Source organism: Papaver somniferum, chromosome 7 (assembly GCF_003573695.1).
Source record: "Papaver somniferum cultivar HN1 chromosome 7, ASM357369v1, whole genome shotgun sequence".
NCBI lineage: Eukaryota > Viridiplantae > Streptophyta > Magnoliopsida > Ranunculales > Papaveraceae > Papaver > Papaver somniferum.
The window spans coordinates 259,128,441-259,272,619 of record NC_039364.1 but is presented as its reverse complement, the minus strand read 5'-3'; the positions used below and the strand labels follow the sequence as shown (position 1 = coordinate 259,272,619).

The 144,179-nt window shown below is 36.9% G+C and overlaps 2 protein-coding genes, 2 long non-coding RNA genes and 1 other non-coding gene across 7 annotated transcripts; 3 read left to right on the top strand and 2 right to left on the bottom strand.

The window, feature by feature from the left end:
- Positions 1 to 76,547: 76,547 nt before the first annotated feature.
- On the bottom strand, positions 76,548 to 77,392 carry LOC113296269. The gene is made up of 3 exons (XR_003333015.1): positions 77,261 to 77,392; positions 77,021 to 77,067; positions 76,548 to 76,699 (listed from the first exon to the last, which is right to left on the bottom strand). It is a non-coding gene; the product is annotated as an uncharacterized LOC113296269 (long non-coding RNA).
- Positions 77,393 to 84,831: 7,439 nt separating this feature from the next.
- On the top strand, positions 84,832 to 89,091 carry LOC113300228 (D-aminoacyl-tRNA deacylase-like). Its single transcript, XM_026549431.1, has 9 exons — positions 84,832 to 85,060; positions 85,164 to 85,344; positions 85,433 to 85,575; positions 87,015 to 87,078; positions 87,413 to 87,465; positions 87,711 to 87,766; positions 87,945 to 88,019; positions 88,212 to 88,403; positions 88,694 to 89,091. Exons 1-9 carry the CDS (start codon positions 84,959 to 84,961, stop codon positions 88,779 to 88,781), a joined length of 954 nt encoding a protein of 317 aa, XP_026405216.1. The 5' UTR covers positions 84,832 to 84,958; the 3' UTR covers positions 88,782 to 89,091.
- An 8,284-nt stretch (positions 89,092 to 97,375) lies between these two features.
- LOC113300227 (SNF1-related protein kinase catalytic subunit alpha KIN10-like) lies at positions 97,376 to 102,414 on the top strand. 3 transcript variants are annotated; one of them, XM_026549427.1, is made up of 12 exons: positions 97,376 to 97,537; positions 97,622 to 97,690; positions 98,399 to 98,590; positions 98,855 to 99,039; positions 99,173 to 99,355; positions 99,476 to 99,607; positions 99,886 to 100,071; positions 100,491 to 100,580; positions 100,656 to 100,739; positions 101,100 to 101,204; positions 101,450 to 101,683; positions 101,948 to 102,414. In XM_026549427.1, exons 3-12 carry the CDS (start codon positions 98,404 to 98,406, stop codon positions 102,059 to 102,061), a joined length of 1,500 nt encoding a protein of 499 aa, XP_026405212.1. In that variant the 5' UTR covers positions 97,376 to 97,537; positions 97,622 to 97,690; positions 98,399 to 98,403; the 3' UTR covers positions 102,062 to 102,414. The 3 variants fall into 3 exon arrangements, with proteins under 3 accessions (XP_026405212.1, XP_026405214.1, XP_026405215.1); XM_026549429.1 differs by having other exon boundaries at positions 97,381 to 97,537; positions 97,639 to 97,690; XM_026549430.1 differs by lacking the exon at positions 97,622 to 97,690 and having other exon boundaries at positions 97,381 to 97,537.
- Positions 102,415 to 134,337: 31,923 nt separating this feature from the next.
- On the bottom strand, positions 134,338 to 134,411 carry TRNAV-CAC. The gene has a single exon. It is a non-coding gene; the product is annotated as a tRNA-Val (tRNA).
- Positions 134,412 to 134,574: 163 nt separating this feature from the next.
- LOC113300226 lies at positions 134,575 to 138,701 on the top strand. The gene is made up of 5 exons (XR_003335626.1): positions 134,575 to 134,750; positions 134,915 to 134,968; positions 135,546 to 136,898; positions 136,974 to 137,432; positions 138,357 to 138,701. It is a non-coding gene; the product is annotated as an uncharacterized LOC113300226 (long non-coding RNA).
- The last annotated feature ends 5,478 nt before the right edge of the window (positions 138,702 to 144,179 follow it).

The following is a 144,179-nucleotide window of genomic DNA, read 5'->3' as shown; positions in this document are numbered from 1 at the left end:
GTTGTTCCAAATGGTGTTAGGAAAGGACAAACCATTACTTATATTCCATTTGGCCAACCACTGTCGGATATAGGGGTATTACAATATCCCTCGAACGTAAAGGACAAACCATTACTTATACGTTTGCACTAGCACTCAAACATATAGGGTTTGCAGTTTGACGTCGTATCTAGCTCTTTTCTTTGCAGAGATGTTCTACTTATGCTTCTAGCAGTGCCCGGGAAGTGCTAGTGTCGTCCCTCTGCCTCCGACTGTTCCCCAAGTTTTTAATTTTGTAATGACCGTCCCTCCACCGATATTGTCCCTACTTAGCCAGTGCGGTCATCCGGCAGTATGGGGTTTTCAACTGGCATCGCTGCGGTCATCCAGTAACAACTTCCCAGGAGGTCACCCATCTCTGGATTACTCCCGTCCGAGCACTCTTAACTGTAGAGTTTTCTGCAAACTCTAGAGCCAATTGTGCTGAAAAGGCCTCGGTATAATGTAGACGTTCCTTGTCTCTTGTGAGACCAGTATCCGGCATAACGGCCTAGCATACTTTCCCACCCGAGCACAAGCGAATCGTCCCTAGTTGTATCCCAACTAACACCGATATTGTTCCCACTTACCCACTTACAATACCATCACCTTAAATTGGAGCCGTCATCGGCTCCGAAATGTATTTTCAAGCCCAGATCTCCGACATTCCTTGTCCCTCATGAGACAAGCATCTGGAACAACCCCGTCCAGCGTACTTTCCCACCCTCGACAGGTGACTCGTCTTCGGCTCTGATACCATTTGTAATGACCCGTCCCTCCACCGATATTGTGCCCACTTATCCATTGCGGTCATCCGGCAGTATGGGGTTTCAACGGGCATCGCTGCGGTCATCCAGCAGAAAATTCCCAGGAGATCACCCATCTCTGGATTACTCCCGCCCGAGCACGCTTAAATGTAGAATTTTCTGCCAACTCTATAGCCAATTGTGCTGAAAAGGCCTCGGTATAATGTAGACGTTCCTTGTCTCTTGTGAGACCAGTATCCGGCATAACGGCCCAGCATACTCTCTCACCCGAGCACAAGCGAATCGTCCCTAGTTGTATCGTAACTAACACCGATATTGTTCCCATTTACCCACTGCGGTTATCCAGCAGTGTAAGATTTTTAACGGCACTACTGCGGTCATCCAACAGTAGCTTCCCGAGAGGTTACCCATCCTGTGACTACTCCCGGCCGAGCACGCTTAACTGAGAAGTTTTTTTTCCCACAACTCAGTCAAGTGAACGCATCAGGCCTTGGTGTTAGGGAAGGACAAACCATTACCTATATTTCGTTCCATAGGCGAACCACAGCCGAAATTGGAGTATTACATGTATACTTCTATGAGAATATAAACAATTTAGAAACTCTAGAACTAGTTTCATTTGAGTCATTTGAACTAGTTATGGTTAATATGAAAATGTTCGTATGGCTAACTTCGGTTAAATATTGTTGATACATTAAAGGTGTACACGTTTAGGTACGGTTACTCATATCTAAATGAAGTCACTTTTCATTTGTGTGTAACTACTAAGTTCGATCTAACGGTTGAAAGATATTAACTTGAGTCTAATCAGGTTTTCATCCAACGGTGAATATTGAATGCTTTGTTACCAAGGTAACATTGATTGCAAACCCTGATTTGAAGACTATATAAAGGAGAACTCTAGCAACTGGGAAACCTAATCCTTACACTTCCTATGTGATAGTAGTTGCTACTAGAGTCGATTCTCCTTTAACTTTAGGTTTTTCCAAAACCCTGTAGGTTAATGACTTGAAGACTTCATTGGGATTGTGAAGCCAGACCCAACTATTTTCTCTGTAGTTGCGTGTTCTGATCTTGTTGTTTTCTGTCGTGATTGAGTAGTATCTTCTCTAAGATTTGGTCGAGATTTAATCTCCGATAGGCAAGATAAAAAGTAGTCACAAACATCTTCATCTCATCATTTGTGATTCCACAATATCTTGTTTCGCTACCATACGATTAAGATTAATGAGGTGATTGATATTTCTAGTCTGTTCTTCGGGAATATAAGTACGGTATATCAATTGGTTCATGTTCACCTTGATTTATCAAAAGACGGAACAAACTCATAGGTATATTTGTGGGAGACAGATTTATCTATTCAATGGACTTTTCTGTGTGAGACAGATTGGTTTATCAAGTCTTCGACTTTGGGTCGCAGCAACTCTTAGTTGTGGGTAAGATCAGCTAAGGGAATCAAGAGTGCAGAGTCTTGATGGGATTCAGAGGCGTAAGTAACGCGACTGCACCTTCATCAGTGTGAGATTGATTATGGCTCAATTACATTCCAGTTCGAAGTTAACTTGGAGTAGGCTAGTGTCTGTAGCGGCTTAATACAGTGTGGTGTTCAAATCTGGACTAGGTCCCGGGGTTTTTCTGCATTTGTAGTTTCCTCGTTAAAAAAATTTCTGGTGTCTGTGTTATTTCTTTTCCGCATTATATTTGTTTATATAATTGAAATATCACAGGTTATGTGTAAGTTCAATCAATTGGGAATCCAACCTTTGGTTTCTCATTAAATTGATGAACACTTGGATATTGGTTTTTGATACCGTCCAAGTTATTTCTTATATTCAATCGGGTTCGCAAATTCCTATTTGTTTGATTGCAGATTGAATTGAGAAATTGACATATAACTCTTAGATATATCCATTGATTGAGTATGAATGTCTAATTGATTCTCTTAAATTCTATTGGAGTTTGTCCATACAGATTGCTAAGCGAAATATTGGGTGTGGTTGTTAGACCCCCGCTTTTTCAATTGGTATCAGAGCAGGCAAACACGTTTAAGACCTTACAAGTCTGTGTTTGTAGCGATCTGACTCTATGGACAATAGTGTTATCTCGGATAAACACATCATCATAAATAAAAGTTTTATTTCCATGAAATCTATTAAAGAGAAAGATTCGTCTATCTCAAATTTAGATGAAAATTGTGTTCCAACGAAACAGGATTGCACCGATAAGTGTTACCCCGATTACCTTTTGAACGAGTCTGACTCTGTTGAAGAAAGGGAAGCAGCCAAAGAAAGTGAAATGATTCTAAATCTTGTTAGAATCCAAGATGATAGAATCAACCGGTTGAAACACAACGTCAACGCTCTTATTGGTATAGTAAAAGATCATGACTCTAAATTTAAGGCTGTTAGCGAGGAAAACGCCGAAGTCTGCTTCTCATAAACCTTACTCGAGGAGAAATTCAAAAAGGATGCCTTAGAAATTGAACATCTTTTAACTCTCTATTCGAGGATGTTCTAAAGAGTCCACTATACCAACCGCTTCTGACCCAACCGTAGATTCAGTTTCAAAAGTTAAATCGCAGTCCCTTCCAATTAGAAAAGATATGCTTGTATCTTCCTTTAATCAAGGAAACTTCACATGGCTCGGAAGGAAGAAATCTCCTAACTATGATGTTAAGTCTGTTCACTGTAATCACTCGGGTGATCAGAAAATGTGTCTCTTTTGTAATTCAAAAGGACATGTTGAACGAAAAAGCAAATCTAGGTTGAATGAAAATTTTATTGTTCGACTTAAACACACCTTAGATTTAATTCTCAAAGGTGTAACTGACATTCGGATGTCTAAACCTATTGGTTTTAGCAACTTCCCTGTGAATTCTTCCAGGAAGGTCAATTCAATTTGCTCATCGAACGTTCGGAAAAATTGTAGATTTAATACAATTCGGTCAAGGAGATTTCAGAGACATCCCTCTCAACCTAATGAGATAAATAATATTCAAGATGTGAAAAAGGTTCATGTAGACGGAAGCAACAATGGAGATATGAAGGATAACCTTAATCTGATAACTGAAGGATACAAGGATCTTATCAACAGGCTGTCAAAATTCTCCATACAAACTTCTTCTGGTAAGGACTCTAACTTTGTCTCATATTTTGATGACAACAAGTTTTACGATAATTTTTCACATCAAAAAGGATTTTCTCCTAGAATAGGAAGAAAGAAAAGACTTAATCGTGAACACCATTCATTTAATGAGCTTAGAGCTCATACTTGTGCTAATTAATCACAAGGGTTGAATGTTTACTCATAAAAATCCTGCTGAGTAAGAATTGCTAATAATCAGGTATACTTTTGGCAAAATCCTTTCTGATTAGTTGAGTTATTTTCATAGCTAAACTACTGTCCACAGGAAGTTTTGCTTAAGTATTGGTCGTGTCTCGAGAATCTCTTCGATTGTCTTCTTTTTTGTAGTTTAAAAAAAATGTGAAAGAAAAATTTTCACATTGCAAAACTATATTTTTTGTTTACCTTGTAAAAATATACATTTCGTCTTGATTTTGTTTTTCTTTTGGGTTCAGATTGTGTTCATACGGGTACCCATGACTCACTTGTCACGAACTGTCTTTAGAAACCCTATAAGTTACCGTACCTAATAAACCATTTAAATACCAAACCTAATGAATCTTGTACGCATACTCTAGGTTATTTTTTTTTGTCAAGGACGTCTTCACCTTCTCACACTTGTGGTTTTGCAAGAGGTTTTCTTGATAAAGGTATTGATTTTGAGTCCAAAGGAAGGAAGAAAATAATCCTAGTAGAAGACGATGATCAAAATCCTGATGCATCATGCTACTATGCCTATACTCATCAGGATGTTGCGAATGAGGATATGGTTTCTGCTGAAGTGGTTCATGATTTTCTTAAATACTTTGAGGAAACAAAACTGCAACTCGTTGATACTATGAAAGGTATTGATTTGTTAAGAACTGAGTTTAAAAAGGTTAATTCAAACCTTGTTCTCATGAAGACACGTGTTAAAGATATTCTCAATGAGGATATCTTCTTTGAAGAAGCAGTGGATGTTGTCAACCACAAGCTCAAAGGACTCAAAACTCATGGGGGTTCCGGAAGTGATCTTTGAATTTCGTCCATGATTATTTTTGTTGATTTAGGAGTCTTTTGATATTTTGCTTGTGGTTTTTTGTTTTGTTTAGGAAACTTCTTATGAGAATTTATTCTTGTGTTTTAAGAAGGATAACTAGGGTTCGGAATAGCAATTATTGTGAGTACACATAGCTATTGCCAACGATTTTCATCTTGCAATTTTTTTGGATTTATTTATATTCTAAAGTTTATTTGGAAGATGATTTTGCAGTATTAATCTTTATTGGTTTCATATTTTGCAAAAAATTGTTATGGGATATGTGTGTTTTCCGTGAATTATGATTGTCCCATATATGTCAAAAGTTAAGCATATTATGTCATTATGCAAATATTGATGGAAGATATGATGAACTTTTGATTGCAAATATTAAGTCTATTATATGTATTTATGCAAATATTGATGAAAAATAGATGAATCTTTGTATATTCCACAGTATTGATCTTTCTCTGATCCATTTCTTGTGAATATATTATGCGGCTCCGTAAGTTCTCTTATGTTGAGCATTTTCGATTAAATTAATCATGGGTTCTCTTGTGGTTAATTTAATTGAGATTTTTGGATACAAATTCATGTTTCATGTAATTTGTTAATGTCCAAAGAAATCCTCATTTTCTTGCAAAAGTAAGGTCGCTCTTGTTGTTCTTTCGGGAATGACATTTTATGGGGGGAGTTCTTAATTGAACTTGTGCTTAATTTTCAAATTTTTGTAGGGAGTACGACAGTGGAATACTGTAGGAGTTTTCTTGTATCTCTATTAACTCCTTGATGAATATATTTCGACTATATGTTTGCATCTAAAAAAAGTTGATATATTCTCTTTTAGTCATGAAGAATCTCTATGAAAATTTCATGAGGATCCCACTAGTTTCCGTACCTTTTCCAATTTATATTGACAAAAAAGGGGAGAATTAATGTGTAGATGATCACACTACAAATACATATGGTTTACGGATCATTATGTAGGGGGAGTGGTTTTCATGTGAGATAAAGTATTGAATAAGGGGGAGTGATACATATCACCATAGTATTATTGTCAAAGTTGGGATACAATTGGACTTTGATGTTGTGTAAGGATCTTCAACAACAATGATGGTCATTTGAACACGTTCAGAATCACCGGAGTACTTGGAAGTGACGAATATTTCGAGTAATGTTGAAGAACCAAGGAGACCAAGCATTTGGATGAGAAGCTACAAATTTATTTATTTTGTAATCCATATGTACTGATAGTTTTGTCACTAAAATTGACAAAGGGGGGATTTTTAGAGCACTGCTCGGCCGAACTCGCAAGCATTGATATCTCAAACTTGTTTGTCAACTTTAGTTGCCAAAACTATAAGTCATTATTTCTAGTCTACTTATACCTAAGTCTCGTATTAGGATAGTAAGTGTAGTTGAGCATTAGACTTCACGACGTTCATCGATTGAAGACGAAGAACTACTATGGGGAGCTTGTGGAACTTCATCAACAAAAGGTATGTTGAGACTTGAACTCACCCATCACTCAAAATTCTATCTACTCTATCTCCTATTTGAGACAAAAGTCGTATAGTTATATAGATTTCAATTATACACATTTGATATTTCGAGATGAGTTTATCTCGCTTACATATTTCTCGAAATATGTGTTGGTAAGCTTTCGCTTTAACCAAGTTCATCTTATATTCTTGACGAAAGTCAAAAGATGATCATGCAAAAATCCCCTGGTAACATCTTACATTTGTGTGAGATAGTCATTTGATGTAGACTTGGAATGTTTCGTATTGATCATTCGATAACTTGAAAATTGCTTTGAAGCTAATAGTTTGTGTGAGACATATATTGTCGTCTTCTAAGAATGTTTCAATGATTGAAATGGGAGTTTAGAACAAATAACCATGATTGGATAAAGCATAGTATATGTACTTGCATATATGTAGTCCAAGTCCGGGAACCATGGTATGCATACCTGTATGTTTACTGTTTGGTTTAGTGAAAGTCCGGGAATTTAGTATGCATACCGGTATGCGTACTGGCGTGAGGTTCAAGTCACAGAAATTCAACTGAGTTTCGAGGTATGCGTACCCGTTCGCATACTGGCGAACCCAAACTTAGTCCGTCCACTTATGTATGCATACCCGTTTGCATACTTGAGTAGGTTATGTTCTAAAATCGGTTTTCTCATGAACTAATACATTTATATAACAAGGAATGCAATCTTTTACAAACCGTACGGCTATAATGTTCATGAATTGATTCATGTGAATCAAAATCGATTTTGTTTCAATTGTGTCTTGTATACTTCTATGATATATAAACAATTGAACATCTCTAGAACTAGTTTCATTTGAGTCATTTGAACTAGTTACGATTAACTATTGTTGAGTCAACAAAGGTGCACACGTTTAGGTTCGGTTACTCATATCTAAATGAAATCACTTTTCATTTGTGTGTAACGAGCTAAGTTTGATCTAACGGTTGAAAGATATTAGCTTGAGTCTAATCTGGTTTTCATCTAACAGTGAATATTGAATGCTTTGTTACCAAGGTAACATTGATTGCAAACCCTGATTTGAAGACGATATAAAGGAGAACTCTAGAAACTGGTAAACCTAATCCCCACACCTCCTGTATGATAATAGTTGCGACTAGAGTCGATTCTCCTTTAACCTTAGGTTTTTCCAAAACCCTGTAGGTTAACGACTTGAAGACTTCATTGGGATTGTGAAGCCAGACCCAACTATTTTCTCTGTAGTTGCGTTTTCTGATCTTTCTGTTTCTATCATGATTGAGTATTATCTTCTCTAATATTTTCTCGAGATTTAATCTCTGATAGGAAAGATAAAAAGTAGTCACAAACATCTCCGTCTCATCGTTTGTGATTCCATAATATCTTGTTTCGCTATCGTACGATTAAGATTATTGTGAGGTGATTGATATTTCTAGGTTGTTCTTTGGGAATATAAGTCCGGTATATCAATTGGTTCCTGTTCATCTTGATTTATCAAAAGATGGAACAAAACTCATAGGTATATCTGTGGCAGACAAATTTAAATAGACGTTTTTGTGTGAGACAGATTAGTTTATCAAGTCTTCGACTTTGGGTCGTATCAACTCTTAGTTGTGGGTGAGATCAACTAAGGGAATCAAGTGCACAAAGGCTTGCTGGGATTCAGAGGCGTAAGGAATGTACCTTAATCAGTGTGAGATTTTTTAAGGCTCAACTATATTCTAGTCTGAAGTTAACTTGGAGTGGGTTAGTGTCTGTAGCGGCTTAATACAATGTGGTGTTCAAATCTAGACTAGATCTCGGGGTTTTTCTGCATTTGCAGTTTCCTCGTCAACAAATTTTTTGGTGTTTGCGTTATTTCTTTTCCGCATTATATTTGTTTATATAATTGAAATATCACAGGTTGTGCGTAAATTCAATCAATTGGGAATCCAACCTTTGGTTGTTGATTAAATTTATTGACACTTGGATATTGGTTTTTGATACCGTCCAAGTTATTTCTTATATTCAATCGTGCTCGCACATTTCTATTTGTTTGATTGCAAATTGAATTGAGAAATTGAGATATAACTCTTAGATATATCCATTGATTGAGTCTGACTGTCTAGTTGATTCTCTTGGAATTATATCGGAGTTTGTCCATCTAGATTGCTAAGTGAAATATTCAGTGTGGTTGTTAGACCCACGCTTTTTCAATTGGTATCAGAGCAGGAAAACACGTTTAAGATTTTACGAGTCTGTGTTTGTAGCAATCTGACTTTATGTGAATAGACGAGGGTACCCAAATATACCTCAATCTAAAACCTTTCCACCTATAAGTCCTTTCTCCGAAAGTGATTGTCTATGGACTGAGTCGAGACAATACAACAAATCGGTTCACACTTCGCGTGATCGTCTATGGATACAAGATCGAGACAATACAACAACGAAGTATGTTTACTTGATAAAAGGTTCAGACTTAACCAAACACAATATGATTACTTATCAAGTAAATAGGAATTAACGTTTGTGTAATTTACTTTAAATTATAATAACAACAATCATAATTGCGGAAAATAAAAGTAAATGACACAACAAGATTTTGTTAACGAGGAAACCGCAAATGCAGAAAAACCCCGGGACCTTGTCCAGAATTGAATACTCTCAAGATTAAGCCGCTATACAAAATCAAACCAACTTCTTATAGTTGAGACCAAGCAACTAACCTATAGTTCACCTAGTTCCGTCTGTATTCCCACGCCTCCAACTTATGAATAAGTCACGTACTTGGAACAATTACTTTGGTTTGTATTCCAAACAGTAAAGGAACAACAAATCTGTTTGGTAGCAACTCTCTTCAACCAAGTGATATGAGTTCGACAAAGGCTCTTCTGTTTATCTCAATAAACTCCTTCGTCAGAATCTTAGATCTATCTTATTCTCAACTACCGAAGTAATTGTTAAGATTTTGCAATCAATACTTTTAATCACAAAGAATTGTATTGATGCCGATCTACACAACTAATCAATCTAATCTACCACAAGGATAAACCGATTATAGTTGGATCCTCTTATACCAGAACAAGTATTGTGCACGCCAAAGATTATGAACCCCAAATCAGAAATCTTCAATATCTTGTTTGTCTTCAAATCTTCTTAGATCTTCAATAAACACATGCAGACAACAACTTGAATCTCTTGTGATCAATCACGCACGGAACGGAGTCTGTTAACAATGGATTATCACAAGATCGTCTTTATATCTACAAACAGTCTAAAGTTCTCTGTCGAAACTTCGATCCAGTTTGAGTGAATCTTATATCAGAAGAGAAGATTCTCAAGCATAAACAAACTAGGTGCAATCAAAGTTCAACCATTGTTAGATATCAAATTTAATCGAAAACAAAAGATAAACCACAATTATCTAGTTTCCCACCAATGGTACTAATAAAGCTTCTCAATTCCAAAGAAGACTTCAAACTGAGCGACTGTAAGAGATTTTTCCTAATTAGGTTACTCTCCTCTCCGAATAGGCGGCTTCACCAGTAGCAGCACAACTGAGATAGTTCTTGTTTTACGAGGATTAGTTTGCTCGAAATGCAAACTTTCATATTTATAGACCAAGGAAGTTTGGACACCAAAAAATTTCCAAAACCGAAAATATTCTCAAGATATGCAATATATTCCAGATTCGATTTCCATAATTCCTGGAAATGCTTTGTCCAAAATATTGACCGAAAATCTCTTGGAAAATCTTCAACTAGTAAATGCACATTACTAATTTTTATTTTCCTAAAATAAAATTAAAAGCCTTAAATAAAAGATTCTCAATTTATTTTATTCGATCCGAGATTTTCTTCCTTTAGCTATTAAGGAATAACTTTGAACAATTAAAGATTAGCGTTACTGCACATGTTCAAAGTATGTCGGCATCCTTACTTTGTAAGTCATCTTTCATACTTATAATCTTGAAACCGATTTTCCACACTTCCAAACAAGTTTATAATTAGTTCATCTGACTTTCAAGAACTATGTGATTGATGAAGAACACTCAATCACAAATCATGGGTTCCAGGGTTCTACCAAAACAAGTTTCGGTTCTACCTCCATATGAGTACTGTGCATAGTCACACTAGCTTTCTAAAATTCGGTTATCTAGGTACTAGGATCGGTTCCCCAGATATATATGGTATCTAACTTGTACTTGCTGCAAATGTCCATAGGATCGGTTCCCCTTTGCCTAAAAACGTGTTGTACATGTCCATAAAACCGGTTCCCCTTTCTGCTAAAAACTTGTTGCACCTCATACAAGGATCGATTCCCCTTTGTGATAGGTTTCACCTCGTACTAGGATCGGTTCCCCTTTACCCAGAGTCGTTCATACCAATAACACTAAATCGATCATACCATCTCAGGTGATTACTTAAGATCGGTTCCACTCATACCAATACAAAAGTCAGGACTTTGTGAATAGTTTTACCAAGAACATAAATAAGTCATGAGTGGTTATACTAATCACACATATTGGTAGTTCAAAAGATATGCAATGAATAACAATACCAATAATGCCTGACGATTTCTCTTTCGATTCACAAAACAAGTTCATGAATTTACTTCCTTAAAACAAATGTAAAACATTGTTTCCTAGGATGAAATCTTCACCTTATATATACCCATACATAATAACAATAGCATTCAAACGATTATGTCGATGTCTTTTCTACAAAGTATAATGGTTAAGCAATAAACCTCGTATTGTATTCCTTAACACTATGTCTAACTAGAGTATAATCATTCATGCTTCGCAGTTTTGTTTTCAATATGCACGACTTGAAAGATACGTTTAGGTAATGAAACAGTTCAAATCAAATATCACTAACCTCAAGTGGAAGGATGATGTCGTCGTTGTAGCTCCTTACTTCTTCACTTCTTCAAGTCTTCGCAATACTTGTAATGTCTCATATCCTAATACCTTCAAGCTAACCTATATGAAGTTGGCTCTAGTACATAATCAAGCGAATCTTAAATGAGTTTCGGCTCACTAAAATATGATAACCAAACTTTACATACCAACGCTTGGTAGGTTCAACCGAGTTATGCTCTAACACTATGGACAATAGTGCTATCTCAGATAAATGCATCATCAGAAATAAAAGTTTTTGAGGCAATACTAGATTATTGTAAAAACAAGCTTAGCAAAACAATTAAGGTTATTTACTGTTTAGAGAGATTGTGAGCGTAACAAATAGAGAATTATAATATTTTTCTTGTTCATAATATAAAGAAGATATATATTTCTTCGAATTACTTTCTTTTGTCTTCTGTTTTCTAGTTTTCGTCTATTATTATTCTGAATGCGGGGGTCTAACAACCACACCCAACAATTCGTTTGGAAATCTGAGAGGACTTACTCCAATACACTTTCTAGAGAATCAACTAGACAGTCAGACTCAATCTAGAATTAAAGTATATCAAAGAGTTTAATATCTCTAACTCTTAATTCAATCCGCAATCAACAAATAGAAATCTGCGAGCCCGATTGAATAAGAGGAGTAACTTGAACGGTACCAAAGACCAATTTTCAAGTGTCAATCAATGTAGATCAACAACCCAAGGTTGGATATTCTCACGCACAACCTGTGATATTTCAATTATATAACAAAATATAATGCGGAAAAGAAATAACACAGACACCAGAAATTTGTTAACGAGGAAAACGCAAATGTAGGAAAACCGTGGGACCTAGTCCAGATTGAACACCACACTGTATTAAGCCGCTACAGACACTAGCCTACTACTAGTTAACTTCGGACTTTTGGTAGTTGAACCCTAGTCAATCTCACACTGGTTCAAGGTACAATTGCGCTCCTTACGTCTCTGATCCCATCAGGACACTACGCATTTGATTCCCTTAGCTGATCTCACCCACAACTAAGAGTTGCTACGACCCAAAGTCGAAGACTTGATAGACAAATCCGTCTCACACAGAAAAGTCTATAGGATTGAATAAATCTGTCTCCCACAGAAATACCCAAGAGTTTTTGTTCCGTCTTTTGATAAATCAAGGTGAACATGAACCAATTGATAACCCAGACTTATATTCCAGAAGAACAACCTAGAATTATCAATCACCTCAAAATAAACTTAATCGACTAGCGAAACAAGTTATTGTGGAATCACAAACGATGAGACGAATTTGTGATTACTTTTCTATCTTGCCTATCGAATATATAAAATTTCGAGCCAATTATTTCAATTGCTCTCAACACGATAGAAACAACAAAATCAGATCACGCAACTACAAAGATAATAGTTGGGTATGGCTTCACAATCCCAATGAAGTCTTCAAGTCATTAACCTATAGGGTCTCGAGAAGAAACCTAAGGTTAAAGGAGAATCGACTCTAGTTATGCAACTAGTAACACACAGGAGGTGTGGGGATTAGGTTTCCCAGTTTCTATAGTTCTCCTTTATATAATTTTCAAATAAGGGGTTTGCAATCCAATATTCACCGTTAGATGAAAAACCTGATTCAACCAAGCTAATATCTTTAAACCGTTGATCGAACTTAGCTTGTTACACACAAATGAAATGTACCCTCATTTAGGTTTATGTAACCGTACCTAAACGTGTACACCAGGTTGGTTCGCAGATAGTTAACCGAGGTTAGCCATATGATTACTCTCATATCAACCTTATTCATCTTAACCATAACTAGTTCAAATGATTCAAATGAAACTAGTTAAAGAGTTGTTCAATTGTATAGAAAACACAATCGAAACCAAATCGGTTTGATTCACTTGAATCAATCATGAACATTATAGCCACGGTTTCAAAAGATTGCATTCCTTATGATTTTAATATTTAAGTTCATGAACTGACCGATTTGACAAAGTAACCAGCTTAAGTATGCGTACGGGTATGCGTACTTAAGCAACCGGATTTTGAGTTTATTAAGTTTCCAAACTCAGCAGAAATTTTCGGTTCGAAAACTTCCGCCAGTATGCGTACCAGTACCCATACTTAAGGTGACTAGTTTAGGAGTTTGTAATTCCCAAACTTAGCAGATATTTTCGGTTCGAAAACTTCCGCCAGTATGTGTACGGGTACGCATACTTATCTTGTCTCGTATACACACATATGCATACTCTTGGTTCCCGGTTTATGGATTTATACACTAACGGGCAAACACACTATATATGCTTATATCCAAAGATGGTTACATCATCAACTTTTTATTTCAATCATTGAAACATTCTTCTATAATGACAATAGCCGTTTTCACACACTATTAACATCAAAGAAATTTTCAAGATATTGAAATAATCATTATCGAAACATTCCAAGCCTACATCAAATGATTGTAACACACAAACCATGTAAGATGTTACTCGGCAATTTTCTCATGATATAAGATGAACTTGGTCGAAGCGAATGCTTACCAACACATATTTCGAGGAAATATGTAAGCGAGATAATACTCATCTCGAAATCTAAAATGTGTATAGAGAAAACTATATTGTAACACGATTTATGTCTCAATGTAGGAGATAGTAGATATTGACTTTGCAAGTGATAGATGAATTCAAGTCTCCACATACCTTTTGTCGAAGAAGTTCCACAAGCTCTCCTTAGTAGTTCTTCGTCTTCAAGAGATGAAATCCGGGAGATCTAAGCTCAACTACACTATCTATATCCTAGTCCGAGATATCTATAAATAGGCTAGAAATCAATACTTATAATTTTGATCACTAACATTGACAAACATGCTTGAGATAGCAATGCATGCGAATTCGACCAAGAAATGCTCTAACAGCCTCTATAATAATAGTCACCAAGGTACAAAGATCATATGTATCAACTTTAATCTTTACGTGCTTACATGGATATGGAAGACATAATTCTTGTTTGAGTCATATCAATCAAATTATGCTCTTTGTTTGTAACTGGCCTAGAGAATAATTTTTTTCGATGTTATTTTTTCCAAGAAAATGATGTTTCTTGATGCCTCTAACATTAAGACCATTATTTTTAAATTCTTTGTTCATAATTAACGAAGAAGAGAGACGTTGGAATGTAAATTTGTCAATGTCCAAGAAATCCTTCTCTCTTTTTTTAGAAAAAGGTTTCTCATGTTGTTCACTCGAGAATGACATCAAATAGGGGAGAGTTCAATTTGAATTTGTGCTTAATTAGTATACCTTTTGGGGGAGTTCTATTGCGGAATCGTATGATATAATTGTACATTTGTCTCTCCTAAATGTAGATACTAAGTTGTGAAACTTAGTGGAATCGTCTTAAAAGATTGGTGTGTTATATATCTTTAGTCATGATAACTCTTTTTGTAGTTTATTAAGATAAATTTTCTTTCACCTTTGCCAATTATTTAACAAAAGGGGGAGAATTGTTTAGAAGTATTCTACTATAACATAGGCTTCTCGTAGAAATGTGTAAGGGGGAGTGAGTCGCCGGTGTATATGTTACCATCTATCAAGCAAAATGGACAAGTAAATAATGTTAGGGCATTGCTAAATTGAACCCACAAGTGTTTCTATCTCAAGCTTGTTTTCAATGTTAGATGATCAAAACTATATCTCGATTTCTAGTCTACTAAGTCAAGTCTCGGACTAGGTTAGAATTATAGTTAAGTATCAGAGATCACCCTTGAAGACTAAAGATCGACGAAGACATTTGGAGAATTTCTGTATCAGGTATGTGAAAACTTAATTGTTATATTTTACTCATCATGCCATCATTCTATCTATTGAGACTATGTCGTATGACTTATATTATAATTACAAAGAAGAAGTTTGGAGTCAAGCTTGTCTTGTGAAAAATCTCGAAATATGATTTAGCAATTAGATGTTCAAAGGTCCTAACAATATTAGTTATATGAATTAATTTGTGGTAAATTGAAAATTTCCCATGAAAATGATCATATCACTTGGGAATGTTTCAAACATCATAAGAGGGAAATATGAACCTACTGATATTTCTACCCAGGATAGGTTGGCGAACCATTTTTCAAACTATAAATATCCGAGATACAGAAATACATGAAGGTTGACGAACCAGTTCGCAAACCGCAAGTTCGGGAACAGTTCACGAACCCGGTTGACGAGCCGTGGTGAACTGAATTTTATAAGTTGGATAAATAGGATAGCAGTTTGCGAACCCGGTTCACGAACTGTTGTCAACTGAGTTAGGTAGTCTAAAAGGGTTGGCGAACCTGGTTCACCAATACTAGCATCCTGACTCGTGAACAAGCCCTACGATTAGCGAATCGTTGTAACAACTGTCCCGATAATATTTAGCAGATACCAAGGTAGTCAATATCGATTGTACAGGCCGATATTACAGGTTTTTATTGGATATTGGAAAATACCTATATGATATGGAAAATATCGGCGATAGAAAGATGGAACGATATTATCGGTTGTACAGGCCGGTACAGACCGATATATCGGTTTTACTTGTACACTGATAATATCAGTTTCGTGAATAAATTTTCATCAACATGCGTCTAGTCTTTACAGACAAGTACAATGTCAATTGGAGAAGGTGAAAATCCCTAATACATTTATAATATAAAATTAATGACTATATGGTAGGATATAAAAAGGAAAATATATTTCGATTGCAAGACAGGGAAATATAAAAGATAAATATGAAGGATAATAAAAAAGATTTACCGGCATAATGGGACAACAATCACAACGCTGGCTAATAAACCATCTTGTATGTTGGAAATTTGAGATATGTGTATGATTCTTATTATTTTTTATTATGGTTTTATAATTATTTGAAATTTTATAATAAATGATGTATCACCGATAAAAACCGATATTATCTTTTGTATAGGTGTATGGGACCCGGCCGATACAATACCGATACGCGATATTAACTACCTTGGAAGATACTTAAAGACTTATTATTTTAATATATGTTTAGCATTTCTAGAACTATCTTAAACAATTTTAAGACTTCATTGATCATTTAAGCACTTATGTGTGTAAAATCATGATTAATTTCTTAGGTGTTTAAATTAACATCAAATAGCATTCAGTTTTTTGGCTAACTTGCCAAACGGAACAGTCGTTATACACGGTCCCGTAACCAAACTTGTATATACTCTTCTGTTGTATTTTGAAGACCTAAAGTGTTTGCTTGATTATAAAGTTATCTTATCTTGAATTCTAAGCTAACCCTGGTCTTTGAAGACCACAAATAGAGCATCTATGATTCTATGTCAACTGGAAATTCAATTCCCGACACTTAGTCTCCTAATTGATTCTAGAGTCGTCCTCTATTGACCTAGGTCTCCTCTAAGAAACATAATTAGGTATATAACTAAAAAAAATTCTCTTTGGGGATTCGTGAATCCAGGTCCGACTATCTTTACCTTGATAATTCGTGAATCCTGATATTGCTTTTCTGCTATCGAGGTTCTAGTAATCTATTTCACACAAGATAGATAGTAATCGCAAAGTTCTCTTCATCTAAGAATTTGTGATTCCTCAAGATAGATATCTAAAGACTGATCTTATTTGATCTTTTGAAGGTTGTTCTTGAGAGGTGGTTAATAATCTTGGTTGCTCTTCCAGAGTTGTAAGTTCTGAAATTGTGAGGTTTGCTAGATTTTTCTATTGCAAACAGATTTTCACACACTAATCTATGATCTAAACGAAAATAAAATCAGCTTATCTATTAAAGGCAGATTGGTATCAAAAGTGTTTACTTCGGCTGAAGCAACTCTTAGGTTGTAAAAGATATCATCTAAGGGAATCAAGTGCGTAGAACCTTGCAAGATTCAAGAGACACGATGAGCGCGACTGTAACTGAATCGATTGAAGGGTGTATCAGGTCTCAACTACATTCCATTTCGAAGTCTGATAGTAGTCTAGTGTCTGTAGCGGCTTAATACAGTATGGTCTTCAATCTGGACAAGGTCCTAGGGTTTTTCTGCTATTGCGGTTTCCTCGTTAACAAAATTTATGGTGTCTTGCGTTTTTGCTTTTTCGTATTATATTGTTTATCTTTATAATTACATTTACACAAGTTTGAAAGTATTCAATCTAAGTAGATACGCCTGCTTAGTTGTAATCGACTACGAGACTAGTTTCTTATAGAATTCGTATCTTGAAATCTATACAACAAGTTTAATCACTTTGTCCAATTGAATTATTTGGATACGATTATATTTATCTTGGATATTGATTTTTGAGACCGTCCAAGTATTCTGCTTAACAATCAGGTTTGCAGATCTTGTGTCTATATACATAGTAATTCAGTATAGGTTGAGATATAAACTTTATATACATATTGTCAAGGATCATTTAATTGGTCAACTTGCTAGTGTATTGAGTTTTATCTATACAAGTTCTCGAAAAAAGTTGGGTGTATTTGGTATCCCCTGCGTTTTCAATTGGTATCACAGAAGGCAAACATTGTTGACTAATAAATCTTTGTTTGAAGAGATCTTTATTATGGACAAGAGTGAAATCTATATTAATGTAAATTACTTGTCGTGGAAAAATACTATGCATTTCTTCTTACAAGCTCGTGACTTTCAGGCATGTGTTCTTGTTATAAGAGGATAAAATGCTCTATTAGTTGGAGAAGGAACTGTTGTTGTTCCTAAAGGCATGGAAACATATGACGATGAAGAAATCAAAGATATTAAACGCAACTCTGATGGATTGAACTCCATTGTGCATACTATAAGTCAAGATCTTCAACGTCATGTGTCTACGTGCACTATGCTTGGGATATCTTAGAAACAATATTTGAAGGGATTCGCACAGAAGAAAGCCAGGCCTCAAAACCTAACTTATGTCTGGGAAAACCTTCGTATGCCTGATGAAGATTAGTTTCAGGTTTAAACACAATTTATCATAACTAGTGAATGCTTGTTATTCATTAGGAAAAACCATTATTGAACGGGATATTGAGATGTAAATTCTAGGATATTTGCCAGCTCGATACGAGTCTAAGAAACATGTTATCATGGAAGGAAATGATCTTGCAACATTTTCCAGAAGCACACTTATTGGAAAGTTAAAGATCTTTGATTAGTGAACTAAAGCTGATAAAGCTATTGCGTTCAAAGAACTTAAAAACAAGTGAAAGTGTTGGTATATCTGAGTAAGAGCTTGTTAGCGAACTTTCAGATGGAGATCTTGAAAATTTGGTTTCTCTTATTACAAGACAGTTTGGAGATCTTATCAAAAATAAGAATAAACGGTTCTCAAGAGAACGTACACCATTATCAGCCAAATCTCATGATCGTATTGCCCCTAAAAAGGATGATGATGAGAGTGATGATGAAGTTATGCCACAGTGCTTCAAGTGTAGAGGTTTTGGTCATTTTTCTAATGAGTGTCCAAACCGACGAAAGTACACTGGCAACAAGGGTCTTGCTGCAACTCTTGATAAAACTTCTGATCTTTATGATTTAGAAGAAGAAGAAAGTTCAAGCTTAGCACTTCTGGTTGAAACAACTAATCTTGATGGGAGTAATGATACTTACATCAATCTTGATAAGCTGTTTGAAGATCCATAATCCATAACTTTTGAGGACTTCATGAAATTTTCTTCTTCGGATAAACTCATCACTGATCTTCCAGAAACATCTCTGATGTGTTTATCAGCTGAAACTGGGAGTCTTCCTGATTCTCTTCCCAATCGTTCATATCCTTACGGTACTATTGAGGGTCATGAACTTCAACAATGCTTCAAGTACAAGCATAAAGTGAGGTATGTCAGTAAACTACAACGACGTCGTTTGAAAAATGTGCTTAAACTCTTCAAAAAGCCGAACCCTGCTAAGGTATGTAAATTTGTTTCTCCTTCTTCTTCCAATAGTAATACTGTTTCTAAGGAAAAGGTAAAGCCAAAAGGTGATAAGATATCATGATCTAAACGATCGAAAAAATGGAAATTCACAAACCAGTGCAGGAACCAAGTGTTGAGCTTATTGATACTCACCTTAACACAACCTAATTGTGTTGAACAATATGTCGTCTTGTCTCATGTGCCCTGAAAAGAGACAAGAAATATGCACGTCCAAATGGCTTTGGGACAAACTCTCTTGTTTGTGTCTTGAATCTTATTACTTGAATTTCCATCTATTTTCTTTGATATTTCATGTTGTTTGTGGGTAAAAACCGTTTCTGCTGATTTTGGTAATTTCAGGTGTGTGGATGAGAAACGAATCTAAACCCTAAACAATGCACTGCACGGGAGTACTTTTGATTCGAGAGATCAATCTGTACAATCCTGGCCTAAACCAAGAAATGGCCGTTCCAGGCTTGCTTCGGCCACAAAGTGAAGGAGAAGGTTTGGTCTTAGGGAGGGAAGTGAATAGAGTGTTGAGACCAGAATCGTTGATCCTGAAGGTGTGGTTGTTTATGACTTGTATTTGAAATTAGAACTGGCTAGCAGAATGGAAAGCTACCAGGTGATTTCTAGATACCGTATTGTTGCCGACCAAAACCTGTTCTTTGGTGAAAATAGGTGAAGCCTATTTATACAAGTCATATTAAAACTTACCCTGGTCTCGTAGGAAGTGGAAACGATTGAGTGGTGGAAGAATAGAGTAACGTGTAACCGTCAGTCATTATGCTTCCATGATGAAAGAAGTGAATTCGTTTACACCGTTACTTTTTACCACCACTAATTGTCCTGCTTCATGACACTTTCTTGAAACTGGCGCATTGTACGCCGCACGTTGTACACCTCCAGACCAATACCCTGATGAACATCCCCCAGTTTGTGACATGTTTGATGTCTCGAGTGTTTTCGTGGAAAACATGTAGCACTTTGCTACGTGTGGCAAGTCAAAGTCAATGGACTTACCGCAGGAAAATATCATGTAATAGTATTAGGCTCGTTTTGGCTAGTCGCCTAAAACTTTCCACAGGTTTTTCAGTTCGGTGGCCAACTTCGATGGCTGAGATCGCATCTCATGAAGGAGGGTAGCCGTTGATTATGGCTACCTTGTGTTGGCGCCTGATAATGGCGCGGTGGCGTTTTGGTGTACGCCAGTGGCAATGTGGCATGGCTGGCATGACTCGTGCATGCCAGTGGAACGGTGGTGCAAGTGGCGCCTGGCGTAGTCATGGCAACTAGATTTAGGCAGTTGGCTGCCTAAAACTTGCCACAAGTCTGTCAGTTCGGTGGGGAACTTGGATGGCTGAGATTGTAATTTAGGAGAGAGGGTGGCCGTTGATTATGGCCACATTCTGTTGGCACATGTTAATGGAATAATGCATAGCCGTGCCTGTGACGTTGTGGCATGGCCATGCCATGGCCAAAGCTAGGATTTTTCTCCGTGGTCAAAATTAGGCTTGGCGGCGTGGTCAATGCTAGGATTTTGAGTCGTGTCCAAAGTTAGGGATTGGCGTCGTGGCCAAGGCTAGGATTTTGCGTCGTGGCCAAAATTAGGGCATGACGGCGTGGCCAAGGCTAGGATTTGGCGTCGTGGTCGAAATTAGGGCTTGGCGGCGTGTCCAAGGCTAGGATTTGGTCCCGTGGCCAAAGTTAGGGCTTGGCAGCGTGGCCAAAGCTAGGATTTGGCGTCTTGGACAAAATTAGGGCTTGGGGCGTGGCCAAGGCTAGGATTTGGCGTCGTGGCCAAAGTTAGGGCTTGGCGGCGTGGCAAAGGCTAGGATTTGGATCCGTGGCCAAAGTTAGGGCTTGGCGGCGCGGCCGTGTCCATGGCTAGGATTTGGCGGCGTGGCCAAAATTAGCGCTTGACGGCGTGGCCAAGGCTAGGATTTGGCGTCGTGGTCAAAATTAGGGCTTGGCGGCATGTCCAAGGCTAGGATTTGGCGTCGTGGCCAAAATTGGGGCTTGGCGGCGTGGCCAAGGCTAAAGTGGCTCGTGGCATGTTACTGCGGCAGATTGGCATATTGGCATGCTGATTAATATGTTGTTGTGGCAGGGCGCGTTTGGCTTGCCAGTTAGTATGGTGGCGTGAAAGGGAGCGTTTGGCCTTTAATGTATGGTGGCGAGTTTAGAACGACTTGATTGGTCAAGAAAAGGGGCCGGACAAACATAAGGCGCGACCACATCTCTAGTTCGTGTGGCGCATTTTAAAGTGACCTGATTGGTTGGTAGGAAGGAGAGGGGACGACCTAGCATGGGCGTGGATACACTTCTGGTGTGAGTGTGGCGGCTTTACATCGACCTGATTGGTCGATGGGAAATGCGGCCGGAAAGTATGGGCCCAGCCACAACTTATGTGTGTGTGGCGAGTTTAAAGCGACCTGATTGGTTGAGGGAAATAGGGCCGGTTTAGGATGGGGCGTGGCCAATGGCAAGTGGCGCCAGATGGCCTAAGGCATGGCCACGCCTCCCTTTGCTGATGGGGCTCCCTGTTTTCTGATTCTGGGCAAGGTTTTGCACCTACTAATCCATGGAGGATTAATTTCCTAATTTTCCTAGGCTTACTTTCGAAAAGCAAGGTCTGATATACTGCGCAAGGCGCAAAAGTAATTGATTGAATTCTATATGTTGACACATAGTTCTTTAAGTTCATTTCCAGAGAGCAGCATGCTTTCTGATTGAATACCTTATGCAAAGACATTATCCTTGATATTTGGAAATTCGTGCTACTCTACTGCGAGTAAACAAAAATTGTCATGCCATATCAACATTAAGGGTTCAGCCGGGGAACATAGCATAGAAAGCATTCGAAGAAACTTACATTAAGCGAGTATAGGCAAGGCGCCGAAATTTACAGAACATCTGGGATGGTTGCTATATGCGCCAGTCTGGATAAATTTCATGTAAATATATTGAATGGCTCAATAAATATTCCAGTGGAGAGGTTAACACTCATGGCTCTGTTTGCTTACAAAGTGACGTCACATCAGATGCAAGGTTTTACAATTTTAATCCTAAGCTAAAAACCACCATCAACATTAAGTCCCCTGCTTAGCACATAAAAGTGATGTTGTTGCGTGGTAAGCATGAGATGGTGACAGATAAGAGTAAAATCGAAAGGGCAAGATGTGAAGAGATCACCAGGGAAATTCGACTAACCTTTGGCGGAAGGCATGAGGAATCCGTGATCCTTGTATTGGCGGTTTTGCATAAATTCGGCTTGGCCACGGGGTATTGGCATCAGTGCTGCAGCTTTGGCTATTGATCGGCAGAGGTGATATTGCAACTTGGTCCTCGGAACGGGCGCTGGTTTGCTAGGAAAGGTAGATGGCGTTGTTGGCTTTGAATGATGGATGAATGATGGACAGTGCTGCTTTCTTGGATACATCCATGGAGTGGTGCTACTGGCTAGATCCGCAGAGCAGCACTATTGGCTAGGTCCGCGGAGTGGTGTTGTTGGCTAGGTCACAGAGAAGTAGGGATGGCACGGATGGCTCCTGATTCGTGGAACGGTGGATGAGCGCTGCTTTGAACGGCCAAGATGGCGCTTCCTTGGATGGTGGAGGTGGCGCTCCCTTGAAAGGTTAAGATGGCGCTAGATAGGTCATGGAATGGTGGAAACTGGCTTCAGTCCATAGAATGGTCGAAACTGGCTTCAGTCCGTGGAATGGTGAAACTGGCTTCAGTCCGTGGAATGGTGGAAACTGGCTTCAGTCCGTGGAATGGTGAAACTATGGCGCTGGAACTTTGGCTACCAAATGGTGATGATAGGCTGGAACTTTGGCTACCAAGCGGTGATGATAGCACTGGAACTTTGGATTCAAATGGTAATGGTGGCGCTGATGGCTTCATTCCGTGGAACGGTGGAAATGGCACTTGGAAGGCTTGCTGGATGGATCACGGAATGCTGTAGCGCTGGCGCTAACTTAACCATATAGTGCTGGAGTCATGGAGAGTTGGCTTGACCACGGAGTGCTGGAGCCATGGAGAGTTGGATTGACCACGAAATGCTGGAGACATGGAGAGTTGGCTTGACCACGGAGTGCTGGAGCCATGGAGTTAGGTTGAGCGACTGGTGTTCCTCGTGCTGGCGCGCTGCTGGTTCGGTCATGGAGCAGAGATATTGGCACACTACTTGTTCGGCTATGAAGCATGAGTGTGGTGCGCCTAGTAATCTATTCCCGTTCATGGAGCAATAAGGAATCCTATTCTGTTCAAACTCTATAAATTGCGTTCGTATGAAAAGGAGTATCAATCCTCTTCTGTTTTTGTTGTTTGTCCGGCTCCGTGCTTTCATCTGCAACATCTGGCTCCTCTTCGTCATTTGTCAGTGGTGGTTTGAGCGAGCATTAATGGCAACAAAGCAATCTCCAATATTTATAATCAACGGCATGGCAATCCAGGAGAACTCAAAAGTAGGTTCTCTCGCATGTATCCACCCAACAATACCATCGATCTTCTCCAGAATGTGTAATCTTGGAGAAGAATGAGTATCTTACCTCTCCGGTGGATTTCAAAATTTACCAAACTCTATTGCGATCTTGGGATAGATGGATGAAATATATGATCGACAATGATAATGTCAGGGCTAATCTTGGAGATTGTGGTTGCGTTGTTGGTCCATCCTTGATTTTAGGTTATTTGGTGCCTGGATTTTCTGATTGCGATGATGATATGCTATGGATGCTTGCATGGTCGAAATATTCTAGAGTCATTGGGTGAAGTAGACGAGCTGAGAGCGTTCCATTGCCGATGTGTGGTAGCTCTCTAAAAGAGTCACAGAAATTATAACCGCAAGTGCACGGCGTCGAAAGTGGCAAATGTGCAAGTACGGGTCGATACACAAAGACTTGGGGATGTGTTGAGATTCTCCTAAGCTAATTCTATATGCAAGGCAGTGACAAAAGATAACTGTGAGATGTTGGCAGGAAGCAAAGCAAGTGACAAAGAATGACAGTGGAAAAAGTAGTGAAGAAACTGAAAACAGTGGGAATGGAAGTGTATGAAGATGGATGAGAATTCTCTTTCACCTAGCTAGTTCACCTAGGTTAACCTTGTCATGTGTCTAGTTAACTACCTAAAGTCCTTGGATTAACCCCTAGCATTGCCTATCTGATTAAAGCATAGGCAATCACAGGTCACTTAGGGTCTAGGTCTCTAACTAATATGGATTTGTTAATCCCTCAGACTATCACTGACTCCTAGCATTAATGGTCTGTTTAAAGCACCACTAATCACAAGCCAATGAACCCTTGGAAAGTCACTAACCTAACTGTTTTTAGCTCAACAGGGACTAACTCAAATGGCTAACCATTTGGCTCAAGGGTCTTCTCACCCTAGTGATGGATTAGAACATGCTGGAGTTAGGAGCTTTCATGTTGTCAAGCATTAAGACTCAAAACAAGAACATATAAGTAAACAGGGGAATTACAGGACTAACAGTAGAAGATTCACAAGACAACAAACAATTGAACATTCACACAACACACATTAACAGTGGATAAGAAGAAGATATGCAATTAAATTAACCCAATTAGGGGGTATCTTGGATGACCCAAGAACCCTTTAAACATTCTACATCAGTTTCTATTTATAGCTTACATCAAATCTCTAATTTCACAAAACCCTAATTTTGAAAACCCTAAATTGATTTGGGGAAAATCAAATTCTCTCACCCATGTGTGAATTCTGCTCGACCCATGCCCTGTTGCTGTTCCCTCTGCTCCTCCTCAGCTTGAACTGCTCCCAATTGCGTCTACTGATGCCCTAGCTTTTCTCTTTCTTATTTGTAGCACTTAGGGTTGATGCTAAGAACAAGAGAGGGAAATACTAGGGAGCTGGATGATGGTGATGGCTCTGATTTGGTCGGGAGAATGGAGATGGTGAAGCTCGAGGTGGTGATGGAAGAGATGGTGGTGACAGTGGAGTTGCAGGCGGTATGGTGGTAGGACTGTGGAGTTTTTGGGGAAGTTGAGAAGAAGAACCCGATGGAGAAGAAGGGTCTGTTTGGTTGGGTAATAGGGTTCGGTGACTAGGGTGTTAGACGGACGTATCAAAGGTTGATGCTCAGCGAAGAGAAAGCGTAGGATGAAAAGATGATGGAATGATCCAACGGCGCGATAGGAACGACCGTTGGATGATGAGATACAACAAAACTGACGGCTTCAGATGGAGTTAGGTACTATAGTGTTTGACAGGAGCTTCGGATTTTGATGCACAATGATGAGGCGACCGTTGGATGACAAGATGGATCCAATCTGACGGCTCTCATGGAAATGGGTATGGATAATGGAAATGGATTTGGGTAAGGGTTTTGGGTCTTGGGTATGCCAAGCCCATATCTTCTTTAAGAACAATTCTTCCTCTTCAAGCCCACTTCTTATTGATCCGGCTCTTGCAAACATCATTCTTCGCTTCCTCCTAGCGGGAGTCTTTGCCGTTCATTTGCTCTTTTCGTTCCGTGAGATAATCAGGCTTTATTTAGTACCTAAAAATGCAAAATTAATTAAGAAAAGTATTTATTCTTGAAAACAATGAAAATACAGAATATGGGATAAAATGTAGAATTAATGCACAAAAGATGAGTTAAATGCCAAGAAAAATATATAGAAATATGCACTTTTTAGCACTCATCAAATACCCCCAAAACTGAATTTTACTTGTCCTCAAGTAAAACAAAACTAAGGAAATCCTACCTATACCACTGTCGCTGGTCTCTCGAATGCATTTAGCGTATGCACTAAGCCTTTTAAACCACTAAGTGTCCCTAGTGGACGAGTTGAAGTCTCGTGAAGGTTTGCTTAGAACGTACCTACAAAGTTCTAGGACAAAATATAAGCTTAGATTCCATCAAATGTGACATGCGCAAGTCAGTAGAAGCTCACAGCAAAATGGAGATGTCAATCTAGCTATCGAAGGCACAATCCTAGCACTGATAACAAATAAAGACATGTGATAAGAGTGTAAAGTGTATCTACACATGTGTAAAGAAAGATCGGATGTTATGACTACTAATCACCAAGAGATAGTTTCTCAGGCTAAGAACCAAGGTCGAAATCTAGCTAGCTGTCCGGACTTTACGAGAATTGTGAATGAGTTGGAGGTATTTCACAATTACTCGCGTTGTACATCAATGGCATACACCCTTCCTTGCTTATTACAATAAAACACAAAAGATGACTCTTTACATGACTCTTATTTACATTGACTACTCTCTTTTATTTTTGGAACAAGAGAGAATGAAATTGAAAATACTTGATTTTTTTTTTTTTTTCTGATTTTTTTCTGAATATTACATCTTTTTTTTTTTTTTTTTTTTTTTTTTTTTTTTTTTGATAAGGAAACACTTTTGATACATATACAAAAGGAACAAAAGATTACATGACACTTTGCAAGAGGTAGCCCTTTTTGATGCACCCAGTTAAATTCGATGGTTGTCTTTCTTAATGTAGCCTCCACCTTCTATCCCAACCAACCAAAGAACAAGCTAGTCAAGTTTCGTTCAGTATTCTAAAGTGATTGGCAACTAAAACTTCCGATAGAACACCTCAAGGATGAGGCTATACATGTATTGGTAGATCGTGCGCGTGCAAATTTCTTATCACTATGTGAATTGTGCTAGAATCAGGGTGCCTAAATATCTAGACTAAGACTCCTAAAAATTACATATTTGCACAAGAGTCAACATTTCAAGGTAAATGAGCTCCATTTTTATGTTTTTTTCAATTTTTATTTTTTTATTTTTTTCAAAAAGAAGGAGTTCTTGTTTTCAATTATGGCATATTATCAAAGTATCTACTTTTCACCCCCAAACCTAAACTAAACATTGTCCTCAATGTTTCAAAATATGAACAAAATTATAATACAACATATGAAGAGGATCATGTTGAGTAGAGAAAAAGGAAAGAGAATACCCGATTTCGGCGAAAGCAATATTAGAACTCCGTTATTCAAGGCAAGAATCCACATATGTCAGCCGAGATCATATTGGATTAGCAAAATATATACAAAAGGAACAAAAAGGTTTTTAAGAAATTTTATCTACTGGATTATATACAAAAATTCACCATATACTAACAATCTAAAGAGTTGAGGATCAACCCAAAAGACAAAGTGTAGAGGTTTCAACAGCTTCACACAAATATAACAGGAAAGAAACGCAAGTGAAACTGTGAAACAAAATGAGCTACCCCCAAACCTGGATTTTTCAACGGATAAAATTTTGGAAACAAAATCTCGCAGTTTTGGGGGTTCATCATGTACAAGGTCTAACTCAAAGTGAACTGTGCTAGGGACGGGCAAACATGCTAATTCCAACTGTGGTTCCTCAAATGTATTATACTTAGAAGCAAAATAGTCCAAGAGGACTTGGGAAGCACACAGTTCCAAACCTAGATTAGGGACTCTCAGAAAAGTCGGTTTGACAATATGGGTACAAACCAAATCTAGGTTGGGTGGAAGGCCATCAGATTGTAACTTATGTAGGACGATAGGCACATCATTACTAATCACATCAACATCTCCTAAGTCTTCTACACGTGTCACAACATGCTCACAATCATCAGACAAATTGGCAAGATCACAATCAGAGTCATCAACATCATCAACAAATTTATTCTCATGCATCGGCAAATCAGGAGAAATATCACAATGTGACCTAGGTAGAGAATCATACACATCAATTATATTTTCATGCATAATAACATTAGTGTCTACAGAAGATTCAACCATTCCTATGTCATGCTCATCTTCACATAATAATTGTACAAATCCCATGTCAATATCAAAATCATATGAATTACAATGAGTATTAGAAAAAACAACATTCATGAAGGTCGAGGGCGAGAAGCCATATGTTATTGAACCAACAGGTTCCACAATATTTTCATGTTCTTCTAACATATCATCATAATCATCATCATGGTAGCATGCATATTGGTCCTCATTAACAGTGGTGGTGTCATTAGTCGATTCATGTTCCTCTAAATTAGGTTCATATTCAACATCATTTACATGAATGGGACTAGACACTTCATTAGGGACAACATACATTTCCTCATGAATTTCCTCCTTTTGTAGGTGAAGCAAAATCTGATCTAAATATGCATGAATTCGTGATGTAGATCTATCAAAGTTTTGCTTACTGAGTCTTAAAGCTTCTGTTGTGGAGTCTAAATTCATGAGAGTACAAAATTCTTCATGTTCAAATTGTGGTGAATGGTACATGTGTGCATGGTCATTAGGATTTACAAAATATTGATCGCAACCCTCAAAGGATTGATTATGGTCCCAATGACTACCATTCTCACAATTTATGGGCATTTCATACCTTGGATTTTCTCTAGATTGCCTAAAATTATGCAAAATATGACAATTCTCAACAAGATGGTCTGAACTACCACATGCGGGACATGCATAGATTTCAGGTTGCCTAAGAAAATTAGATGTGACAGATTCCTCATGTGATTGCATTTCTAAAGATGCGATTCGAGCTTCTAATTGATCGATCAGTGATGATTGTGTGAGTGAGGCACTAGCAAAATGTTCATTTTCACGTTGTGGTGAATGATGCATGTGTGAATAGTTATTAGGGTTCATGTATTGAGGCTCGGGACTTTGAAAATGTCCATAATAATTCCTATAACTATTGACATCATGGTCTATGGGAGGTTCATAACGTGGAGTATGTCCATACGCAAGTTCTCTAAGGGATTTGTTGTATTCCCCAACTGTAGACCAAGATCTAGACATGATTTGGCTCAAAAGCTAAGTAACTATGTTACAAAGCCCAAAATTTGGTTTTTAATGGGTTTGGATTTTTGGGAAAAATTTGGTTTTTATGGGTAACATTTGGTTTTGTCGGGTTTTGGAAAAAATTTGGACTATAATGGGTTCGAAGAACTTTGGTTTATTGGGTTTTGAAAACTTTGGTTTTAGACTTTGAAGACAAAGCCCATTTGGGAGCTTTTGGTTTTGATGGGAGCAAATTTGGTTTTAAAGAGGTAGAAAAATTTGGTTTTTAATTGGGAGCAAAAATTTTGGTTTTAGTATTGGGAGCAAGAATTTTGGTTTTAGTGTTGGGAGCAAGCCCACATTGGTGAGAGAAATTGCTTTGCCAAGGGAAGGTGAACTAAGCCCACAATGTGTATGCAAACTGAAGCCCAATGTAGCTTTTGAAATAGCCCAACTGTTGCTTGTTTGGTCTGAGGCCCAGTTGGGCTTTCAAAAGTTCAGTTTTTCTAATTTAAAACTACAGGCCCAAATCAATCTAACACCACAAGCCCACAAGCAATTCAACAAACAAGCCCACAAGAAATTAATTACAAACCCAACAGAAAAATGGAAAAAATTATTACAAGCCCACAAATTAAAAATGGAAGCCCACAGGTTGGGTTCTCTTAATGGGTTTAGGCTTACTTGCTTAAGCACAGCCCAGCTGCTCTGTTTTTAGTTGCACAACCCAGTTGGGCTTTGGTTCCCTTCTGCAGCTTACAGCCAAGTTGGGCTTTAATGGCTCAGTTTAGCACCAGGCAGCAGGGGTTGCAGCAAACTTGGCCTGGCACCAGCAGGAGCACTACAGCAGCACAAGTTCTAGCAACAATAGTGCAGCACCAGCTCCACAGCAGCAGCACCACAGGTTCAGCAGCACCACAAGCAGTAGCTGAACAGGGGCAATGTTGCAGGCTTGGCAGCAGCAGCTCTACAGGTTCAGCACAGAAGCAAGCTGCACAGGCCAGCAGCACAGGGAAGAGGAAGAAAGTAGCAGCAAGTGGCAGGCCCAGCTGCAACTCAATCAGCAGCAACAACAAGGGCTCAGCCAAGCAAAACAGAGTCACAACAGCACAACAACAGGAGCACCTGGAAAGCTCAACAGAAGCTGTCAAGAACAGCAAGGGAAAATGATGCAAAGATGAAAAATTATGCAAAGATGAAAATGCAAGTTATGATGCACTAAATGCTTACACTAAATGATTATACTAAATGCAAGATATGCAAGTGAATAGAAGCAAAAGAAAGCAAGGAAAAACAGCAACCACACAATGCCAAGTCCCCGGCAACGGCGCCAAAAACTTGGTCGCTCTCTAAAAGAGTCACAGAAATTATAACCGCAAGTGCACGGCGTCGAAAGTGGCAAATGTGCAAGTACGGGTCGATCCACAGAGACTTGGGGATGTGTTGAGATTCTCCTAAGCTAATTCTATATGCAAGGCAGTGACAAAAGATAACTGTGAGATGTTGGCAGGATGCAAAGCAAGTGACTAAGAATGACAGTGGAAAAAGTAGTAAAGAAACTGAAAACAGTGGGAATGGAAGTGTATGAAGATGGATGAGAATTCTCTTTCACCTAGCTAGTTCACCTAGGTTAACCTTGTCATGTGTCTAGTTAACTACCTAAAGTCCTTGGATTAACCCCTAGCATTGCCTATCTGATTAAAGCATAGGCAATCACAGGTCACTTAGGGTCTAGGTCTCTAACTAATATGGCTTTGTTAATCCCTCAGACTATCACTGACTCCTAGCATTAATGGTCTGTTTAAAGCACCACTAATCACAAGCCAATGAACCCTTGGAAAGTCACTAACCTAACTGTTTTTAGCTCAACATGGACTAACTCAAATGGCTAACCATTTGGCTCAAGGGTCTTCTCACCCTAGTGATGGATTAGAACATGCTGGAGTTAGGAGCTTTCATGTTGTCAAGCATTAAGACTCAAAACAAGAACATATAAGTAAACAGGGGAATTACAGGACTAACAGTAGAAGATTCACAAGACAACAAACAATTGAACATTCACACAACACACATTAACAGTGGATAAGAAGAAGATATGCAATTAAATTAACCCAATTAGGGGGTATCTCGGATGACCCAAGAACCCTTTAAACATTCTACATCAGTTTCTATTTATAGCTTACATCAAATCCCTAATTTCACAAAACCCTAATTTTGAAAACCTTAAATTGATTTGGGGAAAATCAAATTCTCTCACCCATGTGTGAATTCTGCTCGACCCATGCCCTGTTGCTGTTCCCTCTGCTCCTCCTCAGCTTGAACTGCTCCCAATTGCGTCTACTGATGCCCTAGCTTTTCTCTTTCTTATTTGTAGCACTTAGGGTTGATGCTAAGAACAAGAGAGGGAAATACTAGGGAGCTGGATGATGGTGATGGCTCTGATTTGGTCGGGAGAATGGAGATGGTGAAGCTCGAGGTGGTGATGGAAGAGATGGTGGTGGCAGTGGAGTTGCAGGCGGTATGGTGGTAGGACTGTGGAGTTTTTGGGGAAGATGAGAAGAAGAACCCGATGGAGAAGAAGGGTCTGTTTGGTTGGGTAATAGGGTTCGGTGACTAGGGTGTTAGACGGACGTATCAAAGGTTGATGCTCAGCGAAGCGAAAGCGTAGGATGAAAAGATGATGGAATGATCCAACGGCGCGATAGGAACGACCGTTGGATGATGAGATACAACAAAACTGACGGCTTCAGATGGAGTTAGGTACTATAGTGTTTGACAAGAGCTTCGGATTTTGATGCACAATGATGAGGCGACCGTTGGATGACAAGATGGATCCAATCTGACGGCTCTCATGGAAATGGGTATGGATAATGGAAATGGATTTGGGTAAGGGTTTTGGGTCTTGGGTATGCCAAGCCCATATCTTCTTTAAGAACAATTCTTCCTCTTCAAGCCCACTTCTAATTGATCCGGCTCTTGCAAACATCATTCTTCGCTTCCTCCTAGCGGGAGTCTTTGCCGTTCATTTGCTCTTTTCGCTCCGTGAGATAACCAGGCTTTATTTAGTACCTAAAAATGCAAAATTAATTAAGAAAAGTATTTATTCTTGAAAACAATGAAAATACAGAATATGGGATAAAATGTATAATTAATGCACAAAAGATGAGTTAAATGCCAAGAAAAATATATAGAAATATGCACTTTTTAGCACTCATCAATGTGCTGCTATCAAGTCTTTAAGGATTTCGTTCCAAACGACATCCTTTGAACCATCTTCTGAATCTTGGACTATTGCATGGAACGGGATGCGGTGAGCAGTCCCCATTTATATTTCTGTTATATCCGATGGCGTGTCCGGATATGTGAATGTATTTTTGTGGCATACTTTTGGGGTCATTGATGCGCGTGTACGGCTTCATGTTGAGAAATTCTTGCGGCTCGTAAAACTTCGACAATGATGATGTTGAAATCGGAAATAACCTAGTTGAGGGCAGTGAAGGCATCCCATTCTGGAAGTCCCCATGTGTAATTATACTGAACCTATTTTCTCGTGGAAGATGTGCTTCTGCTGCATTCACTGGTAAGGTGGTGACAGCGTTTAAGCTTCTAAACCTGAAGGAGGCTTCCGTCCCCAAATGTAGCCTACTTTAATTGCATCGCCTTGAATCCACGCCTATGGGATTTGATACAATATTATCATACTCTCCTAGATGTGATGTTGGGATGCTTGGAATATTACATGGACAAAACATTATGGATAACGAAGAGGTAAAAGTGAGGGAGTTATGTCGTTAATCGTGGCTCCCTCTGTCTCTTCAAGAAAAATGTTTCAGCCGCGTCTCTGGAGTTATCTCATGAATGCTTGATTGTTGTCGGGGATGAACCGTGATGAGCAGTCCCCAGTCGCACTTCTCTTTGGTTACTGAAGTTGTTTTCTTTGAGTAGGATTGGGATCCGCCGCGGCCTCGTAAAGGGTTGCAGGCGCCTTCTAGATAGAGAGGTGATGATATTCTTACGCTACACCTTTGAAGGGTGGATGACCTTGTCGTGGCTATGATTTTTGGTTGGTCGTGTCTTCTGAGCTTTGACAGTAAAGGGATCCCGTGTAGAGCCTCAGTCCCCAAGTGTGGTTTACATGTTTATATCTTGTATGGTCGGTGAATTGACCATGATAAAGGCATCATCTTGCATCCGTACTGGTGACTCTATTACTTCTTCCACGTGAAACTAAAACATGGATATGGATTACCTTTGTAGTGGTTGTTTCTATGGTAAAGCTCTGACAAACGAGCAGCAACAGTTCTTGGCAGCAGATGTGATCGGAAGAGACTACATCGTCGTGGGAACCAAAATAGGTTGGCTGAAATTGCATGGGCGTCCATGAAAGCAAAGGGATTGGATGGATGCTTAAGCGAGTAAACTGCCCACGACCACGAGGTTTGGCTGTATGGATCAAAAAGTGGCCACAACTACGAACCTTGGATGGTTGTGATCACGATCCTTGACATGGAGGAGTGTCGACTTCTGGAGAAAACATTGAAGACGAGCGGCTTCTGGAGATGAGACGTTGAAGAGGAGGTGTGATGTTAAAGCGGATCCTAGAGAGAAACGTTGAAGCGGAGCGGCTTCTGGAAAGAACGTTGAAGCGGAGAGGCTTCTGGAGCGAAAAGTAGAAGCGGCTCCTGGAGCAAAGTTCGAAGTGCCAACGCAACACGGATGAGAGCTTGAAAATATATCTCGGCGCTGCACCTTGGAGAAATAAAATTCTCACACACATGCTCGGTTATAGATTACATGATTTTGTGAACAGATTCCCCAGAAAGCATTAATGCATAACTCTACCAATTGATGCTCGGTCACATTTGGTTTATGATAATCTAACGCCCGAATCCTGAATCCGTTGACTAATCGTTCGGATGTTCATTGTTTCGCTCCTTTTGAGTTGTGTCCATGTCTGTATGCACCTTAGCAAAACTTCTTGTATTTCCATCAAATCAGCAATGGTAATAAGGGATCGGCTCCCCTAGTCTCTCGTCCTGATGGTGGAGTAGCAGCGGCTTTGGTGACTGTTGGAGGTGTCACACTTGAAGAAACGTTGGGGGTGGCGGCAGCGGCTCTGGATCTGGTGACTGGAGGTGTAACGCCTGAAGGAACATTTTCCGCGCCGCTGGTGTTGGCAGGTGGCATATTAATGCCACTGGAAGAAAGGTTAATACCAAGAGTAATCTCAACGCTAGTGTTTTCAGGGTTTGTCGCTGATCCGGACCTGAGTTCTACCATTTTATGATCAGGATTGAAAAAATGAAATTGGAAATTGGTATTGCAACTGAGAGATTAATCTCCCACTGTGGTCGCCAATTGTTTGTGGGTTAAAACTGTTTCTGCTGATTTTGGTAATTTCTGGTGTGTGGATGAGAAACGAATCTAAACCCTAAACAATGCACTGCACGGGTGTACTTTTGATTCGAGAGATCAATCTGTACAATCCTGGACTAAACCAAGAAATGGTCGTTCCAGGCTTGTTTCGGTCACAAAGTGAAGGAGAAGGGTTGGTCTGAGGGAGGGAAGCGAAGAGAGGTGTTGAGACCAGAATCGTTGATTCTAAAGGTGTGGTTGTTTATAACTTGTATCTGAAAGTAGAACTGGCCAGCAGAATGGAAGGTTACCAGGTGATTTCTAGATACCGTATTGTTGCCGACCAAAACCTGTTCTTTGGTGAAAATAGGTGAAGCCTATTTATACAAGTCATATTGAAACGTACCCTGGTCTCGTAGGAAGTGGAAACGATTGAGTGGTGGAAGAATATAGTAACGTGTAACCGTCAGTCATTATGCTTCCATGATGAAGGAAGTGAATTGGTTTACACCGTTACTTTTTACCACCACTAATTGTCCTGCTTCATGAAACTTTCTTGTAACGGGCGCGTTGCACGTCGCACGCTGTAAACCTCCAGACCAATACCCTGATGGGCATCCCCCAGTTTGTGACATGTTTGATGTCTCGAGTGTTTTCGTGGAAAACATGTAGCACTTTGCTACGTGTGGAAAGTCAAAGTCAAGGGACTTACCGCAGGAAAATAGTATGTAATACTATTAGGCTCGTTTTGGCTAGTCTCCTAAAACTTGTCACAGGTTTGCCAGTTCGGTGGCGAACTTCAATGGCTGAGATCGCATCTCCTGAAGGAGGGTAGCCGTTGATTATGACTACCTTGTTTTGGCGCCTGATAATGGCGCGGTGGCGTTTTGGTGTACGCCAGTGGCAATGTGGCATGGCTGGCATGGATCGTGCATGCCAGTGGAACGGTGGTGCAAGTGGCGCCTGGCATAGCCATGGCCACTAGATTTAGGCAGCTGGTCGCCTGAAACTTTCCACAAGTCTGTCAGTTCGGTGGCGAACTTGGATGGCTGAGATTGTAATTCAGGAGAGAGGGTGGCTGCTGATTATGGACACATTCTGTTGACACCTGTTAATGGCATAATGGCACAGCCGCGCCTGTGACGTTGTGGCATGGCCACGCCTGTGACGTCGTGGCATGGCCAAAGCTAGGGTTTGGCTCCGTGGTCAAATTAGGGCTTGGCGGCGTGGCCAAGGCTAGGATTTAGCGTCGTGGCCAAAGTTAGGGCTTGGCGGTGTGGCCAAGGCTAGGATTTGGCGTCGTGGCCAAAATTAGTGCTTGGCGGCGTGGCCAAGGCTAGGATTTGGCACCGTGGACAAAATTAGTGCTTGGCGGCGTGGCCAAGGCTAGGATTTGGCGTCGTGGCCAAAATTAGTGCTTGGCGGCGTGGCCAAGGCTAGGATTTGGCGTCGTGGCCAATATTAGGGCTTGGCGGCGTGGCCAAGGCTAGGATTTGGCGTCGTGGCCAAAGTTAGGGCTTGGCGGCGTGGCCAAGGCTAGGATTTGGCGTCGTGGCCAAGGCTAGGATTTGGCGCCGTGGCCAAAGTTAGGGCTTGGCGTCGTGGCCAAGGCTAGGATTTGGCGCCGTGGCCAAAGTTAGGGCTTGGCGTCGTGGCCAAGGCTAGGATTTGGCGCCGTGGCCAAAGTTAGGGCTTGGCGGCGTGGCCAAGGCTACGATTTGGCGTCGTGGCCAAAGTTAGGGCTTGGCGGCGTGGCCAAGGCTAGGATTTGGCGTCGTGGCCAAAGTTAGGGCTTTGCGGCATGGCCAAGGCTAGGATTTGGCGTCGTGGCCAAAATTAGTGCTTGGCGGCGTGACCAAGGCTAGGATTTGGCGGCATGGCCAAAATTAGGGCTTGGCGGCGTGGCCAAGCATAAAGTGGATCGTGCCATGTTACTGCGGCTCGTGGCATGTTGGCATGCTGATTATTATGTTATTTTGGCAGGGCGTGTTTGGCTTGCCAGTTAGTATGGTGGTACGGCAGGGCGCGTTTGGCCTTTAAAGTATGGTGGCGAGTTTAGAGCGACTTGATTGGTCTAGAAAAGGGGTCGGCCAAACATAAGGCGCGACCACATCTCTAGTACTTGTGGTGCATTTTAAAGTGACCTGATTGGTCGGCAAAGCATGGGTGTGGCTACATTTCTGGTGTGAGTGTGCGGGATTTAGAGCGACCTGATTGGTCGATGAGAAATGGAGCCGACAAGTATGGGCCCATCCACAACTTATGTGCGTGTGGCAAGTTTAAAGCAACCTGATTGGTCGAGGGAAATATGGCAGGTTTAGGATGGGGCGTGGCCAATGGAAAGTGGCGCCAGCTGGCCTAAGGCATGGCCACTCCTCCCTTTGGTGCTACGGCTCCCTGTTTTCTGATTCTAGGCAAGATTTTGCACCTACTAATCCATGAAGGATTAATTTCCTAGTTTGCCTGGGCTTAGTTTCGACAAGGAAGGTCTGGTATACTGCGCAAGGCGCAAAGTAATTGATTGAATTCTATGTGTTGACACAGAGTTCTTTAAGTTCATTGTCAGAGAGCAGCATGCTGTTGGTAGGCTTTTAAGAGTGTAAAATAAGAGCAAGAAAGAAGCCTACTTGTTATAGCTGCAAGTGCACAGGGTCTGTTGTATTAGATGTGTGCAAGTCAGGGTCGAACCACAGAGACTAGGTGTGTGTGATTGAAGGTTTCCTAGCTAAGCTAGATCTCTAAGTGTAGCAGTGGCAGTGAGCTAATGAAACAAAGGCAATGAGCCTAAGGCAGTGAAATGACAGCAAAGAAGTAAAGGGAATCAAATAAAAACAAGAAACAGTAAAGGAAAGAGGGATTTTGGGTGAAGACTAGGGATTAGATTCCACCATTTCACCTAGACTAAGTTAATCTCAGTTCAATACTGCTCTTGTCCCTTTTATAGTTATCAGTGAGCTTTTTGGCTCAACTGACTAACTAGATGGCAGTGGAGGCTCTATGCCTGCTGCTCATCAAAGGGTTGGGTTAGAAAGGAAGCTAAAGGCACTAAGATAATTCTAATCCTAGTAGTAGTTGGGACTCTCACACTGCAACTACCCACAGAGAAGCCACTTAGGTGTTTTAACAACCTAAAGGATGTTCTAATCACAACTAAAGTGCTTTGATTAAGACTATCCTAAACATTTCAGCACAACAAGCACAACATCTAGCTTGGATTAAATTAGCAGAAGCATCATGATTTCATCTCCCCCTTAGCAAATAAACTAGAACATGATGAATTTGATGAAACAACTGAAGATTAAAATGAACTGATATTGAAAACAAAATTAACATTTGAGGTCCTGGCTATTCCAGGCCTCTTGGTGGTGCTCTGGCTAATCCAGGCATAAGTTTTACATACACCCAATGTTCTCAATTTATAGTACAATGTTTCCCCCAAAATTTAGAAACCCTAGATTTTGAAACCCTAATTTTGATTTTGGGAATTTTCAATTCAACTCACCCACTGTGATTTCTGCTTCGACCCATGCTCGTACTTCTCCTCCTCTGCTAATGATGTTGCTCTTGTCGTCTCTGAAATACTAGCTCGAGATGTTTTACAAATCCCACACCCTAGGGTTCAGAGAAAGAGGTGCGAGTTTTGTAAAATGTCTAGGCTAGTAGAGGGATGGGTTTTGGGGGAAGGACTGAGCTGATGGAGGTGGTGGCATTGATAGAAATGGTTGCGGCAGAGGAGACAGTGGAGGAGGTGGTGTTGCAGACGAGAAGAGAGTTTTGCAGAGGTGAGGGAGGAGAGAAGAGAGGGGAAGAGATCGATGGAAATGGGATTAGGGTTCGTTTGGTTGAGGGTGTAGGTTTCTGATGCTAGGGTGTGAGGCGGGTGTATCAAAGGTTGATGCTCAGCGAAGCGAAAGCGTAGGATGAAAAGGTGATGGAATGATCCAACGGCGCGATAAGAGCGACCGTTGGATGATGAGATACAACAAAACTGACGGCTTCAGATGGAGTTAGGTACTATAGTGTTTGACAGGAGCTTCGGAGTTTGATGCACAATGATGAGGCGACCGTTGGATGATGAGATGGATCCAATCTGACGGCTCTCATGGAAATGGGTATGGATAATGGAAATGGATTTGGGTAAGGGTTTTGGGTCTTGGGTATGCCAAGCCCATATCTTCTTTAAGAACAATTCTTCCTCTTCAAGCCCACTTCTAGTTGATCCGGCTCTTGCAAACATCATTCTTCGCTTCCTCCTAGCGGGAGTCTTTGCCGTTCCTTTGCTCTTTTCGCTCCGTGAGATAACCAGGCTTTATTTAGTACCTAAAAATGCAAAATTAATTAAGAAAAGTATTTATTCTTGAAAACAACGAAAACACAGAATATGGGATAAAATGTAGAATTAATGCACAAAAGATGAGTTAAATGCCAAGAAAAATATATAGAAATATGCACTTTTTAGAACTCATCAGCTGTATGATTGAATACCTTATGGAAAGACCTTATCCTTGATATTTGGAAATTCGTGCTACTCTGCTGCGAGTGAACATAAATTGTCATGTCATATCAACATTAAGGGTTCAGCCGGGGAACATAGCATAGAAAGCATTCGAAAAAACTTATATTAAGCGAATATAGGCAAGGCGCCGAAATTTACAGAACATCTGGGATGGTTGCTACATGCGCCAGTCTGGATAAATTTCATGTAAATATATTGAATGGCTCAATAAATATGCCAGTGGAGAGGATAACAATCATGGCTCCGTTTCCTTACAGAGTGACGTCACATTAGATGCAAGGTTTTACAATTTTAAACCTAAGCTAAAAACCACCATCAACACATGCTTAAAAAAATAACATTAATTCATGTTGAGCTTTGCTCCAAGGAAATTAATTCTGTCTAGTTTTCTGGTTTTTGACTTGGTTATAATACTAAATGGTCGAACTTATTCTCACTTCCGCAAGGAAATTGTCTTGAATATTCAAAGTGTCTTATATATTTTGAAACTATTAGTTACGCTCCATTCACACTATTTTTCAAGTAAATAAGTATAAAGCCTTAACCTTGTACAAACTTTAAGAAAGGTGAAAAAACGAGGGTCTAACAACACCACCCAATATTTCGCTTAGCAATCTGTATGGACTAACTCTGAAATACTTTGCTAGAGAATCAACTAGACAGTCAGACTCAATCTAGAAGTATCTCAAGGAGTTAATATCTCTCTCTTGTTTTTGATATTACTCAAGCTAATAGAAATCAGCGAGTCCTAATCAAACACAAGGAATACTTGGACGGTACCAAAGACCACTGTCCAAGGATCAATCAAAAACCAAAGGTTTGATTTCCAATTGATGTTCACGAATGCACAACCTGTATTATTTAAATTATATAAAATATAATGCAGAAAAGAAATAACACAGACTCCAGAAATTTTGTTAACGAGGAAACCGCAAATGCAGAAAAACCCCGGGACCTAGTCCAGATTGAATACACACTGTATTAAGCCGCTACATACACTAGCCTACTCCAAGCTAACTTCGGACTGGACTATAGTTGAACCCCAATCAGTCCCCCACCGATCCAAGGTACAGTTGTACTCCTACGCCTATGATCCCAGCAGGATACTGCGCACTTGATTCCCTTAGCTGATCTCACCCACAACTAAGAGTTGCTGCAACCCAAAATCGCAGACTTGATAATAAACAAATCTGTCTCACACAGAAAAGTATATCAAAGGATAAATCTGTCTCCCACAGATAAACCCTAGGTTTTGTTCCGTCTTAAGATATGAAATCAAGGTGAACAGGAACCAATTGATAATCCGGTCTTATATTCCCTAAGAACAGTCTAGATTAATCAATCACCTCTCTACAATCCTTCCTGACTACACAGGCGGTTTTTCGAGGAATCACAAACAGTGAGACGAAGATGTTTGTGACTTCTTTATCTTGCCTATCGGAGAACTCTCACGATCTCAAGACAATCAATCGATTGTACTCGTACGATAGAAGATGCAAGATCAGATCACACAACTACGATAAAAGTAGTATCGGTCTGGCTTCACAATCCCAATGAAGTTTTTAAGTCGTTAACCTGGTTTTAGAGAAGAAAACCAAAGGTTAAAGGAGAATCGACTCTAGCGAGCGCACTAGTATCACACAGACGTGTGGGGATTAGTTTTTCCCAATGCTAGATGTCTCCTTTATATAGCCTTCAAATCAGGGTTTTTCCTTAGTTACAAAGCAATCCATATTCACCGTTAGATGAAAACATGATTTAGATTCAAGCTAATATTTCTCAACTGTTAGATCGAAAACTTATCTTGTCACACACACTTGGGTATACGTTTACTGGGTTTGCAAAAACCATGCCCAAACGTGTACTTGTATGTTGGTTCAACATAGTAACCCAAAAGGTTAACCATATGAGCATTTCATATTAACCTTGTTCTTCTTCACCATAACTAGTTCAAGTGACTCAAATGAACTAGTTAAAGAGTTGTTCAATTGCTATGAGATCTTATGTAACTACACAAGACACAATTGAAACAAAGATGATTCGATTTGAATCGGCTCATGAACATTATAGCCACGGTTTGCATAAAGCATTCCTTAGTAATTTAATGTTTCATGTTCAGAGCACATCTTTAGATCATAACCTGTTAAGTTCACAAACAAGTTCGCGGACTTAAGTAAACCGGTTGAGTTTTCCAAACTCACAGAAATTCTCTGAAAGAGAACTTCCACCAGTTTGCGGACTGAGTTTGCGGACTGGGTTCGCGGACTTGGCAAGCCAATTCCACAATCCTTCTGATTTCTCTTGATCAACAAAGTTCGAAAACTTCGATTCAAGGAATACATGGTTATATAATCTAAACTCTCATTCAATCATTGAGACATTCTCAGAGGATGCTATATAGCCGTTATTCACATACCGATTCACGTCAGAGCAGTTCTCAAAGTGATTGAAACTTTTCATGACTTTCGTCACTAGGTGAAGATAAACTTGATCAAAGCGAATCGCTTTACCAATACACGATTTCGAGAAATAGATAAGCAATGAATGCTCAGCTCGAAATGTAAAATGTGTATGATCTAGTCTATATAGCATACGACTTTTTGTCTCACAAGAAGTAGGAGATAAAATAGGTAGACTTTTGAGTGATAGATAAGTTCAAGTCTCCACATACCTTTTTGTTGATGAAGTTCCACGGTTCCTTGTATAGATCTTCGTCGTTGTATGATGAATCGCCATGAAGTCCTTGAGCTCAACTACACTTTTCTATCCTAGTCCGAGACTTAGCTGTGTAGGCTAGAAATCAAGACTCATATTTTGATCGTTAACATTGACAAACATGCTTGAGATAACAACGCATGAGAGGTCGACCGAGCTATGCTCTAACAATCTCCCCCTTTGTCAATTTTAGTGACAAAACTATTAATACATATGGGATACAAAAAGATAAACTTTAGTGGCTCCTATTCCATATTCTAATCTTCAACGTTCCCTGAAATCTTCGTCCTTCCAAGTACTCTAATGATCCCAAAGGTTGTAAGTTTAGCATCACCGTTGTTGAAGATCCGTATCTATAACAATGAGAGAAATCGAGATTCTCGATCATCATTATACAGTGACATAGTATTATTATGTAACATCAAAGTCCAATTGTATCACGACTTTAACAATAATACTACGGTGATATGTATCACTCCCCCTTAGTCAATACTCCATCTCGATTATTGAAACCACTCCCCCTTACACAATGATCCGAAAACCATATGTATTTGTAGTGTGAACTACATTATCTCTCCCCCTTTTTGTCAATAAAATTGGCAAAGGTACAAGAACGGGATCATAATGAAATTTTCACAAGAGATATTTCATAGACTAAAATAAAATACATACCAACGTAATTTAGATGCAATCATAAAGACGAAGCTAAATGCATTCATCAAGGAGTTTTAAGATACAAGATAACCCCTATAAAATTCCATAGCCGCATACCCAGCAAGATATTACCATTAAGCACAAGTTCAAAAGAACTCTCCCCTATTAGATGTCATTCCCGAAAGAACAACAAGAGCGACCTTAATTTCGAAAAAAAAGAAGGATTTTTAAATTGGACACCAAAAACCATAGAAATGATTTTTTATATCCAAAACTCAACCAAATTAATCACAAGTAAACCCCTGATTAATTCAATTGGAATACGCAACTAAATCAAACCACAAAAGTGATCAATTTAATTGAGAGTGCTCAACATAAGTAAACTTACGGAATATACGACTATGTTAACCAATAGAACATGATTAGTATAGCCGTTCATATACTCAACACAAGGATTTTTGGAATATATGAAAACTCAACTAGACTAATTACAAGAGAACTTATAATTAATCTAATTGGAATACAAACAACCAAAATAATCACAAAAGTAATCAATTTAATTGTCAAAAGATTTTGCTCGACAAAAGAAGACGTTCGGAGCAAATAACTAAATAACCAACCAAGATGATTAATTTAGTTCATAAAGCTCGAAATATAGCATCTTATGGAACAACCAACAAGCCAATAAGAATAATCGACATAGTTGTATCGTGCTCAACATAAGACACACAATGGAGCCTTCACAGTAATACATAACAAAATGGATCAATGAAGATCAATACCGTGGATAACATACAAGGATATATTCTATTTTCCATCATAGCGATATAATAGACTTTATCCTTGTCAAACAAAAGATTTTTATCCTATTTTCCGTCAAATAAATGACTGCATAGGCATAACTTTTGTAATTGTCAAAAGTCCATTCGTCCTTTCATCAATACGAATATCAATTTATGAACGACTTTACTTTTGACAGCATATGGGACCTTCAAGTTCATGGACGCAAACAATACATATCCCATAAACAAATTGCAATATCACAAAATCATAAAGATCAATACTGCAATAACATAATCCTCCAATGTTTTTCAGAATTTAATACTAATAAACAAAAAAATAACATAAGAAGATGAAAACAAAAATAGCTATGTGTAGTCACAATCATCGCGATTCAAAGCACTAGTTATTCTTCCAACTAATCCAAAAAGAAGACATACTAGGAAAACAACTAGAACCAAGATCAGACGAAAAACTAAATCATGTTTGCAACCAGGGATTGAACAAGAACGAGTTCCTCAGTTTCCTTCCTTAGTTCGTCTTTTAGGTAGTCTAGATTTCGTGTTGCGATACCAAGTTGTTCGCGAACGATCTTAAAGTCTTCAAGAAGATTTCCTACCAGTTGTGAAGAAATCTGAACTGGCAGTTTGTCTTCGTTTTCATGATCAAGAGCATGAAAGCATGAGATATCAATAGGACATGGCTCAACATCATCAACCTTGTTGCTTTCCTCCATTGTGCATTAAAAAGACTTTCAGAAAATCTTTTTGCACCTCTGGAACACATTATAAATATAAGAGATTCCATCAAACCCTAGGAAACAAGACATTCGTGAGGGTTGGTGCGTGTATTAGAGAATCGGGCCTATGATAGACCAAAGAATCCCAAAGAGAAAGAGAAATAGATGTTAAGGAGCAAACAGAATAAAGTAACATCGAATGCAGTACAGTCCTGACAGCTTTCTCAAGATGAAAATCCTGAGAACCATGAGCATCCCTTTTTAACAAGACAAAAAATTAAAAAGAGATGCAACATAAACATGTCAGGTTGTAATAAGATGAGCATCTTGCTCATTATTCACTTCTTTTTCTCTTTCATCGGTATTTAACAAACTACCTGGTTTAGTTGAAGAAGCATTATCAAGAGAAGATTTAGAAGTACCTGGGTTAACAACATTCCATGTTTTCCTGATATTCCGTCTCAGTCTGTTTATGTGAATCTTCAGATCATAGACTCGATTGTTGACATGTAACAAGTCTGAATTTGAAGTCTTGGATTCACAGTCCATTTTGAGAACATTAGGGGAACTTGACTCGTTTTTCTTTCTCCTGTTCCCTTTTCTCCTTCCAGACTGATTTACAACATCTTCCACACTTTTGTTGTTTTTCCTTCCACCATTGTAGGCATCCTTCGGTTTCAATACATAATTAGGAAAAGCCCTATCACAGTATGTCCCTTGAGGCCGGACATGAATGATTCCAATCTGTGATATAGGTTTAACAACTTCTGTAGACATCCATGTAAGAATGTTGTGAAGTTTTTCATTCCTTATCCGAAGGCGACACCTTCGCTCAGAGTGTCCTTTGTGTCTGCAGTAATATCAGTTGAAGGACCCACGTTCAGTAGTTCTCTTTTGAGCAGATTTAGAAGAAGTGGAATCCTTGTTTTTGCAAGATGACACAGGTTCTTCACATGGAGAAATATTAACAGCTTTAACAAACTTAGTCTTACCACTGTTAGGAGCGTCTATTTCTTTATATCCCAGACCACATTTATCATGATGTTCTTTACAGGCTCCCAGCATAGAAGACAGTTTTGTAGAGCTAGAAACGAACCTATTTAGATTCTCTTCCAGTGATTTTACCTTATTAAGAGCAGAAGTGATTTTGGTTTCCAAGGATTTCTCTCTGATAAGAAGACTGCGTTCTTTTTAATTGAGATACTTCTGTTGAGATTCACATCTTGCTTCACTTTCGGCAAGCCTATCTTTTAATATACAGAGGTTACGAAGAAGATCATCACATTCAGATTTTTTTGAGCGAACCTCTTCTTCATGATCTTTAACGGTAGATTGTAACAGTTTGTATCCACCATCATAACCTTGGAAGAGTTTTCTCAACTTTCTGTTTTCTTGACAGAGAGGACTCATATGCTTTCTCAAGAAAGAAGTTGTCTTTGTTTCCTTCAATTCACGATTAAACAACTTGATGTATTGAGAAACTTCATCATCAAGACTCTGTCCTTCTTCAGAATCACTATCATCCGAGAGATCATCCAACTGTTCATCAAGAGATTTCCTCCAGTTGGATTTGGATTCGGTTGAAGGAGACGAGATGGAGTTTTCCTCAGTGGTTTAAGATTTTTGAAACGTATCTGAGTATTCATGTACTGATGTTGCGTTGTCAGAGATAGTACTCTTGTCCATAGAGTCAGATCGCTACAAACACGGACTTGTTAGTTCTTAAACGTGTTTGCCTGCTCTCATACCAATTGAAAAAACGGGGGTCTAACAACACCACCCAATATTTCGCTTAGCAATCTGTATGGACTAACTCCGAAATACTTTGCTAGAGAATCAACTAGACAGTCAGACTCAATCTAGATAAAAGTATCACAAGGAGTTAATATCTATCTCTTGTTTTTGATATTACTCAAGCTAATAGAAATGAGCGAGTCCTAATCAAACACAAGGAATACTTGGATGGTACCAAAGACCAATGTCCAAGGATCAATCAATATCAATCAACAACCAAAGGTTGGATTTCCAATTGATGATCACGAACGCACAACCTGTATTATTTCAATTATATAAAATATAATGCAGAAAAAATAACACAGACACCAAAAATTTTGTTAACGAGGAAACTGCAAATTCTGAAAAACCCCGGGACCTAGTCCAGATTGAATACACACTGTATTAAGACGCTACATACACTAGCTTACTCCAAGCTAACTTCGGACTGGACTATAGTTGAACCCCAATCAGTCTCCCACTGATCCAAGGTACAGTTGTACTCCTACGCCTCTGATCCCAGCAGGATACTGCGCACTTGATTCCCTCAGCTGATCTCACCCACAACCAAGAGTTGTTGCAACCCAAAGTCGCAGACTTGATAATAAACAAATCTGTCTCACACAGAAAAGTCTATCAAAGGATAAATCTGTCTCCCATAGATAAACCCTAGGTTTTGTTCCATCTTAAGATATGAAATCAAGGTGAACAGGAACCAATTGATAATCCGGTCTTATATTCCCGAAGAACAACCTAGATTAATCAATCACCTCTCTACAATCCTTCCTGACTACACATGCGGTTTGTCGAGGAATCACAAACAGTGAGACAAAGATGTTTATGAATTCTTTATCTTGCCTATCGGAGAACTCTCACGATCTCAAGCCAATCAATCGATTGTACTCGTACTATAGAAGATGCAAGATCAGATCACATAACTACGATAAAAGTAGTATCGGTCTGGCTTCATAATCCCAATGAAGTCTTTAAGTCGTTAACCGGTTTTAGAGAGGAAAACCAAAGGTTAAAGGAGAATCGACTCTAGAGAGCGCACTAGTATCACACATACGTGTGGGGATTAGTTTTGCCCAATGCTAGATGTCTCCTTTATATAGCCTTCAAATCAGGGGTTTGCCTTAGTTACAAAGCAATCCATATTCACCGTTAGATGAAAACCTGATTTAGAGTCAAGCTAATATTTCTCAACCGTTAGATCGAAAACTTAACTTGTCACACACACTTGGGTATACGTTTACTGGGTTTGCGAAAACCATTCCCAAGCGTGTACGTGTATGTTGGTTCAACATAGTAACCCAAAAGGTTAACCATATGAGCATTTCATATTAACCTTGTTCTTCTTCACCATAACTAGTTCAAGTGACACAAATGAACTAGTTAAAGAGTTGTTCAATTGCTATGAGATCTTATGTAACTACACAATTAAAACAAAGATGATTCGATTCGATTTGAATCGGCTCATGAACATTATATCCACGGTTTTCATAAAGCATTCCTTAGTAATTTAATGTTTCATGTTCAGAGTACATCTTTAGATCATAACCTCTTAAGTTCACAAACAAGTTCGCGGACTTAAGTAAACTGGTTGAGTTCTCCAAACTCAGCAGAAATTCTCGGAAAGAGAATTTCCGCCAGTTCGCGGACTGGGTTCGCGGACTGAGTTCGCGTACTTAGCACTCAAACGAGTTTTGAAAAATCCAGCAGAAATTCTCGGTCGAGAACTTCCGACAGTTCGCGGTCTGAGTTCGCGGACTTGGAAAGCCAATTCCACAATCCTTCCAATTTCTCTTGATCAATAAACTTCGAAAACTTCGGTTCAAGGAATACATGGTTATGTAAGCTAAACTCTCATTTTAATCATTGAGACATTCTCAGAGGACGCTATGTAGCCGTTATTCACAGACCGATTCACGTCAGAGAAATTCTCAAAGTGATTGAAACTTTTCATGACTTTCGTCACTAGGTGAAGATAAACTTGATCAAAGCGAAGCGCTTTACCAACACACGATTTTGAGAAATAGATAAGCAATGAATGCTCAGCTCGAAATTTTAAATGTGTATGATCTAGTCTATATAGTATACGACTTTTTGTCTCATAAGAAGTAGGAGATAAAATAGATAGACTTTTGAGTGATAGATAAGTTCAAGTCTCCACATACCTTTTTGTTGATGAAGTTCCACGGTTCCTTGTATAGATCTTCGTCGTTGTATGATAAATCGCCATGAAGTCCTTGATCTCAACTACACTTTTTTATCCTAGTCCGAGACTTATCTATGTAGGCTAGAAATCAAGACTCATAGTTTTGATCACTAACATTGACAAACATGCTTGAGATATCAACGCATGCGAGGTCGACCGAGCTATGCTCTAACAAAAGGGTAAAATTGTATTTCACCTCTTTGCTTTGGTTTTTTGGTTCGTGAATGGATTTCTTTTTAAGTCGGTCGCTTCCTGAATTGATGGTTGTTCTTCCTTTTTATAAATCATTCACTAGTTTTTGGAATTCTTTTAAAAACTTAAAGTGACTTGAAGATCTATTTTTGTTTTACAAGAATTTTCGCAAACTCAAGTTTTTGAGTTATGGTGTCCTCAAGTATGATCTCTTCTGGTATACCTTTTACACCGATGGTTCCACAAAAAAAAGTGTTGAGAATTCTTTTCATAAGGAGAAAGATTACTTTTTAAAAGAAAAAGGAAAAACATGAAGAAACATATGGCAATCTGATCAAATTAGCAAAGGTTTGCAAATATTCTTGAAGAGCTTAAGAAGACCAACATGGAAGTGCAATGTCTTAAAAACATCCTGCAGAAATCTCTCGAGATTCAAGAAGCACTTTTCAAACAACAACGGAACAAGTTTGAAGGATCTAATGCTCTTCTTCATAAACCTTATGTTCCGATTTCAGTTGATTATGAAGAGTTCGAGAATGATCAAGCTTTCTTTAAAGATCTTTTCATTAGTTAACTCCTTGTAGGAATTTTGTTCTTATTGTTTAAGGAGGAATATTAGTTTTTGGAGTAGTTTTTATGTGTTACATTAGCTATTCCAAATATTATCATCTTGCATGTTTAAATTTATTAATTAATTAAATTTTATTTTGGAAGATGACTTGCAATACCTAATTCTTCACGGATTATATATCTGTATTGCTTATTTGTGACATTTGTTCTTTGCTATCATTTTTTGGTGATTAGGACATATATCTCATATTTTCTTATAGGTTAAGCTCTTTCACTCTTACGAAAGATGACTAAACTATTTTGAGAATTACAGTTTTTAATCTCTCCACGATTACACTTTTTGTGAATAAACTGTTACAGGATTCCGTAAGATGTTCTTTAGGGATTGATTTACTTCCTTGATTGTGTCACCTCCAGGGAATAAGTGGTGAACTTTAATCTCTATGTTCGTACATGGCTAGAGAAATTATAATTCTTATGTTGAGTCATATCAGACTAATTATTCTCTTGTTCGTAACTAGCGTAGAGAATAGTTTGTGTTGATGATTTTTCTCACAAATATATTGTATCTTAGTGCCTCTAACATCAAGATCGCTATTTTTAACTTCTTTATTCGTAACTGGCGATAAGAGAGAAGAATATTGGATACAAATTTATTTTGTTCGTAACTGGCGAATAAATATAAAGTCCAAGAAAATCCTTCTCTTGTGATTAGAGTAAAGGTCGTATTGTCGTTCTTTCGGGAATAACATAAATGGGGGAGAGTTCTTTTGAACTTGTGCTTAATGGTAATAACTTAATGGGGAGTGCAGATGTGCAAATATGCTTGTGCCTTATGTCTCCTAAACGCAAACCGAGATTTCTTGGTTGAAATCGTCTAAACTAAAGGTTGGTATGTGTTCTCTAGTCTTGAAACTATTTTGATTAATTCATGATTATCCCGATTTTTCACCTTTTACAATTTTGTTGACAAAAAGGGGGAGAAGTATTAAGTATTAACTTACTACGTTACATATGACATCATGTAAGGGGGGGAGTGAATTATTAACTATAGGTTTTACCTATTTTGCAAAAGTAGTATGTATTGACTAATGGGGAGAACATATCACCGTATTATTGCTTCGTGCGGTGTAATTAAACTTTGAGGAACATAACAATATTGTGTTTCTGTATAACGACTAATGAATATAGTGTGTTTACCTGATTCTATAACAGCTCTAGACGAGTATTCTCATAAGTTGTTATTGCTAGGGACCTTCAACAACAAAGTGCTGAACGAACACATGCAGAACATTAGAAGAACTTGAAGTACGAAAAATTCAAGACGCGTGTTGAGGAACCAAGGAAATCAAGCATAGTGGACTGAGATGAAAAGTTTATTTATTTTATTCGTATGTATTGAATAGTTTTGTCATTAAAATTGACAAAGGGGGAGATTGTAGAGCATTCCTCGATTGAACCCACAAGTATTGCTATCTCAAGCTTGTTGTAAATGGTAGAAATTAAAGACTGCCGGCATCCAAATCAAAACCAATTGGAAATGAGTGGAGTGGCCCTTCTATGTTATATTTTAAGTTATTAAGGGGACATTAACAGTGTGGGACTATTATCCTCAACACGCCCCCTCACGTGTAGCCTCGTCGGGTCTAACACGTGGACCTGCATTGTGTGGTGACCGTTGGGCCTACTCACACACGGGCCTAGCTCTGATACCAAATTAAAGACCGCGGGCATCCAACTCAAAACCAATTGGCAATGAGTGGAGTGGCACTTCCATATTATATTTTAAGTTATTAAGGGGACATTAACAGTGTGGGACTATGATCCTCAACAGTAAATGATCAAAACTATATCTAGATTTCTAGTCTACTAAATCAAGTCTGGGACTAGGTTAGAATTGTAGTTGAGTATCAGAGATCACCCTCGAAAACTGAATATCGACGAAGACATTTGGAGAACCTATATATTAGGTATGTGAAGACTGAATGATTCTATTTTACTCAATTACCATCATTCTATCTATTTGAAAAATTAAGGATGATAGATAAAGGAGTAACCTAATTACTATTGTCAATTGTTGGTGATACAAACAACGTCAAACTATTAACTAATATAAAAAGGATGATGCCAAAAAGAGCATACAACTCCAATTAGATCTTCCAAAATCACGAATATAACTATAATACAACAAGATAGGGCGATGACGATTTCTTTCTCATTTCCCTTCAGAAAAAAAAATGATGCGGAATTAATCCCAAAATTGATACTAACGTGGAATAATAAAAGACTCTGGTTCTTTGTTTCTGGTAAATAACAGAAAATGATCGTCACTGTAGAAAGTTGGTGTTTAATAGCGTGTTTGGATACACATCCAGAAATAGCTTATTGACTTAAAAGCAAGAAGTCAGTTTGCGCGTGGAATTTCAGAACGACTTATAAAAGTCGGAAGTCGAAAGCAGAATTGTATCCAAACATGTTATAAGCAAATATATTATAGTCCAACTCACTCAAATAGAGTTGAGCACCACTTTTACTCTCCTCTCTCATCATATTTTGTTCTCCCTCTACCAAAAATCTAAAAATTAGGCCGGTATAGGTTTAGGGCGTGAATATCAAATAATAACAACCTTGGTATAGGGCGGAATGATTTAGTAGAGGGGCGGCACTGTGATAGTAATGTCCCTTTAGTTGGTTAGGGGATGTCCTAAAGGGGATGTAAATTGACTAGATTACCCTTTTCACCTTAAATCAACCAAAATCAAATCAATTTTTTTTAAACCTAATGAATCAGAAAAAATCAAATCAGATTTTTTTCATCTTCTTCTTCATCTTCTCTTCTCCTCCATCAACCGTAACCTCCATTAAAACTGAAAATTTCACCGTCTTCGATTAATCGGAGATTTGAAAAATGTTTGGAAAAACCCAGTTAGGGTTTAGTTTATTTTGTTCGATTTAAGTTTAATTTCTATCAAAAATTAGGGTTTTAGGTGAAAATTGAAATTCAAATTTCTGGGTTTATGTGAGCGAAATGCCAACCGTAATTAGCTCTGAAAATGTAAGAAATTGAACTTTTTTACGTATTTGAGCAAAAAGAATCTAGTTGGGACTAATTTAGAAGTATACATGGTCATTTTCAGGCATTGAGTTTTCACTTTGTTGGTTAATTTCTTCAATTGATTGAGATTGACCTTCACTTTGGGTTAAAACTTCTCTACCATCTCCAAACTTTTTTTTAAACTCTAAAATCTGATTTTGTTTTGATTTTGAGTTAATATAAGTGAATTTAATCATTAACATTAAACTTGATTATCATCACTAAACTAGGTTATCAATTATGAGGGTTAATTTGTCATTTCCAAATTTTTTTGATAAGGGACACCTTGAATGATCATGTAATGACACTTTTTGTCTTATTAGAATGCCGCCCCTCTACTAAACTATGCCGCCCCTATACCAAGGTTGAATAATAAATGGCAACTTGTCAAGCCCTAACCCCCAGTGGGCCACCTCATATCCCATGACCATAAATGTGGTCAACTCCCCGAGAAGTCCCCAAATGTGCGTTCATAAAATCGAAGATGCTTATTCTGTCACCTAGTTATCCTCCAATAAAACATAAATCTCTGTATAATCTACCCAATTTCACATCTACTATGATCAAAAATCTCCATTATTCTTCTACTAGAAAACATCATCCAGAACGCTTACTTTCAGATAAACTTGTTTCTTACATCTTGTTTGTTTGCAGCTGACTCGGCGTCTGGATCTGAGTCAACCTCTGACTCGGGACGAGTCAGCAGTCAGACCGTTTGTTTTGCATTTTGAGTAAGATCTGACTCGACCTATGACTCAGACATAACCCCTGACTTGGACCCATTTGAGTTAGGTAACAAAATACCCCTGACTCACGGGACCAAACCACTGACTCACGTTTTTTGAGTCAGATGAGTCAGATCTGACTCAAAACAAACATATTGAGTTAGATCCAGATGAGTCAGGTGATTTCACTCAGATCCAGATGACTCAGATCCAGACAACTCAGATGAGTCAAGAATAAACAAACATAGTCTTACTTAGAAGGAGAATCCTGTAAAGATATCAATTCTCTGAAAAAAGTTCATGCTTACATAACCAGGTAGTTATTCCTTGGAGTTGATATGTCAGTTATTCCTTCTAATTGATATCGAATTATAGTTATTATTATGCTTGTCAAATGACATTTTCTTGGATATTTTTGTCAGTGATTCAGGTAGCAACAGATTTATTCTGAAAGATTCATACTGATTCTCCTGAACTAATGATTGTTCTTTGTTTACTTTGTTGTAGTGCTGAACAACTCAAAGTCTACAGATCCCAATGAGTTGAGTAACGAGTAAAACGGACGAGAAGCATGTCACGTCCTTTGCAAAGTTGAGACTCTTAAGACATCAGCAACTCTGTTGCAGGTTACTTGCAGAGGACTTGAAATTCTAGGAAGTAATTTCAAGTCTCTAACTTCCTCGAGGAGGAACATGCCACCAGCAGGGCCGTCTTACAGTTTTTGGGTGCCATAGGCGAGTGCGATATATGGGGCTTTTTTATTGTTACTAGATCAAAAGTGAAGTTAAAAAAATTCAGTTTATGGGGGGAGAAATTATGTATTTAAAGTGATAATTTGATATATGGGGCTTTTTTATTGTTACTAGATCAAAGTAAAGTTAAAAAATTTCAGTTTATGGGGGGAGAAATTATGTATTTAAAGTGATAATTTGATCCAATTATGCGGCCGAAGGTCGCGAAAATATTTTTACGCTAGATTTTAGTTTGTAAACTTGTTATTTGGTATAAAATAGGCCCCAAAAATTGGTTGTTAGTGACATTTATAGTTGATATAGACAATTTAGTAACAATTATAACTGTTACATTTATATTGTTGTTATAAAATAATTTCGTAACACTTATAACTGTTACAATATTTCAGTTAGCTTTTAAAAAATATTTTTTGGGCCCCAACAATTTGGGGCCCTAGGCATCCGCCTAGGTCGCCTTGCCCCTAAGACGGCCCTGGCCACCAGTAGAGTGGGAAGAGGCTGGAAAACTACTTGTTGCATAGATTAATCATGGAGAAGCGATGGTTGTAACTGATATAATGGCAAGTCTTTGCTATCTCGAGCTTCCTTATGGTTGATTTAGCGGTTGATGCATTGGTTGGGAAGTGCAAAATCTTACCCATCTTGGAATATTTGGGTTTGTTTGTGTGTTGGTTGATGGTGATCTTCTAGAAAAGTATGAATGTGTTGCACATGTCACGGGTCCTTGGGATGATTACGATGCCTTTTCAGACAATGATGGCGATGATAATGAAGCTGCAGCCTAGTCATCAGACTCGGATTCGGAGAAGTAAGGTACTCTAGCTTCTTACTCCTAAAGTTAAAGTGGTGTGTTATGGGGAGAAGCTAAAGTGGTGCTCCTACCTAGATCAGTGGCAGGAATTGCCAACATGAGCAAACTTTTTATGTAGCATGCATCAAGAAAAAAATAATTATGGAGACAGAGAAGAGGGAAGGTCCGCACCAAATGGGAAGGTCTTAATAGCCTTTTTTTTTTACATAGTAGAATTGTTTTTGTTAGCCTAAAGAGCAAGCTCATGAGCCACAGAGTTACAAGTACGAGGTTGAAAACTAAAAATACAGGCGACTAACTTAGAAGAGAAGAACCGAATATCCTTAAACACAACATCCGTACGCGAATCTCCATCGAACTTGTCAGCTGAAAATTGGTCGATGAGGGATTTCGCATCACTTTCAACAATGATATGTGTTAACTGTTGCTCCAAAGCTTCTTCAAGACTGCCTAGATGGCTTTGGCTTCAGCTTCTTCAGCAGAATGAACTTCAAAGACTATGGAGGCACAAAAAGAAGCTTTTCTTGAAAAGTCACGCATCACATACCCTGCACCATTTGCTCCAGAAATGTCACCAAAAGCACCATCAGTATTGCATTTAATCCATCCAAAGGAGGGGGGTATCCATGTATCATAAACACTGTCAGAAGTAGTAGGGGAAACAGTAATGCTAGAATTCCTAGCGAGGAACATATCTCTGGCTCTAGCTAGTAGTATGGTTATCATTCAGATTTTGGAATATGAAATTGTTTCTACTAGTCCAAATAAACCATAAGATAGCAACAAACAAGTTTGAGCTTCATCAGAAAATTTAGATATGGGATCAGTTAACCAAAAAAGAAGCCAATCAATGAAGGACTTTTTTTGAAAAAACTGGGTGTTTATGTTGAAATCAGAAATAAACCAAACTCTGCTAGCAAAGGGACAAAGGACCAAAGCATGCATAATGGATTCATGAGGATCAGTGCACCTAGGACAATCCACGCTATGCATAGGCATTCTAGTGTGAAGAGTAGTTCTAGATGGCAGAGCATTTTTAGCAGCTCTCCCGACAAACATTTGAATTCTGTAAGGAACTCTGATTTTCCAAATACGCTTCCAAAGATTTAGAAGAAAACTTTTCATTCTTTTAAAGATCCCAAGCCCTCCTATCAGGAGTGCAAAGCTGGCTTAAGGGAATGGTGACAATCTTCTGAACAGAAGCATTATCAAAGTGAGTGTCAAGTCTAGACACATCCCAACTTCTGGTATGTGAATCGATAAAATAAGAAACTTTTATACTAGTATCAGGGGAACAAGAGGGTTGGGTGTGGCAGAACCTGGATTAGGAATCCATTTGTCACACCATGGGTCAATAACTTGACCATCCCCTACTATCCAAGAAATGAAAGGCTTAATTAATAAGTTCTTTTATAGAATGCAAACACTTCCAGGTCCAAGGGAACTTACTAGTGTACTTGGCAATCAAGAAATCAATTATAGGAAAGTAAATGGCCTTATGAACAGTAGCTAACATGCAGTTAGGATTTTCCAGAATTTTCCAGGCATTCCTGGCCAGCATAGCCAGATTATTTAATTTAGCCTTTCTAAAGCCCAAACCACCTTCAGCCTTTGGGGAACATAAAATGTCCCAACCAAGTAGATGTAATTTCCTATCTTTTGGGTCCAAAGTTTCAGCCCACCAAAATTTACAGAGATGAGAATCCATTTGCTTACATAGGTGCTTAGGAATAAGAAAATCTCCCATTTAGAAAAGGGGGATAGCCTGGCCAATATGTTTAATCAGAGTACTTCTAGCTGCTTGGGACATGAGCTTATGAAGCCAGATGGAAATTCTGGCATCAACAGCTTGGAGAACCATGTGTGTCTGGATTTTAGAAGCTTGGAATACAATTGGAGTGCCAAGATATTTTTCTCCTAAGTCCCTGCTTTGGATCTCCAGAATATTAGACAAGAGGGCTTTCCTATGTTCAGGAATCCTCCTCCTAAATAGGATAACATACTTTTCAAAATTTATTTCTTGCACAGAAGTCAGACAATACTTTTCAAGGTAGTCTTTAATAACTTGAAAGTTTTGAGCATTAGCTTTAGAAAATAGGAGAGAATCATCAACAAACAACAGATGTATCATTTCTGGAGCATCCTTACAAACTTTAATACCTTCTAAAATACCCTTTTTTTAAGACTATCAATATAAGAAGATAAAGCTTCATAGCATATGATGTAAAGATAAGGAGAAAGAGGGTCCCCATGTCTCAATCCTCATTCAGGTTGGAAAAACCCAGTTGGGCTACCATTTAGAAGAACAGAGTAGAAAAAGTAGATTATAAGTTTAACCCAGTGGTTTGAGAGACCCATTTTAGCTAAAACTTTTTCTAAAAAATCCCACTCAAGCTTATCATAAGCCTTGGACATATCAAGTTTGATAGCAGCTATGCGTTCAACTTTGTAATTGTGGTTGACAGCATATATGACATCATTTGCTAGCAGAATATTATTAGGAATACTCCTTTTTGGAATAAAGGAACTTTGATTTTGGGGTATTATGTTATTCATAAAAGGTTTGAGCCTATTAGCAAGAGTTTTTGAAAGAATTTTTTAAATGAAATTAGAGATCCCTATTGGTCTGTATTGAGACAAGTTCAGCAAGATGAACTTTGGGAATAAGAGCAATATTGGTATGGTTAAAAACCTTAGCAATATGCCCAGTTCTGAAGCAAGTTTGAGTCATATAAATGACAGCATCTCCCACAATGTCCCAGTTCTTTTAATAAGAATTTCATCCTGGAATTTTTGAGGATGGGAAGAGTATAAGTTTTTAAAATACTATATGAAAGAAGTTCAAATACTATCTCTATCAGTTAGAATAGTATTTAAGGAATTCTTAATCCAGATAATAGTATTTCTTTTCCTCCTAAAGAGGGCAACTCTATGGAAATATGGTGAATTTCTGTCACTTTCTATAAGCCAAACCTCCCTAGATTTATCCTTCCAATATAACTCTTCTACATTATAGAGGTACTCAAGCCTAGCTTTGAGTCTAGAAGTGGTGCTGGCATCAGTAGGATTACAGACTTGAATCTCAGCTAAATCTTTTGTAATGGTAGATATATTAGTCAGTATATTACCAAAAGAAGACTTATTCCAATCCCTTAGACCTTTCTTAGTACTTAGAAATTTAGCTTTAAGCTTGTAAGCAGGGGATCCAACCACATTGACAGACCAGGAATTAACAATGATGTCTCTACAAGTGGGATCCTAAATCCACATAGCCATGAAATGAAAAGGTCTAGGAATACAAATATCCTCATAATTAAAACCTATATGCATGGGACAATGATAAGAAGAATCCCAGGGTAGATTGTTAACATAAAGTTTAGGAAAAAGGTCTTCAACAGTTTGGTTTATAAGACATCTATCTAACCTTTCAAGAATTAGATCAGGACCTTGTTGCATATTGGACCAAGTGAATCTAGGTCCAGAAAAACCAGGATCATGCAAATTAAACATAGAACAGAAATTTCTAAGGTTTTCAAAATCAGGATCATCAACTTCCAAACCACCATTTTTGTCCTCAGTTCCTAAAAGAGCATTAAAATCTCCTATGAGAAACACTGGTTCATCTAAAGGGGCATTAGCTTGTTGGCATTGTTGTTCCCAAAAAACTTGTCTCAAACTACTATTAATTAGGTTCACCATGCACAAAATGAATATGACAAGTTTTAGAATGAATGATATCAGTTAGATGTGACATAGATACCCCTCGAACTGGATGAAACAATGTTGAGATAAATCTCCTTTTTCCAAGCAAGAACAAGACAACCACTTCTACCAACACTAGGAACATTAATGGTGCAAGGGAATCCCATGTTTCTTAACTTTCTGGCCGCCGAATCTTTATTCATTTTTGTCTCAGATGGAAAGATGATATCAGGGTTAACATTCATAGTAAACTAAGTTCCTTATTAGCAGATTTTTTCCAAATCCTCTAATGTTCCAGGCAATCAGATTGATGTTATTGACAGGGAATTGATTTATAGAATTATTGGCACTATCAATAAAAGGAGTTGAAGGTGTTAGGTTTATCTGAGTGGTAGAGTCAGACCCACCACCAAGAGAAGTAGTGGTACCATCACCACTTTGAGAAGTATTTTGGGAGGAACCGAAATTAGAAGTAGCAGCATTGAGATGAGAATTATTACGGGCACCATTGTTGTTTGAGGAACCATCAACAGGTACATTGTAACTCCCATAAGAATCAATTAAAGGTTGGGTATTGAGAGAACAACTAGACAAATTGATAGCAGGTAATTCCCCCAATTTGGTAATTGGAGGACACATGAGCATAATCAGGTTCAGTAGTATCATGCTCTTCTGAGATGACTATAATACTTGCCATACTAGAATTGGATCTTGTACGTTTCCTCAAGTCAGACCTGGGATTAATTTTCCTTTTGAGGTTCGCTAAGGCATCATTCTCAGCAGACTTAAGTGCTCCTCTAGTGATAAAAGGAGTGGTATTTGGAATAATATCAGTCTTGAATCTTCTTGACGAGTTAGAAGTACGAATCGGACCACTAAGAGTTGTCTCGGAGCCCGAGATAATATCTTCAACAGTTACATTCTGAGTAATTACCTGTTTAAAGATGATTGGTAAACCATTATCCAGCTGAGTCGATTGTTGTTGAACCGGTCCAACATCAAAAATCTTTAGCGCAGTAGATCGGTTGACAAAAGGACCCGTTTGGAAGGTTTTTGATAAACCTTTTTTAGTAGTATTTTCCATCCCTTGATCAATATCTTTTGCTTTTCCTTTGTTGCTCATTATACCAGCAGGTGATTCAATTTGAGCTTCTGGCACAATCTCAGTTTGTTGCATGATAGTATCTGTTACAGCACTGGAACGAGGTAGAACTTGCTTGTTTACTGGTGGAGTTGGCATCATTAACCTTATATAACAGGGAGAACATACTTGCTGCTAGAAGACGTTGCTTCCTTAATTGCTTTATGTTTTAATTTCCATGCTGGACAATTTTGATCTTTATGATCAAGCACACGAAAGGAAGTGCAGAATTACCTTGGAACTTTGATATATCTACATTCAATCAGGAATGGTTGAGTTCTACCACTGGTGAAAAGGGGGATGCTTGCTGGTAAATCTTTTTGCACTGGAATTTTGACACACACCTTGACATTCTTCTTTAGTGGGTGATTACCATAAGGGTCTAGAGCTTCAAAATCGCCCGCCATAGTACTATCCCTTCGGTGGTTTATTGGAATCATGACATGTTGCATACATATTAAACTAGTGTTCATCATTTATAGCTCGGGCGAACAATTCAACTTCAATCATACACCCTCCCTACGTATATTATAAGGTGGAATGTTGAATTTTGCTTGTCCCATTAGATAGGTGGATTATTATTCTCAAGATGAATATTTACATGCATAATCTTATAAATGTTACATAAATTGCGTTTTTAATAGGCTCAGAGGTAAACCATGAAAAAACGTAAAAAAAAAAAAATTCACAATCCAATGCATTTTTCTTAACTAAGGAAATTTTCTCTCTTCACCTCTATATGTGGTACGTTTGGAGTACATGTCTAAACGATGCAGTTAAATGGATAAACTATAAAGAGTAGTCCATAAATGAGTGGGAGTATATGCCCATACCTATACAGTTAAATGAATACACCATAAAGAGTGGTCCATAAATGAGTTGTTTTGTTGCATACTCCATTGGTATGTTTTATTAGTTTATGCCAACTATTTTGAGACGGAGGTAGTATAACAATTTCCTTTGTATATTTCATTTTCTCTCTCCTTAATTTCCTTATCACCATGCGTCTTGTGCCTACTGTCGCGATGATTCCAGCATCAAATAAATTAATTTACAATTACCCATCCAGATGCAGGAATATCAATAAGTTTAAAAATAAATATAGTGCAAACCGGATGGGACGGAGGTAGTATAACATTAACTTATACATTAGTTTATAGTGATTTTTGTGGGAATTTTCCACCATGCATGGCACAGAGAGAAAGAAATATTAGAACTACATTGATAAAGTCTCATAAAAAATGATCTTAAATAGAGTTTACATCAGACTAAACTACTAACCCACTAATTAACCAACTAACATTTAATTCCTAATTTATTGGAATTATCCTCCAAATAAAACAGTGTCCAACTTCGTGCATCCCTCTAAAACCGGGGTGCACATTCTGGCTTTCGATATTGGACAATTTTTTCTTCACAAAACCGGTGTTGTTTTTTATTACTTCTTTTAAAACAAAAGAGATATATTTTATTCTAATTAAAATACAAGTTTTCATGTAAACGAAAAACATCTTTTCTCTTTTGTTTTTCAATCTTTGTTTCGTATTTCATACATCTAATATTCATACCTTCAAAAGCTACTATAACAAATGGTTTTTCAATTCACACTTGATATCTTCGTCAAAATCTACTTTTTGAAAGTGGTTGTCCTCAAGTTCAAGATCCAAACTGTTCAGAGTTTGATTCAACCCTCAAATTCACCTCGTATTGTTTATTCTTAACATCATTTTCAATCGCTCCTAAACTTTGTCCTAATTACAGATGTAGTCTTTATTGCAACAGACATGGTGAACACAAGTATATATTGATTGATGCAGGTACTTCAATGGTTAACTCACCATAAGATTCCTCATGTTGATTCTATCATTTGGACCCATGAACGTGATGATGCAGTATTTGAGTGAATCTCAAATCTTGATTCTTTCAAATCTTAGTATTTCAGATTTAAACTATTTTAAATCAAAAGGTTTTGGATTTCAATTGAATCTTTTGGATTTCAATTGAATCTTTTGGATTGAATATGTTTTCTATCATTCAAGGATTGTTAACTCTTCACCTTCAATAATAATGGTGGCTCAAGGTATAAAGTAATAATATTACGTCAATAAACGAAATCTAAGAAATTGATTGCAATTTGCAAATCTCTTTCTCGCTTTTGATGGTGCAAAACTTTTATGATGATGATCAAGCTACTGATGATCAACTGGTTACTAGTTGAAATATTCTGGTGCACCCTATCGAGTCTTCGAGATATTGTTTAAAAGAAGGAATAAAAAAAAAGTAATTGTAACCAAAAGGAGAAGGTGGTTTCGAAGGCGGTTTCAGAAGTTATCTAAACCAATTATGAGAGCCGGAATGTGCACCCCGGTTTTAGAGGGGTGCACAAAGTTGGACTCAATAAAACACGTCTAATTATTCCCAAATAATAAATAATAGGATCAGATCCTTATACCACTAGTTTCACTTTTTCGTACGTCCATAATATAGCACTCCAACATTACCTAAAACTAAGATTAGTTCCAACATTTTTTAAAGACTAAAGATACACTCATCTAGGTATTCCTGTCTTTATTGACGGATCAATACTCCAAATTTTTGATGGTATCATAGAAAACATGGAACAACGAGTTAAAAAATGGCTAGGAACTAATTTGTCTCAACCAAGTAGAACGGTTCTTAATGAATCTGTTTTATCTGGTATGCCCATGGGCTACTTTGTGCTACCTAAGAAAATTAGGCTAGGATTAATGCTATTCAACGAGAATTTTGGTGGGGGGAAAACAAAAATAAATAAAATCTAAAGGTGTATATATATCAAATCTTTTGAGTTTTTATGTTAACCAGTTCATCAGGGGGGTTTGGGGTTCAAAGATGCTAATAAGATTAATCAAGCAATGATTAGTAGAATTGCTTGGAGTATGGTTAGCCGTCCAGATGATTTTTGGGCTAAAATCTTAAAAGGGTAAATATTTTAAAAAAACGGGCGCTCTTCACTCTAAGAAGATGAACAGTTCTTCTTGGTTATGGAAGTGTATTCTTCGGGGCATAGAGCATATAAAGAAATTCAGTATATGGGAAGTAGGTGATGGAAAGTCCATCAGTCCATGGGAAGATAAGCGTATACCAGGAAAGGATATCACCTTATCTGAAATCTACCCTCAAAATTCTGGAAATCTAACACTTGTGTCAGAATTAATCAATCATGACACTCAGAAGTGGAACCTTGTTACTCTAAATGCTATCTTTAATAAACCTGTAGTCACCGACATTCTTAACATCATACTTTACACTGATGCTAATGGCTTACTGAAACCGGACAGGTTAAGATGGAGTCTTACAAAAGATGGAAATTTCTATGTGAAATCTTTATATGCTAAACTTCAAGATCCAACTAATTTTGTATCTACAGACTCAAAGTGATTCTGGAACTCTTTATGGAACATGGATACATCACAAAGTTTGAAACTGTTCATTTGGAATTGTATCAATATGCACTCCCAACAAGACACAAACTAGGGAACGTAGAAACTGAGTGTGTTTTTTGTAAGAGTACAGTAGAAACTTCTGAACACATGTTTTTCGATTGTGCTTATGCAAAAGAAGTTTGGAATCTGGCACCTTGTGCTTCTCAGGGAATAATTTCTAATAGTATCAATGCTTCTTCTTTCTTAGATGTTTATAATAGACGGAGATCGGGAAATTGAGACTTAATCTCTATGGCCCTAGCCTCTACGAAGTGATGGTTTATCTGGAAGGTAAGATGCTCCAGAATCTTTGAAAAAAAACTGCTCTCCATCTCAATTGGTTATGTCAATCACAAGAAATTATGATTACCGCCATCCACATCATCTTATCTTAAATAAGCTTCAAAAAATAGATAAATCTCCAACTGATTTCTTATGTAAATTTTCAGCTAAGGACGCTTTTAAAATTAACTGTGATGCTTCTTGGATATCAGCAACTTCTAATGCAGGTTTTGGTTTTATTTTGAGAATCTACATAGGAAACTTCGGAGCAACGGCTATGGGATATTTCAAAGCTTCATCAGCGGAAGAAGCAGAATATGGCGACTTCAATGGCCACTGCTAAGAAGATCAGACATTTGCTCATTGAAGGGGACAATATGGGGACAATTATGTATTTACAAGGGAAAGACAATTCAGTTCAACGGAAACGTATAAAAATCTACGAAGAAGTAAAGAAGTTGGCAACACCAACTGGAATTTTTTTTGGGTTTTCAATTTGCAGATAGGAAAGAAAATGGAGCTGCTGATATTTTGGCTAAAAAAAGGAAGAAAATCTAACTCAATTGCACTTTGGAAGAATCTGCACCTCTTTCTTAGTTTCTAGAATTACTTTTGATTATGTAAAAGCTCATAAAGAAAACCCTCTAATTTTTGTTGATCGTGTAATCTCTGAAACTCATAATCCATCTAATTCAGCCATCGCTGGGCAATCTCATTCTGAGATTCTTAGAGCACTGCTTGGTTGAACCCACTGGCATTGGTATGTCAAGTTAGTTGTCAATTTTAGTTGCCAAAATGCGTTCTTGATTTAGCATACTAAAGATAGTTTCAGACTAGTTTAGGTCTAAGAAGTTGAATCGAAGCTATCCTTAAAGGATGAAGATTGAAGATTGAAGACTACAAAAAGACATCAACAAGTACTTCATCAACAAAGGTATGTGATTGATTTCAATTGGATTCTTTTTCAATTCTACATTTCTAATCTATCGAGATAAATGCTCACTCTATGGAACAATTCCTATGACGGTAAATGTACATTTATGTATATATACTTGAGGTTATTTGATTTATGACCTTGGTGATAATAACCTTTATCCCTATAAAGGATCTCATGTTATAGTGAATGATCTTGAGAATCCAATGAGCCAAGAATCACTCAATTCCGAGTTATAACGACAAAGTTATGAGTGATTTAAGTTCATTAGTAGGAAACATTCCATGGGCTTTGGAGTGGTCCGCGAACTTGGGACCAATACGTGACTAAAAGGGATTTTTGGTCAAGTTGGTGATGTTTCCTTATCTAGGCAAGTTAGTTATTGGTCCAAACACTTTTGATTACCATATTAAAGTGTTTGTGATTCCTGCCTAAGTTAAAATTTGATTTATTCACATAAATATAATTTTTGCTAAATAAGTTATTTATTTAATTATTTTGGCAAGAGTTTTAACTTAGGAAAGACTCCTTTTTTTAGGAGAGTCTTGAAAAAGGAAAATAGCTTTGCTTAGCTTCCAATCTATTGTTCATTATAAATAAGGAGTTCGTGAGTTTACACGTTTTTCATCCCTTTGGAAAATTGGCGTAAGCTCTGCAGGTTGTTTTCCACGTCTTTCGTTCTTCGTGAACGAGAGTGAGATAAAAGTTTTTGTATTGGGGATCACAAATCCAAGTTGGATCTAATCTTCGTGGTTGATGATACAACTTGTAATCTTGGTTTTTCACTTCTTGTCTATTCTAAGGTTTTCTCTTCTGATATAAAACCATTCAAGAGTTGTTGATCATAAACCCTAGGTTTTGATAGATTTCAGTTTCCGATCGTATACCAACACTTGTTAGTCAAAATCGGAGACTAGAAAGAAAAACTTCTTTTGAGGCATCTCGTAAAAATCCTTGAGAAGTTTTAAACAAGATATCTCTAGATTTATTCTAGTTGTTCTTGGTGGTAGATTTATTAGGGTTTTCTTAACTTGGAAATTGATCTTTGGAATCACCCAAGTTTACTTACGAAAATCAGGTTCACGGACTCCTTGTGTGTACGCATACTGATTGTAAGTTAAAACCCTAATCTACAAGTTTGTTTTGATATTACTTTTACCTAGTAATTGTTTTTATCAAAATAAACACAAGATTTCCAAAACCTTGATTCACATCTAAAGGGAAATCAAACTGGTGTTTTGTGCAAGCAAAATATCAAATCGTATCGATCGTTGTGGTGTATCTTCTAAAGAGAACTTTGGGTTCTGCTAGAAGATTTGTGTGAAGAGTTCCTAAAGAGAATCGGTATTCTGCTAGGAGTTTTACAAGTGCTGAAGAAGGTATTACATCTAGTCCGAATAGGTTGTAGGAATTTGGTGTAACAACTTATTATCAGCTTGTGTTTATTCTGGACTAGGTCCCAGGGTTTTTCTGCATTTGTGGTTTCCTCGTAACAAAATTCAGGTGTATGTGTTATTTCTTTTCCGCATTATATTTTATTTGTATAATAGAAATATCACAGGTTGTAAGTTAAGATCAATCAGTTCTTGTATCCGGCCTTATGGTTGTTGAGTGAATTGATTGACACTTGAACATTGGTCTTTGGTACCATTCAAGTTAAACCTCTTATATTCAATCGGGATCGCAAATCCCTAGTTGGTGATTGCAGATTGAATCAAGAGATAGAGATGTAATACTCTTTGATATACTTTTGATAGATTGAGTCTAACTGTCTAGTTGATTCTCTTGAAAGTATATTGGAGTTTGTTTATTCAGATTCCGAAACGAAATATTGGGTGGTGTTGTTAGACCCCCGCTTTTTCAATTGGTATTAGAACAGGCAAACACGCTAAGACCTCATAAGTCTGTGTTTGTAGCAATCTGATTCTATGGAGATAGGTGTTATCTCTATAAACGTACCACCAACCTTCGATGACACTAATTACTTACGGTGGAAAATTGTTATGCGAGCTTTTCTTCAAGCACGTGATTTTTAATCATGGGTATATATAGTTAATGGCTATGATACAGTCCTGCCGAGATACTTGCTGCAAAGCAACACTCCGACGGTTTGAATGCTATCCTCCATGCCATTACCCCAGATCTTCAGCACCACGTGACTACGTGCAATAAGTCTAAAGATGCTTGGGATATCTTAGAAACCGTATTCGAAGGGAATGTCGCAGAGAAAGAAGCAAGGCTTCAAAATCTAGCTTCTGATTGGGAAAACCTTTGCATGTCTGATGATGAAACCTTTGATGAGTTTAACCAAAGACTTTCTCAAATAGTTAACTCCGTTTTTTCATTAGGAAAAACTATTCCGGAGAAAGATACTGTGTGCAAAATTCTCAGGTCTCTACCATCAAGATACGAGTCTAAGAAACATGCCATTGAAGAAGGAAACGATCTTTCTACACTCTCCAGAAGTACTCTTGATGCAAAGTTAAAGATCTTTGATAATGAACACGTAAGAAAAGAGGTGATTTCTCTCAAATCTGCAAACAATTTTGAATCCTCTAAGGATAAATCTGGTTCGCCAGATACTAAGGATGTTACTCCACGAAAATTTAGAAAATTCTTGAGAGACAGGAAAAAGAGTTTTTCTAAAAGTGTAACATCTCCTAAGGATGATGCACAATGCTATAACTGTCGTGGTTTCGGCAACTTGTCTGCAATATGTCCTAGCTGTAGTCGTAGACAATCGGCATATGCAGCAGACTTGCCTACTCTTGATGATGGACCTGAATATTATAATCCTCAAGATCTCATAGGCGAGGTTGCATTAGCTTCTGGAAAAATTCGCTCTGATACTAATTCTGATTTTGACGAAGAAGTGTTCCATGATGATCCAGAAGCTAATAATCTTCTTAAAGAAAGTCATCGGAAACTCTCGGAGGCTGAAAGCACCATTTTCAGTGAGAAAGTTAAATATGACAGACTTCGTAGTCGGATTAAATACTTGCAAGACCAACTTGATTCTATTGGTGCAAGAGATTATTTCAACGAAATACGAAAGCTTAAAGAAGAAATTACCGAAGGTCGAGATCGGGAAGTTACTCTTCAAGCAAAGCTAGATAACTTGGAGAATATTTAGATGAACTTGTTATTTGATTCGGAACGAGAAGATCTCAAAGTTCAATGTGAATCATCCAAGAATGATCTAGTTATTTCACTTGAGAAGGTAAAAAGTTTGGAAAAAGAAAACTTGAGCTTAAAAGAGAGTTTGTCTAGAAATAGCAGCTCAGATAAATTAACCTCGATATTGGAATCATGTAGAATTCATCGTGATACACGAGGATTGGGCTATGAAGGAATAGACACTCCTAGTATTTGCAAAGAGGTAAAATTTATCAAAGCTAAATATTCTTCTCAACCAAAACCTTCCACGGTTGACAAAAGTAAAGTATCTCTACCAATTACGGATGGCGAAAAGAATAAATCCTTCCAAGCTCCAAAGCAAGCACATACACATTCAGGTAATACTAAACATAACTTTTTCCATTATACTAAACATTGTTTTTATTGTGGAAAACCAGGTCACTTGCAAAGCAATTGCAGATTTCTTAAACGAGATAAAACCAGATATGATTCTGTTAGGATGACAAGATCTGATGTTCCAAACTGGAGAAAAACTGAGTCTCATAATATCAGTTCTTTCAGTATTCCCCCAAAGAAGTTTCACAATTATATTGGGGAGAAAAAGAAATACGTTGCTCCAAAAGCTACTCAGAAATGGGTACCAAAGAAGACCAATAAAGCAACGAGTTCTATTAAGAAGGATCTCCCAGACAAGAGTTTGACAAGGGATAATATCTTAAAAAGGTATGGAACATTTATTGAAAGTTTCAAGGAAGTTTTTAAATTCCTAGAGTGCATGCATGATTTTGTTTCGAATACCTGTAGTGAGCAAGATTTTGCTCACCTCAGCACAACTTGATTGTGTTGAAAGTGCATCCTCGCCAAGAAGCCCTAATAAATGCGGTGAGGATTGCAAAATAATTGGGGCGCACATATTAAGTTGGGAAATTTCAGAATATGTGGAAAAATTTATTGTTTCGAGCTGAGTTTAACTCGCTTATATATTCCTCGAAACATGTGTTGGTAAGCTTTCGCTTCAATCAAGTTTATATTCACCTAGTGACGAAAGTCATGAAAAGTTTCAATTACTTTGAGAATTGCTCTGACGTGAAACGGTCTGTGAATAACGGCTATATAACGTCCTCTGAGAATGTCTCAACGATTGGAATGAGGGTTTAGATTACATAACCATGTATTCCTTGAACCGAATTTTTTGAACTTTGTTGATCAAGAGAAACCGGAGGAAATGGCTTTTCCAAGTCCGCGAACCCAGTCCGCGAACTGTCGGAAGTTCTCTTACCGAGAATTTCTGTTGGGTCTTCGAAAAACTCGTTTGCGCATTTAGTCCGCGAACTGGCGGAAGTCTCCTTGCCGAGATTTTCTGCTGAGTTTGAAAAACTCTGTCGGTTATCTTAAGTCTGCAAACTTGTTTGTGAGCTTAAGTGGTTGTGATCTAAAGATGTGCTCTGAATGAAACTTAAATTACTAAGTGCTTTATGCAAACCGTGGCTATAAAGTTCATGAGCCGATTCATCGAATCGAATCATCTTTGTTTCAATTGTGTCTTGTGTAGTTACATAAGATCTCATAGCAATTGAACAACTCTCTAACTAGTTCATTTGAGTCAATCGAACTAGTTATGGTGAACAAGAATATGGTTTATATGAAAGTGATCATATGGCTAGATACCACATGTATGAGTCTTAATTACCTAACTTGATTTGTGATTTAAATTCCTAAATTTAACAGGTTAGAAGCAATTATCAAATCCATGGATGTTGGTTTTTATTGTCAAAGAAATTTTTTCATACTCTTATGGTAAACATTCTTGGTGTAAATCCTTGTGGAAAAGTTTATTCTTCCTTCTAAGCATATTAAGTCTTGTTTATACAAGTTTGTATCTTAGAAAAGATGATCATAATACTTGATCTTCATGATCACATATTGTGTATTGTTACCATGAGATAGTTCTAAACTTTTTTAGTAACATGATCTCATGAGAGACTTTCAATGATTGGTTCTTAAATCATATCTCCTTGTGGGTTTTCTAAAATCCAATTTATAAACCCTTATCTTTGGATTAAGGACGCTCTTATTGTTCTTTCGGGAATGACATCAAATGGGGGAGAGTTCTTTTGAACTTGTGCTTAATGGTAATATCTTGCGGGGTGTGCGGCTGTGGAATTTTATAGGGGTTATCTTGTATCTTAAAACTCCTAGATGAATGCATTTAGCTTCGGGTTTATGATTGCATCTAAATTAAGTTGGTATGTATTTTTCTTTTAGTCTATGAAATGTCTCTTGTGGAAATTTTATTATGATCCCGTTCTTTTACCTTTGCCAATTTTATTGACAAAAAGGGGGAGAAATAATGTAGTTCACACTACAAATACATATGGTTTTCGGATCATTATGTAAGGGGGAGTGGTTTCCATGATCGAGATGGAGTATTGACTAAGGGGGAGTGATACATATCACCGTAGTATTATTGTCAAAGTTGTGATGCAATGAAACTTTGATGTTGTGTAATAATACTATGATGGATCTTCAACAAGTACAGGATGAACACATGAAGAGTTGAAGAACCAAGGAAATCAAGATTCTCGTTTTTACTTTTAACAAGTACAAGCCATCTGTAAAATGGTTTTGTCACTAAAATTGACAAATGGGGAGATTGTTAGAGTACTGCTCGGTTGAACCCACTAGCGTTGGTAGTTGTCAATTTTAGTTGCCAAAATGCATTCTTGATTTAGCATACTAAAGATAGTTTCGGACTAGTTTAGGTCTAAGAAGTTGAATCGAAGCTATCCTTAAAGGATGAAGATTGAGGATACAAGAAGACATCAACAATTACTTCATCAACGAAGGTATGTGATTGATTTCAATTGGATTCTTGTTCAATTCTACCTTTCCAATCTATCGAGATAAATGCTCACTCTATGGAACAATTCCTATGACGGTAAATGTACATTTATGTATATATACTTGACGTTATTTGATTCATGACCTTGGTGATAATGACCTTTATCCCTATAAAGGATCTCATGTTATAGTGAATGAGATTGCGAATCCAATGAGCCAAGAATCACTCAATTCCGAGTTATAATGACAAAGTTATGAGTGATTTAAGTTCATTAGTAGGAAACATTCCACGTGCTTTGGAGTGGTCCGCAAACTTGGGCCCAATACGTGACTAAAAAGGATTTTTGGTCAAGTTGGTGATGTTTCCTTATCTAGGAAAGTTAGCTATTGATCCAAACACTTTTGATTACCATATTAAAGTGTTTGTGATTCCTGCCTAAGTTAAAATGTGATTTATTCACATAAATATAATTTTTGCTAAATAAGTTATTTATTTAATTATTTTGGCAAGAGTTTTAACTTAGGAAAGACTCCCTTTTTTAGGAGAGTCTTGAAAAAGGAAAATAACTTTGCTTAGCTTCCAAGCTATTGTTCATTATAAATAAGGAGTTTGCGAGTTTACACGTTTTTCATTCCTTTGGAAAATTGGCGTAAGCTCTGCAGGTTGTTTTCCACGTCTTCCGTTCTTCGTGAACGAGAGTGAGATAACAGTCTTTGTATTGGGGATCACAAATCCAAGTTGGATCTAATCTTCGTGGTTGATCATACAACTTGTAATTTAGGTTTTTCATCTCTTGACTATTCTAAGGTTTTCTCTTCTGATATAAAATCATTCAAAAGTTGTTGATCATAAACCCTAGGTTTTGATAGATTTCAGTTTCCGATCGTATACCGACACTTGTTAATCGAAATCGGAGACTAGAAAGAAAAACTTCTTTTGAGGCATATCGTAAAAATCCTTGAGAAGTTTTAAACAAGATATCTCTAGATTTATTCTAGTTGTTCTTGTGGTAGATTTATTAGGGTTTTCTTAACTTGGAAATTGATCTTTGGAATCACCCAAGTTTACTTACGGAAATCAGGTTCACGGACTCCTTGTGTTTACGCATACTGATTGTAAGTTAAAACCCTAATCTACAAGTTTATTTTGATATTACTTTTACCTAGTAATTGTTTTTATCAAAATAAACACAAGATTTCCAAAACCTTGATTCACATCTAAAGGGAAATCAAACTGGTGTTTTGTGCAAACAAAATATCAAATCGTATCGATCGTTGTGGTGTATCTTCTAAAGAGAACTTTGGGTTCTGCTAGAAGATTTGTGTGAAGAGTTCCTAAAGAGAATCAGTATTCTGCTAGGAGTTCTACAAGTGCTGAAGAAGGTATTACATCTAGTCCGAATAGGTAGTAGGAGTTTGGTGTAACAACTTATTATCAGTGTGTGTTTATTCTGGACTAGGTCCTGGGTTTTTCTGTATTTGTGGTTTCCTCGTTAACAAAATTCTGGTGTCTGTGTTATTTCTTTTCCGCATTATATTTTATTTGTATAATAGAAATATCACAGGTTGTACGTTAAGGTAAATCAGTTCTTGTATCCGGCCTTAGGATTGTTGAGTGAATTGATTGACACTTGAACATTGGTCTTTGGTACTATTCAAGTTAAACCTCTTATATTCAATCGGGCTCGCAAATCCCTATTTGATGATTGCGGATTGAATCAAGAAATAGAGATATAAAACTCTTTGATATACTTTTGATAGATTGAGTCTAACTGTCTAGTTTATTCTCTTGAAAGTATATTGGAGTTTGTCTATTCAGAGTCCCAAACGAAATATTGGGTGGTGTTGTTAAACCCCCGCTTTTTCAGAGATAACCTCAGACGAAACTGAATCACATGATTAGGAGTTTCCTTTTGGTATAATTACCTTAAAAAAAAGAAATACAAAATATTTTGAATTAATATTTCCAACAATTTTTATAATGGCGTTCTGTTATCACTACTTGTCATCATAATTTATGCCATCCTTCGGTGAACCCCATTGGCTGAGGCGTTCCGAGATGAGTCTATTGAACGAGATGTTGATCCCCTAACCGAACGCTACAATTATGGTATTTAGCACCAGATGATAAGTTAATTTCATCTAACCACGTTCAAGTGGATTTTTGTTCCCTGTTCACAAGTTGCAGAAGTAGGAATAATGGTATTAGAGATGACATCAAACATACACCAAAGGCGAACATGGATTGTATGTTTCTGAATATTTTATCACTTGAGGAACGCCGTTATAAAAATGTGATTTTACAAAAGAGCATGTGTTGTGAGTCCAACAAGTCGTGGTTCTTGTCAATTAATATGGGAAGAGTTCTCTTCCTAATTCAATTTTGACAATCTTCGTCCATCTTTTAAATAACCACCTGTATCAAATTGATTGTGAGATATTGACATTTTATGTGAACAAGAGTGTTTGGATATCATATATATTCAATAGTTTTCGGATTTAAATAAGTTGGAAAGTTAATAGTTAGTTTGGAAATTAAACCATAAAACAATTTTTAGGAGCAAAAAAGATTCCAAAACTAGTTTACAAGTAATTTTTGTTTGTTAAGCCAAACATGTTTGCTTTTGACTTCCGAGAAATAGTTAAAATGGTGTTTGGATTTCGGAAAGAAGCAAAGAAAAGAAAAATAAAAAAAAAAGCAATCCAAAAGTGAAGTTCTGGGAACTTACTTGAAGAAAAATCAAAAATAACTTTTGGCCCAACAGTGAAGAAGGTCTCTGTTAATTCTCAGGTGAACAAATATTGAGTAAATTAAGCTTCACTTTAGAGTAAATTAATCTTTAGTTCTTCAGACATCAGTTTGAGTTACAAAATTTATTGGAAGAAAAAAAGATGTCCCATTAAAATTTTAAGCGCCATCAAAATTGACACCCTTATTTCAAAGTATACGGTGAGATAAACAAACTAAAACATCGTTATAAACTAAAACATGTTATTGATTCATCTAGCTACAATTAGAAAACAACATCAATTAAATTAAGCCAATAGCTTAACTGAGTTTGTTGTGGAGTTCATCACTAAAGAGAGTCATATGAAGCCGACATCTTAGCAACTTAAACTTAAGTCATTTTAGTTACGCAAAATGTGGCTTGGTGATCGCAAAGTTTACTTATTTTTTGCTCTCTAATTTTACGTAGTCTCAAAAGTTATTCCATAACCAGGGATTTTGTCGAGTTCAAAGAGCTAATAAGCATCTAATCTGTAAAAATAAAATCTTTGGCTTTAATCAAATGTTTTTACTTTCTTTTACAATGAAATTTCAAACTTACAAATCAACATAAATCATAAATTTATGAATTATAATGAAATTTCAAACTTAAAAATCGACATGAGTTATAAATTTATGAATTACAGAGAAAAGAAAAAAAAAATACCACATTTGTTTTACATTCTTTAAGGAAGACTTTAGAACAGTGATTCTTTCAATCAACAAACTTCTCCATTTCAATCAACAAAACCTTGTACTCTCATGTGTCTCTTTTTTATTCAGAAGTAGATAAAACCTTACGATTTTTAATTCTCATTTCGTATCTTCCATTAAACTTGATTGTTGTAAAGTTGACATTACATCAATCAACAACCTTTATAATCCTTTCTTTACAAATATGAAAGATACTTGTTGATTCTTTATATTTTCTTTCATATTCATATCATCCCGATGCTTCAAATATAATCTGTATATTTTTTCAGTAATTGATTCTCTATGAGGGAATGCGCTAGATAGTGGGTGGATTCTTTTTTTTTTGGATAGTTCACGTTCTTGCATTTTTATTAAAGGTTCTAAAAATTAAATGTCTACATATATATAACTAATTTTCAGTGTTTGTACACAAAACTTTTCAAAATACGTGTTTACCACATTCTTAAATATTATTGTAACAACCACCAAAATGTAAACATATATGGATTTTTGCAACTTAATAATATTATTTTTATCCCTTATTAATATTATTATCGATATCTAATTTTTGGTTCCACGACTTTTCTTTTCTTTTCGAAATTTTTAGAGAAAGTAATTAGAATTTCAAACTGGTAGCACATTTTTACGCATTGTGCAAAATTAAAATAATATTTTAGTAAAATGCATCCAAAGTTTTCCAAACCCTTAAAAAGGACAAATTAATATGCATCATATGCATAAAAATATACTTATATAAAAAAATATATCGATTTTTCATTTTGGAAATATTCATATATGATTAATTGTTAATAAAAATTTGGGATTAATATTCATATATATGATTAACTGTTGATATATTATTAACCCTCTGATAATTGTGTTAACTGTTATTGATCTTAATTATTAATAAAAATAAGATTTGTTCATTTATTTAGAATTGACTGAATAATTTATTTCAGATTCACCGATCATTACAATTCAATTTCAATCATACATGTCTAGACCTATATATTTATAAAGAGTAGTCAATAACTGAGCCTGATGCATATTTCATTGATTTGTTTCTGGTTAGCTTAGATATGAAATCATTCAATAATCATCTTCATTTCTTGTTCTTATTACTGATTAATGTCACTCAGTTCTCACTTTCCTCTCAAGGCGCGGTGTCACGAAGAGGAAAGAAGGTCTCTATTGAACTTCAAGTTGTCTTTATAAGACCCTGCAGTGAGGCTTGAGGCTTCTCCGTTTACTTTCCCATTACCAGTTCATGTATTTCTGTCAAGACTTCGACAACTATCTTTTGCTCACCACTTTATATAGATATTATTAGTTTGGAACTAATAACACAAAAGATAATGCAGTGAATTGGAAGAAACCTAGGAACTTTAGGTTTTGCTTGAGAAAGACATTTTTGTGACTCACAGGAATCACTCTTATACCCAGGGTAGATAACCTAACAGAGAATTTTAGGGAATTGAAGTGAAATTGTGGTTGCTTATGGGGAACATTTTTGTGACTGGTAGGAAATGGAACCTGAGTTGGTCATTGAGGTTAGTACTTGTGTTTGTACGAAACTCTTCAATCAGTTGACAACTGTTTTAAAAAAATCTTTTGATTCACTTCGTGATTCGAGTAAATATTGAAAGGTTACGATATTGTGTATTGGAAAAGAGTTGATATGAACTGCATGGAATTTACTTTATGCTATTGTTAGTTCACTACTCGTCATAGAAAACTACTTGTTGCGAAGTCTCTAACTTCCTTGAGGAGGAACATGCCACCACTAGAGTGGGAAGAGGCTAGAAAACTACTTGCTGCGAAGATTAATCATGGAGAAGCGATGGTTATAGCTAATATAATGACAAGTCTTTGCTATCTCGAGCTTGCTTATGGTTGATTTAGCGGTTGATGCATTGGTTGGGAAGTGCAAAAATCTTACCCATCTTGGCATATTTGGCTCTGTTTGTGTGTGGATTGATGGTGATCTTATAGACAAGTGTGAATGTGTTGCACATGTTACGTGTCCTTGGAATGATTGTGATGCATTCTCAGACAGTGATGGCAATGATAATGAAGCTGCAGCCTAGTCATCAGACTCGGATTCAGAGCAGTAAGGTATTGTAGCTTCTTGGTGTGTTTTGGGGTGAGTCTTGATCTTTGTACCCATGCATTGGTGCTTCCGATGGTTAAGAAGGGCAAGGATGAGTAGGATAATCCCTTTGGGGTAAAATCGAAGGATTGGGGAAGAAGCTAAAGTGGTGCTCCGACCCAGATCAGTGGAAGGAATTTCCAACACAAGAATTTTTTTTATGTGCATCGAGAAATAAATAATTATGGAGACAGAGAAGAGGACATCCGCTGGTTCTTATATTGTTAAGAGTTTGGCATAAAGTTCGCACCAAATACGCAGGTCTTAATAGCTCTTTAAGAAGTAGCTCCAACTCTTTTATCAATTGGTCAACATCAAGCAATAAAATAGGCTAGGATCATCAGAATAAGAAACTCAAAAAGTAAGACCGCCAAAGCGGAAAGTCAAACCATCAAAATCAGCGGTCGTAGTACTATGGCTACTTATTTTCCCATAATATACGTAATGTATACAGCTCTGAGGATCGGATACTATGTAGTGTTGATACCTATGTTGAACTGATAATTCTAAGTTATAAAAGATACCCAAGATCACAATAAATAACGAAGAACACAAACATAATATAAATGGTACTAAGTTATCATGAGACACAAGAGATTAAGTGGTTCGACTTTTTTCTACGTCCACGGGATAATGAGTGATTGTTTGTATTAAGTTGTGGTGGTCACAAAGATCTTAAATGATTCCAAAAGTAATAGAGAGAACTCAAGTTGAAGTAAATACTTAAGTTCTAAACATTAAAGAGGTATAAGATTAAGACTAGATCTTCTTCTCCTAGATATTGAATGCCCTTGGTTTGTCAGTGAAGCTTGGTATTTATAGCCCCTTCTGCTCCAGATATATCTTTGCTGTCTTTGGGTCCATCGTTCCCTGATAATACATTCCGTACAAATGGTACCTTCGTTCACCGCATGCTTTCTCCAGTCGGATTCTGCCATCTCAGCTGACCCACGTTCCTTCGGGAATTTCCCAGCCTCAGTACAGATTGTACCTTCGCTCACTGCTAGCTTTTTCCAGTCAAACTCTGCCACCTCATCTCTCTCCACGTGCTCTGATTAAGCGTGTAAATAAGAGATTTGGGCATTAAATGATGATTAGATGCGTCATCTACCTTTGTCCCTTCGCCAACTGTCTCTCTCTAGATTAGGTTCTACTTTTCCATCTTGGCCTTTGAGGTGTCCCTCCTTGGGATGGGATAAAGTAGATCTGCGAAGGTGTCTTATGCAATGAAATAAAAAAAAAAATCAACTGAATCTATAGCTGAAATAAAATATTATTATTGTAACAAATCAAGAAACTGAAATTGAATTAAACTTATATTCACTAAATTCATTGTACAACCCTGACAAACTACGATTAATCAAGTTTTAAATCCCACGTGGATTTCATTTTGCAATGACAAACTACAATCAGTTCCAAATCTAAAATAATTTATGAAACATCCATAAATCTAAAAAGCAAATCATTGTACAAAAATTACAAAGGAAACATGAGTGAAGTTTTGAATAACCAGAATGCTTCTCCATAGTCCCGGTCCTTGTCAGGTGGTGTCTTTGAAGAAGAGGAATTTGCAACACTTGAAATAGGAAGTAGCTGCACTTGGTTTTAAGTCAAAAACTGATACGTCAAAGAGCTTGCTATTGCATTTTAAGATCCCTGAAAGCACAAAGAAAGAATCATAAATCCAGTGAAGATTAACAAAGAGACCGCTATATGCAAATAGACAACTAGATTTGAACTAATACGTAACCAGGATTTGGAGAGACTATTGTAATGACTGCAAAATAGTGGTCATCTCATCGGCTACAACCATTGTAGCGACTCCAAATAGTTTATTATCTCAGCAAGCATTAATCTTTTCCAGATAAAAATAACCAATCCTTTATTCCCAAACAATTTGGGGTAGGTGCCACATATCACAACAACAAACAAAATGAAAAATTGAAATTCGAAATGATGATTGACAAGAGCCATTACATTTCAGAAATCTGTGGTGATTGAGGGCAACGAGCAAGAGAGACATCCTGCAAAGAAAAGAAGACAATCTATGAGAGTCAAATACCAGGAGAAAAAGGTGTAAAATAACTATGGCAGACAAGCAGGAGCACAAGCTGAGAAAAAATTACAGACGCACATACAAGACATTAGTTAAGGTACAAAATCAGAGTTACCACTGCAATAGTAAGACCATGACACTAGGGAAGCGTATAGTTGTACCTCGGATGGATGTATACCAACGAACAAAATGCCAGGTTTCAAACTGTTAAGCCAAGAATAAAACAAATACCCAAGCGCATCTCGTTATTGCATCTCATTTCATAGTCAGATTCACATCCAAACTGTATGATTCCGCTAGAACCTACAGTGTATCAAATGGAGCAAACATAGTAAATGCAACTGGTAATACTTAAGAGACACACTGAATCATGACAATCATGAGTTTCAGAAAGCTACTCAACTAAAAACAAAACCGTGGGCTCATGTATTATGCAAGCCATACTACGAGTACACAAGTATGACTAATGTTTTAACTGGTAACTTGAGAAACTCTGCTAAACCTCTTATCATTTGAACAACTGAAATATCTAAATATCTCAATGACAGTTACAACTTGAAGGAAATATCACCAAAAGATTATTGAGAAGAAAAGAATTAGTGAGGTTGAAGTTGTGCATTTTCCGTGTATTAATCAAGAGAACAGTCAAAACAAATCACACGATGAAAACTGGGAAATGAGTGGAATTTGTGGCCACTTATAGGATATCAAAGAATATGATCTACCATAAGTTGAATGCCTGCATAGTACATAACTGCAAGTAATCATTCAGCATTGGACAACGCAACAGGTTCATCATTTCCAAGCACCACTTTCGGAAGTTTTTCAACCATCCTGTCACAAACTATTATTTAGATCTGAGACAACCAGTAAAATAAATGACCAAACTAATCAAAGCATACCAACCATTTAATGATCTCAACAATTTTTACTTCTATAAGTTCTTTCTCACCCAGCATAAGGGAACATTCAATAGAATCATGTGCTGCTACAACAGACACTTCATTCCTGCAATAAATTTAACATGAGAAACATTAGTCTCAACAATTTGACAGTTAAAATGAGTTTTTCTCTTAAGAGACATATCCCATGACTTGACAATTACTGCATGTTTCAAAGTCCTTCAAATAAAAGGATAGTTCTAGAGTCGAAAACCTTTTCAATTTGGGACCGGATAGTGAGATTGAGTATGTAAAACCATTCATGTCCTAAATATTTTATCCCAAAAGTTCATATACATTTCGTAGACAATTTTAGCTCACCAAAAGCATGAACTAGCTCGTCTTCGGAGTGAAATTACACTTTAACTATAGTCCACCAATAGCAGATACAAGTCCTTGTCTAACTTTTCCTGGAGGATGCTCACAAAGCAGCAAAAATACAAGGACATGTTTGTGTATCCCAAATTATGACATTACATATGTAAGCTTGAACAGAACATGAAATCTTTAATTAACATGGGCATAATGAGTTACCAATGAAGAGCCTTACATGAAGAAAAGTTGCCACTTGCCAGTGCCACTAGTGAAAAATGTATCCCAATACGAACTCTGAATACATAACAAAATAAAATTCTTCATCAAACACATTTGACAAAACAAATTAAGCTTCAGCAATGACAGAAGCAATTCAATCAACATTTGAACCCCAAAGCAGCAATACACACTAGCCAAAATCTAAAAGTTTCAATTTTCTGTATTCCAATCAAACAAAAACATAAAAACTAGATTCTAAAAACTTCAAAACCACAATAAATATTTAATAAATAGTCTGTATAAACCCTTGTGAACTTCTGACTATCAAACTAAAACCAAAAACAAAACCAAATTAGACCAATGCAGACAAATCAACCGAGAAAAACACAAGAAATTCTAAGAAAACACTGTTAACTTGAACAATATCATGAGAATCATAATATTGATACCAATCTATGATTGGGTTAAATCCTTCTTTGCGAATTTACAGAAGATTTCTTCAACCTAATAGACTCAAAAAAAAAAAAAAAAACCATCAGTTAGGGTTAAAAATAGAATTTTGGAGTAGTTATGTTCGGAATCAGATTTAGGGGTTTTTTTTCTTACCCTAGGAGAAGAGATCTTCAACCTACTAGAGGAGTTATCTTGTAGGGAAAAGTAGAAAAGTTAATACCTTACTGCAAAAACGAGAGAAGATTAGAGAAATTAAAATCGTTAATAATAAAGTCTATCAAATTTATGAAACAACAAGATTGATATTACCTTACGATTTCGGGAGCAAATCAAGTAGATCTCGGGTTCATGATTTCATAGCATGAATCTAATGAAAGAAAAGAACTAGAAGAGACTGAGTTAGAGAGAGACATGAGACTGTTTGGGTGAAGAGGCGAAGATAGAAAATGAACAAAGAGAGATACCTGGGACCATGTAAAGGCAGATATTTTTTTATTAATAAAATACCCTTCATTATTACGACTTCCAGGAGTGCTCGAGTTAGTTTTACGTGTGAAACGTCTTCCACCGGAAGCCAAGTCCATTAAGAAAACCTTTGGAAGTCGTTTTTATAAAACCTAAGCAGACTTAAAAAACCCATTTTCCACTAGTGAATGGTACATTTATAGCGCGGGAAAACAATTCAATTTCAATCATACTCCCTCCTTACCTATGTTGTATAATAGGTAGAATGTTGAATTTTATTTGTCCCATTAGATAGGCGGATTATTATTTTTAAGATGAATATTTGCATGCACGACTATATAAATAGTACATATAGATAATTGCGTTTTTAATAGGATAAGGGGTAAAACATGAAAAAACGTAAAAGAAATTATGAATCCAATGTAATTTTCTTAATCTAAGGGAATTTTATCTCTCGTCTCTATATGTGGTGTATAGACCTATACAATTAAATGTTTACATTTATAAAGAGTAGACCATAAATGAGTCGGTCTGTTGCATATTCTTTTGATTTGTTTCATTAGTTTATGCCAACTAATTTGGGACAAATCTAGTATAACATTAGCCTCTATATATTTCATTTTCTCCTTCCTAAATTTCCTTGTCACCATGTATCTAGTGTCTTCTATTGCGACGATTCCAGCATCAAATAAATTGATTTACAACTATCCATCCTGTGGCAGGAAACAATATACCAATAAGTCCAAAAAAGAATATAATGCAAACTGGATGGGACGGAGGTAGTATTACATTAGCCCACAAAAAAGAAATTCAAAAGTGAAGTTTTGGGAACTTACTTGAAGAATAATCAAAAATGATTTTTGTCCCAATAGTGAAGAAGGTCTTTGTGAATTCTCAGGTAAACAAATATTGAGTCAAATATGACTCGTACTAATTTCACTTTAGAGCAAATTAAGCTTCAGTTCTTCGGACATTAATTTTAGTTACAAAATTTATTGGAAGAAAAAAAAAGTTCCATTAGAATCTTAAGTGCCGTCAAATTGACGCCCTTATTTCAAAGTATAGGGTGAAATAAACAAACTAAAACATCGTCATACACTAGAACATGTTATTGATTCATCCGTCTAGAATTAGAAAACAACATCAATTAGATTAAGCCAATTGCTTAAACTGAGTTGGTTCTGGAGTTGATCACTAAAGAGAGTCATACGAAGCCGAGTTGATCACGAACTTTACTTATCTTTTGTTTCAAGTAGTTATTTTTTCCTCTTTACTTTCATGTGGTCTGAAAAGTTATTCCATATCCAGGGCTTTTGTCGAGTTCAAAGAGCTAATAAGCATCGAGTATGTTAAATAAAATCTTTGGTTTTGATCAAATGTTTTTGCTTTCTTATATAATGAAATTTCAAACTTAGAAATCAACAGAAATCATAAATTTATGATTACAGCGAAAAGAAAAAGATAGTACCATATTTGTTTCATATTCTTTAAAGAAGACATTAGAACAGTGGTTCTTTAAATCAACAAACTTCTCCATTTCAATCAACAAAATTTTCTACTCTCATGTGTTTTTTTATTTATTCAGAAGTAGATAAAACCCTAAGATTTTTAATTCTCATTTTGTATCTTCAATTAAAGTTGACATTATAGCAACCAATAGCCTCTATAATCCTTTATTTTAATAAAAAAAATTCTTGTTGGTTCTTTATTTCTCTTTCATATTCATATCATCCCGATGCTTCAAATATAATATGTATATTATTTCAATAACTGATTCTCTATGGGGAAATGCGCTCGATGGTAGGTGGATCTTTTCTTTTTAGGATAGTCTATGTTCTTACATTTTTATTAAAAGTTCCAAAAAATAAATGTCTACATATATATATAACTAGTTTTCAGTGTTTGTACACAAAAAGTTTCAAAATATGTGTTTACCATATTCTTAAATATTATTGTAACAACCACCAAATGTGAACGTATATGGATTTTTCCAACTTAACAATATTACTTTTTGTCCCCTATAAATATTATTATTGATATCTAATTTTTTTCGTTCCAAGACTTTTCTTTTCTTTTTAAATTTTTTAAATAAAGTAATTAGAACTCCAAATTGGTAGCATATTTATACGCATTGTCCAAAATTAAAAAAAAATGTTTTAATAAAATGCATCCAAAGTTTTTCCAAACCCTTAAAAAAGACAAATGAATATGCATCATATGCATAAAAATATAGATATATAAACAAATTATATCAGTTTTTCATTTTGGAAATATTCATATAAGACTAATTGTTAATAAAAATTTGGGATTAATATTCATATATGATTAAGCCTCTGGTAATTGTGTTAATTGTTGTTAATCTTAATTATTAATAAAAATAAGATTTGTTCATTTATTTAGAATTGACTGAATAATTTATTTCAGATTTCTATTAGGTATGTGATAGTTGCTTCTGGGTTATCTAACCTATCCAGAGGGTCGTGATTTTATTCAAAGATTCACCGGTCATTAACAATTCAACTTCAATCATATATGTCTAGACCTATACATCTATAAAGAGTAGTCAATAATTGATCTGTTTCTAGTAAGCTTAGACATGAAATCATTCAATAATCATATTCATTTTTTTTTATTACTGATCAACGTCACTCAGTTCTCACTTGCCTCTCAAGGCGCGCTGTCACGAAGAGGAAAGAAGGTCTCTATTGAACTTCAAGTCGTCTTTATAAGACGGATCGTTTTTTTTCTTGGAAAGAAGGCAGAAAAAACTACCGTGTATGGCATCGAAAAGTCCTTTTTGTAATCAATGTATATTTAGTGGTAAATGTCTTCTTCCTCTATGATTTTCAGCTTAATTTGAGTTAGGAATTTCTCGATACAATTGAATTTATGTTTGAAAGAATTAGGTAGGGTTTTAGATTTTAGGTTTCTTTTTCTTCTCTTGTTATGGAGGATGTTGAATGTATGTTTGATTGAACTGAGTTGACAATTAGGTTATTGATTTGTTTATCTTTTATAAATTTCTTATAACAGGGTGGAGTCATCACTTCGTATCAAAGAGAAGGTATCATCTGATAATTCAGTTGTAGATGAATTTCCGGGTTAGGTATTAACTAACTAAATTAATTAATCTAAATACATTATTAGTGTTAATTAAGTAAGGATAGATTAGGCATTTTGAAAATAAGTGGTTAAGGGGTGTTGTGTTTTACTTCAATGACCCGAATTTTGTCTTATTGGGTATACCCTAATTAATCTGGGTAGAACCCCATTTGGCCAGGAATTTTATCTTGGGAAAAATAAGCTTTTTGGTTCTTTAGAGCGTTCATAATCATGAGAGCAACCTAAAGACTAAAATCAAACTATAAACTAAAAAAAATTGGGGGAAAGGATCAAAATTTGGTCACACGTAGATTATATGTCCTCCCAAGTGAGGCGGACTTTATATGTTCGTCTGGTGATGATTCACCACACGTACCACAAATGTATGTAACTTAATATATATGTTTATATTAAATCGGCGGACTTTATATGTTCGCTCCACCATCGTGCGCACACTTAATCTCCATCCCACTCCAGGCGATTATTATACCAGCGTCCCGTTCCAGACGAACTTTTAGTCTCCGCTACCCTAGAAAACTCGACCATATATTGTTTTGTTCCGCTCCATTGCGATTGACTTTCTGACCAGTTTTGCTCCATCTTTTCCTTGTCCACTGTGGGACGCTCTGACATACAGGTTTAAATCCCTAAAATTATTGATGTCGCTCTAGTACGGTAATAATGTCACTTGGAGTAGCCTAAGTTCGAAACTCCCAAGTGCACATTCTTTATCGATAAAAACAATCTCAAGAATTTTATAGCGTGTTTGGATATCACACAAAAAAAAATAGTTTTCTCGACTTTATTAAATTGAAAAGTCAAAAATTAGTTAGGGAATCAAATTTCGGAATGACTCCTAAACAAAAACCTGAAAATAAATCAAAAGTCGGAGAGTGTTTCGATACCAAAAACAAAAGCCTATTCCAGAATTAAAAAAAAAAAAAACTTTTGTTGACTTGTAGAAGTCATTCTCAAATTTTGTTCTATATAGCTTACGAATTTTCTGCTTCTAGAAGCTAAAAAGCTACTTCATACAATTCTGTTTTTATATAAAGACGTTAGCCTATTTGGATACCACTTCCGAAGTTTTTTTTTGATTTCTGGAAGCAAAAAGTCAGAAGAGCGCGTTTGAGTGCCAGAAGCAGAAGTTAGAAGCAAAATTATTTTGCTTCACAAAAAATTAATGTTTTTTGCTCATAGAAGTCGTTTTAAAATTCTATACCCAAACTCACTTATTGTTTTTTGACTTCTAAAAGTCAAGTAACTTCTGATTGTTCATCCAAACCGACTTCTTGTATTTTGTCTCCTATCTTTGTTAGTGCCGTCTATAATGATTGATGAATCAAAAACTTTTAATTGGAGCAGATTTTGTCAGTTCTTTTTTTTATGTAATGTATACTTAGGTAAATGTTTTATCACCATATGTATAAAAAGAATGTATCTTATTTAGCTCCTTTATGCCTACTATAACTAGTTATTTCGGTTTTCTACTGGCGGCTTCAACTATAACTCCCGCTCTTTTTATTGGTCTGAGCAAGATACGACTTATTTGAAATGAATTGAATGAACAATTCAGAAGAAAAAAAAATTCTGTGATATTCTAGTTCTAGGTATTCTATAGTGATTTCCCGCGTCAATTGTCAATTCTTGATCATTCAGATTCATTTCTCGATTCAGATTTATATTTAAGAAAACAAGTAACTTCTAACTGTTTGTTCAAACGCGCAATTTGGGATACAAGATTACGGAATGATTTTTAAAAACCAAAAAGTTAACTTTTTACGAAACAAAATTGTTTGTGATTTCTGATTCTTTATCCAAACATGCAGGAGGCTTTTCTCTCCCTCTCCAACCTCTTTCTAAGCCCAACTCCACCCACAGACTATTTTTTTTGTTAAACCCAGATCTCCCATCCACAGATTAGATTATTTTATTTACGGTCCGCGAGTTATAACCCCAAAGGTGTCACTATCCATCCATAAAAAATCCATCAAAACAAAAATAACACAAAAACCCCATCAAAACAAAAGTAACACAAAAACCCCAAAATTTTTTGATGAAACCAATTTTGAAATTTGGAGTTTTTGTATCACTTTTTAAAAATTTGGGGGTTCTTATATCAATTTTGTTTAAGATGGAGTTTTAATTGATCCCAACATTTGAATGGGGTTTTTGTACCATAAGTTTGGTCACCTTGGATTTTTATGACTAGTTGTGTTTTATTTATTAGTTGTCTTTTAGACCTTAATGGTATCCTCAGATTCTTTCAAAAGTTTTTAGTTCTCGATTTCTAAACTAAATTAGCAAATCATCCTGGCGTTTGTCGGTTTATTTTGCCAGTTATCGTCAAGTAGAAGAAGGAACATGGTGACACTGGTAGTAGCGACAACGATTGATCCAGCCTCCATTGGTCCTGCTTCTGCTTTGTTATCCATGCCCGGTTGGCATCCTGGTCCTCCCTTAAAGGCAGGTTTTGTAATCCCAATCTTTGATTTTGTATTTCGTATAATTTCAGTTTATAAACCCTGATGATGCAATAATAATCAATTGTGTAGAAAATTTTGTGTAGGATATTCCGAGTTATGTAAATGGGCAAGTGAGATTATTAAAACATGATAATAGCATTGTATCCGAGGATCATCTAGATAAGCGTTGGGAAGAATCAACTGGGGAAGTTGTCGACGACGTTATATTTCTCAGTAAACATACCGCTGTTTCCAATCGTCCTGCCCTAACTGTTCATCCTATTGGTAATTTATATATGTTTTTGTATTTCGTTTTCAATTTGTGGATTCTCTTGTTATGTAGATTCTGAGTGTGTATGATACGGAAATGTAGGCATACCACATTTACGCGAAGGTGAAGTGTCGAATTCTGGAGGTAAACCAGGATGGGCGGCACCTCCGAATCCACGGATTGCTTCGTGGTTGAGGCTCTTGAAGAAAATTGCTCAGGAGCATAATCTAATTCCTGAATTTGAGGTATCTCACTGCTTACAGACATATATGTCTTAAGCAAAATCTTTAATACCTTACAAATTTAATCAATTGCCTGGAACATAACCCAGAACTCGGTTATATGCTAGTAAACATGATTAAGTAATTAAGCCGAACATCACTGGATCTTGTCATTAGAAACATCACATCAGGTAAGTAGTTGAGAATTTGTGTGCGGGATAATCTGCAGAGCATGGTTAAAAGTTTGTGACCCAGTTATTGTTGGATCATGGGTTGTTGGTTTTTCGTGAGAGATGCATGATCTATCCTGTCATGAGTTCAAGTTTTTATAAACTGTCTTCAAACGATTCCAAACTATTTACTATTCTTCTTGAGGGGTCTTTTCCTTGAAAAGGAACAGTTAAGATTGTAAAACACAAAGAGTTGTGAAGCTAGAATCTGAACATGGGATAGAAAGATTGCGATGTTGGAGAAAGCTAAATTCAAATAGTAATGAACAAGATGTTTATATGACAGCTTGGCTCAGGTGCATATCATATAACAAGAATATGCCGCACACAAATTCTCGTCAATGTTTGGGGACTTGGAAGATATTCGAGTAGTTCCAACCCGAGGTTTTCATTATGGTGCAACCTGCAGAGGCTCCTCCTGTTTTTGTCGTCTGCTTTAAATATGAGAAAGGTTATTTGGAGTTGACCCAGACTGATTCCGTGGATGTGGAGGGGGAGACTTTCATGCTACTTACTCCTCAGACCAAATGTCAGCACATCAAATCCTGGGGGTGCTAGAGCTGTAGGATTATTTTAATTGTCCTAGCCTTTATGATTTTATCAAATTTAAATGTCAAACATTTCTGTTTTTATATTTTTACTACGGCTTAACCCAATGCACGGGCATGAAGTAACCCTATATTAGTAGCATACATCGACTGGTGTATGACTGATCATTTCTATATTGTCCTCTAACAGTATAACTCGTAATTCGATCGTTATATTAGTATTAATGCTGTTGGATACTCTCTTCTGTGTTTCCTTTTGTAGTTCAGTGACATAGGAATCCAAACAACTTACTTTTGGCACTTGTAGTAAAAAATTTAATTGGTTAGCTCTTTCTGAGAACTAAATGGATTACAGCTCTATATTAACTTGATTCAACCGGGATGTGAACAGATTACAAGGATACTTCACCATTGTGTGCAGAAAATAGCTGTAGCCTTTAAGTAAAACTAATTTGAATCTCAATTTTAGTTGCAAGCTAAATGATGGGGATCTCTTTAAAATGGAACCCTTCTTGTTATATTGCCTATAACCAATCTACAGAAGGTGCTTAATTTTCTCATCTGTAGATAATGTGACAGGGAACACGCTTTCTGCTTAAATCTATTTCAAACTTCATTGTAATGTACTGAAATTTGTTTGCAGCATTATGTATCATTCTTCTTATTGTGGTTTCCTTGGTTGTAGATCACTATGGAGGCTACTCATCATGGACCTGAGATCAATTCGCCAACCATGTTCGTGGAGATTGGTAACCTCTCCTCGTCATCAACATATTCATTTCGTTATTTTCTGCAAATTCTTGCTGATCCATTTTTCTGTTTTGTTATAGTTTATCTATCATATTGGGTTCTAGGTTGGTCACTTTCTTTTCTGCACTAGTGTGTAGTTGTGTTTGCGTAATCTTCTTTGAATTTCCCAACCTTTACTATCTATATGATGGTAATTGACAACTCTTATTGTATGTCTATACAGTAAAACACTAGTAACTTGTTGGAAATGTGAACAAATGGCTTACAAATGAACTGATTTAGAGCTCTACCAGTTTAGCTGATTGCCTGATTCCTGATTCATTTGATTGAAAGGTAGTACGGAGGAGTACTGGAAGAGGCAAGATGCTGCTCAGGCCATTGCTCAAGTTGAGTATCTATTTTTTAGTTTATGTAGTGTCTACACTATGAGCAGGTTCAGTGGCCTATTTTTCCATCAGTGCTCTTTTTGGACTCCAATAGTTTCCTTTTTATAAGCACTGATCTAGACGGTTTTTGAACATTATCATTTGTCACATCTTCAGTCAAGCCTTTATGTTTCCCACAGCTCTCCTACTAGCTATTGAAGTCTTTGACCATTTCTGAAACTAACAAATTTCTTTGGTGCTTTTAGTTAGTGTGGGAAGGACTAGGCCTTGGTGGAGCTGGTGATATTGGAAATTGGAACAAGTATGGGAAAACTCGTACTTTCGTGCTTTTGTTGAGTCCTTGTTTACTATGAGACTGAACTTTGCATTTTCCGGAATTGGGTTACAGCTCAGTTTCTTTACTCTTTCTAGGATTCCTTCTTGTTTTAAAGTTGCAACAATTGTAGAGGTTAAATCTTTATTCTTGGTAATTGATGCAGAAATAACGATAAAAAGAAGGTGCTTCTTGGGCTAGGAGGTGGACATTATGTACCCAGACATATGGACATTGTTCTGTAAGTTATATGAACAAGCTGCTGTACTTTTAAAACCAGTGTTGTTGCTCAATAAACTCTTTTGATTGAAAAAAAATAGTACTAACTATCGAGCTATTTGCTTTCTCTTCGCATTTAGGTACTTATTTTTAGTTAACTAGGGTAAGGATAATATTATACTGCTGAAATGCTTGTGCCATTGAAAATGTTCAGGAAAGAGGACAGTGTTTGGGTAGGACACCTGCTATCTGGATATTCTTTGCCAATGGAAGATCCAAAACAAACGAATGACGGAAAAGAGGTAAATGGTATTGGCGGAACTTGGAAACAAGCCATTAAAGTCTCATATGATGCTACTTGTTCAGCTTTCCCTGGCGGAGAAATTATGGCTCATCTAGATCAAAAGTAAGTATCTGTCTGTTCTATTGCAGTTATTATAGAATAGATTGTTATGTGAATTTTGGGAGAACTGACCCAACGAATCTTTTCATGTGAGCTGTACAGTATTTAGTTGTAATAATCAAAGGGAATTACCATACCTTGTGTCCGAACTGAGGAACTCTATATGCGTCAGTCTCAGTCTTATTTGAGTGACAAGATAGAAATGCACATAATATGGCTAGCTGGGTGACATGTTATTTCCTTTCGATCATAAGCGTGCATTGACCGTTTCTTATTCTGAATGTTGGGTGCAGGAGTTTCAAGAGCTGGCAAAAAAATGCCATTACAAGTTTCTTGAATGAACAGAATATAAAGATTGGCAAACCAAGTGACTTCAGTTAATATTCCTGGACCTGCATTACAGGAGATAGTTGCATTTTTAGTTGCTCTTTATGATTTTCCTATAGCAATATATTCATTGGATTATCACAATCTCATTTGTAACCGCACCAAGGGTTTATTTATAAGGCCTGATATCAGCTTTCAGGAAAGACGGGTCCATGGCAGATTGCAGTGCTTTAACTGTTCTAAATTGATTCTTACAATTTTTTTAGTAAGGTATTAGACTGTAAGGGTGTTTATCTACTGCGAATTTTTTTTGAAATAGTTTTGCAGATCGTTTTATAATTATTTTGTCTTCTCTTTCGCTGAACCTTGGTTCTAATGCTAGCCTGATGCAGCTCCCCAATCCCCACAGCTTCTAGGAAACTGGAAAGCTCAATTTTAAGCCACCACTCAATTTTAAGCCACCATTTTATGTTGTTACAGTATTGTATTTCCATTTTATGTTGTTACTGTATTGTATTATTTGGCCAATTCATTTTTCGAAAATTGTGAGTTATTAGTGTTGGAATTTGAGCTTCATAATCATCGTTCTTTATGCTTAAATAAGATTATAAGAACCCTTATGCTGAAAACAAACCATAACCTAGTCTTATCATGCTCAACAACATCTTTAAGGCTACACAGAACAGTCAAGTAATAACTTTTAGCTGAACATAGTCACCATACGAGCACAACAACATGAAACATAACAATACAAGTTGAGAAGATAGAAATAAAAGCATATCAAACAGAAACATGACTTAGCTTCTACTTCTATTTCCTCTCATTCCATATAATGGATTATTTGCTGAAAACATATATTTATAAGAGGCTAGAAGAGAGCTTAGTCATAGCCTATGCGTTAACCAACCTGTCCATCATTAGTTGGTTGACACCTCACTAGGTGAGTCATAGGACAGCTAAGCAGCTGACTTAAATCCAGCTTAGCACTAATCCGAATTAACCAAACATGATTACCTTAAGCTAAGCAGGATTACCTTAAGCCAAGCAAGATTTGTTGCTAAACCAACATTAAGTCTAACATTCTCCCACTTTGGTTAGCAACAAAACTCTTTTCTAAAAGTGTATGTTTGTATCTGAAAAGTACGCTAGGATTCGACCATGGAGACCTGTACACCATTTAAGAGATGCATGCGCCATTTCTATAATCAGAAAACTAGACGGACCATATAATCTCAAGTAAACTGCACTTTAAACTTTATGCATACACTTTAAATGGCTTGACCTTATGCCCAAACAAACTGCACTTTAAACTTTATTTTTTCAAAACAAAAAACTTAAACCTGAATCAATCTTTATATGCTCTCACCGCAACTTTATTTGCTCTCACCGCAACTTTATATGCTTTTACCGCAATCATATCTGATTTCTAGATGCTTCCCATCGAGACAAATATACATCTGGCTCAATCAAGAGGCATGTTTCCGTCGAAACATATAACAAGTATACATCTGACTCAGTTGAGATATGTCGTACAAGACATTTAACATCTCCGAAGAGATTCTACTAGCTCAATTGAGTATGTCTGTCAAGACATTTAACATCTCCGAAGAGACATCTCCGAAGAGACATCTCCAAAGAGATTCTACTGGCTCATTTGAGGTATGTCTGTCGAGACATTTAACATCTCCTAAGAGATACATCTTCGAAGAGAATAACTGACTCAACTGAGGTATGTCTGACAAGACATATAAATGGCTCAATAATGAGTAACATCTTCGTCGAGATAAGTAAACATACCTGCCCAATAAGAGATATATCTCCGAAGAGAAAACTTTTGTCTTAAAATGAAACATGTCTCCGTCGAGACCCTTAATTCATCTCTTTATTGGATTAATCTCTGAGAGGTTTATTCTGTGTCTCAAAATAGACCTTGATTTTTAAAGAGAACTTTATCTATGCCCAAAGAGCTATGTCTCCAAAGAGACTTATTCTGTGCTCATTACAAGCTGTCTCGAAAGGGACTTTCTGCATTGATCTCCCACTGATCTTTTGTTCCTTGAACAACATAAACAGCAACCCAAGTTAAACAGTTAAGATGATAATCAAAATAAATGTTATAATGCTCCCACTGTTTTCCAGGACTCTACCTCCTTATAGTGCTGTTTGTACTTTAATCTAAACACCAATGAAACACTAGAACAGATTCAATACCATCACTGGTTCACCTTTGGGTAAACCATGATGCCAGAATCTCAAACACTTCCAAGTAATAATCTCAAACTCCAAAACCAAGACTCGGTATCATTGCAAAACACCTTTGGGCAGAATTGCAACATACATGAGTCTAACCTAACGAGTTTAAGATCAACATTTCATGCATAGAAATAACAACTCCATTAAACCTTTGAGTTCAATAGAGCACAAGATTCAATAAATAGGAAACATGATTCATTCCAAAATATCACAAATATGAATTGCCTTTAGGCAAAACTCATACTTATAACATCTGGAAAAAACATAAACAAACCTTTCTTTTACCGAAAACTGATGAAGAGCTTCTTTGCTACTTTCTGGTTTACATGGTTTGTACCACCATCAACTTCATCTCTTTCTTAACCTTGAACTTGACTGATTTTATCATGCAACCATTAGAGCCAACACCCTTTTCTTCATGACAGATAGTTCTGCGGGACTGTAAAAACCATCTTTGACTTTTACCAGACATTCTGCCATTCTGCCACTACTTGACTCAACATCTGGTGCATAACCACCAAAACCCTTCATCATTTTATCTACATCTTGGTCCTTGCCACATGCAACCAAAACTTTGTTTCGCAACACTTCTGGCATTGAGTTTCTGTAGTCACTTCCCAACTAACTAAACTACAGAAAAAAACTTCAATCTAATTAAAACACTCTCATTACTTTCAAAGCATCACTCTGCTTGTCGAGTAATAAAAGTACAGATTATCTTCGTTGTGACTGCCGAAGTCCAAATTTGCTTTGTAAAGTAAAAGCATACCTGACTGCTTCCGAAAAGAATAACTTAGAAGTTGAGAAATTACTTGGAGAAAAATCTTCAATGGTTGGTCAGCTCAACCCCACAGAGCTAAAGAATGCCACCAGAACTTGCATCTCCAGTTAGATACATGGATACAAGCTGACCTCCCTCAAACTCCAACTTCTGTCATTCATAAGGCTTTGCAGCTATGTTTCTTTCCTTAACACATGCAACTGTGACTTGTAGTGCAACATATCCGGAATTGCTTTTCTGCAATAACCCTTGCAAAACAACTAGACTACAAAAAACCTAATTGTCATTAGAAAACCCTTTCGTACTCTCAAAGTATCACTTTGGCGACACTTAGTTGAGTAATGGAAGGTACAAAATATCTTTAATAACAACTTTGAGACAATCGAAATCAAAATATCATGTCTTAAGTCAAATCGGCACCTTAAGAGAATAACATACCTTAAACTTGACTATCAAACCTTTGGGTTTAATAGACAAGTTAGATAACAAGATAACTCAATGACCTGCTAACTTGTCCTCAAGAATGAGTAGCCTTCAACAATTTTGAAATGCATTCATTTCAAAAGCACAGTGAATGACTTTGATGTGCAATCATACTCCTTACAACAACTAGGACAACACTTACACTATCTGTTACCGATAACTTCCACAGCTTCCCTGACATATGTACCTGCTGAGCAGGTCATAACCGATAATACTGAAGCCGAGAACATAAAAGACTGCCATGTGTGGAACCTACAGACGGGTTTGAAGTTGAGACTCTGACCTGATCCTCATCATCACTCCTTAACTTAGTAAACTGTATATATTCTATCCCAAGCATACAAACTCCATAACCAGCAACTTTCTTTTCATGGGACTTCTGAAATCACCACTTAGCAGCAATTACCATAGCTTCAAGTTTGTTGCTTTGTCATCTTACTCTTGCTGCAGTGTGTTGGAAGAGGCACAAAATATTCACCCACCAATAGTTTCTACACACCGCAAGCCTCATGCATACAATGAAACTTTCCAACAACACCTTTCAGAATTACAACCTTATGATCCAGGTACCTGAGAACAATCAGTCTATCTTGTGTAGCTTCGAAATGCAGGAATACCATTACAAAGCCAACATGTCTCCCACTGCTCAATAACACCCAAGCAAGCACCCACGACAACTTTATTTGGTTTGAAAAACAATCATGTTTTTCCCCTGTTGCTTGATTAGCTCTGTGTATAACCATTCTCAAGAGAACCACAAGTCCGCAGCAGTGGAAACCTTCATGGAAGTGCCAGAATTAAGAGATTCAACACTAACTCAAGTGGTGGTACAGTCTGACAAGTTTCTCCTTTTGATATTCCACGTCATCACCACAGGAAAACGCTGGCTATCTAATACTTGTACCGTCATCACTACCCAAAGCAGCTATATAGTGCCTTGTAAAAACAACAACAGCTGATCCTACTGATGCACGTCCAGGTACTCCACTTACATCCCATGATTGCTGTCACCTCAAAACAGAAACTTCAGCACATGATGGCATAAGAAATCATGTTAAGAGATTAACCAATAGCTTTCTAACAGAACTTTTGAGCTTCAATAACCTTGAACTCAGGAAACCGGTTCAAAACCCATTATATAGATTTGTTGTCTGAGAAACAATAGGTAATGATGGTAAACATAATTTCTTGTATAAATATTAAGCCCATAGTTTAAGATTTTCCACCATCAATCAATTCATGTTGCCCAAGTTCAGTGCAACTATTACCACTAGAACTCATCGTCTTCAACTGTACTTTTGTCCATAAATATCCAGATTTGTCGACCCGATAAAACTTAAGCTTAACAAGCAAGACCATGATGAGCAGATAAACAATCAAACACAAGTAAAATTCCATGTATAACTAACTAAAAAAAATCTTTATATGATGTAGTTGAAGAACATGAAGTTACTAGGGGAAATAGAATAGAATGTTGGGATTTCAGCTTCATAATCATCGTTATTTATGCTTAAACAAGATTATAAGAACGAACAGTCAAGTAATAAATTTTAGCTGAACATAGTCACCATATGAGCACAACAACATCAAACATAACAATACAAGTTGAGAAGATAGAAATAAAAGCATATCAAACAGAAACATGAACATGACTTAACTTCTACTTCTATTTCCTCTCATTCCATAATGGATTATTTGCTGAAAACATATATTTATAAGAGGCTAGAAGAGAGATTAGTCATAGTCTATGAGTCAACCAACTTGTCCATCATTAGTTGGTTGACACCTCACTAGGTGAGTCATATGACAACTAAGCACCTGACTTAAATCCAGCTTAGCACTAATCCGAATTAACCAAAACATGATTACCTTAAGCCAAGCAAGATTTGTTGCTAAACCAACATTAAGTTTAACAATTAGAACTTAGGAACCCCATAATTCTTTTTTTTCCCCTATTAATGTTGCCTTGTTTTAGCTAGGGATTTTTGTTTTTGTTCCTCACAAAAAAGAAGAAAATTAATAAACAATGTATATAGAAAAGCCAACATTAAGTAATTTTATTTTCTGTAAAATTCAAAAGATAAGCCTACTACGTAGTAAGGCTCGTTTTACAAGGCTCTACATTAAGGAATATGCTCGTTTTACAAGGCTCCATATACCTCCAAAAAAAATGAGGGCATTCTGAAATACTAAACTTCACCATCTACCAATCTTAATTTTAACGATTGAGAATTAGTTAATTTTCTACGGTTGATTTTCAAAGTAGTAGATGACAGAGTTATACATTTTGGAATGTGGTGATTTTTTATGGGCATGTATATCTTATTAAGGCAAACATATCCCCAAAATGTTAACTTCAAAATATGCTACCATTTAGATTTTGTAAAAAAATTAACGTTAAACGTGTGAGATAGTGTAAAAATAAGAGTGTGAAGAGATCCTCAACATGACCTAAAGCATTAAGTAGATGCATGCCCTCCAACATAACAATCGTATAGTAGAACTTGAAAAATCATAATCAAAGGTTGGGCATGGGCCTGAGTCCTAGACTTAGTGATCACAGTACCCGTTGCAAAACACCATAATCGAAGGTAGTTTCCAGAAGTAGAAGAGCTTCTGGAGTTTCCCATTGCAAAACACCATAATCAAATGTAGTTTGACAGCGAAGTAGAAGAGTATTCGAATTTTCAGAAGTCGAAAGCAAAAAATAATTGTTTTTGCTTCTAGAAATTGTTCTGAAGTTCTATTTTTAATTTATTTTTTAATTTAACTTTTCGACTTAAAAAGGAAAAAGTTACTTCTTAAAATCCATCCAAACACGACTTTTTTGGCACCAGAAATAAAAGTGTTTCAGCTCCCACATAAGTAGAAATACTTTAAGAAGCAAGAAGTTTGCGGATACCAGAAGCAGAAGTAAAAAGCAAGAAGTTTGTGGATATCAGAAACATAAGTAAAAAGCAAAACTATTTTGTTTCACAAAAAACTAATTTTTGTGTCTCTAGAAATCGTTCTTAAAAATTATTGCAAAACCGATTTTTGACTTTTAGTAAAGTTATAAACAACTTGTAAAAGTTGTTTTATTTCACGCAATTCTTTGACGTATCAAAACTAACTTCTAGCTTTTTGCTTCCAACCAAAAAAAAAGGGTTATTTTGTTTTTGGTACTCAAGTTTTGTCCAATTTTTGAGTTTGGTGTAACATTTGTCCAGATTTGGTACTTGGAAAAAACGTTGACCGTAGTTGACTGTTTCAAATCAGACTTTTATTAATTTTATAAGATACACATATTATAAATTACTAAATTTACAAGTGTATCCCTGAAGTTGGTCTCAGATCCAACGGCTGAAAAGAAAAAACTTAGTATACGGCTCAGATAAAAGAGACCTACTTACCTAATACCTAATTCTTCTTCCTCCGCCTCCATAGACAACTCGACCTTCGGCTTCTGCAACAGCTGCAAAGCCTAATTCTCTTCCAGGAGGTTAGTCCACGAGTGAGTTGGAGGGAGTTTAATGTATTTTGAATCTTGGGGATTTTGAGGGAGTGTAATAGAGTATAGGGAGTTTGAGAGAGTTTGGTGTGTTGAGTGTAGGGAGTTTGAGAGACTCTCCAAAATCTCTACTTTTTTGAGAGATTTGGAGTGAGGAAAAAATACACTATAAACTCCCTAGAACTCCCCAGAACTCTCAAAAAACAAAAAAACTCCCTATCATTCTAATTTTTACCACTAACAGGGAGTTTAAGAGTTTCTTTCAAACTCCCCCACGACTAACGGGGTTTTTTAGGGAGTTTGGGAGACTCTTCTAAACTCTCCCACGACTAACGGGGATTTTGAGAGACTCCCTCGAACTCCCTCACGACTAACGGGAAAGAACACAACTACACCCAACTCCCCCAACTCCCTTGAGGACTAACACCCTGTTCGATTCAATTGCACCTCATCCATCATTCTCGGAAAACTATTAATTCGCTGATCGATTCCAGTAACATTATGCCACCAATAAACCCCAACGACAGTAACCAAAAATCTTGATGGTTTTTATCTTCTGCAGCAACCATCACCACATACAACAACAGCATTCAACCGCTCTCTTCTCTTACCCATCGATATCTTCTCATCCTTATTCCAATGACAACTCACTTCTAAAAACCCTCGACAAACACCTACACATAAACAATCACTTTTTCGATTACTTCCTCGTAATTTCTCAGCTAACAACAAAACCCTAGCAGTGACTCCATCTTCCAAATCCCATCTACCTACTTCAACATCGACCACCATATTGTGCTTTTCTCCCCTTGATTTCAATATCGTTAACATCACCCTAAAGCTCATCGAATCCAGCCACTTCCGATCATTGACTGCTGATTTCAAATTCAAGTCAAACCCACTGTTAAAAATCATTCAATTTGGGTATTACCAATTGTAACAGAGAAGTCTTCAAATCTATCTAATTCTTCAACAACATCTATGTCCCTGCAACAATATTTTTGATTTCTTACTATTTTATAAAACCGCTCATTGAAACCCTTACTGAAACCCCTATTGGGTTGATTCGGCCATCAACCAAAAATTAAAACCCAAAGATAAATCGAAACCCTAATGTATCTTTTTATTTGAAAACTCAATTTTTCATACATCAAAACCCTAACTAATTAGATACAAATTGTACCAAAACTAAATCCAATTCATCTGTGAAAAAAATAAAGTAAACTCTAAAGAATCGAGATGACAGTAGAAGAGAGCTAGATTAGAGAGAGGGGGAGAATTTTTAATTGTGTTGTGAATCGAGATTGCAGTAGCAGAATGCCTTATCAGGTTATGCAGAATTGTGTCGAGGCGGAAGAAGTGATGTAGAAAATGAATGTGTGAGTTGGAAAGACTTTTTTGGTAAAGTAAAGGGGTAAAACAGTAAACTAGAGTATTAATTAGATTTTATCTGATTTTTATAATAATTATCAAACGGACGTCAAACTCTAACGAAGTCAACTACGGTCAACGTTTTTTCCAGGGACCAAACACCAAGCTGGACAAATATTAGACCAAACTAAAAAATTGGACAAAACCTGAGTACCAAAATCAAAATAACCCAAAAAAATTAAAAAGTTGAAAATTTAACTACTTGCAAGTCCTTGTCAAACTCGAACTCGTATCATAAGCGCCTTGGTTTCCGCTAGAACTTCTTTCCTCCAGAATTTCTCGATCTGGTCATTGGTGATTGGTCTCTCTCTTTCTTCGAATCCTTAACCATGACGACGATAACTACCAAATCACTCTGATTCCCGCCACTAGGTACATACTCAAATCTCTCAATTTAGGGTTTCAAATTCAATATTTACATTTGAAATTGACTTCAATTTATCTTACTAATTTTAGGTTTATCATCTTTTAAGCCAACTCAGTTGAAGATCCAATCTGAATTTGAAACATCTTGACAATAACCAGGTTAGAATCCTCAGCCCGATGTTCTGATTTTGACTACGGTTAAGATATTAAAGTTGTTGTATCCATTTAAATGTAACTGTAGCTAATTGTTCATTTAGAGCTGAAGTAAGTAAGATCGTAATCGACTAAATTTGTATGTTTTTGTGATAAATTTGATTTCATCAGTAGGAATTTAACTCTGCTGATGGTTTTTGGTTCCGATAAGGAGTTTCTTGAGTCTATCTAAGTGCGTGTAGAACGCTTTTTTTCCACATGAATTTATAATATCTAGAGAAGTTATCCTCAATTGTTTTTTACCCTAAGATCCTTTTATCAGATGAGTAACATAACCATGTTTGCATGTATGATTAGCTTACAAGATTAATGCATGTATAATTAGTTACCGAAGAACTATTCATATCAAATAAGAGCTAATGATAACTAGTAAGCTATACAGTCCACCACTGATTTCTAGGTCTTAGAAGAAATGGAATTTTCGGTGTTTTGGATAAGAAGTCAGCTTGTTGTGATTGCCTCTATGTGATTTCAGATGAGCGTACTTCAGAAAAGTTAGTCCTCTTCATTTGTTCGAGTAGTGCTGGGCATTTCTGATTCACATCGAAACTTAGACACTGCAACCTTTTGCTGTGTAGTTGATACAGATTTTTCTTTATTATGTTTCTATGATGCATGTCCTAAATTGTTTTACTTGTCTTGTTTCTACTGCAGGCAAAATGGATGGTTCTAATAGAGGGAACGCTGGTGCTGATGTGTTTTTACCCAATTATAAACTTGGGAAAACTTTAGGAATTGGTTCGTTTGGCAAAGTGAAAATTGCAGAGCATGCACTGACTGGACACAAAGTTGCTATTAAAATTCTTAATCGCCGTAAAATAAGGAGCTTGGAAATGGAGGAAAAAGGTGAGATGTAGAAACCTGCGCTGATGTCTTGTTTGTCCTGCACACTGCTATTAAAATTCTTGCACTCTGCCAAGTTGGTAGTTATTCATTTTTTTTCCTTATATCTTGAGTTATAGCTCATTACTTTTCTAGTGTCACATTCCACTCTAAATTCTTCTGTAAGCAACAGAAACAAGGGGTATGTTACATGAAATTCGATTAATTGGAGATATATTCTTTGTTAGAGGCTACTGAAACATTTCTATTGTGCTTGTTACCTTGCAGTTAGACGAGAAATCAAGATACTGAGGTTGTTCATGCACCCTCACATTATAAGGCTTTATGAGGTCATAGAGACCCCCAGTGACATATATGTTGTAATGGAGTATGTGAAGTCTGGAGAGCTGTTTGATTACATCGTAGAGAAGGGTAGGTTGCAGGAGGATGAAGCTCGAAACTTTTTTCAGCAGGTAGTGTTACTGGTTCTCTTGGTTCAGATTTGTTTTAAACTTCTAATGATGATTATGTTGTTTCACTACTGGGTTAAGGAATTGGTTGTTCCTTCTGAAATTTATGTTTGATACGGCTTTCATCGGATATCAGATTATTTCTGGCGTGGAGTACTGCCACCGGAATATGGTAGTTCACCGAGATCTTAAACCCGAGAACTTGCTGTTGGATTCAAAATACAATGTGAAAATTGCTGATTTTGGCTTGAGCAATATCATGCGTGATGGTCATTTCTTAAAAACAAGCTGTGGAAGCCCGAACTATGCTGCTCCCGAGGTATTCACTGAACAATCAAAATCTTGGTATTATTCATAGTTTAATGGGACTGTAACATGAGTTAAGATGCAATTTGATCTGAATACCAAAAGGCTCATGTTTCATGTATCTGCTTGTTAGGTGATATCTGGAAAACTATATGCTGGGCCTGAGGTAGATGTCTGGAGCTGCGGTGTTATCTTGTATGCCCTTCTATGTGGTACTTTGCCCTTTGATGATGAAAACATTCCTAACCTGTTCAAGAAAATAAAGGTAAAATCCTACTTAACTAATTTGTATTTGTGAACCAAGATGTATTGTGGGGTCAACCTGATTCTGTAGAATTCAAACTACCATTTTTAATTTTGCAACTGTGTCAGTTGTTGAAGTTGAATAGTGTGTCCTATCCGGGGCATGCAAATAGTTAGATGGATGCAGGGGATATATACTTACGCTTTATAAGTTTGTTACTCTCATGCTATCTTATAGTAATCTATTTAGTCAATATTATAGTCTTCCTGCCTTTTGTTTCGCTTGGTCCTGTACCTCAGGGTGGAATTTATACACTACCAAGTCATCTATCAGCTGGAGCAAGGGAATTGATCCCGAGGATGCTTGTGGTTGATCCCATGAAGCGAATGACCATTCCTGAGATCCGTCAGCATCCATGGTTCCAAGCTCATCTTCCGCGCTATTTAGCTGTTCCTCCACCAGACACAATGCAACAGGCAAAGAAGGTATTTGTGTATGATAAATTGGTATTTTATGTTCCTCCACCAAACATAATGATACATGAGTAGTGAGTCTGGTTGGCATTGTGTTATTTTTTGTTTGTTATTTAAAAGTAATATGCATCATATATGTTGAGCACATTTTGAGATGTCTTAATACTTTTTTACTCTATCATTCAAAAAAATTAAAAGAAATAATGAATACTAGTTTATCTGGCCAATTTTATTTATTTTTTTTGTCTTGAGATTAATTTTTTGAAGCTTTTCTGTGGTTAACAAATTTTCTGTTGAGCTCTTCTCCTAAGTTTTGCAAATGTGCTTTTTCACAAACTTTCTGTAGTTTTATCTCGCTGCAGTATGATTATGTTTTGGTCCTCTAGATCTCGCATTATGTAAACAGCGTTTATTCTATTCGAATTTGGCAGATGGATGAAGACATTCTTACAGAAGTAATTCAGATGGGATTTGACAGGAACCAATTGATTGAATCTCTTAGCAACAGAGTTCAAAATGAGGTATCTTCGTGCAGATAATTATAAACTACTCCATTTCTTAACTTTCTTGTGTGGTAATCGATAACAAATTTTCAGGCAACTGTTGCATATTATCTGTTGCTGGACAATCGGTTTCGACCTACCAGCGGCTATCTAGGAGCTGAGTTTCAGGAATCTGTGGTGCGTCTGTTTCCTTTTGCTCTACAATAATATTGGATGTCATACTGGGAAGTCTTTTATCCTTACTGGCAGAATTGATGACTTTCTTACTGTGTATCTAACTGGTGGAGAAAACACACTTCTTTTTGTTATACAATGATATTGTATGTCGTATTAGGAAGTTTCTTATCCATTACGGCGGAATGAGTAACTTACCACTGTCTGTTAAACTGGTGAAGAAAACGAAAACGCCCTTCCTTCTGAACAGTGTATTCTTTGTAGTGTTTTCTACTAAGATTGCTAGAAGGGCTGTATCATATTTTTCATATGGGATAATGATGTCTATATTTTCATATGGGATAATGATGTCTATTTTTTCAGGAAAAAAATGTCACTCCTGTGGAACAAATCCCAGTATATATGGATCACCAGGGTCTTGGTTTAAAACAACTCCCTGTAGAGAGAAAATGGACTCTTGGACTTCAGGTACAGGATATTGTTCATTGCATCTTTAGTCAATGGTTAAAGTAAACAAGTTATCTTCCACCTTTTCCATGCATGTGATAAAGATGCAGTCTTGCCCAATGGGTGTTATGCTATTATGGTGTAACACATCTCAGTACTCACTTTTGTGCAATAATACTCATTCGCTATTATTACTGAATTTTGTAGATAACATCTTCAAATGTTCAATATATATCTTATCAGATCTATCTTTTGTTGGTCTGCAGTCAGGAGCTCATCCTCGCCAGATAATGACTGCAGTTCTCAACGCTTTGCAAGAATTGCAGGTGGGATGGAAAAAGGTTGGACACTACAACATGAAGTGCAGGTGGCTTCCTCGCTCTGATGGCATGGTTAACAATTCCGCACATGGTAACAACTTCTTTGAAGATTATTCAGCTACAGTCAATAAAGATAGCGCTTCCAGTGGATCATCTAACGCTGTCAAATTTGAAGTTCAGGTATTTTGATTATCCATTAAGACTGTTCTTCAATTCCTTTGATGACTTCGTACTGATGATAAATTAGCCAGCCCATGAAATACGTCATGGCTTCTCAATGAACATTATTAGTTGTGATCTAGAATTCTTTTTTTACTTAAACAATGGCATTTGTGATGGACAACCTAGTATCAGCAAAACATCTGCTTCTTCTTTTTTTTAACAGAGCTGAGAGTTTTAAGTTGTTTTGCTTCCAACTTATATCTTGCATCTTCTTCTTGGCAGCTATACAAGACTCGCGAGGAGAAGTATCTGCTTGATCTACAAAGAGTAACCGGACCACAATTTCTATATCTGGATCTTTGTGCGGCTTTTCTTGCTCAGCTCGGGGTCCTCTAAAAGATTAGATGACTCTTGGGTTGGAGAGTAGAACTTGTATATAAGAGTAGTAATAGTCCTCATCCCATGTACTTATTATGATTGAAGGGCTAAAATTTTCGGTAAGATGATTCCTTTACTTAGTGAATCAAAGTTGTCAGTGTTAAGGTTGGCGTAAACTAGTAAAATTATCTTTTAGTGTTATAATGCTTGGGTAAATGTTAGAATTTTCCCAATGGTGATGCCAAAGTATTTGAACCATTATATAATTATTTGTACTATTTGATACGTGGCACAGTTTCTGAGTTCCTTGTCAAGGGATCACGGCTCCCTCATACACTGCTGATTTGTGTAGATACCTTTTAAGATGTTAACACATTTTCTTTTCTTGGAAGCTTGAGAGGGGTTTCAAGTGATCCCCAAACCCTGGAGTGGAGACTTGATCGGCTGACCTCAAGTATAAGAGTCAGGATTCTATTTTTGCCCCAGTTGGTTAGTTGGTAACATATATTGATCACAATTATTGTTGACGTGTGCACTCGCACATACGTTCTTCTGACTCGTGTTTGCTTTGATTTTTTCTTTTATAAATAGTAAGGGAGAAATTTTATTTTGTTTGATCATTTCAATTATGTAGAAAGAATGTCATATGATATAATTAAGCTTTCTGAAACGGCAAACTAGAAATGGGATAATTGGGATTATACCAATTCAAAGTATGCTCTTCCAATATCTCTTGTGTCTTCTCAACAATCTCTCCCTCACAGTAAAAAACTCGAGGCATGGCTACTTGATTCTTCTGATTGAAACTAAGTTTACTCGCTGGTTTTTTTTCTTCTCCTCTTCTGAGAAAGATGATAAGAAAATGAAGAGTTGGCTCTACAAAATGAATTTTATATTCAGAGGTAGAACAACACTCCTATTTTCTACCGTCAAAAGTAACTGCACCTATTTACTCTTGTACCTTCCCCAACTTTTGGTACATTCAACAACACGCCTATAAACCAAGACTAAAGACCTACAACAAGCAGTTGGCTCCATCTGGAAATTGCAAGACGTGCAACTGTTTTCTACTCCACTATAATCATTTCTCTAGCGTAAGCCCATTGAGGATGTTCCCTTTGGACATCCACTTCCATGGGCTTTCTAAAACGGATCACCCGTTGGGTTTTTTTCACAAGATTATGAAAGAACGATTTTTTTGGGATCATGGTTTTTTTGGGGACCATGATTTTATTTTGGGTAAAGACATTAGAAGTAAATCTAGGTCACCTCTTATCTAGATATTTATATTAATACCTAAATTACCCTCCTGATTAATTTTGGGTGATGATTAGTGAATGATTTAGTTAAAAACAAATAGTGAGATTAAATTAAAAGATGGGTTTATTATTAGTTGAGTAGAATTATTGAGAGAGTAGAGTTAGAGAAGATGAAGGAGAAAAACATGGAAAATAGATTTTTTTTCCAATTCACTAAGTTTGAGTATTCAAATGATGAAAACTCATCTGATTCTTCATCTCCATCCTCTCCTAGAATATTTGTTAATCTTCAAAATGATCCGGATTTGAACTGGATTTTGAACAGTTCGGTTACTTTATATGAAGAACAAGTAACCGAACTCATCTGAAGCTGTAGTTCGGTTACTTTATATGAAGAACAAGTAACCGAACTCATCTGAAGCTGTAGTTCGGTTGCCTCGCGAGATAAACAAGTAACCGAACTCATCTGAAAGTGTAGTTCGGTTACTTGTTCCAAACACGCAGTTTACCGAACTCTCTAATAATAGAATTTCTAGGAGTTACAGCATTATGTTCGGTTGGTTCGCAAACTGCATGCACTTTTTATCTAACCGAACTTTACGTAATATAAGAGTATATAAGTTTACAAAGTTCGGTTCTTTCGCAAACTTGAACCTAACAGCTAACCAACCGAACTTTGAGTTCGGTTTCTGCGATAAAATTGTGAAGTTACCGAACTTAACAAACAAACAAAAATATGAAGTTCCAACGTCTATTGACTAAGTTCGGTTACTTTGTAGTTTTAAAATTTTTGCGAAAAACCGAACTCTATTGGCTAAGTTCGGTTATTTTGGAACTCAACATAGTGGCCACAACAACACAGTTCGGTTACAATGGATTTGTTTTTCTTTTCGGTTCTAAGGGTGGAGTTCGGTTACTTTGTAGTTTTAATTTTTTTTGCGAAACAACCGAATAGAGAGTTCGGTGACTTAGTGTTAAATCCAATAGAACCGAACTGTTCTTCGTGTTCTTCATTTTCAAGAAGTTCGGTTAGTAATCTAGGATTTTTTGGAAAATCGGCCTAACCGAACATGGCTCTGTAACTCCTACTAAAACCCTATTTTGATGATTTATATTCGATTGAAGCAATCAAAATCAAATTAAAGTGAAGGGTTTGTTGGAAAATACCTCTGGAGTGGTCTCATGGCAGAATCAGGTTGCGGCTGGCGTCTTTTATACTCGATAAAATTATCATGTAACAAAACTTAATTGTGATTGCATTGATGTTGTTACATTTCTTAAATAGGCGGTGGTGGTGGTGGTGGTGGAGGGAGGTGGTGGTGGTAATCGGTGGTTGGTGGTGGTGATAATCGGAGGTGGTGGTGGTGGTAATCGGTGGTGGTGGTGGTGATAATCGGAGGTGGTGGTGGTGGTAATCGGCGGTGGTGGGCGGTGGTGGCGGGAGGAGGTGGTGGTTATATATATATATATATATATATATATATATGGTTATTAGGTTGGTTTTAAATTAAATTAGGTTAAGGGTAGGTTAGTCATTTCAACGTTTTAGGATACCCCTTATCACTATAGAGAATGTGGCCTAATAAAACCATGGTCCCCTCAAAAAAATCATGGTCCCTAAAAAATCGTTCTTATGAAAACGGATTGCCCCTTTACCAACCCATATGGGTCTTCAAAAATGGGTTACTCGTTAAATCAATTTCATGAGATCCAGATAACGGGTTACCTGATAAACTGGGATGCTGGCTTTGGTCAACAAAAAAAAAAAAAGTCCGGCATAGGCTCGGGGCTCCACTCCTATCATAGCACGTAACAAGGTACATTTCTTGATAACTACCTTACATTGTAAAATGTATAACAACATAGTACGTAACTTGTATTTTCCTTTCAGGTATCTATCCAAGGTACCGTTAGCCACCAAAAGACAAGACCTCTGTACCAAAGCCTTTTTCCTGAAGTACTTACCGCTATATACTACATTTCATGCATCACTTGTCTTGGTATAACATAAGCATAAGATCCAAATTCTATGATAGCAACTCTAATTACAACAAACATAAGCATACACGCGTGATCCTATTTCAAATTAAAGCCTACAATATTTCCCTCTCTCTGGAAAATAACTTAATTACCTATTGTTATTTCAGTGACTATCACCCCCCTTTAACTTTTCTTTCTTGTTTACCTCTACTATTTTCTCATGGCTCCCTCCTCTACGAACAACGAAACAAATATCGATAATTTGGTATCCCAAATGAATTCAGCTCTTAATCACCCAGAAGACTTGTTTTCAAAAGTCTTTCTTAACCCTGAAAATGTAAAATCTAAGCAACCTCTAGACTGGAAATGATGTTTTATTAGAAAATTATGCAGCAATATTTGCTTCCAAACCACTAGAGTGAGTAATTTTATCAATGCTAACTTGGAACTTCAAAGTAGAGTTGAAGTTGATGTTTGGAACAGAAGAAGAAATTACTATACTCTCCGACTTACTCATGAACAAGACTATTCCACTCTTAGAAAAGGAGGCACTAGAGGAGTTTTTGATAAGCTTATGGTCTTGGTGGGTGTTCATGTTGGTGGTCCGGAGCTGATTGATGAAGAACTCTTCTAAAAGGTCATGATCTGGTTACTCATTAAAAGAATTCCAACACACATTATTCCTGACATCAGAGACATAGTCAAACTAATTGCAGTTTACCAGAATGCTAAGAAGGCTTATGGAAGAGATAGATTTGAAAAAAAAAAATTGGAAGTTAAGCTCACCATAGATGTCACCAGACCTCTCAAATTTGGTATTGAGGCTTTTGAAACACCATCCATCTCCCACTGGCTGGAATTTGCTTATGCTCTTAATGGTATTAAATTATGCAAAGTATGTGGAATTCTTGATCACCCAAACCCATTATGTACTATTCCTCCAAACCACAATCAACCGCATCACCCTCATCTCCCAACTCCCCAACCCCCCCCCCCCCCCCCCCCCCCCCCCCCCCCCCCCCCCCCTAGAACTCAACAACAAAAAATAGTCCAAGATGGAAAAGATGTTATTTACAGACCTTACTCTGATGCAGATGCTGCAGCTGAGTTTGAAATTAGAATGAAGAATGCTAAGAGGTTGGAGGTAGAAAAAGCAATATCAAATATTGCATCCTCTTCTAATAGTCCTGTCACCTTTGGAGCCCAATCAATACCTATTTGAAGAATCAAATTCTCCCCACCCTGATGTTATAGCTTGCCAGATTAGAAACAAGTGGTTAGAAATGACCAAGAAAATTATGGGCACCTACAAGAAAAAACTTCCAAGGATAAAGACTGCTGCAAGAGCTCAAAATACAAACACTTCAGATAACAACCACTCCCCAACTGTTGATGTTGATAATATCTTTCCTCCATCTCCTCCACCAAAAACTTCCGTTACCCTCTCCACTCTGGCCAAAATTAAAACTAAAATGGACGCTGAAGTAGCCCTGAAGAAGATGGAAGCCTGGAAGAAAAAGCACACAGTTTTGAAGATCTTAGTGCTAACTCCTTAGCACCACCATTTCTAGACACTTATTGGAAGAAACCAAATCAAAATGATGATGATATGGCAATTGTTGTGACATTGAAAAATTAAAAAGACTCAAGGACTTGGATGAACTTAATGAGCAGAATGACACTATCCCTTTTATTTTGGCTAATGGTACCTGGGGCAGCTCCAATTATGAAAGCATGGTACACTCCTTTACTTATATATCAATCTAAATTATGTAGTTTATGATTTCATATGTCTAATAATTCAGGTATATATAACCAAAAGCTATGATAGAATCACTAGGAGATTGATTTCCAAGTATCCTAATGTGTCATATTTTTTGCAATTCTTTACTACCTTAGCTTGGAATTGTCAAGAATTGGGCACTAGAGATGCTAAATATTACCTCAATGACATGATCAAAAAACTAAATCCTGATATTATTTCCCTCTCTGAAACAAATCAAAAACAGGAAAATCTTAAGAAAATCATGCATTAAATTAGTGTCACCAAGTACTGGTGTGTCAACCCAAGAGGGCAAGTGGCACAACTGGAGGCTTGGCTTTGATATGAAAAAGTAATTTATCTATTGACATCATTGATTTCTCTTTAAACCATGTCGATAGGGGCTACTATGGTATCCCTAATGATATTTGTAGTAAAGTTGATTCTTGGAAAATGTTGGATAAAACTGCAGCCACCAACCAGCTTCCTTGGATGATTATTGGTGACTTCAATTTTATCCTGCATGACACTGAAAAATTCAGTACGAATCCCAATGATACTTCTGAAGCTACTTTACTCAAAAAAAAATTATGGATCTTGATTAGTGGATCTTGGTTTCACTGGATGCCCCTTTACTTGGTCAAACAAGAGAAGAGGCCATGATCTTACCGAGCAAAGATTAGATAGAGGCTTCGCAACTGAAGGTTGGCTCCTCCTCTATCCTAACACCACCACCTCTAACAGGCTGGCCATTGGTCAGATCATCAACCAATTATGCTTAATTCCAAACCCAATTGGAAGAATGACAAAATTCCTTCCAAATTTTTTGGTCCTTGGTTGGATCATGAGGATTGTAGGAAAATAATAGTTGAATGTTTGAGCAAAACCTTCTCTGGATCCAGTTCCTTCACCATTAATGACAAAAAATTGAAAGATATAAAACTCCAAAAAAGGGTCTGGAACAAGGAAGTCTATGATAACATCAAAACTAACATAGAATAATGCAAGCAACATGTAAACTGGCTACACAACAATTACTTCAGAATGGATAGAGGGCAAGCTTTAGCTAATGCAAGACAACAACTCAAGGACTGACATGACATTGAAGAGAAATTTTGGAAGACAAAGAGTAGGGATCAGTTAATCAAACTGGGAGATCAAAATACCAGTTACTTCCATATAGCCAAAATGCATAACAAGGAGAAACAAGATTGACACTATCCAAGATGACAAAGGGGATTGGATAACATACTATAAAGAAGTGAAAAACTTCTTCACTAATTAATCACTTCTCAAAAATGGCCACGGCTGAAATCACCAACATTAAACCAGAAATCATCAATCTCATACCCACTACTATAACCACAACTGATAACATTATGCTAAATAGGATCCCTGATTACAATGAAGTGAAATCCATTTTATTCAGCATGGCTAGAGATAAAGCTCCAGGACCTGATGCCTTTCTACCTAACTGTTTCCAAGCTAACTGGAAGGTGTTGGCGGATGACATTGTCAAAATGGTTAAACACTTCTTCACCTCTGGACACATGCTCAAAGAAATGAACTTCACCTTCATCTCCCTCATTCCTAAAATTGACAATCCTACTTTTCCATGTCATTTTAGACTTATCAGCCTCTGCAATACAACCTACAAAATTATTTCAAAGCTCATAGCCCAGAGAATAAAAGCATACCTCAACAAAATCATATTCCCATACCAATCTGCTTTCATTTTCGGTAGACAAATATCTAACAATATAACTATTGCACATGAAATCATTTACTATATGAGGTCCAAGAGGGGAAAACAAAGGTGAAAATGGATTTATAGGTATCAAAATTGACATGGAAAAAGCCTTTGACAGGGTAGACTGGGCACTTCTAATAACTATCATGTAGAAGATTGGTTTCAATGATTAGTGGTGCCAAAAAATTCTACAGTGCATTTCCACCTCCATCTCTGCTGTCCTTATTAATAGCTCTCTAGACATATTTTTCAAACCCTCCAGGGGACAAGGTGATCCTTTATCTCCCTATCTTTTCCTTTTCTACATGGAAACCCTCTCTAAAACCCTCATTCATGCTGAAGAATTGGGTCTCATAACTGGAATCAAGATCTGCAAGACTGCACCATCTATCAACCACTTTGTATTTTTTGATGACTGTATGGGATTTCTTTAAAGCTAACTAGATAGAAGCTCAGAACATTATGGATATCCTAAACATTTTTGGACAAACCTCTGGTCATCTTTGAAAAAGTGGGGGTACAACAACCACACCCAATATTTCGCTTAGAAAACCGTATGGACAAACTCCAATATACTTGAAAAAGCGTGGGTCTAGCAACACCACCCAATATTTCACTTAGTAATCTATATGGACTAACTCCGAAATACTTTTCTAGAGAATCAACTAGACAGTCAGACTCAATCTAGATAAAAAGCATCTCAAGGAGTTATTATCTCAATCCCTCAATTTGATCTTTACTCAAGCAAATAGAAATCTGCGAGTCTTTATCAAAGAGAGATAACTTGGACGATACCAAAGACCAATCTCCAAAGATCAATCAATATCAATCAACAACCAAAGGTTGGATTTCCAATTGATGATCACGAACGCACAACCTGTATTATTTCTATTATATAAAATATAATGCGGAAAATAAATAACACAGACACCAGAAGTTTTGTTAACGAGGAAACAACAAATGCAGAAAAACCCAGGTAAATAGTCCAGATTGAATACACACTGTATTAAGCCGCTACAGACACTAGCCTACTGCAAACTAATTTCGGACTGATCTATAGTTGAACCCCTACCAATCTCCCACTCATACAAGGTACAATTGTACTCCTACGCCTATGATCCCAGCAGGACACTGCGTACTTGATTCCCTTAGCTGATCTCACCTACAACTAAGAGTTGCTGCAACCCAAAATCACAGACTTGATAATAAACGAATCTGTCTCACACAGAAAAGTCTATCGAAAAGATAAATCTGTCTCCCACAGATAAACCCTAGGTTTTGTTCCGTCTTTAGATATAAAATCAAGGTAACATGAACTAATTGATAATCCGGACTTATATTCCCGAAGAACAGCCTAGATTAATCAATCACCTCTCTACAATCCTTCCTGACTACACAAACGGATTTTCGAGGAATAACAAACAGTGAGACGAATATGTTTGTGACTTCTTTATCTTGCCTATCGTAGAACTCTCACGATCTCAATCCAATCAATCGATTGTACTCGTACGATAGAAGATGCAAGATCAGATCACACAACTACGATAAAAGTAGTATCGGTCTGGCTTCACAATCCCAATGAAGTCTTTAAGTCGTTAACTCGAGTTTAGAGAAGAAACTTAAGAGTTAATGGAGATCGACTCTAGTGAGCGCATTAGTAGCACACAGACTTGTGGGGATTAATTTTTGCTCTAGCTAAATGTATCCTATATATAGCCTTTCAAATCAGAATTTTGCCTTAGGTACAAAGAAAACTCTATCCACCGTTAGATGAAAACCTGATTTAGGTTTAAGCCAATATCTCTCAACCGTTAGATCGAAAGACATAGCTTGTCACACACATTTGGGTACACGTTTACTGGGTTTGAGAAAACCATGCCCAAACGAGTACACGTATGTTGGTTCAATATGATAACCCAAAAGGTCAACCATATGAACATCTCATATTAATCATGTTCTTCTTCACCATAACTAGTTCAATTGACTCAAATGAACTAGTTAAGAGTTGTTCAATTGTTATGAGATCTTATATAACTACACAAGACACAATTGAAACAAAGACTATTCAATTCGATTAGAATCGGCTCATGAAAATTATAGCCACGGTTTGCATAAAGCATTCCTTAATAATTAATGTTTCATGTTCAGAGCACATCCTTAGATCATAACCTCTTAAGTTCACAAACAAGTTCGCGGACTTAAGTTGATCGGTTGAGTTTTCCAAACTCAGCAGAAATTCTCGGGTCGAGAACTTCCGCCAGTTCGCGGTCTGTGTTCCCGGACTGAGTTTGCGGACTTAGCACACAAACGAGTTTTGGAAATCCCAGCTGAAATTCTCGGTCGAGCACTTCCGTCAGTTCGCGGTCTGAGTTCGCGGACTTGGCAAGCCAATTCCCCAATCCTACCGATTTCTCTTGATCAACAAAGTTCGAAAACTTCGGTTCAAGGAATACATGGTTATATAATCTAAACTCTCAGTTCAATCATTGAAACATTCTCAGAGGGCGATATTCAGTCGTGAAGAACAACAGACCTTTCTCGTCAGAGCAATTTCCAAAGTGATTGAAACTTTCATGACTTTCGTCACTAGGTGAAGATAAACCTGATCAAATCCAAATGCTTTACCAACACATGATTTCGAGTAAAAGATAAGCAATGAATACTCAGCTCGAAATCTCAAGTGTATATGATCTAGTCTATATAGCATACGACTTTTTTCTCATAAGAAGTAGGAGAAGAATAGATAGACTTTCGAGTGATAGATAAGTTCAAGTCTTCACATACCTTTTTGTTGATGAAGTTCCACGGTTCCTTGGTGTAGATCTTCGTCGTTGTCGTTGAATCAGCATGAAGTCCTTGAGCTCAATTACACTTTTCCTATCCTAGTCCGAGACTTAGCTAATAAGCTAGAAATCAAGACTTTATAGTTTTGATCACTAACATTGACAAACATGCTTGATATAGAAATGCATGCGAGGTTGACCGAGCTATGCTCTAACAATCTCCCCCTTTGTCAATTTTAGTGACAAAACTATTAATACATATGGAATACAAAAAAGATAAACTTTAGTGGATCTTATTCCATAGTCCAATCTTCAACGTTCCTTGAAATCTTCGTCCTTCCAAGTACTCAAATGATCCCAAAGGTTGTAAGTTTATTATCGCCGTTGTTGAAGATCTGTAGCTATAACAATGAGAGAAATCGAGATTCTCGATCATTATTACAGTGTCATAGTATTATTATGAACATCAAAGTCTGATTGCATCACGACTTTAACAATAATACTATGGTGATATGTATCACTCCCCCTTAGTCAACACTCCATCTCGATCATGGAAACCACTCCCCCTTACACAATAATCCGAAAACCATATGTATTTGTAGTGTGACCTACAATATTTATCCCCATTTTTGTCAATAAAATTGGTAAAGGTACAAGAACGGGTTCATAATGAAATTTCCACAAGAGACATTTCATGACCAAAAGAAAGACAACATATCATCTTAATTTAGATGCAATCTTATAGCCGAAGCCAACAACATTCATCAAGTAGTTTTAAGACGCAAGATAACCCCTATAAAATTCCACAGCCGCACTCCCTGCAAGATATTACCATTAAGCACAAGTTCAAAAGAACTCTCCCCCATTTGATGTCATTCCCAAAAGAACAACAAGAGCGACCTTAATTTCGAAAGAAAAGAAGGATTTTTATTTGGACACCAAAAACCATGAGACTGATTTTTTATATCCAAAACTCAACCAAAATACTCACAAGAAAACCTATGAATATTCTAATTGGAATACGCAATTAAATCAAAACCACAAAGGTGATCAATTTAATTGAAAGTGCTCAACATAAATAAACTCACGGAGCAACAGCCTACGACTAAGTTAATCATATGGAGGTGACTAACTTAACCGTTCAAGTACTCAACATAAGGAAAACCTTACGGAATACATGACTACATTAACCAATAGAACATGATAGTGTAGCCTTTCATTTACTCAACACAAGATCTTGTGGAATATATGAAAACTCAACTAGATTAATTATAAGAGAGCCTATAATTAATCTAATCGAAAAGCAAACAACCAAACTAATTACCGAAGTAATCAATTTAATTATTTTGGGCTCAACATAAGAGATTATGGAACCCCGACTAAGATTATCATGGAACATGACCATCTTAACCGCACATGTACTCAACATAAGAAAGAAAACTTATGGAGTACAAAACTAAATAACCAAGATTGATTAATTTAGTTCATAATGCTCAATATATAGCATCTTATGGAACAACCAACAAAGCCAAGTTTAATCGTCTTAGTTGTAAGGTGCTCAACGTAAGACACACAATGGATCCTTCACGGTAAAACATAGCAAGATGGATCAATGAAGATCAATACCGTGGTTAACATACAAGGATCTATTCTATTTTTGTATCATTATATGCATAACAACATAATAGACTTTATCCTTGTCAGACAAAAGATTTAGTCATATTTTCCATCAATTACATGATTGCATAGGCATAACTTTTGTATATGTCAAAAGTACATTCGTCCTTTCATCAATATGAATACCAATTCATGGACGATTTTACTTTTGACCGCAATATGGGACCTTCAAGTTCACGGACGCAAACAATACATATCCCATAAAAATATTGCAATATAACAAACCAAGAAAATACTGCAATAATCATTATCCTCCAAATATTTTTAGAATTTAAAACAAATAAACCTAAAAAAAATAAACATAAGAAGATGAATCAAAAATAGTTATGTGTAGTCACAATCATTGCTATTCAAAGCACTAGTTATTCTTCCAACTAATCCAAAAAGAAGACATACTAGGCGACTAGAACCACGAGCATACGAAAAACTAAAACTTTTCTGCAACCAGGGTTTGAACAAGAACGAATTCCTCAGATGCCTTTCTTAGTTCGTCTTTTAGGTAGTCTAGATTCCATGTTGCGATACCAAGTTGTTCGCGTACGACCTTAAAGTCTTCAAGAAGATTTCGTACCAGTTATGAAGAAATATGAACTGGCAGTTTGTCTTCGTTTTCATGGCCAAGAGCACGAAAGCATGAGATATCAATAGGACACAGCTCAACATCATCAAACTTGTTGCTTCCCTTCATTGTGCACTAAAAAGGGCTATAGAAAAGCTTTTTGCACTACTCTAATATATTATAAACAAATATAAGGTATTCCATCAAACCCTAGAGAACATGACGTTTGTGTGGGTTGGTGCACGAGCAAGATAGTCGGGCCTATGATAGACTAAGGAAGTCCAAGGAGAATAAAGAAAAGATGTTGAGAAGCAAACGGAAATAACATCGAATGCAGTACAATCCTGACATCTTTCTCAAGATGAAAATCCTGAGAACAATGAGCATCCCTTTTTAACAAGACACAAATTAAAAAGAGATGCAACATGAGAACACTACACCATTTTTTCCGATTAGCAACTAAATTTTGCAACAACTCTTACGCAGTTGCGAATTCGCAACTAAATTCGCAACTGCTCAAATATTAGCAACTGCTTGCTGCAGTTGCGAAATTTGTAACTGCATCAAGCAGTTGCGAATTTTTGAGCCGTGTTGCAATCCGCAACGGATGACCGTATCACTTGTGCTGCCTGCTTGTGTGAAAAGTAACACCAGTATTGCACGTGTATGGCGAGTTTGAGTGGATGGAAACACTATTTTTGATGGTTTGGATTTTCTCTGAAAAAATTGGATGGTTAGATATATAATGTCTCCCCCAAACCTATCATTTATCCCAACCGAGAGAGAGCATATCATTCTCTCCGTTGCTATTACTTTTCTATCTTTCTGCTTCTCCCTCACCATTTTACTCTCTGCTTCACAAAAAAATTCCGCCTCACTTCTTCTATAACCAAAATACCACCACCATGAGCTAAGATTGAGAGAACAATATTAACACATACCATTTTCTCTTCCATCATTCGCTGAAAACCAGCTGCAATTTCAAAGTTAGGGTTTGCAAAAAGCTTGCGTTTTGACCTAATTCGAGATTTGGGTTCTTAGATCGATGCAGTATGACACCACTGACATCAATATCTTCTTCCTTCTCTTATTCTTATGGTAGTTTTATTGGTGGATTGGCGTTGGTTGGTTGTAGGAGAGAAGGAAGAGGTGGTGCTGGAGGAGGTGGATGTGGGAATTCAAGATTCGAGGTTAGTAATATTCTTGATTGATATGTTTATTGATTCCTCTGATGAAATCTTCCTTTGATTTATCAATTATTTTGAATTTTAGGATTTTATTGCTCTTGGACTGTCTGACAGGTGGTGGTGGAGGAGATCGGGGATGGGGTCTTGGTGGAGAAGGTCATGGAGGTGTTGTTAGCAGAAGGGATGGTGATTTTCTGCAGGATACTACGCTCGGCTGCTCTCAGGAACATATGGTGCTGTTTCATCTTCAGCCTTTGCGGAGATTGGTTTACTGTATGGATAGCTAACTCCCTCTCTCTGTTTTTGTAATCAACATATGTTGTTTGATGAAATGACTTGTACTATATGTAGAACAGTAGAAGTATGCTGGACGGTATCAAATGGAAGTTATGACGCCATCATCAGCTTCACTTGATGAGGGTGCTTAGCTATTGAGTTTCATATGCCTCCATTTTTTTCGCCAACCTAGTCTGCTTGCTAAGGAAGCACATCTCTTTGATAAAAAATAATTGTCCGATGATATTTTAAGATACATTGAATGACTCTGTTACTGTTAAGTTACATATTTCATACCTTAGAATCTGTAATCAACAAATCCAGTGTTTGTTTATCAACTTCTTAATTCCTCTCTCAAGTAAATTTGTTTTATCTCTTTCTTGGAAACCCCAATTTTGAATTTTTAGACTAATTTGAATGGGTTCTGTTATAGTGAAGATTTTTGGAGAAAGGGAGAAAGGGTCAGTCACTTAGAACAAACGCTCTTGAAGTAAGAGCGGAAAGCAGGTTGATATCTCACTTAGCCCGAGAGTCAGTTCTGTGATGCCTTTAAAAACTGTGACTATAACTGATCAAGCTGGTGTTCCTGATATAAAATCAGCTGCTGGTGAATCTTATTTTGATACCCTAGCTGTTATTACCAATGTTGTTTATTCATTTCTTGTGCAATTTTAGTATGAATTATTTTCTTGGCATTTTTTAGTGCAATCTTTAGACAGATATACAATTTGACCTGGCTTTGAATATTTAGGCTGGGATAAAAGCTATTAGCGGAGAATGGCCTCACATACACTCCTGATCAGGTTGTTGTTAGTAATGGTGCCAAGTAGTGTATTTTGCAAGCTTTGGTTTTAGTTTGTTCGCTAGGAGATGAGGTGCTCCTTATAGACTGTTTTGTAGTCCTTCATTTAGTCTTAGATATATTTTTTAAAATTTGTAGTATGCTTTTTTACTCATTTCTTCTTAGCTTTGCAGCCTTCACTTGTTAGAGCATTAGAGACCGTACTATTAGAATTGTGACTTTCCACTTGTTTAATTCTGCAGCTTATGTTTTTATTGACTTACTGTAATTACGTTTGTAGGTACATACTTTTCTTTATGCTTATGCTTTCATGTTTACATGGTTGAATACTAACCTCAATATACTTTTTTGCGAGGTAGTGATCACTATTGCTAAGTGACAGTAAAGTCGATAGACATACTTAAACTAATATGTTCTAATCAAGTTGTCATATGTTTACAAAGATCTTAAATTTTCTCTATTGTTTACATGCTTACGAGTTAAAAAGACTAATTATGTTTGTCAACTTACTCATGACACAAGTCATTAATCTGAGAATTCTGAGATTACAATGTACGAAACTTGTTTAAATAAAATTTGGTAGCCATACTTGGTTGGTATTCTTATAAATGATTTTGGATTGTTTTTGTGTAGTCTAGGTTGGGAATTAAGAACTTAAATCCATGGATTATGGAGAACAAGATGAAGAATGTTGCAAGGATAGCTTAGGAGATGATTTGTGCTTGGTGACTAGTGTTTGGGGATGGTACACTCAATCGAAATTCATCCTTCGCGAAAGCATTCCTGTGCGGTAAGATCCCTTATACAATTATCGTACTTCCTTGCAGTAACTTCATGTCTTTTCCCCTCTTGTCTTGCAAGATTAAATGGTATGCTTAATGCTGTCTAATTTAGTTTTTCAGGCAATGCATCAGGTTTATTATGTTGTCGTGCAGAAGAAGCGCATTGGGGTAAGTATTTATTTAATGATCCTTAGTCGATCAGAATTGGACTAATGACACATATTATCTCTACTATGACCCCTACATAGCAATTCAACGAAGTTTACATAACTCAAGTTCATTATTGTTTAGGTAGAGATAAGCTCCAATGCTGCTGCTCTAGGTACTTGGAGAGCTTAAACCTCTGTCAAGACTTTATGAAATCTTTGATGGTAAGTTGGAAATATTGCGAAAAAAATTGAGCTTTTCTCCATGACTTACAATTACTTTCAATGAGAGTCTGTTCTTGCCATTGTTGATGTAGGCCTTTTTTTAGATCTGTATCTCTTAAGAAAACTTTACACGTGGATGTATATTGGTTTTCCTGTGGTCTTGTGAAAGAATGCAAGGAGTTTGTGGAGTTATATACAAGAAGTTTGTATTCCTTGTTTTCTCTCGCTGCTAATAAATTAATTCTGACTAATTTTGTTATCAGGCAGTACACTAGGCTTATGATGTGGTCGTGCAGAAAAAGGAAAAAAAACATATTGAGGTAAGTTTTGCTTAGTATATGGGAAGTTTTCTCAGACTATGGCCTTAGCTTTGCTTAGGGTATATCCTATGATGACTTGTCCCGTTTTCCAGCGTAGTTGATATACCAAACAAACTGTTTGTTAAATTATTTAACAGTTCTTTCTTTACGCGTTTTAACAGAAAACTCTTCTGGATGATAACATTATTGTAATGGATCGATTGGTGATGAAGCATAATCTTCTGAGTGAAAGAAAGCTTTATACAAACATAAGGTTAGACTTTTAGTCTTAGCAATTATTTTGGTGTTTTTTCTTCCTCCACACTAACTCTGAGAAGTGAATAGATTGTTGTTTATTGATCTATTGCGATTTTTCAATCTTTTCTGATGTAGCTTTGAGGAATTAGGAATTGGAGGTGTAAATTGAGAGTTTTCAGTGTTTGCAAGTATTTGTTTAGTTTTGCTTCATGTATTTCTATGTCTGTTCGTTCTTTATCGAAAGCTTATGAGTCTTACTTGATTTCATTCGTCAGCAGCATCGTTCGAGAAACAATAGGTGCTTCGTATGCAACACTCCAACTCTTGGCATGTTCAAGGCTGCAAGCGATAGATCGTTCTCCTCATCCTTCTCATCGAAGTAAGTAATCCAATCTTGACTAATGCACAAATACATAAAATGAACTATTTTAAGTCGCAATTGTAGTGGTGCGTAACATCTTATGGTTATTAACTTTGTTCACCGCGTGGGATTAGTATATCAGATTTGATTTATATTGTTATACGATGGTGCTTAAAATTGATTTACTGGTTTAAAAATTTGAATCTCATATATAGAAATAGATCTGTGAGGTTTAGCCATTCATTGAAAACCCATGAATATTACTCAATTTGATCGTTTCTTGATTTGTTAATTGATCCGTGTTTATTTGAATCTCATATATGTTCTGAAATATTAGTCAATTTAATTTTGTGTGTTTTTTTCTGTCCAGGCCCTCTCCTCGGGCTTCTTCAAGATGATGTTGATCCCATGGTGTCTGTTAGGAAGGTGCATAAGGCACCGCTGGAATCATATGCGGACATTGGTGGACTAGATGGTTAAATTCAAGAAATTAAAGAGGAAGTTGAACGTCCACTAACTCATCCTTGTGTTGGTAACCGGTGAGGCAATTAGAGCTTGCTTTAGTAAGTGATATCCTTTCACATATATTTCCTAGGTCTACCAGGTAGAAGTTGATAATTTAGTACAACTACTCGGGGAAGAATGTTCAAATACCTGCGATGTGTTGCTGAGTCATAATTTTGGTGATTTTTCGGACTAACTTCCACTGAACTTATTCCAAAGCAGTGTGATTTGGATTTCGGACATTTAGGTTGTTTTATTTCAATGAACGACTCTCTTAGCTACTTATGTTTATATGTTTTGGCCTGAAAATGTTATATGGAACTCTTGACTAGGTCAACGACAAGTTGACTTGACTTTTTTTTTCATGTTGCAAAAATTTAGCAACGGCCAGAAACTGTTGCTAAATTTAGAACAAGAATAATAAATCCCGGTCCGGCTAAGTTTAGATGTTCTAAGTTTTTTTGGTTCTAAATTTCGCAACTGCTTCAAGCTATTGCGACAATAATGTAGCAACAGCAGCCAGCAGTTGCTAAAAATTTTCGCAACAGCCAAAATCGTTGCAAATCAGGGAAAAAAACACTTGGGTGAACCGAAAACCGTTGCGAAAAATTTTCGCAACGGCTTAGGATCTGTTGCAAAAAATATGCAACGCCACGTTTCACAACGGCTTGCTGCTGTTGCAAGTCCCTTTTGCAACTGCATGCAGCTGTTGCTATTCCGGAAAAATGTTGTAGTGGCATTTCAGGGTGTAATAAGATGAGCATCTTGCTCATCATTATTCACTTCTTCCTTTTTCTTTTCATCGATAATTAAAAAACTACCAGATTTAGTTGAAGAAGCATTATCAAGAGAAGATTTAGAAGTACCTGGGTTAACAACATTCCATGTTTTCTTGATATTCTGTCTTAGTCTGTTTATGTGAATCTTCAGATCAAAGACTCAGTTGTTGACATGTAAGAAGTCTGAATTGGAAGTCTTGGATTCACAGTCCTTTTTGAGAACATTAGGGGAACTTGACACGTTTCTCTTTCTCCTGTTCCTTTTCCTTCCAGAATGATTTACATCATCTATCACACTTTTGTTGTTTTTCTTTCCACCATTGTGGGTATCCTTCGGTTTGAATACAAGATTAGGAAAAACCCTATCACAGTATGCCCCTTGAGGTCGAACAGGGTTGATTCTAATCTGTGATATAGGTTTAACAACTTCTTTAAACATCCAATTAAGAATGTTGTGAATTTTTTCATTCATTATCTGAAGCCGACACCTTCGCTTAGAGTGTCCTTTGTTTCCGTAGTAATAGCAGTTAAAGGACCTACATTCAGTAGTTCTCTTTTGAGCAGATTTGGAAGAAGTAAAATCCTTGTTTTTGCAAGCTGACACAGGTTCTTCACATGGAGAAATATTAACAGCTGTAACAAACTTATTCTTATCATAGTTAGGAGCGTCTATTCCTTTATATCCCAAACCACGTTTATCATGAGGTTCTTTACAAGCTCCCAGCATAGAACACAGTTTTGTAGAGCTAGAACTGAACCTATTTAAATTCTCTTCCAGTGATTTTACCTTATTAAGAGAGCAACAGTGAGTTTGGTTTCCAAGGATTTTTCTTTGGTAAGAAGACTGTGTTCTTTATCATTGAAACACTTCTGTTGAGATTCACATTTTGCTTCACTTTCAGCAAGCCTCTCTTTTAATATACAGAGGTTCTGCAGAAGATTATCACATACAGATTTTTTTAAGCGAACCTCTTCTTCATGGTCTTTGACGATAGATTGTAATAGTTTGTATCCACCATCATAACCTTTGAAGAGTTTTCTCAACTTTTTGTTTTCTTGACAGAGAGGACTCATATACTTTCTCAAGCAAAAAGTTGTCCTTGTTTCCTTCAATTCACGATTAAACAACTTGATGTATTGAGAAACTTCTTCATCAAGACTCTGTCCTTCTTCAGAATCACTATCATCCGAGAGATCATCCAACTGTTCATCAAGAGATTTCCTCTAGTTGGATTTAGATTCGGTTGAAGGAGACGAGAAGGAATTTTCCTCAGTGGTTTCAGATTTTTGAAACTTATCTGAGTGGTCCTGTATTGATGTTGCGTTGTCAGAGATAGTACTCTTGTCCATAGAGTCAGATCGCTACAAACACAGACTGATGAGGTCTTTAACGTGTTTGCCTGCTCTAATACCAATTGAAAAAGCGGGGGTCTAACAACACCACCCAATATTTCGCTTAGCAATATGTATGGACTAACTCCAAAATACTTTGCTAGAGAATCAACTAGACAGTCAGACTCAATCTAGATAAAAAGCATCTCAAGGAGTTATTATCTCAATCTCTCGATTTGATCTTTACTCAAGCAAATAGAAATCTGCGAGTCTTCATCAAAGAGAGATAACTTGGACGATACCAAAGACCAATGTCCAAGGATCAATCAATATCAATCAACAACCAAAGGTTGGATTTCCAATTGATGATCACGAAGGCACAACCTGTATTATTTATATTATATAAAATATAATGCGGAAAAGAAATAACACAGACACCAGAAGTTTTGTTAAGGAGGAAACCGCAAATGCAGAAAACCCCCGGGACCTAGTACAGATTGAATACACACTGTATATTAAGTCGCTACAGACACTAGCCTACTGCAAACTAACTTCGGACTGATCTATAGTTGAACCCCTACCAATCTCCCACTGATACAAGGTACAGTTGTACTCCTATGCCGCTGATCCCAGCAGGACACTGCGTACTTGATTCACTTAGTTGATCTCACCCAAAATCATAGACTTGATAATAAACGAATCTGCCTCACACAGAAAATTCTATCGAAAAGATAAATCTGTCTCCACAAATAAACCCTAGGTTTTGTTCCGTCTTTAGATATAAAATCAAGGTAACATGAACCAATTGATAATCCGGACTTATATTCCCGAAGAACAGCCTAGATTAATCAATCACCTCTCTACAATCCTTCCTGACTACACAAGCGGATTGTCGAGGAATCACAAACAGTGAAACGAAGATGTTTGTGGCTTCTTTATCTTACCTATCGGAGAACTCTCACGATCTCAAGAAAATCAATCGATTGTACTCGTACGATAGAAGATGCAAGATCAGATCACACAACTACGATAAAAGTAGTATCGGTCTGGCTTCACAGTCCCAATGAAGTCTTTAAGTCGTTAACTCGAGTTTAGAGAAGAAAATCAAGAGTTAATGGAGATCGACTCTAGCGAGCGCACTAGTAGCACACAGACGTGTGGGGATTAGGTTTTTCTCTAACTAGATGTCTCATATATATATAGCCTTTCAAATCAGGGTTTTGCCTTAGGTACAAAGCAAACTCTATCCACCGTTAGATGAAAACCTGATTTAGGTTCAAGCCGATATCTCTCAACCGTTAGATAGAAAGACATAGCTTGTCACACACACTTGGGTACACGTTTACTGGGTTTGAGAAAACCATGCCCAAACGAGTACACATATGTTGGTTCAACATGATAACCCAAAAGGTAAACCATATGAGCATCTCATATTAATCATGTTCTTCTTCATCATAAGTAGTTCAATTGACTCAAATGAACTAGTTAAGAGTTGTTCAATTTCTATGAGATCTTATGTAACTACACAAGACACAATTGAAACAAAGATGATTCGATTCGATTAGAATCGGCTCATGAACATTATAGCCACAGTTTGCATAAAGCATTCCTTAATAATTAATGTTTCATGTTCAGAGCACATCTTTATATCATAACCTCTTAAGTTCACAAACAAGTTCGCGGACTTAAGTTAATCGGTTGAGTTTTCCAAACTCAGCAGAAATTCTCGGGTCGAGAACTTCCGCCAGTTCGCGGACTTAGCACACAAATGAGTTTTGGAAATCCCAACAGAAATTCTCGATCGAGAACTTCCGTCAGTTCGCGGACTGAGCAAGTCAATTCCACAATCCTACCGATTTCTATTGATCAACAAAGTTCGAAAACTTCGGTTCAAGGAATACATGGTTATATAATCTAAACTCTCATTTCAATCATTGAAATATTCTCAGAGGGCGATATTCAGTCGTGAAGAACAACAGACCTTTCTCGTCAGAGCAATTTCCAAAGTGATTGAAACTTTCATGACTTTCTTCACTAGGTGAAGATAAACCTGATCAAAGCCAAACGCTTTACCAACACATGATTTCGAGTAAAAGATAAGCAATGAATACTCAGCTCGAAATATCAAGTGTATATGATCTAGTCTATATAGCATACGACTTTTGTCTCATAAGAAGTAGGAGAAGAATAGATAGACTTTCGAGTGATAGATAAGTTCAAGTCTTCACATACCTTTTTGTTGATGAAGTTCCACGGTTCCTTGGTGTAGATCTTCGTCGTTGTCGTTGAATCACCATGAAGTCCTTGATCTCAACTACACTTTTCCTATCCTAGTCCGAGACTTAGCTAATAGGCTAGAAATCAAGACTTTATAGTTTTGATCACTAACATTGACAAACATGCTTGATATAACAACGCATGCGAGGTTGACCGAGCTATGCTCTAATAATACTTTCTAGAGAATCAACTAGACAGTCAGACTCAATCTAGATAAAAAGTATATCAAAGAGTTTATATCTCAATCTCTCGATTTGATATATACTCAAGAAAATAGAAATCTGCGAGTCTTTATCAAATACTAGAGAGATAACTTGGATGGTACCAAAGACCAATATCCAAGTGACAATCAATTTAAATCAACAACCAAAAGGTCGAATATTTTAATTGATTGAACAACCCACAACCTGTGATATTTCAATTATATAACAAAATATAATGCGGAAAGTAAATAACACACACACCAGAATTTTGTTAACGAGGAAACCGCAAATGCAGAAAAACCACGGGACCTAGTCCAGACTGAACACACACTGTATTAAGCCGCTACAGACACTAGCCTACTCCAAGCTAACTTCGGACTGGACTGTAATTGAACCCCAATCAGTCTCCCACTGATCCAAGGTATAGTTGTACTCCCTACGCCTCTGATCCCAGCAGGATACTGCGCACTTGATTCCCTTAGCTGATCTAACCCACAACTAAGAGTTGCTACGACCCAAAATCGCAGGCTTTGACGATAAATAAATCTGTCTCACACAAACAAGTCTATCAAAGGATCAATCTGTCTCCCACAGAAAAACCTTAAAGTTTTTTGTTCCGTCTTTTGATAATAATCATGGCGAACAGAAACCAATTGATTATCCAGTCTTATATTCCCGAAGAACATCCTAGATTAATCAATCACCTCACAATAATCTTAATCGTATGGTAGCGAAACAAGATGTTGCGGAATCACAAACAATGAGACAAAGATGTTTGTGATTACTTTTTATATCTTGCCTATCGGAGAAATCAAACAATCTCAAGCCAATCAATATGATTGTACTGTTACGATAGAAGATGCAAGATCAGATCACACAACTACGATAAAAGTAGTACCGGTATGGCTTCACAATCCCAATGAAGTCTTTAAGCCGTTAACCTGGTTTTAGAAGAAGAAAACTAAAGGTTAAAGGAGAATCGACTCTAGCACGCAAACTAGTATCACACGTAAGGTGTGCGGATTAGTTTTGCAGAGTTGCTAGATGTCCCCTTTTATAGGCTTTCAAATTAGGGTTTTGCCTTGGTAACAAAGAAATCAATATTCACCGTTAGACGAAAACCTGATTTAGATTCAAGCTAATATTTCTCAACCGTTAGATCAAAAACTTAGCTTGTTATACACAAATGAACTGCACGCTTCTAGGTTTGTTAACCGTACCCAAACGTGTGCTTTGTTGGTTCAACAATAGTTCAACCGAAAGGTTAACCATATGAGAATTTCATACCAACCATGTTCTTCTTCACCATAACTAGTTCAAATGACTCAAATGAACTAGTTAGAGAGTTGTTCAATTGCAAGGAAATCTTATGTAACTACACAAGACACAATTGAAGCAAAGATGATTTGATTCACTCGAATCGTTTCATGAACTTCAATAGCCACTGTTTGCAAATGAATTCCTTATTTTTTAAGATTAAGTTCAGAAATCATCTTTAGATATATAACCTTCTCAAGTTCGCAGACTAGGTTCGCGGACTTAAGACACCGGATAGAGTTTACAAACTCCAGTAGAAATTCTCGGGATGAGAACTTCGCCGGTTCGCGGACTGGGTTTTTCGGAATTAGCTCACGCAAGTAGTTTTTCAAATCCAGCAGAAATTCTCGGGTTTGAGAACTTCGGCAGTTCACGGACTGAGTTCGCGGACTTGGCACTTGCCATCCTTCTGGTTCTCTTGATCAACAAAGTTCAAAAACTTCGGTTCAAGGAATCCATTGGTCATGTAATCTAAACTCTCATTCCAATCATTGAAACATTCTTAGAGGACGTTATATAGTTGTTACACCATATCTCGTCAAAGCAATTTTCAAAGTGATTGAAACATATCATGAGTTTCGTTACTAGGTAAAGATAAACTTGATCGAAGCGAAAAGCTTACCAACATATATTTCGAGATATAGATAGGCGAGGTATACTCGGCTCGAAATACCAAATGTGTGTAATCATAGTCTATATATATAGCATACGACTTTTGTCTCAAAAAGTAGGAGATAGAAAATATAGATTTTTGAGTGATAGATAAGTTCAAGTCTCCACATACCTTTTTGTCGAGAAGTTCCACCGGTTCCTTGAGTAGATCTTCGTCTTGTATGATGAATCACCATGGAGTCCCTGAGCTCAACTATACTTACTATCCTAGTCCGAGACTTAGCTATAGTAGACTAGAAATCAAGACTTATAGTTTTGATCACTAACATTGACAAACATGCTTGAGATAGCAACGCAAGCGAGTTTGACTGAGCAGTGCTCTAACAATCTTCCCTTTGCCAATTTTAGTGACAAAACTATAAATACATATGGAATACAAAAAGATAATGAAACTTTAGTAGATCATATCCCACATGTATAATCTTCAACATTCCTAGAAATCTTCGTCACTTCCAAGTACTCCAATGATCCCAAAGGTTGTAAGTTTAGCATCACCGTTGTTGAAGATCCGTAGCTATAACAATGAGAAAGCATCGGTCTCGATCATTGTTATAAAGTGTCATAGTATTGTTACACAGTGTCAAAGTTCAATTGTATCACAACTTCAACAATAATACTATGGTGATATGTATCACTCCCCCTTAGTCAATACTCCATCTCACATGAAAACCACTCCCCCTTACACAATGATCCGAAAATCATACGTATTTGTAGTGTGAACTACTTAATTCTCCCCCTTTTTGTCAATAAAATTGGCAAAAGTACAAGAACGGGATCATAATAAAATTTCCGTAAGAGACATTTCATGACTGAGAGAAAGAAACACACATCATCTTGTTTAGATGCAATCATATAGCCGAAGCTAACAACATTCATCAAGGAGTTTAAAGATACAAGATAACCACTCTAAAATTCCACAGCCGCACACCCCTCAAGATATGACCATTAAGCACAAGTTCAAAAGAACTCTCCCCCATTGATGCCATTCCCGAGAGAACAACACCGAGCGACCTTAATTTCGAAAGAAAAGAATGATTTTTATTGGACACAAAACCATAAGAATGATTTTTATATCCAAAAAATCAATCAAATTAATCACAAGTAAACCCATGATTAATTTAATCGGAATACGTAATCAAATTAAACACAAAAAGTGATCAATTTAATTGATTATGCTCAACATAAGTAAACTTACAGATCCACGAATAAGTTAACCATACAGGAGAGTGATTGGCTTAATCGTTCATATACTCAACACAAGAGAAACTTATGGAGTAATGACTAAATAACCAAACAAGATGATTAATTTAGTTCTAATGCTCGACATATAGTAACTTACGGAATAACAACAAAGACAATCAAAAATAATCAACTTGGTTGTTTAGTGCTCAACATAGACACATTACTGAGCCTCACAGAAATACATAAGATATGGATCAGGGAAGATCAATACTGCGGAATACACAAGGATTCATTCTATTTTCCATCACTATTCGCATAACGACGGTCAATAGACATAATCCTTACAAACAAAAGATTTTAACCTATTTTCCATCAATAATTGACATAATAGGCTTAACTTTTGTATTTGTCAAAAGTCTATTCATTCTTTTATCAATACATGCATATCGACATACGAAAGACTTTACTTTTGACAAGGTATGGGACAATCATAGTTCACGGACGTAAACACACAAATCCCATAACAATATTGCAATATATAAAACCATACAGATTAATACTGCAAAAATCATCTTCCAAACAAAACATGAATATGAAAACGTTGGCAATACAATAATTGCTATTTCAAACTCTAGTAATCCTTCTCAAAAACAAGAATAAATTCTCATAAGAAGTTTCCTAGGCATCAATACAAACTCGTAATGCACGTATAAGATGATTTGTCCTTAGAGGGTAGAATCAATCTTTTTCGCCCGGATTTACACCAAGAATAGCTACCAAAGGCGTATAAAAAGATTTTCTTAACAAAGAAGAACATACAAATTCATTAATGACCATTCACCATAGTTCACAAAAATGATTGTGAACATTCAAGAATCCCATAGTAATGCGTGTTACCGCCCATTCTTGAACTTCCTTCTTTTTGATTCACCAACAACATTCTTGTAAAAGCTACAATGAGCTTAGAAGAGTAGTACTCCAAGAATACAAGTGCCCAAGTCTAAGAGAAGTGGAACAAGTGCAACGAAACGGAGCAAAACACTCAAAAAAAAGAGATAAGACAAATACCAATATTACCTCATCCAAATTCAGAAATTCTCATCTCCATTATGAAGATAAATCAAAGACGAAGAAAATGCAAAAAGAATGAGGTCATTCCGAGTTCGTACGAAGAAATTACGGCCAAAACAAGTTTACCGAATATCGACGTCTACAGGCAAGTATGCATACGGGTTTGCAAACGAATTTTCATGACTTGGAGAAGTTTGCAAACTGGGTATGCGAACTTAAACCCCTGGATTTTGATTTTCAATGATGGTATGCATACTTGGTATGTGTACCATGAAGTCCAAACATCCCGAACTATTATTTTCAAACATAAACATTTAAGAACCTTATACACAGATCAAGTTAGGTAGAAAAGAACGATAAGAAAGGTATGTGAATCATTATAATTTCTCTAAGCAAATAAAAGCACAAATATTTCTCAAGTTGATAGACATACCTTTTTAGATGAATCCAGTTGAATTCTACAGCCTTACCAAACATAATCTGTGCGCCCTAATTTTCGTGCTTCCCTCACCGTATACATAACATGGTATTCCTTGGTGAGGATACACTTACAACAGACTCAAGTTTTGTTGAGGTGAACAATGTCTTGCTCACCATAAGTGACTTTTGGATTATCATGAAAGAGATCGCTTTTAGAACCTTTCACATCCAAATCCATCTTCCCAAAGAACTCTTTAAGTTCCAGCATCATGGATACTACTTTCTCCATAGTCATGGAACTTTCTGGGAGATCATTCCTTTTCATACTCAAAACATCATTGACTTTCTTTGGTATCCACTTTTGAGTGCGTTTAGGAACGACCGAAACCTTCTTCCCATTATTCTCTTCAAGATTTTTCGGAAGAGAATTGGATTGACAATTCTTTTGCAAGTTAGTCTTTCTCCAATTGGGAGCATCGGATCTTGTCTTCGTCTTTAAAAAGTTATTCTTTTGATAATCATTACAATTGTGAAAAGACTTCGTATGGCATTTATAGGAAAATCTAGGATTATCACAGCACTGATTCCTTTGCCTAAAGGTTGGATGTTTACAACCCGTAATGTCAAGAGTGTTAGCCTTAACATATGATCCCGGTTTAATAACTTCTTTTGACACCCAAACAAGAATATCATGAAGTTTTTCATTCCTTATACAAAAACGACATCTCCTTTCCAGGTGACCTTTGTTTCCACAATAATGACAAATATAAGGAACGTTCTTACACGGATTCATGTGCGCTAGTTTTGGAGGTTGATATACTTTGCTCTTTTGAACCTTAACTGCCGGTGAAGGTATTTCACTTTTTCCATCAGTGGAAACCTTTTGTTGAGAAGAATCACTAGCCTTGACAAATTTTACCTCTTTACTAATACTCGGAGCATCTATTCCGTTATAGCCCAATCCTCGTGTATCACGATGATTTTTACTTGCTCCTAGCATAGTGGTTAATTTGCTTGAACTAGTATTGAACTTTTTCAAGTCATCTTCCAACATCTTGATTTTATCAAGAGCAGCAGCTAAATCAGCCTCAAGGTGTTTTTCTCGAGCGAGATAAGCACTTTCTCTGTCATCAAAACTTGTTTGCTGAGAGTTAAACCTTGCTTCATATTCTGCAAGTTTCTCTTCCAACAAAAAGTACTTTTGATAAAGATTATCACATTCAAGTGACTTCATACGTAGTTTTTCCTCAGAATCCTTTAGGATCGATTCGTTACAACGATTTGAAACATAAACAACTGCGTAACATCTTCTCAATTTCTTGTTTTCACGACAGATAGGAGTAAGAAGAGGAGTGACATGAGAAGTTGTCATCTTCTTCTTTTCTAACGAATTCAATACCTTCACATACTCAGAGACTTCCTCATCAACATCTCTATAAATATCTGAATCACCTTCATCAGAAAGTTCATCCAACTGTTCTTATAGGTGTGTTTCCCAGACTTCAACAGGTTTTACATTAAGAGAATGTTTAGATACTGACCTAGATGTGAAAGTCCTCTCCGGTGAATTCAAGCTTTGAAAATCATCTGGTAATTTATGAACAGGTACGTTATTAGAGATAGACTCCTCCATAATCAGATCGCTACAAAAACAGACTTATGAGGTCTTAAACGTGTTTGCCTGCTCTTATACCAATTAAAAAAGTGGGGGTACAACAACCATACCCAACAATTCGATTATCAAAGAGTTTATATCTCAATCTCTCGATTTGATATATACTCAAGCAAATAGAAATATGGGAGTCTTTATCAAATTCTAGAGAGATAACTTGGATGGTACCAAAGACCAATATCCAAGTGTCAATCAATTTAAATCAACAACCAAAAGGTCGGATATTCTATTTGATTGAACAACGCACAACCTGTGATATTTCAATTATATAACAAAATATAATGCGGAAAATAAATAACACAGACACCAGAATTTTGTTAACGAGGAAACCGCAAATGCAGAAAAACCCCGGGACCTAGTCCAGATTGAAGACACATTGTATTAAGCCGCTACTCACACTAGCCTACTCCAAGCTAACTTCTGACTGGACTGTAGTTGAACCCCAATCAGTCTCCCACTGATCCAAGGTACAATTGTACTCCCTACGCCTCTGATCCCAGCAGGATACTACACACTTGATTCTCTTAGCTGATCTCACCCACAACTAAGAGTTGTTACGACCCAAAATCGCAGGCTTTGACAATAAACAAATCTGTCTCACACAGACAAGTCTATCAAAGGATCAATCTGTCTCCCACAGAAAAACCCTAAAGTTTTTTGTTCCGTATTTTGATAATAATCAAGGAGAACATGAACCAATTGATAATCCGGTCTTATATTCCCAAAGAACAACCTAGATTAATCAATCACCTCACAACAATCTTAATCGTATGGTAGCGACACAAGATGTTGAGGAATCACAAACAATGAGACGAAGATGTTTGTGATTAATTTTTATATATTGCCTATCGGAGAAATCAAACAATCTCAAGCCAATCAATATGATTGTACTGTTATGATAGAAGATGCAAGATCAGATCACACAACTACGATAAAAGTAGTATCGGTCTGGCTTCACAATCCCAATGAAGTCTTTAAGTCGTTAACCTGGTTTTAGAATAAGAAAACCAAAGGTTAAAGGAGAACCGACTCTAGCACGCGAACTAGTATCACACGTAAGGTGTGCGGATTAGTTTTGCAGAGTTGCTAGATGTCCCCTTATATAGTCTTTCAAATCAGGGTTTTTCCTTGGTAACAAAGCAATCAATATTCACCGTTAGATGAAAACCTGATTTAGATTCAAGATAATATTTCTCAACCGTTAGATCAAAAACTTAGCTTGCTATACACAAATGAACTGCACGCTTCTAGGTTTGTTAACCGTACCCAAACGTGTGCATTGTTGGTTCAACAATAGTTTAACCGAAAGGTTAACCATATGAGCATTGCATACCAACCATGTTCTTCTTCACCATAACTAGTTCAAATGACTCAAATGAACTAGTTAGAGAGTTGTTCAATTGCAAGGAAATCTTATATAACTACACAAGACACAATTGAAGCAAAGATGATTTGATTCACTCGAATCGGTACATGAACTTTAATATCCACGGTTTGCAAATGCATTCCTTAGTATTTTAAGATTAAGTTCAGAAATCATCTTTAGATATATAAACTTCTCAAGTTCGCAGACTAGATTCGCGGACTTAAGACACCAGATAGAGTTTACAAACTCCAGTAGAAATTCTCGGGATGAGAACTTCTCCGGTTCGCGGACTTAGCTCACATAAGTAGTTTGTCAACTCCAGCAGAAATTCTCGGGTTTGAGAAATTCGGCAGTTCGCAGACTGAATTCGCGGACTTGCCACTTGCCACCCTTCCGGTTCTCTTGATCAACAAAGTTCGAAAACTTCGATTCAAGGAATCCACTGGTTATGTAATCTAAACTCTCATTCCAATCATTGAACATTCTTAGAGGAAGTTATACAGTTGTTACACCATTTCTCGTCAAAGCAATTTTCAAAGTGATTGAAACATATAATGACTTTCGTCACTAGGTAAAGATAAACTTGGTCGAAGCGAAAATCTTACCAACACATATTTCGAGATATAGATAGGCGAGGTATACTCGGCTCGAAATACCAAATGTGTATAATAATAGTCTATATATATCATACAACTTTTGTCTCAAAGAGTAGGAGATAGAATATATAGATTTTCGAGTGACAGATAAGTTCAAGTCTCCACATACCTTTTTATCGAGAAGTTCCACCGGTTCCTTGAGTAGATCTTCGTCTTGTATGATGAATCGCCATGGAGTCCTTGAGCTCAACTACACTTACTATCCTAGTCCGAGACTTAGCTATAGTATACTAGAAATCAAGACTTATAGTTTTGATCACTAACATTGACAAACATGCTTGAGATAGCAACGCATGCGAGTTTGACCGAGCAGTGCTCTAACAAGCTTATCAACTTCAACAAATCTGGAGTTTTTTCAGTAAAAATACCGACCATACTATCATTCCAACCATCAGCAACATAATGGGAGTCAAGGAGATTCAGCTGGATGACAAGTACTTAGGCTCCCCTCTATTTACTCACAAAAGCAAAATCAACTCCTTCAAACCTGGAGTTGATAACCTAAAAACAAGAATTTCCAGTTGGAAGAATATGCCTCTAAATCCTGCTGGGAGGGAAATACTCATCAAATCTGTTACTTCTACAGCAAGTATCTACCAGATGAATTGTTTCAAGATTCCATAACAAACCTGCCAGGACCTCAACAAGCTGCAAAGGGATTTCTTCTAGGGAAAGAGCTTGTAAAACCCTAAAGGTTACTGAAAAAGCGGGGTCTAACAACCTCACCCAATATTTCTCTTAGCAATATGTATAGACTAACTCCAATATAATTTCAAGAGAATCAACTAGACAGTCAGACTCAATCTTAAGAAAAGTATATCAAGGAGTTATATCTCAATCTCTTAATTCAATTCGCAATCAAACAAATAATAATTTGCGAGCCCAATTGAATATAAGAGAGATAACTTGAACGGTACCAAAGACCAATGTTCAAGGATCAATCAATTTCAATCAACAACCAAAGTTTGGATTTACCAATTGATCGATTCAGCGCACAACCTGTGATATTTCAATTATATAACAAAATATAATGCGGAAAAGAAATAACACAGATACCAGAAGTTTTGTTAACGTGGAAACCACAAATGCAGAAAAACCCCGGGACCTAGTCCAGATTGAACACCACACTGTATTAAGCCAGTACAGACACTATCCTACTACAAACTAACTTCGGTATGGACTGTAGTTGAACCCCAATGAATCTCACACTGATTCAAGGTACAATTGTGCTCCTTACGTCTCTGATCTCAGCAAAATACTACGCACTTGATTTCCTTAGCTGATCTCACACACAACCATTCTTAAAGAATATAATACTCAAATACGATAGAAACAACAAGATCAAATCACGCAACTACAGAGAAAATATTCGGGTCTGGCTTCACAATCCCAATGAAGTCTTTAAGTTGTTAACCTACAGGGTTTCGTGAAAAACCTAAGGTTAAAGCAGAATCGACTATAACTTATACAACCAGTATCACACAGGAGGTGTGGGGATTAGTTTTCCCAGTTGCTAGAGTTCTCCTTTATATAGTTTTCAAATCAGGGTTTGTAACATAAGTTAACTTGGTAACAAAGCATTCAATATTCACCGTTAGATGAAAACCTGATTAGATTCAAGCTAATATCTTTCAACCGTTAGATCGAACTTAGCTTGTTATACACACATGAAATGACCCTCATTTAGGTTTAATAACCGTACCTAAATGTGTACACCATGTTGGCTCAACCGTAGTTAACCGAGGTTATCTATATGAGCACTCTTATATCAACCTTATTCATCTTAATCATAACTAGTTCAAATGACTCAAATGAATTAAACTAGTTAAAGAGTTGTTCAATTGTTATATTCTCATAGAAGTATACAAGAACACAATTGAAGAAAAATCGGTTTGATTCACTCGAATCAATTCATGAACATTATAGCCACGGTTTGCAAAGAATGCATTCCTTAATATATAAATGTATTAGTTCATGAGCCAACCGATTTTAGAACTTTAACCACTCAAGTATGCAAACGGGTATGCATACTTAGTAGCCGGTCTGAGTTTGTGTTTGCCAGTATGCAAACGGGTGCGCATACTTAGTACACTTCCAACACCAGCAGAAATTCCCGGACCTATACCTTACGCAAGTATGCGTATCGGTATGTGTACTTGGTACACGGAATTTCACAACTTCAAGTACGCATACATGTATGCATACTTTAGTTACGGTCATGGATCACATACATGCAATAATGCACACTATGTTTATAATCCAATGATGGTTAAGTATTCTAAACTCTTCTTTCAATCATTGAAACTTTCTTAGAGGATGACAATACCCGTTTTCACACACTATCAGCATCAAAGCAAATTTCAAGTTATTGAAATAATCATAACGAAACATTCGAGGTCTACACCAAATGATTATATCACACAAACCATGTAAGATGTTACTCGACGATTTTCACATGATCAAGATGAACATGGTTGAATCGAAAGCTTACAATCACATATTTCGAGAAACATGTAAGCAAGTTAAACTCAGCTCGAAATCTCAAATGTGTAAAGTAGAAAACTATATCGTAACACGACTTATGTCTCAATATAGGAAATAGAGTAGAAATAGAATTTCCAAGTGATAGATGAGTTTCAATCTCCACATACCTTTTGTTGATGAAGTTCCACAAGCTCTCCTTAGTAGTTCTTCGTAGGTAAAGAGGAAAAAGAAAAAGAAAAAGAAAAAGAAAAAATGTCTGATCCCAGGTTCGAACTGGGGACCTTTTGCGTGTGAGGCAAACGTGATAACCAACTACACCAACCAGACTAGATTTGGTATTTCTTTGCGGTTTTTATTCTTGTCCGATATTGTTCTTGGGTGACAGGACCAGGGCGTCCAACTCCAAAGCCCACTAACTCTGGGACGAAATACACTTATGGGAATAAACCCTAACCCCTGGTAACTCTTTCCACATAAGGGGATCATTTCTTGCTGCCGCTTCTTCTCTGCCTCACCTCCTTCAACTCTCTTTCGATGTCTCCAATTTTCTTCCTCTTCCTCTTGATTCCACCACCACCATCCCAAGACTCTCTCAATCTGTCTCTCAAAGAGAGATCTGAAATTTGTCTAGGATAAAGAAAACAACGGTTTACTGTATGAGCTTGGGTAAGCTTCTTTCCTGTTTGTAATTCTAGGGTTTATAAACAAATTGATGAAATTTATGCGGGTTTTAATGTTTTGGATTGTGTTTCGGGTGTTCATTTCGAATTATTACTAATTAACCCTAATAATTAGAAACTAATTTGTCTGTCTCTAAACATATTTTGCAGGTAAGAACAAGTATGTCAGGATGAAAGTACTTCTGCCGCGCCACGGACGATAAGGTAGTCAGTGTTATCCTTCTCATTATTTGATGTTTGTTTTAGTGGATTTTGTTGTAATAGCGTGTTGTGGTACTCACATTCTGAATTGGTGCATACACAAATCATAAAACGTCTGTTTCTCCCCATTGTTGATGCGAATTGGTATTATTGAAATTGGCAAAGACTGTCCACAAAGTTGCACTCAATATTATCTGTTGATTGTTATCGTGTGAAATACACTGATATGCTTTCGTTATATTTGAGGTATACTACTTTTTTAGGAAATGCTCGCTGAGTTTGGTGTATGTAGTTGTTGATATGATATCACATGTATGTTCATTTTCAACCGTCATAAAGAGAACAGTAAAACATACATCTGAGTTTTTATTGTTGCTGAAGGAAATACAACCATACATGTTTGAGAAAACTTTTTCCAAACTTAAAATTTCAAAATTTTCTGCTTGTCGAATGCTATAATATGTAGGAACACTAAAATTTCTTCTCAGAGTAATAGAAAATACCTTGTACTGATAATGTTCATCTGGTTCTTGTTGTTATGTATATAAACTAATTATTTTATAAATTGGTGATGATTTAGGAGTATGACAGTCTTTAAAGGAGAGGGTTATGTGGTTCATGAGGATCTTCTAAAGAGTAAAAATTCTCAAGGACACCAAATACAGCAACATGGATGAAAACACTAGAGAAGTTGCAAAGCGTATTGGATCCGAAATCTAAAATGATGACCTCAAGACCTATTTTGGGAATGCCATAGAGAATTGGCTGATTGAGTACCTATTTGAGTGCAGTCAGATCACAATTACTGTACCAGCTAAAAAAGAGATAGAGAATGTACTAGCGCTGAGTGCTCTACTCAAGCAAATTACATTAAGATTTAGGTGAAGGAAAATTGTGGTCTCTGCTCTGCACAAGTTGACAGGATTTGGGCCGGAAAAGTTGATTCACAATTATTACTGGCTCTTAATGAATCTCAAAGGAAGTGGTATTGGGTACTATATCTGCAGTGTATTGTAACCACAGGTCAACTGTGAAACTTGTTTGGGGTCCACCTGCGACAGGAAAAACCAAAATCATCAGTATATTACTGTATAGCTTGCTAAGTATGAATTGCAGAACACTTGCTTGTGCCCCAAAAAAACAGTGCCGCTGCTGAACATGCGCCGCATATCTTAAACCTTCACAAAGATGCTTCCGGATTGAAGTTATGTGATGATCTTGGAAAGATTTATGTGGATCATCGTGAGGACAGTCTTCTCGAGTGTTTTGCTCCATTAACTGGTTGGAAGAAACATTTCGATTCCATGGTATTTTATTGAAAATTGTGCATCTCGGAATCGTTTACCTTTGGAGAATGAAGTAATTACAGAGGTTCATTACAAGTTTGCAAAAGACCGATTGAGAGCTTTTAGCTGTACCCGTCAAGAGAAGCATCAGAGTATTATGCATCCATCTCCCTAAAAGATTTTTATTTGCCGGAGAATCTTGAAAAGATGGTTACTGTTTGTGGTTTGCTTGAATCTTTTGAAATTTTGCTCTCTCAAAGTCGGGTAACTGGCTAGGAATTAGAGGAACTCTTTGCACGCCAAGAAAATTATTTCAAGGAGGCACAAGGAAGTCGGGCATCGAATGAGGATTGAAAGTGCAGGTCCTAAGATATGTCAGTCATTCTCTTGCTGATCGCCTTCCAAGTTCCAGCAACAGAAGTTTCTTAACAGAGTTCTGTTTGAAAAATTCATCCCTCATTTTTTGCACAGTGTCAAGCTCATACAATCTGCAAGAGGTAGACCTAGAACCACTGGATTTGTTGGTAGTTGATGAAGCTGCTCAGTTGAAAGAGTGTGAATCAGTGATTCCCATGCAGCTTGAATCTATACAACACGCTGTCCTAATTGGCGATGAGTGCCATCCACAAGCTAGAGTCAAAAGCAGGGTAAGTATAACATCAATTTCTTCATTTTAACATGATGTTTTGTTCTTAATATTTTTCAATGCATTGTAATCTAAGGTATCTGACAAAGCTGGCTTTGGAAGAAGTCTATTTGGAAGGTTGGGCTTTTTTGGGCATTCAGAGGACCTTCCCAACATGCAGTACAGAATGCATCCTAAAATAAGCTCTTTCCCAAACCACAAATTTTATAAAGACCAGATTAGAGATGTTTGAAGTGTTGTTTGAGAAAATCTTCAATATTTATCTACCGGGACCTATGTTTGGTCCCTACTCATTCAGAAAGTGAACATCCAATAGCACTAGGAGAAAGAGTGTTGATTTTGTTTTTACAGAGAGAAAAATTGGAAAATCCACTTAAATATACACTCTCTCTACTAGTGCTATTGGTTGTTCACTTGCTCGAATGAAAAGACCCATATTTCTAATGAAGGGAGGAGCTAGATGAAGCTGGGCATAGTATGAAAAATATGGTTGACGTGGCAGTTGTAACGGCAATAGTGCGAAACCTTTATAAAGGTATGATCAATGTGTTTTTTTGTGAAATGTAGGAGATTTCTATAGATGCTAATTTTGATTAAACATATTTCAGTCTGTGTTAATTTGTTGCATATTAACATTCCAGGCACTGCCTTTGGACTAATCATATCGTGCATGTATTGCTTTTTATCTAACTGTAACCTTACCCTACTTCTTTAGCTTCATGCCATAGATCACTTAGCGTTCACCTAGATTCTAGGCTTTGATTGACATTTTCTACTTTAGTTCCCTGTGTTCCCTGTATGCCCATTGCGGGGAGCAGTGCTGACTGCTGAGTCTTTCAGCCATTATTTTAAAGTAGAGGTGGTTCTGGTTATCATTTCTTATCTTAGTCTAAATTTTTTGATCATTCAGATTAGAGATAGCAAAACAAGTCTGATTGTGGATGCATGAGCCCAGGCTTATCCAGTCTTTGCTTTGAACAAGCAGGGACTTTTGAATTGTGTCCAAAGCGAGTTCAATCGTCCTAGTCTTTTAGTTTTCGCTGTCTGTTATCCTATATCATCTCAAATGGCAATGGGTGAATTCCGAGTTACTGAACCAACTCATTTACGTCTTAAGCTTGACGGTTGGGCTCATACTATATCTTGTTTTAGTCCTGGCTTATTTTCAGCCATAATGTTCATATAAAGAGACAGCTTTTGTTTTTGGTTAAGTTTGAAATCTTAGAATTGCTTTTTGGTGTAGATCATGGAGCCACCAGGCTCACCACCATCTGCTTCTTCAGAGCTGAATATTCTGTCTTTCTCTATAATGGGTTTGACTAGTTCATTTGGGAATCTCAACTTAATATTGCTGTGCTTAGTTCTTCAATAGAACGCCAAGGCCCCCCGTGCTTTATTGATACTTTTTTCTTTGCATTGTCGGCTCATAATCACTTTTCCTTATTCCATCTGGTTGCAGGAACTGATGGCCGATTCTGAAGTTCCGGAAGGCATATATTCACGGGCCCGCATCGAGGAGTTAGACTCTAAATGTCTGTGGCTGGGAGCAAATGTCGTGCTAGAATACACAGGTGCAGAGGTCCGTTTGTTGAGAATTTTTTCTTTTAGTAGTACTGCAGTACCAGTATTCAGGATAAGAGCACAAAACTGTTCTTTTTGACATGATGTCACTCTTCTGGACCCTTGGACACATAGATGTTAGCATGTCCTCGAGGGTGTATCTTATGGAAACTTTTTAAAAGAAATGTTAGTGACCTGTGGTGGTTATAGATAAATCTTGTATAAACTCTTAGTTAGATATGCATATTTCAGTGCCCTGTAATCTGTATTGGGTGGATGAGAAGTGATTCACATTCAGCAGCGAATCCAGGATTTCGAGGCAAGGGGAGAAGAAAAAAATGATACACAATAAAAATATCTACCCAAATATTTTCTTCCATTGCACATAATAAACTGTATATTACAATGCCTAATAGCCTTTGCTAAAGTATGCACTAAACTCCCAAAAAAAATTACTTCAATGCTTCTTTAGGAAGTTTAGGGAGGGCAAATATTTCTATGGGCTTGGATAACTAAGAGGCTCATTGAAGATCTGTGAAAGCAAGAGGTCGCACTTGCTTCACGGTAGATCAGCCACTGTCACATTACTCAGTTCTTCTTTAGTAACACAAAACAACGGAGTATAAGTGATTTGCTTAGGTAATGTTCATTAGTACTGAGCAGGTGTAGAATTTAATAGAACTATAGTTCCTCGTTACCCTAGTCAGTGTCGTTCAATTTGCACTTTTGTCTTCTTCATTTTTTTTCTTACATAGTCGAGAAGGATAGTTTTCCATGGAAATGCGGATTTTGGACCAGTTTTGATGTAATTTTATTCTTAGTTCGTGTGTTCTCAGTGTTGTTGGTTTTTCTTGTCAGTGATTAATATCGCTGTGTCTTAATTTTGGTGAAATCTGAATCTCAAACCTAATTAGGCCGCCGTGTTCTTATTACAGTTTTTTTATATCAGTAGGCGAGGCTGTGATAATTCTAGCTGACCTTGACCTGAAACTGAAAGTACACACAACTTGAAATTTATCTCGTGTCAAAGAATTCAGTTGCCCTAAGGTTGTGGCTTCATGCATGCACACCTGTTTAGCAAGAATTGGGTTATTGAATATTTCGAAAAAGCAAACCTTGTTCAATATAAACGAGGCAACACATGAGCGTTCATGAACAAATTGTCGGACCGAAAACGTTGCAAGTCTGGAAGAACTGAAAGTACAACTGGTATTAAGCTTTAAAGGTGATTGTTTTGCTCGAGGGCATACATCACAACTGTGATTGAAATAATGAGCCCCACAAGTATTGCTATGGTTTTAGATAATTTACTTATGGATTTGTGAATTTTTGGCTCTAGTGATGTGAGTCATGTTACTGCTCTTAATTATTATTTTTTATATATATTTTTTTTTTTTTTTTGAAAAACAAACTTTTATTAACAAAGAAGAAAGTTACGAGCATTCACAATCTGATCCCTCTCAAGATAGTTCAAAAAAGGAGGACAAAAAACCCAAGATGCTTTAACACATAACTTCCTAGCCCGACGTGCAAGCCGGTCTGCAAACTTATTCATAGTACGCCTAATATACACAAGCTTAAAGACAGAACTACTAGGAAGGAGGCTGCAACAGTCATTGAGAATATCTCTGCATCTCCATCTGGCCGAGTGACTGACTCCATTCACAAAATTCACCACTTGCAGGCAGTCACTAATAAAAAGAACTTTGGACAAGGTCAGCTCCCTTGCCCAGGAAACAGCCAAAAACAACACCATTGCTTCAGCACAAACTGCATCAGGAGCATGCCCAAAGTTCGATCTACAAAATTTTATTTTTCCTGCAACATCACATAAGATCAAACCAACTCCCATATTAAAGTTTTTATAAGAGCCATCAATGAAGAGAATGTGATCAACTTCAGAAATTGGAGTTTTAGCATCTAGACGAACAACAGACACAGGGGGAGGATGAATATAAGTATTCAACATTCTTCTAGTGTTGAGGATAACTTTATCCAGATTTATCGCAACTTTCTGAAAAACTACTTCGCATCTCAGCTTCCAAATACACCACATAACAACTGCACCTATACTAGGCCAGCCAACAAGGAATGACGACTGACCTAGCCTAATATCAAACCATTTCAGAAAGTAATCTTGAGGCCACTGAAAATCAAAAGATATCAGATGTTGAAGAGACAATGCGAACCAAATGTGAGACGCAACAATACATTGAAAGAAAAGATGAAGAACAGTTTCAGAAGCATTGTTGCAGAGAGGACAGGAAGGATCAATAGGGTTATTATAGGCATTCATAGTAACATTAACTGGCAACATATGAGCAAAAACCTTCCATATAAAAAAAACTTAACTTTAGGAAGACAGTTCAACGACCAAACCTTAGTCCAAAAAGAAGACTCTTCAGCAGTAGCAAACTCGTTTGTGTACACTTTATAAGCAGATTTAATTGCAAAATTACCATCTTTAGTGTGTGCCACATAATCTTATCATCACAAAGAGCATTCAGACGTATAAAAAGAATTTTAATCACATCCTCAGGACAAAACAGAGAATTCAGAATATCTAAGTTCCATGTATTATGAAGAGGGTCTATAAGCTCACTAACAAAGGTGTAATTATTATAATTAGGATCAATAGATAAAGGAGGAGCAAAAGAGAAGGGTAACCATATAGAAGACCAAATTCTAGTAGAGTTACCATTGTTAATCTTGCAAACAATATTGGATCTTAGAAAGCTTAGACTGTTAACAATGCCCTTCCAAATCCAAGAAGAGGCATCATCAACCTTATCGATTTCCAGCAAGTTTTGATTAGGAAAATATTTATCCTTTAGAAATTTTGAAATTAAGTGATCATGGAACTGTGTAACTCTCCATGCTATTTATAAATACCCTATTCAGAGTATAAGAATTTATAATGCCAAGACCACCACATTTTTTGGATTTGTCAATGTCGTCCAAGATCGAAAATAAACAGCCTTGCGGGGATTTTTCTGTCACAGTATGCATAGTAGGGGATATCTCTTTAGTCTGCTTTTAGCACTGTCTTGGGTGTATTTAAAAATTCTATTACTGGCTGATTACTAGCCACTTGATTATGGACACGTGTTTGTGATCCATTACTTAGGGTTAGGCCAATAATTGTTCTTTTAAGATGTAAGAAAACTTTGTTGGTTGTTATCTGAAAATTAATGAAGTGTTTATCTTTGGATGCGGATATTTTGCCCCGATAATTGGCTTGGTTCTTCGATCCAAGAGGTGTTAATCACCAATTTATCCCTCTTTTTCAGTCTTTGTTTGTCAATCTGTTGTGTAATCACAACAATTGGTATTCAGAGCCTTGTTTTCACCCAATTTTTTTTTCCAATGACGCTCAAAGATCTTGAAACAAAAACCTCAGCTAATGAAGCTGCTATCAGTAATCTTTAATCGGATTTCAAAACGCTTTCCACTGATCTTTCTACACAAATTGATATTGTGAAAGCTAGTTTCAGAGAAACCTTACAAGAGAATAACCGCAGTCTTATTCAGTTGCTCCATAAACCTGCAACTCACAATCGATCTGAACATCCCGAAGGTTCACATCAGCAAGATGACGATTACATAAATTATTCTCATCATCATTCTATCTTTCCTAATCACCATCATCGGATTCCAAAACTAGACTTCCCACGATTTGATGGAGATAACCCAAGAGGATGGATCCATAAGAGTGAAAGATACTTCCAACTCAATGATATTGAAGAACATAGGAAAGTCGACATAGCTGCAATCTATTTAGAAGGTAAGGCTGAGAAATGGTTTCTAAATTTTCAAGTTAATCGAAATAGAATTACCTGGCAAGATTTATCTATCCATTTATGTGCTAGATTTGAAAATCATGTAGAAGAAAATTTTGTTGGTAGCTTCAATAAATTAGTTCAGTCCTCTTCTGTGGATGATTATTATGATGATTTTAAATCACTCAAATCTTTGATGTTATGTATGAACCCTTCCTTGAGTGAATCCTACTTTGTTATGAGCTTCCTCAGTGGATTGAAGGATGACATTGGTGAAACTGTATCCATGTTCTACCCACAAACTCTAGCTAATGCCTTCTCATTAGCTAGACTCCAAGAGAAGAAACTTCAATTAACTAATGCAGCCTCAAATCCATTTACCAAATCCTTCAATACCCATTACAGCTCACGAAAACCTTACACTCCTAATCCCTTAACTCCTAAACCAATTATCACTTCATCCAAATCTAGCCCTTCCACCCCAAAATCTTTTTTCACACCTACACCAAAGTCCACCTCCACACCTCATATCATTAAAATACTCTCTCAAGAGGACATGGACAAGAGAAGAGCTCAAGGGCTCTGTTATAATTGTGATGCAGTATACAAGCCTAGCCACTTTTGTAAGGGTAAATAAAAGTTACACATGTTACACATGGACTCTACTGAATCACAGGAAACTGAGGAGGAAGAGGAAGTGTTTGTTGAGGCACCTGAATCTCCAGTTCAATCTGAGTTGAAGTATCTTTTCATGCTCTCACTGGCTCTGCCACTGGTGATACAATCAGGATCCCTGGCCTCATCAAAAAGAAGACTGTGTCTATCCTTATTGACACAGGTAGCACCACTAGTTTCATTGACAGTGGATTGGTTAATTCCCTCAAGTACTCTATCACCTATGTTGGTCACTGTTGCCAATGGAGAGCAAACAACAAGTTCAGTCGTTTGCTCTAAACTCCAATTGAGCATGCAAGGGCACCATTTTATGGAAAACTTGAGAGTATTACCACTTGGGGGGTGTGACATAGTACTTGGAGCAGATTGGTTGAAGAAATTAGGTGATGTGACCTTCAATTTTGCAAAACTTAGTGTTTCCTTTCTATACAAAACCAAACTTATTACATTGCAAGGCACTACTCCAAAACATTCATTCCTGATGATGACAGGAGAAGCAGTCAAAAAGTTCTTTCTAAAACATTCACATGGGGTAGTGTCTCAACTGTTCTCCATCCATACAACTTCAACACCCCCTACCACTCCAGCCATTTTACTGCCACTCTTGCAAGAATATACTGATATATTTCAAGAACCTTCCACTCTTCCACCTGAACGAAGTTTGGACCATAAAATTCCCTTACAACCCAACTCCTCACCTGTCAACCATAAGGATTATGAGTGTCCTTATGTGCAGAAAGGAGTAGTTGAACAATTGGTTAAGGAAATGCTTCAAACTGGGATTATTCAGCCTAGCCACAGTCCGTTTTCCTCTCCCATTCTTGTTGTGAGAAAGAAAGATAATTCATGGAGATTCTGTGTGGATTATAGGAAGCTCAACAACATCACTACTAAATATAAGTTTCATATCCCTATTGTGGATGAATTGCTAGATGAACTACATGGTGCCATCATCTTTTCAAAGATAGATTTGAGGGCAGGATATCATCAAATAAGAGTTCATGATCTTGACATCCACAAGACAGCTTTTAGAACTCATCAAGGCCATTATGAGTTTAAGGTCATGCCATTTGGCCTCACCAATGCCCCTTCCACCTTTCAAGCTCTAATGAATGATATTTTTCAGCCATTCTTAAGAAAGTTTGTGTTAGTCTTATTTGATGACATACTTATTTATAGTAAAAGCATGAGTGAACATTTGGAGCATCTCAGATTGGTCTTTACACTGCTCATACATCACCAACTATTTTCCAACGTGTCCAAATGTT

Bases quoted from the DNA above. Each gene is read 5' to 3' on its own strand.
- LOC113300228 (XM_026549431.1), top strand. From the start codon at position 84,959: ATGGTGACACTGGTAGTAGCGACAACGATTGATCCAGCCTCCATTGGT. The intron at 85,061-85,163 runs GCAGGTTTTGTA...AATTTTGTGTAG, and splicing joins ATCCTGGTCCTCCCTTAAAG to GATATTCCGAGTTATGTAAA. The intron at 87,767-87,944 runs GTATGGGAAAAC...TAATTGATGCAG, and splicing joins GATATTGGAAATTGGAACAA to AAATAACGATAAAAAGAAGG.
- LOC113300227 (XM_026549427.1), top strand. From the start codon at position 98,404: ATGGATGGTTCTAATAGAGGGAACGCTGGTGCTGATGTGTTTTTACCC. The intron at 98,591-98,854 runs GTGAGATGTAGA...GTTACCTTGCAG, and splicing joins CTTGGAAATGGAGGAAAAAG to TTAGACGAGAAATCAAGATA. The intron at 99,608-99,885 runs GTAAAATCCTAC...CCTGTACCTCAG, and splicing joins ACCTGTTCAAGAAAATAAAG to GGTGGAATTTATACACTACC.